The 110,776-nt window shown below is 34.1% G+C and overlaps 12 protein-coding genes, 2 long non-coding RNA genes and 1 pseudogene across 17 annotated transcripts in view; 9 read left to right on the top strand and 6 right to left on the bottom strand.

Annotated features, from left to right (window-relative positions):
- Positions 1–3,656: 3,656 nt before the first annotated feature.
- LOC140834371 (transcription factor TGA9-like) lies at positions 3,657–8,826 on the bottom strand. Its single transcript, XM_073199208.1, has 12 exons — positions 8,234–8,826; positions 8,020–8,114; positions 7,625–7,698; positions 7,134–7,418; positions 6,335–6,382; positions 6,113–6,172; positions 5,925–6,002; positions 5,746–5,791; positions 4,554–4,825; positions 4,228–4,449; positions 3,998–4,140; positions 3,657–3,901 (listed from the first exon to the last, which is right to left on the bottom strand). Exons 1-12 carry the CDS (start codon positions 8,353–8,355, stop codon positions 3,811–3,813), a joined length of 1,536 nt encoding a protein of 511 aa, XP_073055309.1. The 5' UTR covers positions 8,356–8,826; the 3' UTR covers positions 3,657–3,810.
- A 9,762-nt stretch (positions 8,827–18,588) lies between these two features.
- On the bottom strand, positions 18,589–22,083 carry LOC140834355 (uncharacterized). Its single transcript, XM_073199189.1, has 2 exons — positions 20,070–22,083; positions 18,589–19,986 (listed from the first exon to the last, which is right to left on the bottom strand). The coding sequence occupies exon 1, from the start codon at positions 21,589–21,591 to the stop codon at positions 20,197–20,199; it is 1,395 nt and encodes a 464-aa protein (XP_073055290.1). The 5' UTR covers positions 21,592–22,083; the 3' UTR covers positions 18,589–19,986; positions 20,070–20,196.
- On the bottom strand, positions 18,589–22,144 carry LOC140834366 (uncharacterized). Its single transcript, XR_012118712.1, has 2 exons — positions 22,014–22,144; positions 18,589–19,381 (listed from the first exon to the last, which is right to left on the bottom strand). It is a non-coding gene; the product is annotated as an uncharacterized lncRNA (long non-coding RNA).
- Positions 22,145–25,572: 3,428 nt separating this feature from the next.
- LOC140813094 (peroxidase 60-like) lies at positions 25,573–27,374 on the top strand. Its single transcript, XM_073171529.1, has 4 exons — positions 25,573–25,807; positions 26,169–26,348; positions 26,618–26,777; positions 26,928–27,374. The coding sequence occupies exons 1-4, from the start codon at positions 25,577–25,579 to the stop codon at positions 27,341–27,343; spliced, it is 987 nt and encodes a 328-aa protein (XP_073027630.1). The 5' UTR covers positions 25,573–25,576; the 3' UTR covers positions 27,344–27,374.
- A 12,832-nt stretch (positions 27,375–40,206) lies between these two features.
- Positions 40,207–41,556, top strand: LOC140834343 (capsanthin/capsorubin synthase, chromoplastic-like; annotated as a pseudogene).
- A 113-nt stretch (positions 41,557–41,669) lies between these two features.
- Positions 41,670–44,410, bottom strand: LOC140834317 (uncharacterized). The gene has a single exon (XM_073199121.1). It carries the CDS (start codon positions 44,083–44,085, stop codon positions 41,815–41,817), a length of 2,271 nt encoding a protein of 756 aa, XP_073055222.1. The 5' UTR covers positions 44,086–44,410; the 3' UTR covers positions 41,670–41,814.
- Positions 44,411–44,958: 548 nt separating this feature from the next.
- Positions 44,959–46,104, top strand: LOC140834351 (casparian strip membrane protein 3-like). Its single transcript, XM_073199176.1, has 3 exons — positions 44,959–45,380; positions 45,485–45,608; positions 45,677–46,104. Exons 1-3 carry the CDS (start codon positions 45,073–45,075, stop codon positions 45,890–45,892), a joined length of 648 nt encoding a protein of 215 aa, XP_073055277.1. The 5' UTR covers positions 44,959–45,072; the 3' UTR covers positions 45,893–46,104.
- A 1,940-nt stretch (positions 46,105–48,044) lies between these two features.
- LOC140834325 (OVARIAN TUMOR DOMAIN-containing deubiquitinating enzyme 6-like) lies at positions 48,045–52,530 on the top strand. Of its 3 annotated transcripts, none has more exons than XM_073199134.1 (9): positions 48,045–48,220; positions 48,759–49,733; positions 49,962–50,123; positions 50,330–50,407; positions 51,145–51,223; positions 51,314–51,459; positions 51,628–51,693; positions 51,767–51,941; positions 52,190–52,530. In XM_073199134.1, exons 2-9 carry the CDS (start codon positions 49,035–49,037, stop codon positions 52,411–52,413), a joined length of 1,629 nt encoding a protein of 542 aa, XP_073055235.1. In that variant the 5' UTR covers positions 48,045–48,220; positions 48,759–49,034; the 3' UTR covers positions 52,414–52,530. The 3 variants fall into 3 exon arrangements, with proteins under 3 accessions (XP_073055235.1, XP_073055253.1, XP_073055244.1); XM_073199152.1 differs by lacking the exon at positions 52,190–52,530 and adding an exon at positions 52,052–52,160 and having other exon boundaries at positions 51,767–51,976; XM_073199143.1 differs by having other exon boundaries at positions 48,047–48,220; positions 48,851–49,733.
- Positions 52,531–53,048: 518 nt separating this feature from the next.
- Positions 53,049–58,733, top strand: LOC140834302 (mRNA-decapping enzyme-like protein). The gene is made up of 8 exons (XM_073199099.1): positions 53,049–53,328; positions 53,430–53,470; positions 53,616–53,665; positions 55,062–55,206; positions 55,899–55,955; positions 56,914–57,040; positions 57,895–58,368; positions 58,452–58,733. Exons 1-8 carry the CDS (start codon positions 53,170–53,172, stop codon positions 58,506–58,508), a joined length of 1,110 nt encoding a protein of 369 aa, XP_073055200.1. The 5' UTR covers positions 53,049–53,169; the 3' UTR covers positions 58,509–58,733.
- A 191-nt stretch (positions 58,734–58,924) lies between these two features.
- LOC140834309 (phylloplanin-like) lies at positions 58,925–59,924 on the bottom strand. Its single transcript, XM_073199112.1, has 2 exons — positions 59,708–59,924; positions 58,925–59,327 (listed from the first exon to the last, which is right to left on the bottom strand). Exons 1-2 carry the CDS (start codon positions 59,874–59,876, stop codon positions 59,041–59,043), a joined length of 456 nt encoding a protein of 151 aa, XP_073055213.1. The 5' UTR covers positions 59,877–59,924; the 3' UTR covers positions 58,925–59,040.
- A 10,874-nt stretch (positions 59,925–70,798) lies between these two features.
- On the bottom strand, positions 70,799–71,643 carry LOC140813080 (phylloplanin-like). Its single transcript, XM_073171510.1, has 2 exons — positions 71,424–71,643; positions 70,799–71,199 (listed from the first exon to the last, which is right to left on the bottom strand). The coding sequence occupies exons 1-2, from the start codon at positions 71,641–71,643 to the stop codon at positions 70,913–70,915; spliced, it is 507 nt and encodes a 168-aa protein (XP_073027611.1). The 3' UTR covers positions 70,799–70,912.
- On the top strand, positions 71,198–71,699 carry LOC140813086 (uncharacterized). Its single transcript, XR_012113832.1, has 2 exons — positions 71,198–71,287; positions 71,491–71,699. It is a non-coding gene; the product is annotated as an uncharacterized lncRNA (long non-coding RNA).
- Positions 71,700–78,397: 6,698 nt separating this feature from the next.
- On the top strand, positions 78,398–79,640 carry LOC140834294 (F-box protein At2g27310-like). The gene has a single exon (XM_073199087.1). It carries the CDS (start codon positions 78,476–78,478, stop codon positions 79,466–79,468), a length of 993 nt encoding a protein of 330 aa, XP_073055188.1. The 5' UTR covers positions 78,398–78,475; the 3' UTR covers positions 79,469–79,640.
- Positions 79,641–93,114: 13,474 nt separating this feature from the next.
- Positions 93,115–109,115, top strand: LOC140834283 (uncharacterized). 2 transcript variants are annotated; one of them, XM_073199074.1, is made up of 4 exons: positions 93,115–93,596; positions 95,314–95,826; positions 108,474–108,587; positions 108,727–109,115. In XM_073199074.1, exons 1-4 carry the CDS (start codon positions 93,120–93,122, stop codon positions 108,799–108,801), a joined length of 1,179 nt encoding a protein of 392 aa, XP_073055175.1. In that variant the 5' UTR covers positions 93,115–93,119; the 3' UTR covers positions 108,802–109,115. The 2 variants fall into 2 exon arrangements, with proteins under 2 accessions (XP_073055175.1, XP_073055165.1); XM_073199064.1 differs by having other exon boundaries at positions 108,724–109,115.
- A 1,301-nt stretch (positions 109,116–110,416) lies between these two features.
- The window catches only part of LOC140834282 (NAC domain-containing protein 40-like), a 4,847-nt gene continuing 4,487 nt past the window's right edge, over positions 110,417–110,776 (top strand). Inside the window, exon 1 of the mRNA XM_073199049.1 lies at positions 110,417–110,776. This exon is cut by the window's right edge and continues 29 nt beyond it. Within this exon, the coding sequence (XP_073055150.1) occupies positions 110,589–110,776 (188 nt within the window). The 5' untranslated portion in view covers positions 110,417–110,588.

Raw genomic sequence — 110,776 nt, 5'->3', positions numbered from 1 at the left:
ACGGCAAGAATCATGTGACACATAATTAAGCACAAAAACTCATGTGAACCGGCTATTACAAGTTAATTTTGTGAGAAATACATTCTATTTGGGTAATTCATAAAAAAAAATATATATTTTTTATTGTAAATATGTGCATGGTTGACTCATCTCACGAATAAAGATACGTAATACCGTCTCACAAGAGAACTATTATTAACTAAGTTCACCCATCAACTTTAAAAGAGTTTCAATCCATCCAAGTGTAACATAATCTTCAGTACCAACCATGAACAAGGCTAAAATGAAGTACTTTATTTCAATAATCAAATTATTATTTACATATATATATTATTTAAGCAAATGTCAACCTTTATGATGGAGACAAAATGCAAATAATAATAGCAACAAATTATCAGAACAAATATCTACCGCTCATCTAATACGCTAAAAAATACTTAATTTGTTGACTGACTATATTTCCTTAGCATCAATTAACTAATACAAGATTGTTTTAAATCACAAATTGTATATATGAGCTGTAATTTGATAAAATTCAAACTACTCCAGCATTGAATTTTTCCAAGTTTGCAGTAATTAAGGGCCGATTCAATGTGGTGAGACACAAATACGATTTATACTGTCAAATATTTTGATTTTTATGATACAATAATACTCTTTTCTTGCCAAAATTCTTAGTTTGATGGTCACTCTCGACAATATCAAAACGTTTTTAAATTCGAAAAAACTATTATTGATCCCAAAAATAACGAGGACGTAAGATTATATATAACACTGTTTGTGGGAACAATAAGATGATAAATCTATATAATAAGATCACATAATGATTTATACTTCGAGAGTGGGTCTCATGTGAGACCTTCTCACGGATCTTAATCTGTGAGACGGGTCAACCCTACTTATATTCACAATAAAAAGTAATACTCTTAACATAAAAAGTAATACTTTTTCATGGATGACTCAAATAGGAGATCCGTCTCACAAATAAGACCCGTGAGACCGTCTCACACAAGTTTTTACCGAGTAGATCTCTTATATATGAGACGGTCTCACGAATCTTTATCTGTGAGACGGGTCAATCCTACCGATATTCACAATAAAAGGTAACACTCTTAGCATAGAAAGTAATACTTTTTAATGGAGACTTATATAAGAGATCTGTCTTACAAAATACAACATGTGAGACCGTCTCACACAAGTTTTTATCTTTTTATTATACATATTTTTTTTTAAAAATGAAATAATAATATAATTTCTCGGACATTTTGAACCATGACCTTGTGTTGTATTATTATTTTATGGGTGTTTCTTATGTAATATTTTAATTAAATGGCTTCATTTTTAAATAAAATAATTCACGATCGATAACTTGGACTTGATGGAACAAGCTAAAGCACTAGAATTTTCATTTAATAAAAAACCATATTATTAAATATTTGGTTTCACTTTGGATTGGCATAACCTAATTTGACAAAAGGTGCTACCATATACAAATTAATTAAATTTGACAAGGCACGCTGATTGTGACACAAATTGTTGGTATGTGAAGGGAAATTGCATGTTAATTACGTCGTTATGATGTCATCACAAAATTAAATTTACATAAAAAAAATTTATACCATATGTAAATATTATAATCAAACAATTTATACTATGTAAATAATGTTGAGATTTCTTAATTGTTGAATTATTCAACTAAAAATTGAAAAAGGATTTAAATTAATGTAAACAAAGGATCCATTATATATTTAGGGTGCAATAATTGTCCATGTTTAGTAGAACGATCGAATAGTGGTGTTTGTCCTGCTGTGCGGTTTAAAAAATTTGATTTGCACCATTACAATCAGCTATAACTTTTGGTAAAACAGCAAACGCTCGGTCCTACACATTATAACTCAGTCCATTATTAATATTTTATAATAATGTATAAGGTTTGTAATTAAATAAGATATAAACCAGAAAACAAACAAAACTTCGCAACCTCTTCAATAATGCTTAATTTAATACACGTTGTCCTTTGGTGCTTAAATAATAAATACACAATACTGCATCCACCAAACAACCATTCCATACAAATTAAACAGTCACAGTTCGTAGACCTGGCCATGGATCGGGTTGGATTTGAACCTGGACCAGATTCAGCCCCTGTGATCAACGCAACGGGACGATATTATCTCGACAAAAATCTGTGTGAGAACGTCTCACAGATTATATTTTGTGAGACGAATATTTTATTTGGGTCATCTATGGAAAATTATTATTTTTTATACTAAGAGTATTTTTTTTTATTGTGAATATCGGTAGGGTTGACTCGTCTCACAGGTAAATATTCGTGAGACCGTCTCACAAGAGACTATTCTATTATCTCAAGGTAGATCCAATAACTCAAATTCATTAACCATGCATTAGCGATTATTAGGTGTATATTGTGGCGTATATAATATTGTCGGAGATTGACAGTATATTCTTAGGCTGTGTTCACTTAGTGATATGTGAATATATATGGATAAATGATGATCATACTATTAAACTAATTTTATAAGACGTGAAATAATGATGAATAAGCAATAACATGTTTATTTTGATTAATAAATTTTATGATTGGAATTATGATCAAGTGACGGGTTATATTTTACCTTCTGTCTATAATAAATAAATTTATTTTCAGTTTGTATTTGTAAATTTGGGATTGTGGGATTTATTGGAAAATGTAAATTATTATTAATTCACATGTAAATTATTTTAATTCACCAAAATTATTGGATATAAATTTTATTTATTTTTAAAATAATAAAAATTAATAAAGTGTATAAAAAAATTCCATGAATAAGGCTAAAATCAAATATATTTAATAATATATTAAATTATTTGATTTTTTATTCATGTTTTATAATTTTTTTTATAAATTAGCCTTTCATACATTATTTTTTTGGAATTTAAGGGTATTAATATAATATATTAATATTCCTTAGTTGTATAGAGTTTTAGTAAAAGATTACTCTTAATAACATCTTTTTTTTTATTATAAAAAAAATCAAATTTTAAATGCAAAATTAGGTAAATATGGATGGAGTTTACGATTTAGTACAGACCTTAACAAGACAAGTAAACATGAGATGACAAGATTATTAGCATAATCTTATGGTTATTATAACAAGTAAACATAATTTTAAAATTAATAATCAAACAAATTATAATAATTAGTTGGGACAATTATTATCTTAGGATGATCTATTCAGTTAAAATAGTAGGTTACTGAACAATTTTCAGGGCTTTAATAATAGTATACGAGATATAATTTTTTTTAAAACTTTTGTTGACATCCCATGTCTTAAAAATATATATATATTGGCATCGATCTGTCTAAATATTGACAAAAACTTATATAAGACGGTCTTACGGATCATATTTGTGAGACAGATCTCTTATTTGAGTCATCCATGAAAAAATATTATTTTTTATGTTAAAAGTATTACTTTTTGTTGTGACTATGGGTAGAATTGACTCGTCTCACAGATTAGGATCCGAGATGAGGCCGAATCGTAAATATTTTTTGTAAATATATTTACGGAAATTTGATTTCTTTTAATTTAGTTGAAGAAAACGTGAGTCACTTGTCATGAGTCTAGTGGACTATTAGCTTTAATGTACATGAAATTGATTAATAAGTAAATTTATAATATAAGATTTTAATATATAATAATTAACTAAAAGCTAGAGAAAATTAATAGAAGCAAAACCCTAAATATAAATCTGAATGCTGGCACAGCATAAATTCCATCGATCTAATTTTCAAGAAACTAGTAATGATCAAAAGTGTGAGAACTGATTAATCTGATGAGAGGATTGTACCATTTGTATATTTGGAGTCATTTCCCCGTTATTATCCGTGATCAAAGCCCTGAAAATTGTTCAGGATCGGATATATATCAAACGAACTATAAATAATTAGTAAACATTTCGGACAAAATACGTGAAATTATGAATTTGTTCTCACTCTCTTGGACGAGAAGTCCATAAAGAACTTAAAGCTCGTAATCGACCGTAGTACTCTCCGATCACCAAGAAACATCTCGCAGCTTGTCGAATGGTTAGCACACGCCGTAACTGGTGAAGGGTCTGTTGTCTTAGATTATCGGCCTGCTTTTTGGAAAACAAAAATATTAATCACGTAACCATGCATGAAGTCTTGAAAAGATTAATCCACATGATATGCATGTCGAATACCTGACGAACAAAACCTTCGAGATTGGAAATCTTGCCGAGAGCAACCACCATATGATGCATACTATCATTAAGAGAGGCATTGGCTATGGCATCAAGCAAAGATTGTTGTAATTGATCGAGTCCTTGGGAAAGAGCCTCCTCCGCCTGCTGTGTGGACTGTTGGAGACCATATATCCCCACTAACTGGTGCTCCGTCAAGGGGTCTAATTGCGATATCAACATCTGACAAAGAAAAACAACACATCATATCTCAGATGTAAGACAATGCATGGTTACAAGCTCTAGGGATCATCCAGCCAGAGCAATATATATATCATCCAACAAACCTTGATTAAATCAGAAGGCCGAAAGCCACCCATCCAAAGGAAACAACGTTCGACCGGTGTAGTCCACATTCCCGTTATGAGATGGAAGACATCAGATTTAGCAGCAACTCCTCTCAAACGAAAGATTTCGTCATAATGTGTTATGTAACCATCAACTATCACCCTCAGATCACCATCTGATAAATGTGATTGCAATGCGCTTCGCAGCTCCGTCATATGGCCATGATCTTCGTCTGTCCATCTGGCATATTCCATGTCAAATACTGCACCACCTGCAATATTTTATTCAATGAAATATATATTTGTTGAACGTTTATAGAGATTACCATTATGTGATGGAAACACTATTTGCACATACATCTAGATACATACATATATGAAGATATATGTTACATTAATATTTTTTCTCCTAATATATATATATATATATATAGATAGATATAGCATAGACTTAATTAGCTATTAATATTGATATCGTTGACCAAACATCTAGATTTTCTTTATTAGATTGTAAATAGAGGATGCTGCAGGCTGTACTAAAAATTGTGGATACTTAAATCAAAAGTTTATAAAAGTTGAATAATTACAATGTTTGACAATATATATATATATATATATACTTGACCAATGCGAATGGCAGACTTAATCAACATGAATATCACCATAGTTTTTCATTAAAAGTAGAAGCTTTATATTACAATGTTTGACAGTATGGTATCTTTACCAAATCAATTTGAATGGAAGACTTAATTACAGTGAATATCACCAACTTATAATCATCATTTTGCAATAAAAGAGAACAGCCTAAAATATTTAAACTAAAAAATATTCCAAATTATGTTCGTGAATAATATAAATTCACATCAAAATAAACAACCTTGCACCATGACCAATATCACAACCTTATGAACCCAAAAACCCCACCACACACACCTCTGCCTCAAAGATTCTCTGTTTCTTACCATGCTGACACAAAGGTGAAATTTTTAGGGAATCATCTCAAAACCACGTAATAAAAGAAAAAAGTGACAAATTACAAAGTTGGTTTTTTATATTTTTTTAACATACGAATTTTCAGCAGAAAAAGAAAAATTGAAAGGAATATTCATGGAAAGTATGTTAAAAAATATAGAAAGTTATTGTTGTCTAGTATGCAGAAGAGGGTAGGTAGTTCAGCGTGTGTGTAACTCACCGGAGCTGATATTACCATTACCGACCCCACCTCCTAAGAAAAGTCCCTGTTGACCACAATAATTGAGAAGACGATTAAAGGGATATTCAGAAAATTAATTTCAGACCATTTCCTAAATTTTTTTCATTGTTTACGGGCATTTAATTCTTGGTCACGATTTTCAAACTTCTATTCATTACCTGTGACCTTGCCCTCTGAAGATCTTGCTCAAGTTGCGAGAGCCTGATCCTACTTGATTCTAGCTGCTGTACGTACGCCTGCAAATTTTGGTTTGGTGAAGAGTAGATATGTAGTTGATCTTTAATTTTCATAACAAATAAAGAATCAAATTTTTAATAAATATTATATATATATATATATATTCGACCTTTTTCCTGATCCTGCTCTTTCTTGCTGCTTCCCTGTTTTGAGCCAAACGTCTCAATGTCTAAAAAAAGAGAGCCAAATTATGAGATTCAACATTAGATTTTAATTATTTCTGAATAAATATTGATATGTTACGAAGATATTTAAATCCAGGATTATATTGGTTGAATGCCCCCATGTGCATATATATAAACGTGGGTTTCTTTTCACCAATCATCATCACCTTAGCATCATGAACTTTTTCTGAACTCGAACCCGGCCCCCTTCTTCTCTGCATATTTTTAAGAAAGAATTAAGAGAAAAGTCTTTTTCTTCTAAAATAAAAGACAGTAAAAGAAGAAGGTATAAATGGTACTGACAAGAAATTTTTGGTCCGCATTTTACGTATTTTTAATTCATAATGTTGAAAATATTTTTATAATTTCATTATTATTATGATGTGGAGAAAACGAGATTTCCAAAAAAAAAAACATAATTAATCATAAATGGTAAAATCTTTGGAAGATCTTTTGATTTATTTTACCAACTATATGAAGCTTGTAATTATTAGAGAATATTTATATGGGCATTTTCTGAGTTGTGATGCTGATATGTACACTGTTTCTTGAAAAAAAAATAATACGCTGACTGGTAAAATGGCCTAAAAATTATTCACTATATTCAGTCCCATAGCCTGCCATTAAATTTCCTTGGATTTGGTTGCTCTATTACCTATGAAGATTAAAGCAAAAGTAGCGTGAAAGGAAAACAGAAAGAAAGGAAACTCCAGTTCTTGGGATAGATGACAGAGAAAACTGATTAAAAAAAAAATCAGAAAATCCATACGTTATCAGAAGTTTCAGAACAAAAGTTATGATATAAATGATCTGCTGTTTTTTTGTGATTTTCGGATAGATTTATAATTATAAGTATATTATTATTTGTCTTATTAATATGGAAGATGGCAGCTATTCATGAGTTCTTGCTGTTATTGTGAGGATAAGAAGAAGAATTAAATATTGAGAGACTGAAAACATAAGCACCTTATCTGGGGTTTGTTTTGCAGCTGCAATAGCTTGTGAGATTTCCGTTTCGGGGCTATCATTTCCACTCGCCATCTCCACTTGTTGTATCCGCTGTAGCGGCGGTTGCAACGGCTGAAGGTGGCGGTGATTGTAGTCAAAGGCCGCCGCCGCCGCGGTCTGGTGGTCCGGTGATGCTTTCCTGCTGATAGGAGACTCGCTCTCAGTCTCCAATCTGGTGGAGGAAAGTGTGTTCAGTGGTGATCGGCCAGAATCAGTACTCTCCTCTCCAGATTTTGAGCTTCCCTGCAGCATTGTAAAAAGATGAATCACCAGAAGAGAACACGTCAAATAATATTGTTCGGAAACCACTTCTTTGCAAGCATTTTAAAAGATCAATTTTATGCATCCCTCCCCCGGAGCTTCATGCAAAAAGAGAGAGTGATCCTAACGGATAAAAGCTTCAAATGGTCAAAATATGAAGCAGATTAATTGTAAAGGGATGAAAGTACTCTTTGCTGGAATCTGATAGGCCAAGAAGGGAACATCTCCAGGGTTGCTGCAGGCTTGACTGTAGAATATAAAGCTGCAGAAAAATCACGAAAAACAAATTCTTTAAGAATCGTTCAGCAGATAAATTACATGCTTTAATTTGCATTTCATAAAAAGGGAAGGAACCTAATCTCCCTTTATACTCTCGCAGCAGTTATGGAGTCGGTAAAATTATGAAAACTGATCAAGTTTCCTTCCTTATTCGAAATCCTACGCCATTCGAACCTTTGCTCAAAAATGATTTTTCTATCAAAAATGGCAAGTTCCCCGCCCCACCCAGACTTATTAAAAAAACACACACACAAAAACACACCAGTTACACTGTGTGAGACAGTGAGAGAGAGAGAGGGTATACTTTGTTTGATTTCATTATTATTGTTGAGCTTAACTCCTTGCAGTACTATTGCTTCTTCCAGTTCTCCAAAATCAAAATCAGATACCTCGTGATTTCTTTTTGTCATAAAAAGAGATAAAAACAAAAACCCGTGTCAGAAGTATGAAATACCGCACGAATCATGAATCTGGAAAAAGAGCAAGTAAATAGAATTCTGATCATGCGATTCCATTACATGAAGCTTGTGTTGGAATGATGAAGCACGTGAGGAACCCCGAATGGGATTTGATGATGATGGTGTGAAGCTCCCGAGTCTGATAAAGTAGATGAAGGTTCTCCCACTCTATTACTCGCCATGCAAACTTAATTATTTTCACAGCTTCACTTCATCTTCAGTCTTCAAAGAAAACTGCAACTCAACTTCTGTCCAAAGATTATCACAGGGAGAACGAATAAATATGGCTTCTTTTTTTTTGAAAAATCCCCTTGTCTCCAAAAACCCAACTGGCAATCCAACGCTTTTGAGATGAACAACTTGGATCAATCTTTCTTTTCAGTAGCCATCAAATGAGAAGAGAAGGGTCCGTTTCTCTATCTCTATCCGGTTGGCAAGAATTTGATATTTTAAGGGGTCCCCCGTCCCTGTCTAGCTTTCTTTTCTCTCCGCCTCTGCCAAGAAATTAAATCAAACCGCGATTACTCTGTATAGTAGTAGCTAGATTTAGTAGCATCAGAAATGAGGAATTCATCCTATGGCACAGAAAATCTTGTCCTTGTAATTTTGTAAACTTGTCTCAGCTCCGAGGCCCTCAGTTTTTGTGGGGTTTTTATTAATGGAAATAAAAGATAAAATATTTTGTTCAAGGAAACAATATAATAATAAAATGATAATAAAAAAGGCACTAGAATCATGAATGACTCCTACTCCACTGTAGGTGACCGACTCTGCTTTTTAATTGGCCTTTCTATGGGTTTATTCAAAATTTTCGAAGTACAGAGGATTTCAATTTTTACATTTACTGAATGAAAAGGTAAAAATTTTGGAATCAAAGCTAAATAAGTCAAACAAGGTAGTCAGCAAAATAATCTTGATCAAATATTTCAAAATCCCCGCAGTCTTAACATTTCTATTTGACTCTCTAGTTGAGTAATCAAATCAATTGACTCGTTTTATAAGATAAACTGATTCTGATCATGAAAACATTGACGACAAGAGGGTTTATTGATTTTCCATTTGAGATATTGATGTAGTATTACATAATCGAGTGTCATATTTCATCGCATCGACACCATCTTGACATCAGATCAAAAAAATGACAAAAAAAAATTCGAAAAACTAAAACGGAAATTCGATAAATATATAGTTGGAGTTTCTATTACTTACTGTAGAAGGTTTATTGTCATTTATTTTATGTTATAAGATAAAGAGTTTACTTTTTGGCCATATTGTTTTTGAGCATTTGACAAGTCTAGAACTTGACAAGATTTATTAATTAATTATGATTGCATTTAAGATACTTTTGTATCCTATCTTTAGATTAGTATTAATCACCAACTTGGGCATATTATTAATCCAGGTTTTGAAATGGATTTATTTGGTATTATCGGCTTTTGTTGATGGGTCACCATCTTTTCTGTGTCATCACACAAAGCCATTCCAAATAAATTAATTTTAGATTCTTTTCCTTTAATGGGAAATTAATTTCCAAATTGATTTTAAATTCAAAATAATATTCTAGATGATATTTTAATACCATGTATAATGCATTAGATTAAATGTTTCAAGTGGACATGTGTTCTTCTCCTGTTAACTTGAAATAATTTAAAGTGAAGATGGTTACTCTCTAAAAATTAAATATAAGTTATGCCTACTTTATCATTAATATAACGGGATTTGGGATACTTTTTTTTAATGTAATCAACTAAAATTTATAGTTGGCATTTTCCATACCTTACTTGAAAGCATCCATAAACTTGTTATTCCTCAAATATCAATAGTAAACTCTCGTATAAAATCGAATATCTGTCATTTTATCATTAATTATAGTTGATAATGATAATAATATAACTTAATTTTTTTTAAATCATACAACAATTCGGACGAATGACTTTGATTAGTGGACCCTTGATGTGTTTCATTGAAGAGATGAATCATTAATATGGTCAATTTTTTTAAATATCTATTTATAGAGTAAATGTTTGGTTTCATCTGCCATTTTGGTCTTGGGATGATATGTCCCCTACCACTTATTCTCCTTCCTGAATTTCAATTATTGGTTTCTGTAGTTTTTTTGTTTTTGTTTTTCTCGGAAAATTACTAAATGATAGGTTTTTTTTTTTTCTTATTTAAAGAATATTTTAATTTCTTGTTTTGCACATTCAGAATAAATATGTATTTTACATATTCGTTACCAAACAGATTCTTTCAGAGGACATTTAATTTAATTGGACACATAATTTTTTTTTCTTAGAACAAAAATATATTCAAGTGAGAAGACATTCATTCACAATTATTCGGGTTGGAAGAATATGACTCCCAAATAATTGTGCGTAAAATTTCGTGTTATCCTTCTTACAATGGTTCAGAAGTATATGAATTGTAGTCAAGAGTTAACATTTATCCTCACACGTGAAGTTTAATCAAAAAATTGTATACCCTATATATCTATTGATAAATACACACCCTTAAATTATTGTCCTAATAGTAGCATATCATTAACATGATTGTGTAATGGTTACACAAAAAATATAACATAAAAATTCATATGAGACGGTCTCATATGTCTATTTCGTGAGACAGATCTTATATTTGGTTCATCAATAAAAAAAATTATTTTTTATGTCAAAATATTACTTTTTATTGTAAGCATAGTAGGATTGACCAGTCTCAAGAAAAAATATATGTGAGATCGTCTTATAAGATAGTTACTCAAAATATAAAACCAAAAGTTTAGCAATTATTTTGCTCCAAAAAACGGGGTGTGCATTAATTCTATGTATTATATCAATTGATCCATATAATTCAGGCATCATAAATCTTTCAGGGATTTTCATATATCTATCAAGTGATCCATATAATTAAGCTGTAACAACATCGATAAGATGCATTTATAAATTTTCAGATACCGTCAAGCTAATCAAATACCGAAACGTAATTGCATCCATCACGGGAGAATACGTTTCTTCATAATCAATTCCAGGTCTTTGAGAAAAACCTTGTTCAACAAGTCGAGCTTTATATCATACAATTTCATTTTTCTCATTTCGCTTTCGAATAAAAACCCATTTGTATCCAACAGGTTTTACACCTTCAGGTGTAAAGAATATAGGTCCAAAAACATTACGTTTATTTAGCGGATCCAATTCAATCTGGATGGCTTCTTTCCATTTTATCCAATTCTGTCGATTTTTACATTCACTAAAAGATTTTGGTTCATGATCTTCATTATCATTTATGATGTCGATTGCCACATTATAAGAAAATATATCATCAATTTCTTCTATATCTATTCGGTTCCATATTTTTCCAGTATTAATATAATTGATAGAGATTTCATGATTCTCTTCAGTTTGTGATTCTCACAGAACATTTTCATCATCATGTGTTTCTTCAGTAACATCATTCTCTATTTTGTGATTATCATGTGTTTCTTTAGGAACATCATTTTCACTTTGTGATCATCGTGTTTCTCTATGAATTTTCTTTTTCGAGGATTTTTATCCTTGGAATCGACTGGCCTTCCACGCTTCAGGCGTTTAATGACATCATGAGTATCTTCAATTTGTTTCTTTGGAATTTCAATTCGAGCAAGAGCATTTACAGCATGTATATATGATTTAGTTACCCCTTTTGCATATGTAAATGCATCTGGTATTTGACTTGCTATTTTTTGCAAGTGCACAATTTGCTGTAATTTTCACATTGTTGTGTTCTTGGATCCAGATGTAATTTCTTTTTCGGTATGTTTCTTGTCTCCCCCTAAAATTGGGAAGATTTCCTCATTAAAATGACAATCAGCAAAACGTGTTGTGAACATGTCGCATATCTGAGGTTCAAGATATCGAATGATTGATGGACTATCATAACCGATATAAATTCCAATTTTTCTTTGAGGTCTCATTTTCTTTCGTTGAGGTGGTGCAATGGCACATACACCATACATCCAAAAATTCTCGGATGAGAAATGTCTGGTTCTTTCCCAAATGCAAGCTGCAATGGAGAGTTATGATATGCACTTGGTCTGATTCGAATTAATGAAGTCGCGTGTAAAATTGCATGTCCCCATATAGAAATAGGTAGCTTTGTTTTCATAACCATTGGTCTAGCAATCAGTTGCAGACGTTTAATCAATGATTCAGCAAATCCATTCTGTGTATGTACATGAGCAACATGATGCTCAACAATGATTCCCATAGACATACAATAATCATTGAAAGTCTGGGAAATAGATTCACCAGCATTATCAAGTCTAGTTTTCTTGATTGTATAATCGGGAAATTGATTCCTCAATTTTATTATTTGAGCAAGTAATTTTGCAAATGAAACATTTCGAGTTGACAATAAACATACATGTGACTATCTATTGGAGGCATCAATCAATACCATAAAGTATCTGAATGGTCCACATGGTGGATGAATTGGTCCACAAATATCACCCTGAATACGTTCAAAAAACATTGGTGATTCAGATTGGATTTTGGCTGGTGATGGTCTTATAATAAGTTTTCCAAGAGAACATGCTTTACATTGAAACTTATTATTCTGAAAGATCTTCTAGTCTTTCAGCGAACGACCATGTGTATTTTCTATAATTCTTCACATCATTGTTGAACCAGGATGTCCCAATCGATCATGCCAATTGGATAATATTGAAGAATTATCAACTACCATGTTTGATTCAATCGGACTTATATGTGTATAATGCAATCCAGTAGGGAGCATTAGTAGTTTTTTAATCACATATTTCTTTCCTGATTTATATGTGATAAGACACATATATTTCTCATTCCCTTCATTAATTGTTTGAGTATCATACCCATGGGAATATATATCATTAAAACTTAACAAATTTCTTTTCGATTGTGGTGAATATAAAGCATCATTGATCGAAAATTTTGTACCATTAGATAACAAAATTGTGCTTTACCTTATCCTTTAATCAAGTCCACAGGACCTGATATTGTATTCTTCATTGTTTTTGTTGGTTTTAGTTCCAAGAAATATCTTTTATCTCGGAGGATATTGTGCGTTGTACCACTATCGGGTATGCAAACTTCAGCTTTGCTCATAACATTTTCCATATTTGAACTTCAAAAAAAATAATGAAATAAAATTACTGGCAATATATTTATAAAAATACAATACATATGTGAAAAAATATAGCACACGATAAAACATTATCATACGAGTACATGGAAAAATAAAATGTTTTACATATTTATTCCACCAGCAAATTGATCATTGTCTGAGAAAGCAATCAGAAAATCTCCGGCATCAAAATGAGTTGAATCACTCAAAGGTTCACTCTGTTTAGTGAAGTTGGTCTCATTTTCTTTCCCCTTTATTGATTCTTTATATAGTTTACAAAGGTGCTCAGGGGCTCGACAAATACGAGACCAATGTCCTGGAGTACCACATCTGAAACAAGAACTTTCAAATCTTTTTGAGTGATTCTCATTAACACTCATATTTTCATGATGCCTTTTCTGTGGATGGTTTGAGACGTTATTTTGAGATGAGTTATAAAAGTAACTATCTCGATTATTTTCAAAACCACGGCCGCGTCCATGACCACGACCACAACCACGACCTCGATTTCGTCCTCGACCAAAATCTTGTCTATAACTTTGATTATGGTTTCCAGATTTAAATTCATTTTTGTTTACGACATTTACTTCAGGAAATGCCGTTGAACCAGTGGGTCGTGCCTGATGATTCTCATTAACAGCTCATTATTCTTTTCCGCCACCAAGAGACAGACGATAAGTTCAAAATATCTCGAAAATCCACGCACTCTATATTGTTGTTGTAGAGTTATATTCGATGGTGAAAAGTGGAAAATATTTTTTCAAGCATTTCCATTTCAGTAATCTCATGCCCACAGAATTTCAATTGCTAGATTATTCTATACATCGCCGAGTTATAATCACTGACTTTTTTAAAATCTTTGAATCTCAACGTATTCCGTTCATCCCGGGCGGTCGAAAGTATAACTTCCCTCATATGTTTGAATTTTTCTTTTAATCTCTTCCACAAAGCCATGGGATCTTTTTCAATTAGATATTCACATTTCAATCTCTCGTCGAGATGTCGACGCAAAAATATCACGGCTTTTGCTTTTTCTTGGGATGTCGATATGTCATTTTCTTTTTATGGTCTCATTTATACCCAATGACTCAAGATGCATTTCTACATCGAGAGTCCATGTCATATAATTTTTTCCCGTGATATCAAAATCAATGAATTCGAACTTTGCCAAGTTTGATATGGTGGTACTAAAAAAAATTACGATCCATTTTATTAGTTAATGAATATTGCAATACAAAGTAATGAATAAACAACAAGTACAAGCATTTGTAAAAATAAAGAAAACACACGAGGAAGATATTATCCGATAAATATAAGACTCATGAGTATGATAACCAAAATAATTAAAAATAACCTTGAGAAAGCCATCTTCTTTTTTCTTCGAAAAATTTGATCAAAAATAATTTTTAGAGAAGAAGAGAAAGTTGAAGTGATTGAATGTGTTTGTGAGATGATATTTATAGGACAAAAACTAGTTGTTTTGTTACCGTTTATGACCGTTGGTATACAAAAAATAAATGTATGTATTTGTATACTTTTATGATAATAATATGATGTATATAATATGATACATGTTTAAATAATTATGTATATCATATCACATTATCATAATGATGTGTCATAATTTATTTTGTTTAAAAACCTTATTAGCTTTTATACTTGTCGTATCCCTTACCGGGAGTGTGGAATGTCGTCTTAATATCCTCCCAAGATTTATAACAAGTTTTTGGAAAATTTATTTTATTATATAATAACATTATATTATATATTAAATATATATATAATAAATAAAAGTAAAATAAATATTATTACTTTTGTTACCTTTTTCTTCTGTTTTGGAGCTTGGAAAAATATGGAGGACTTTTAGAGCTTCATGCTGATAACGTGTTGTAAAAAGTAAAAATTTATGGTAAAAAGTAAAAATCTCAAACTCTCAAAATTTACCAAACAACACACTTTATAATATGTTTCTCTCTACTCAATTGTGAATTTCTTCACAAATGGTGAGTCTATTTATAGAATTTCTTTGATAATAATCCAAAAATAAAATACATCATTACCTACATCATCACACACAAATTTCTAATTTTATAACTCTTATTTTCAATATTCAAATATTCAACTATTATTTTTCAATATTCAAATCTTTTATTTTCAAAACATAAAGAATCTTTTCTTGAATTATAACCTTTGATATAAAAACATCCATCCTCTACGTCAACATGGTTCGAGGATTTGGGCCTGTAGTGAAATTTGGGTCTTAAAAGTTTCCAATAACCAAATCTATTTTTTAAGCTCCAAGTATTCTTATTTTTTCAAGTGCGTTATAATTACAATCTTCATAGACAAACAATAATATGGAGTTTTCTTCTTCTTTTTTTTTTTTTTGATAAGAGATTATGTATTTGTAGGAGTGATTAGATTTATATATTATGAAGAAATGAAGAAAAATTAGAAGTGGAGGAGTGTTTGGAAGCAAAAGTGAAATGGTGTAAATCGGAAGTGGATAATATTTAATAAACATGATTTAACATTCCTATAGTTTTAAAATTTCGATTAAATTAAGTAAAAGCTAGCGCAGAATCTGATTAAAACACCCAAACTTATTTTTTTTTTAAAAAATAAGTTGAAAGTCAAGAGTACCATTTTTGAAACGATTGCAAAGACTCCCTTAAGCATTTTTCAGTTCTAGTTTAAAATTTAGTATCACAGAAGAATTAAAGAGGAGTAAATTCATAATATTTACTATTATATTTTACTTTTATATTAAAAAAATTATATCTTTGATTTAAGAGGTTCGAAAACATAAATTTCTTCTTTCATATTTAAAAAAAAAAAAAAAATCAATTGCCACTAATTTTGAGATTATAACTAATATCATGTTTCATGCAAGATAAATGGGATTGTTGTTCGAAACAAAGTGTCTTAAAATTTTCCACACAACATACTCATATTATTTCATAATATAGTAATATACCTCATTTCCTCAACTTATCAAGGCGCACACACACACACACAAATATATATATATATATATAATATAGTAATATACCTCATTTCCTCAACTTATCAAGGCGCACACACACACACACAATATATATATATATATATATATATATATATATATATATATAATATATATATATATATATATATATATATATATATATATATTTTCCCGACCCAAGTCGCTACGGAGTTAGTCAAAGTTTAACTCGATAAATCATTTATGTTCGTTAAAATAAATGAATTATTTTCAACTTGTTAACTCATGAAAAAAAAAAATCATTAATAAGTTTATGAGTAAAATCTTATTTAAATAATTTTGATATTATATTTATAAAATTTACATTTTACTTATGAAATTCTATTAATCTAATAAATTATAAATTTTAATAAAAATATTATATTTTTTTCAACATTTTAATTTGGTTTTAATGAATTTAATAAATAATTAGTTCGTTAATAAGTTCAGAAACCATTAATATCTATTCTATTTTATTAAGGCTGAGCACATGATGGTAACTACCTAGGAGGACACCAACTTTTTCTTCCAATTTACCCTTACATTATATTAATATTACACTTTTTTTTTGATTTCAACCAGACTTTTTTATTTTTTTTTTTAAGTCAATATAATTTAGCACTCCATAATTGAATACACTTGTCCATCGATAATTTAAAAAAATTGAACAAATCGCGTCGTGCATAGTCAACTATATTTATTAAATAAAGCTTTAGCACTAGACTTGATTATAAACGATTCAAACTCAAATATTCAAGAGTTCGACTCAATTCGATTACATCCCGAAATATTTTATCATTATTTATTTATATTAAAAGAATATATATAATAATCATAAAAACTATAGAAGGATATTCTTAAATTTTTGAATTCGTCCATATCAAGATATCACTTTGTCTCAGATTTTCCATGTTCTTAAGAGACGGTTAATTAGTGACGAGTTTGAGAACTGTCGCAACATATTGCGACTGTGATTTTAAAGCGGCGTTGTTCATTTTCGTTGCCAAAACCGTCGCTAACATAATTTTTTTTAATGTTACCACTGGGCTAAAAGTTATAATTAGTGGTAATATTGCAACTCAAATCTTTTAAACTGCACAACAGCTCAATCCACCACGTTTCGATTACCCTACTCAACAGAAAAATTTATTGCAAAATATATTTTAACATGTACTAAAATAAATAAAAAATTATTTATTTTAATAATTAGTTAACCATTTGATTTAAGCTCTATTATTGTCATCTATGGGCTAGAAACTTTTAAATAAATTAGTAAATTTTTGAATGAACTTCGACGGAATAAAATATTAATTATTTCGGGTTGGGATGAGGATCCTACCGGATAAATATCATATGTCTAATCCTTCTCTCTCTCCCGACATTGATCAGGACGAAAAAAATCTTGAAAACTTGGGCCGAGAAAAATCGCATCAGGATATTTTGGGGGTGAGGGTAAGGTAGGATTGGCTAGGTTTCCAGGGGATTTTGCTAGTTTGGATAGCTTTTCAAGAAGAAACTTTATGTTTCATGGAAAAAATAGCTATATTTTCATTGTGTGAAGTTGATGTTTCATTCTCCAACTACCATGTACATCCATGCATATGGAAACAACACCTAGATATATAAGTTTTTGTTTTTAAAAAATCACGTTTTAAATACAATGTTGACACTTTTTAAAAATGATGTCTAGTTCAATTTTTCATTTCGAGGGAAAAAAATTTACAAAACCAAAATCAAGAGGTCAGTCAGTATGTGTTACTTTAGAAGATTGAAACTATTAGTAAATTTCTAAGACCAATTAAATATGTATAGTTTCTTCTTCTTTTTTTCTTTTTTTTTTAATAGAAAACATGTATAGTTTCAAGTAGCGTGGAATTGGTCCCTTGGAATCAAGCAAGTTGTTCGAAACCGTTCTCTACAAGTTTTAACTTCATTTCCTCATTAAACAACAGTTAAAAAAATCATTTCCAGCTAAAGTTGACTTCTTGCACCTCAAGAAACAATATTCCAACAAAAATTATTGAGTTCCATTTCCCTCCTATATATAATCCTTACAAGAACAGAACTGATACATTGTGAAGTAGAAGATCAAGTGTGACAAAAGACAAAGATGGAGTTAAGTAAAAACAGGATGAAAGACACCAAAATGGAGTTACATTTAGCCGTCATCGTCATCGGAGTAATGCTTTTCATGTTCAATGTAGGATCATATTTGACTGAAATTTCAATGGGTATGATGACTTTTGGTGAATTTGTGTTTAAAAAAGCAATATTGCATAAATATGTTTGGCACTGATGTTTTATGGGTTTTGAAATGTGCAGATGTTGCAAGAAGAAGTGTTCATGAGAACCTGATCACAATAGCTATCAAATTCCTAAATTTCTTAGTTGCCAAATGGTTTCAATTTCGCTATCTTGCCCCACTGAAAACTGTATCATCATTTATGTCAATAGTGTTTTGGGTGGTCTTGACTCGATCAGTCTCGTATCTACAATCTTGATTCCAGAGAACATCTACATTACCTAATACTCAGAACACGAGTTCTTACAGAGCCATTGTGTTCAAGCAATTCGGCTAACATCCACTGTCTACAGGGCTCAAAAATAAAACTCCATGACACACCAATACCCAAACCAGAGGAGCATACAGATAGGAAGTGAAAATTTGTTCTATTTTTATCCTGAAAGGAATATTGGTCTTTTTATTTAATAGATCTCTGAATATGTAATCTAGAAAACATTGTCGAATTTAATAATCCAATGCCATTCTATATATGATATCCAAGGTCAATAACATTGAAACAAAAGTTGAAAATAACAGCAAATAAGTTCCGTGCAAAAGATAAAAATGATTTAGTGATGGTCACAAATTCAAATGTAAACATTGTATCATTGCATCATATAAATTAGATAACTCCAAAAAATTGTTTAGAGTTGAAAAATAAACATAGCAGATGAAATCAAACCCGAATAATGGCCTAGCTAATCCAGCTCTTAGTCAAAGATAGACAATTCTATCTCTGTGGATATATCCTTTCTCCCTCCCTAAACTGCAACAGAAGAAATAAATTCAAAAATAATATAAAATTTCAACATGGAACCAGCACACCTACAGGCTGCAAACAGAATAAATACATGGACTACAAGAAGTTTAACATTTCATAAATAAAATCCGATTGATAGTGCAGGGCAGGAAGAAACTGTAACTTGTTACTAGAGTTGATACTTAATAGAGATAAATTGTTGACGATGGATCAACATTGACAGGAGAGGCTATAGTAAGATTGGTATCTATGGAAGAAGTAATCTGCGAGAGGCTATAGTAAGATCAGTAACTATGGAAGAAGTAATCTGCGAGAGACCACAACTATACAGCAAGGAACATTTTGCGGCTACATATTACATAAAAAAAACTTTGTTTGTCATACACACACGGCAATAAGACCAGGCCATTAAGTAACTACTCATGGCCTGTATTAAGTGGGAAAACATAATCTTAAAGGTGGAGGAAAAACAGGCACCTAACTTTGTTAGATGCTAGATTTTCCGGTTAATGTTCCTCTTACAAGAACAGAATGGAGAAGTAAGTTGATTCTGGGGAAGCGACAATGAGTAGCAATCACAGTTGATCTTTCTTTTAACAGCATGTATATCTCTGCATTACACGAAACACAGAAATAAATCAATAATTGAACAAAGACAGTAAAAATATGACAAATATAAATACAAGCATCTTACATGTGCTGTATCGGATGAAATGCAAAGAAAAGCTCAACCATATGTTAAACCCCTTGCTTGACTGCAGTCTGCAGCACAAGCAGCAAGAATGCATGATTCAACTGCAGCAGCAATTCCACATGTACAATCAAGCGCTCCTTGGTCTAGCTTTTATTTTTTTGATCAAGTATTCCTCCAAATGGGGACCAATATCCACTATTCTGGTGTTTGGATTCATATCCACCTTCACTATATTATTTAGAATTTCCTCCAAATCTTCCCTGTCTTCTGCCTCATAAATCCTAGGTAAAAGTTTGTTCCATGTGTCAACATGCGGACTTTTCCCATGCCTTAAGAAGTCACATAACACTTCACAAGCATCATCAATTTTACCAATATTGCTAAAACCTTTAATTAGTGAATGAACAACTGAACAATGGGGAAGAAGCCCCTTTGAAATCATCACCTTTAAATAGCTCTTTGCCTCGTCATGCATTCCCTGATTGCATAAGCCCCCAACTATTGTTTGGTATGACACCAAATTCGGTAAGCACCCATTTGAAGGCATGTCATCAAGAACCTTACAAGCATCAGCGCCACGACCAACTCTACAAAACCCCAAAATTAGCGTGTTGTAATGAACAATATCAGGATTGCATCCTTTCACTTTCATCCTACAAAGAAGCTTGTAAGCCTCCTTGAGCTTTGTCTTCCTACACAAGCTATTCAATAGAGTGGTATAGCTCAATCTATCCGGAACAAACCCCTTATTCAACATATCTTCCAGCAAATCAACAGCCTTATTCACCTGACTCTTCCTACACAAAGCTTGCATTAAAATCCTATATGACTCCACATTAGGAACAACATCCCTCTTGAACATTTGATTCAACAAAGAGTAAGCTATGCTTATATCACCATTCAAACAGAAAGCTCGCATTAAGATATTGTAAGATTCCGTGTTAGGAGCGACATCATACTTGTGGGCAGATCTAAAGAGGTCAAATGCAGGGCGAATGAAGTTCAGTTGAGCAACAAGGATTTCGAGTATACGATTTAGGTGTTTCGGAGAAGGCTTGATATTGAACTCAAGAATAGTATAGAATGTTTTGAGAGCTTTCTCTGGCATTTTTGCATCACCATAGATTTGAATTATGCGAGTAAAGAGAGAAGAAGAGATGGCGTATTGTTGAGACTTAAGACTGGATAGTACAGATTGCATGAGGGAGAAGTGGTGAGAGCGACCAAGTTTCAGGATAAGGGTGTGGAAGGTGCCGTATGAGTGCCGAAAACCAGGTTTCCGTGAAGCTAAATCAAAGATTTCTTTGGCAAGGAGTGGATCAGACTGGGAGGCAATCAACTTTTGGATTCGAAGTGGCGAGCCAATTGAAAGTTCTTGGTTCTCCTTCAATTCATGGACATCTTCTCCACATGTGTCATGCCGTTGCAGTTGTTTATGGTGATTAACGGATAGAAAGCAGTACGAGAAGGAGAAACTTCTAGTTTTTGAGACCAGTGTAGGACGAAGAGAGATCAAGTTCATTTTCCCAAAAACAACAAAGAAAAGAAAAGTGTGACAATTTACGGAAGTAGCCTGAATAGGGGTTTTTTCGCCTCGATTCCTAAATCCGATAACAATCTCTTCTGTACATAGGAAAACAAGAATCCCTAAAAGCAAGCTTTGCTCCTTCAAAAAGTAATTAAAAAGGCAAGCTTTGCTATACTCTTCGAAATCATCAATTCAACAGGCAACCTCTCAAACAGATAAAGATGGTAATCATGCTAATAACCCACATATGGACAAGAATTTGGCCGGAAAAACTCCGGTCAGGCATAAAAATAAAACACCATAAGATTAAAAGTTTTTTCGGATAAAAGAACAACTAAGAATCACTGTAAAATTAGACCGGCAGCTACCACCACGTCCGAAAGTTTGATGGTAAAGCTCCGTCAATTGCCACTTACCCGTTGCTGCCACACCACAGGTCTCTCTCCTTCCGACCAACAAAGAACCGACTACCGAATTTCTTAAAATCACAGCGACTGATAAAATTGAAGGGATTTAAATCGTATAAAAAGGTATTTTGGTATGTAAATTATTGGTTAATTTATCATTTGATATATTAAACAAATGGTTTAATTATACTCGACTATATAGTCAAATTTTAATCTTAATCAAATTATTTTAAGTCTAATTATTTATTATTATTTTGTTGATTAAAATTATATTTATAAACATATAATAAAATAAAATTTTCCTGTAAATATATTAATAAAATTCAACTCAATGAATAAATCACATGCGCAACTAAAATATATTTTAATATATTGATACAAATATTATAAAATAAATATTTTTTATATTTAATTTAGAAGAAACATTGTTTTCATATCTTTTGAGAAGAAGAGATATCATCAAAGAAACGAGCTTTTAACTAGATAGATAATGAGAAAGAATTATCCCCTATCCGACAAACAAAGAAATAATGCAAAATGAGAGGGTTGATGAGAAGGTTGTGCATTCTAAAAAGCACATAAGCCGAGGCTATAATCCGGAAGGAATTCGGATGCAGTTGGTTCACTGGAACACCAAAAAATTTGGCTACCTCGATGTAAAAGGAAGGAATGCGGAATTGAAGAACATTTCTGATCTGATCCCGGAAAAAAATTGGTGAAACCATGGGGAGGGTGGTCGGCCCTATAAGAGGGGCCGAGAATCAAAATAGGGAAAGAAGAAATGATAGAACCAAGAGCATGGAGTTCTCGGGAAGATGGGTGTAAAATGTAGACGAGGTAGAGTCAGACATTTTGTAGAAAATGGTGAAGAACGAGAAAACTTACGAGTTGTTGGAAGGACTAAAGGAGATGTTAGCGATCGCCAGAGGAAAATCACAATACACCAGAAATGTGAGGAAAGGTTGTGGAGAGAGTGCGAGATTATAAAATTGACAAATGAGGAGGATTTGTTGTTTTATATAAGTAAAAAGAATTGATCTTAACTGTTGATCTAAGAAGGAAAGGGCCGGTCAGGATGCTTCTTGGAAATTTTGCAGGGATATTAAAGGACAGACTCGGAATACGAAGTGTCTCACATTATTCACCTTCTCGGAACTCGAAGCGTTTTGAGCCGTTCAGATTCTAGGGTACACGCCATCATGACATCAGCCCTACTGATCCAAGAATATGAAACGACAAAAATTTTCCATGACCGGGAACAAGAGAGTGATCGGGACAACGAGAAAAACTCTAGCCCAACTATTTAGAGAGAGAGTGGTGATTCCCTCGGGGAGGCCCGGGTCATGGGTACTGGATGATCACGGGTCATGGGTTAGGTCCTGACAAGCTTTGGGCCGGTTTGATAATAGCCGGACAAATGACTACCTGAGACATCATCTCCCCGGGCTGCCAGAAGCCGGGCTTCCAGACGAGTTCTCAGGTGATAGTTCTCAACCCGGGTTGCCTCGATAATAACACTTCACTCGAGTGCACAAGTATGAGATACCTTATCTTGGTAATCATTACTGACAAAATCTCATGGATTTGACAACTCCAAAAGGGACAGTTTGGCGTGTCAGAAAAATAATGTATGAGCAACCATCTTGCCATAATTAGTAAGTGGACGCTGAAAACAAAGTTATCATTGACTTTCTTTCTATAAATATCAGATTTGTTTAAATATTGAAGCATTAATTTGCATATTGCCTACAACATTTATTACAAAACTCTTCATATAATCATCGACTGACTTGAGCATCGGAGTGGTTAGAAAATCTTCCGACACCCATTAACGTTCTTTCTCTCTTGAAAGTACAGGTCCAGGTGTCCGGGCAACTATCTCCAACTCATCAATCCGACTCGGTGAAATTGCCCACCAAGTTCTGACCCGATTCACCCGGTCCTCATCAGTATCGATTTAGGTTGTGCTTATATCGGAAGATTTGGATTTGCATAGGTATTTGAAAGGAGAATTTGAGATTACTATAGTCAAACAAAATCACTAAATTTATTATTATAGATTTAAAATTTCAAATCTATCTATCCATCCATCCATCCATCCCATATAATGCAACCTAAAATATTCCGAGTCAACCGAATTTGCTCTTCTCGACCTAACTTATTATTCTAAATATTTTTAATTAATTTATTCTAATGACTATATATGTAAAACAACTTGATCAATATTACTATGACACTTTGACATTCCAGGTCTTTTAGACTGAGTTTGGATATAGAATTATTAGCTTAAAAAAACTTAAATAACTCCAATTTATTTATGTGTTTGTATTTAAAAAATAAAAAGCGGTTTTAGCGTTTTGATAAATGTTAAAAAATGTTTTTTTTTAAAATAAATAGAAATACAAACAAAAAAACCATAAATTCCGTCTTGTAAAAAGTTTGAAGTGTTTTTTAAAACTTTTACAAACAAACACTACATTTTTTAAGAAAAGATTTTATTTTTTAAAAAAATGCGAACACATTTTAACCAAACGAATTCTTATACAACTGTCAAATATTCTTGTCGACCGACCGACACACATCAACGTTAATAAATTAAAGTACAAAGACAACTTTCCAGACGCTGTAAAGTTGTTAAACAATTTATAGACAAATCAGAGAAGCAAAAGTCCTGATTAGTCAATGTAAGAATTTGATTACTTATGTGTTAATCTCCACTATTATGGCTCAAAACCAAAATATGCATTAATTATATCATTTTACTTTTAGGTACAACACCAACAACCAATGATCATTTATTAATTACTTCAAATAAATTAATATTCCTCGACGAATAAATAAACATTATATATGGCTACGCTGAATTTGAAGATATGTAATTCCATATTTCTTGTGACAATTTAATTATAAATCTTAATTTCACTTGCTATGTAAATTAGGTGTTGAGTGCAATAATTATTCTTGTTGGATAGAACAATCGAAACGTGGTGATTAAGCTGCTATATGGTTTCAAATATTTGAGTTGCATGGTGACCACCAGCAATAGTTTCTGGTAAAGCGGCAAACACCCGGTTTCACAATTGATATCAGAGTCAAGGTCACGATTTCGATTTTCTTTGATCGCAAATAGTGAAATTATTGAGAATGAGATTGTCAAGTGTAATAATTGTTCATGCTAGGTAAACATAATACTTGAAATATTGTAGGGTTTTAAAAATTTGAGTGGACTGATACCGTCGGCTATAATTTTTGGTATAACGCGGTCTTACATTAGCTGATATGTAAATTAATTGGTATGGATTATCATGAATGTATAATGTGGAAGATTTAATTAGTAATGTATTAGATTTATAGCTATGTAAGAAGTGGTTACATTCTTGGTTTTCTTTCATGTATTTTCAATTTCGTGGATGCACGTTTGTTATTAAAAATCACCCTCCCATCGTGCAAGCCACAAGCACATTCGTCATACATGATTTAGTAGCATTAGTATATATAGCCATAAAATGAACTTCAAATCCATCAGTCTTGTTCAAACCTCGCTCTAAGATTTATACCTACATTTTTATAAAATGTCGAAGTGTGTCGGAAAATTCACATTAGCCGCTGTCTTTATAATTCTCTTCGCGGCCTTGTGCGGGCGGAGCAATGGTGACGGTCTTCAGGTAGGGTTCTACCGAGGAAAATGCCGGTTCGCTGATGTGGAGACCGCCGTAGCAGCTGTCATTTATGCTTCGTACCGCAGAGATCCCACCATTACCGCTGCTCTCCTCCGCATGCAGTTTCACGATTGCTTTGTCAATGTAAGATGAAGATAATAATACCAATAATATATACACACACACACAAGAAGACTGAATGTCATGATCAATTGAAACATAATGCAAAGTTAATTAGTATACAATAATTATACATTTAAGTCAGCTGCATGCATGTCTATCTCTTCTTCTAATTTGTTTATAATCTTTATAAAGTATTATTTAAGTCATTTTAAATTAGTTAAATCACACTTAATTAATTTTTTCTCTATATTCTTTCTATATAAGATCAGTAATCTAATGAATATTAATTACATATATATGTATATCTCTAACGGGTATGTATATATATATATCTTATAATAAACAAGCTACACATTCATTGAAAATATTTGTTTGAGTGAAGGGGTGTGATGCATCAATTCTCCTGGATGGAAGCAACAGCGAGAAAACAGCTATCCCAAATCTAAGCGTCCGAGGGTACGAAATTATCGAATCGGCCAAACGCGTGCTGGAGAAAATCTGTCCTGGAGTCGTTTCATGCGCTGATATAATTGTCATGGCTACAAGAGATGCTGTTTCCTTGGTAACTATACACAAATCTTTCTGGCTAAGCATTTGAGTTTCGGGCCCGGCCAAAACACATGGGATCGATCGATCCATATCTTCTCGATGTCCCACCACCCCCCACCCCAACCCCTTTCTCTATAACTATACAATTACAAAATAATCTATATATATGTTTAACTGGTACGCATACTGAATTAATAAATAGGATACACAACAAAGCTGCCTTATTTGGTCCCTTATGTATATATGGATATTATACATTACATTGTGTGCATGCACACGCAGAGCGGAGGAGGGCGATACACGGTGCAGACGGGGAGGAAAGATGGGACAGTATCTCTTGCTAGTAATGTGAATCTCCCGCCCCCTTCAGTATCGGTCTCTGATTCAATCAAAGCCTTTGCAGCTAAAGGACTTAACACCAACGATATGGTTTATCTTATTGGTATGTCCACTATGATCAAGAACTTGGATTTCTAATCTGAATTCATCCAAATATATATAATTCTTAAACCAACTATACGATTACATAGACTAGGCCATTCTCAAAATGTTGACGTTTTTGGATCTATATATGTACTATAAACGCATGCAGGTGGTCACACCGTTGGAGTTGCTCACTGCTCGCTCTTCATGGACCGTCTCTACAATTTCAACAACACCGGAAAACCTGATCCAACCATGAATGCAACACTACTCGCCACATTGAGAGCGCGATGCCCACAAAACGTTACCGTTGATAACACCGCAAATCTTGATCAGAACCCTTCGAGTTCACTCACAGTAGACAACTCCTACTTCAAACAAATACTCATGAGAAGAGGGGTTCTCCAAATCGATCAAGAATTGGCTCTGGACCCGCTGTCGAGTCCCACAGTCAACACCATTGCTAAAGGGAGCGGTTTCTCTGCAGGTTTTGCCCAAGCCATGATGAAGTTAGGCGCGGTTGAAGTGCTCACTGGCAAACAAGGAGAGATTAGGCGCGTATGCAACGCCACGCTCAGTTCCTGATTCAAAGAAGAGAGATATATGACAAAATTAAGACTTATTATAAAGTTATCGTGTGTGTGAATTTGAGATTATGCAGAGGATCAAAGTCTGCATCAAAATTTACTTAATTTATTTCCTTTTGTTTTTCTCATTTCTGTGTGAGTCGCAATACGTGCAGAGTTTGTTCTGTACGTACGGAGTTGTAAGAGCACCGCAACAAATACGAGGATTTGCTTTGTCTGGGAAACAGTTTCTAATTAAATCTTATTGCAAAGTTGTGACTTATGAGTTCTTTAGAATTAGCTGCTAAAGATCATAACCAAGAATAATACTGTGTTAAAAAAATAAAAAAAATGATCGAGTATCAATTTCACGTTCACAGATCGAACACTGAAAAAATATCCATTTACTAATTCTTTTCAAAAGATTGAGAAGTAGAAATTACTATAAGTTTCAAACATTACATTAACATTTAAACATTTGTTAACTATAAATATATAGTATAAATTTTTTGACACAAGTTGGTATTAGTTAATATATTTTGTTTTGTTCTTAATTTATATATGTATATATATATTGTTCCTTAAGTTTTTAATTTAATAAAAAATTTCTACACATTAAATTAAATATTATATGAGATTTTTTATATATAATTATAAGTTATGAAAATTCAATCACACTCTATTACATTAAATAAAAGTACAACTCAATAAGTTACAAATTATAACATTATGAGATCTAGTGAAAAATGATTTTTACTTTTTATAGGTCAAATTTAAGAACAAATTGTATGTTTTAATACTTAAATGTGTTAAGGTATTTTTTTAAAATCTTTTCACATTACAATTTTATATGATAAATATCTGATTCGACTCAAATCTATTTATTTAACAAAAATTTCTTATAAAATTTTTTGAAATTATAATTTTATATGATAAATATCTCGATTCAAATCATGAAAAATAATGATAAGACAAAACCTTGCGTGAGACGGTCTCACAGATCGTATTTTATGAGACATATTTCTTACTTGAGTCATTAATGAAAAAATATTTTTTTTATTATAATATCGATAGAATTGACATATCTCACGGATAAAAATTCGTCTAATAAGAGACTTACTCTAGTAATAATTATAAATGAAATCTACCATACTCACATGGTTTGTTTCGAAATGGTAAAAAAAAAAAGTGATGCACGCCCATCAAATCACCCGAGGATCTTGTGATGACCATAGTTTCCAAAAGTCTAATAAGTCAAAATAGATTACATACAGAGGACTGAACTTTTCTCATGTGCATCGACGTCGTTTCGCTTTCCAACAAAATTGTACGTTCACGTACAAATTTTGATGCGTCTTATCGTAAGTCAACAGCTTGTTACCAACACACGCGATTTTTACCCAACTGGACTATATTTTTATATTTTTATTATATTATTATTGTCTCACACCTCTTACCTCACGCCTTCGTTTTGCTCCCCACACACAAATCGACACTCTCCTGTGATGGAACAACTCCGCGGCGGCGGCGGAGGTCGTGGAAGCATCGCCAACCGTATCCTCAACCACCACCGTAGCCCTCCATCCTCATCGGACAGGCTTTTGGGAATGTTTCAGCCACAGTCCTCGTCAGCCGCGCCTCCTCTCGAACTGTCAGAACATGATATTTTCAGCTCTCCTTCTGGAAGCTCTTCACCATCGAACGTCGACCCTAACCCGATCCCTAGTCCCACCCAGACCGTCCCAAACCGCAACAAAAGTCACGGTATCTTAGCAGCTCTAAACGACAACATCGGTACGAAAGTCGGATCCGGTTCCGGATCCGGCGGCCGACCCGTGTTCAACCACAAGGTGTCCGCTTCTGTATCACTGTCCTCATCGTCTTCCACTTCACCCGCGGCGTCATTCTCGTCCAGGATAATGATTCCGAAAAGGCCTCCTCTCCCTCATGTGGATAGGATGCGTCTTCTTCACCAATCGGCACCTGTTAACGTGCCTGTGATCCCTGAAGCAATGCGGAGGAGGGCGATGGAGATTGATGAAATCTTGTCGGAAAAGGACGAGGAGGAGGAAAGTGGGGTGATACTGCCCCCGCACGAGGTGGTGGCGGCGCGGGATTCTCCGATGTTGTCCTTTTCTGTGCTCGAGGGGGCTGGTAGGACATTGAAAGGGAGGGATCTCAGGCAGGTGCGCAATGCCATTTGGAGAAAGACTGGTTTCATCGATTAATTGATTCATCTGTTTTATTCTTTATTTAGCTACAGTGTATTGTGTCCGTTTAGCTGAGAAATTAATAATGTGATGTTCTTTTACTGAGATTGAATAATGTGATGTTCTTTGTATAGAAAAATTGTACATACACTTCATTAGACTGAAATTTAATCTGTGGTTTATTGCCATGCCATTTGAGTTTTTTCTAATCTTGGCTTATTTCAAGTTCCCGTCAATTTGAGATTTATTTGCATTTGCATACTACGGAGTGAAAAATCTTTAGTTGGACTTTTTGTTTCTTCACTAATAAATATTTAAGCCCTGAGTGCTATTAATGTGAATTGAAGCAAGATGGAACTTTTTCTCTGAATGGAAGCCATGATTTTTAGTCAGTTCGGAGTTGTTTCTGTTAGTCAAGGTTTAGTTGCATTAGGAAAAAAATCGATAGCTGGCAGAAAAAGAATTTTGTACCTTTTCCCAGTAGAATATGAATTTGCGTAACGAGAACTATATGTCATAGGAAATTCAAGCCATTTTCTTGATTCCCATATGCATTTTTTAGAAATCCTAAATCATGTGTCATGAGACGATTTTGCTAATGATTTTCTGAGTGGTTACTGGTGCAATATCTAATGAACAATTGGATAAAGAAAATGAAGATACAAATAACTGCATAATGTGCCTGATTCAAGCATGGAAGGAAAGCTAAAGAGATACTCATTTTGTTGGAATGATGCAATCCATATGAATTCTTAGCATCTAAAAGTTTTGACAAAGATTCTCGTGAGATGCCACGAGTTATGTTTTTTCAAGCCATCGAAGTTTAAATTTCAAGGTTGGGAACTTTACAACCGTAAAAGTAGCTTATATCTTTTGAAAATCGTTGTTATCAGTCAAGAGAATATGCGTTCAAAATATTTCTATCGATAAAGTGAGACCTCCTTGACTACCTAGAATACCACGTCAAATGGTTTTAAAGAGCCGTCTCTCGATCAATCTGAACTAATTTTTTGGGGTGTGTGGGTGGGGGGGGGGGGGGGGTGTGTTACTCTAACAGCTATGCAATAGTTTCATTCTTGTGGTTGGAATATTCAGAATCTCTTCAATTTTGAAAAGTCAGAAATCTTGTGTTTTTTTGAATAAACTAATATATATAATGACCGGTGAAATAGGGGCTTTATAACGTTCTGAATATTTTGGTAGAGAATACTTGATTTTTTGTTTAAAAAACTAATATTTTTATCTTCAATTCGCCATTGGCTGAGACCCTTGTAATAGGCGACAATACATTTCTTTCTATTGATGAACCCTATTTACCTTGAAGCTTCAGGTTTCTCATTGCTCTTATCTGTTGGATTCTTTCAGATACTGTGGCTCTTAGATCTTATCTCAGGCTGCAATAGTTGATCCATAACCTCATTTAAAGGGTTATGTGAATCAACTTTCAACACATATATTTGAGGCTTATGCTACCTCCTCCCGCACCCTTGCCTCAGATTTGTCCATTCAAAAAAATACTTTGCTATAATTTATTAGGCAGTAAATCCCAAGGAGGTGTTCATGCTGTGTTGGTTCAAGTTGATAGTTTTTATGATGGCTGTGGGAAGTTTTGTCAAATATTAGCAAATCTGATAAGATACCATTTAGATAGGATATTTAGTATTTAGTATTTTGAATTTCAGATAGACGGAGTTTTAGATTATTAGGAAACATGTGGTTAATTTGCCTTATATGTACAAGTAATCTGTATTCTATTTTCTTTAAGGAATAAAATAATTTCCTTCTTCCCAAAACTACATGGTATCAGAGGCGTTCGATATTCCCCTTTCCATGGAAAATACAGCAATGACAGGCAGCAATCATAATCGATCCTGTAGTTCCTCGGATGAATCCTCTGAAAACAAACCTTTTTTTGATACTCATCTTCAAGGGGGAAGAGACATTAAGGCTCAAATCATTAGACTTAGAGTTACTTGTGTATCCTGACGTCGTGTTGTCTTCTCGAAATGTAGTTACACCTGAGATAGAAAGTGAGAGATCAGTTAATAGTGCAAACCTCCCCTTAATGCCAACACATGAAAATTGTGATGCCGATGAATCAAACAGGGATGTAACAAACACAAGGGTGATACCATTTGACATTGCCTAGTCATTACGTGATACAATTCAAAAAGGGAAATCTGATGATCATCTGCATGGTCACGACTCCATAGGATCTTCCTGTGATACTCACATTTATCCTGCGCAATTTTTCGTCATATATATGAATCTAGGGAATTTACTGACTTAGACATGCTATTGCTCTTCGAAAGGGTGCAAGTTCATGTACCAAACACCCCTTGTCCGACTTTATATCATATGATAAACTCTCTCCCAATTTTCGTGTTTTTACCTCAAAACTCTCTTGTTTAGAGATTTCTAAAAGTGTGCAGGATGTTCTAAAGGTTCCAGAGAGAGACTGTTCTCGAGGAGATGAGAGCTCCTGAAAAAAATCGGGCATGGGAGATGGGCGATCTGCCAAGAAGAAAGACAATTGTGGGCTGCAAATGGATGTTTACAACAAAATACAAGTCAGATGGGTCACTTGGGAGACATAAGTGATAAGAAAAGACTGGTGGCCAAAGGATTAACTCAGACCCACGACATTGACTACCTAGAAACCTTTGTGCCTGTAGCAAAGTTGATTACTGTGAAAGTACTCTTGTCGCTTGCAGCTAATTTAGATTGGTTCTTACAACAATAGGGTGTGAAAAATGACTTCCTTAATGGTGATTTAGAAGACAAAGTATTTATGGATGGACCTCCTGGATTCGAGGGGAGATTTGGTTCGAAAGCATGTATACTGAAGAAATCTTTGTGTGGACTGAACAATCACGGAGGGCCTGATTTGGGAGGTTATCTCAATTTGTCAAAAATCAAGGGAAACGTCATTTCACAATGGAAATATGTTCTTCATCTTCTTCAAGAGACGAGGATGAGTGGATGTAGACCATCAGACGCCCCAAATTACCCCAATCAGAAACTTGGAGATGATAAAGAAGGTAACCATGTAGATATCTCTCGATTTCAGAAATTGGTTGGGAAGCTCATTATTTATCACATACACGACCAGATATCACATTTGCTATAAGTCTTGTGAGTTAGTACATGCATTCACCCTATGAGAGACATTTGAATGCAGTCTATCGAATCTCAAGGTATTTGAAAAGTGCAACAGGGAAAGTGTTGTTATTCAAGAAAACTACACAGAAGAGTAATGATGTTTACACTGATGCAGATTGGGCAGGTTCAATCACGGATAGGAAGTCTACATCAGGCTATTGTACATAGTTTGGGGCAACTTGGTAACTTAGCGAAATAAGAAACAAAATGCGGTTGCAAGAAGCAGCGCTGGAGCAGAATATCGTTCTATGCCCGATTGTGTTTGTGAGATTTTTTAGTTGAAGCGAATACCAGAAGAGTTGAAGATACCAACAGACACGCCAATGAAACGTTACTGTGATAATAAGGCTGCCATTAATATTGCTCAGAACCTAGTCGTACATGATTACACGAAGCATTTGGAAATTGCCAAGCATTTTATAAAAGAGGAGATTTCCAATGGAGCTATTTGTATATCTTTAGTTCCAACAACTCAACAAATAGTTGGTATCCTCACCAAACCTAACTTCGAATTTCTTGTTAACAAGTTGGGCATGATTAACATATACGCACCAACTTGAGGAGGGTGTCAAATATTAGCAAATCTGATAAGATACCATTTAGATATGATATTTAATATTTAGTATTTTGATTTTCAGATAGATAGAGTTTTAGATTATTAGGAAACGTAAAAATACAAGAGAATGAATAATTTCTGTATATTATTGATGAGTACACTGCTACAACATATAGACTACAGTGGTTCATTTCACCCTACCTTGTGAGGCACTGCCCCCATGAGGTGATCAAAGGTCCAGATTTACACACACATACACCCCATGAAGTGATCAAAGGCCTAAATTTAATCACCATGTAAAATCAATGGCTGAGATCCTGTGGGGGCACTGCCCCCACAGGTAGCATCGACATTACCGACTACAGTAGGAATCAATCCCATAAATTTAGGAAACAAGAAAATATTATCATATTGTTCTAAATGTTTAAGATATCCTATCAAATCTTCTAATTGTATCTTATCAAATATAAACAAAGATATATCTAATCAAATAATTTCTACAGGAAACATGTGGTTAATTTGCTTTATATGTACGTGTAATCTGTAATCTATTTTCTTTATGGAATAAAATAATTTCTTTATTCCCAAAACAAGAAGTTTGATTAAATCCTTTAACATGAGAATAGTACAATAACACATTCAAATTTTGTTGAAAAAAAAAGGTTTTACCTGGCCGTCAATGATAATTTTTGCGGCCTTGCATAAACTGTTCAAATTGTCAATGGCTCATAATAGTAGTTTCTAGTAAATGGATAATTACAAGTGACTCGGCCCTGCTGAACTGTAACAGTTTTTATTTGGACCTTTTTTCGTTTTTAGCAACATTTAAAAAATTGTCCTTGAAACTAGTTTCCAAAGGGAGGGATTGTGTATTGAATCTGTTTCATGCTAGTTTTAGATGTTGGAAGTGAAATTGAAAGATTATATACATTGTGTTGATTGTAATTGGAAGTAAATACGGCTGTTTCCTTAATCCTTACCTTTTCCATTGACTGATGCAATCACCAAGGTGTGTCCTTGACAATCAAAGCTTGTTTTAAGAGTAGTTTTTTTGTGCAGATTATCTAGGAACTAATTGTTATGAAGTTGGATTTTAGCTTTGGTATTTATATACTAAATCATCTTCATGTGGTACTTCATTCCTATTTGACACACCCTCTGATGCCTTGTACATTTAAGATATCCCTTATATTTATTTTTAATTTGCACTTTTGGCAGAATGTATTATGTTAAGTTCACATTACATCATCAATTTTTAATTTAGTTGTGTGGGACCTTAGAAATGATTAGGTCCTTAGGAACCGTATCATGATTATGCGTGATCTTGGAATCTCCACTGGTTGTTTCACAGGTATTGAGTCACTGGACACATGAAATTCTGAATGGCACTGAATTGTCTTCTTAAATTTATGATAATGTTAAATGGGTAATTTTGAAAACATGTGGCAGTTATATGATTGTCATTGTCTGTAATTTAGCTTTGAATAGTTTCATATATAAGTGTTTGAACACACGTGGAAAGGCTGACAGACATGTATAATAGCTGACGTGAATTCACTCTCTAGTCCACCCGCCAACATGCATTAAGCGGGACAATTTATTTGTGTTGGAGAGAGAGTTGCTTGGTATGTTAGTGTTCTGATATTGAAGGGGTCACATATAAACCATTAGTTATGATTGACCGCTGTGAAATCAAGATTGACCAGATATCATACTCGTACAAATTTTGAAGGAGTGGTAAATTTAATTTCTACATTTATCTGGTCTTGTCAGTCTTAGAAATCTAAAGCATTAATATCTCATGATGCTCTGCCATTCAGTTGGTAAACAATAGAATACAAGCATGTTAAATGAGTCCAGTAACGGACATGAAATAATACTTGTGATTTGAAAGATGATTAAACATTTCTTCTCAGCCTTGTTTCTTAAAGGACCTTTTATAGTGGGAATGATGACTGGTCGACTAAACTGTTAAAACACATTATATTTGCGAAATATTCATTGTTTGGTGCTTAGCAAGTCTGCATGTTTGTTCAAGAACCTGAAATGGAACTAACAAAGTTCAATGGAATTGCATTTGGTGTAGCTTCATTCTGTCAGACTATTTACCTGTAAGGTTCCCTGAGATGGAAATCAGTGTGTGATAAAGTGAATCCACGTGATGAAGAATTGGACTACTTTTGTAATGCTCACTAAATCACTGGAGTCAAAAAATTCTTTCATTTCGTAAGATTGAAAGCAGCGCCTATGTTGTGTTTTTTTGTTGAGCGCTGTTCTTTTATAGTCTTTGCTTCTTTTTTTTTTTTTGAATAAATGCTCTTTTATATTCTAAAGTATTCTTACATACACCAGAAATCAAGAAACAATGACTGCAATTGGAATGTGCCTCTGAAACTCGCACGTTTATCATCTAACGTGAACTGGAAATTTTAACTTTTGCCATTCAGTAACGAGTTCAAGAAAAAAGTAGTTGTTGGCGTTGGGGCAGTGGATGTTAATTACCATCAACAACCTGTTCATGCATTTGGGCCTTCATTTACTCTTGTTCTGTTTTCTTCTTGTTGTATTTATATGAAGCTTTTGCAGTATGATTTTTCACGCACTAACGGTATACAGCTTCAGTTGAGATGAATCGAGCTATAATAGCACTCTTATTCACTTTAGTTTTTGCAAGGGCGGAGCATTTCAATGGCGAAATTCTCACGGGAGCAGTTACTTGCCTTGATTGTTATCATGGCTTTGATCTATCTGGTTTGTCCAAACTTTATTCATTTTCTTAAAATTCTCATTGTCTATATCTTTGCTTACTTCATGATTCGTGATTGCTACTATGAAGCTGCATTATTCTATGAAAGTGGAACCAAAAAATGCTTATTCATTTGTATCCGCGATGGATCAGAAACATGAACGATGAAACTGTGGCCAGATAATTTGGTCAAGTGGTGATATTGTTAAATGATGAATACGTTTGCGGAAATAACAGTGAAATTTTTAGATGCACGATGCACAATAGTTGGATCTAGAAATACTTAAGAGTGGGAATGAGTTGGGCCAATTGTATAGATTTTAGGGGTGCAACGTATAGTTCTCTGAACAGTTCAAGGGATTGCTCGATTTCTGGTTGTTCATGGAAGCTCAGTTTCAAAGGATCGATCTTCTTGTGTATGCCACTGCACACTTTTTTAGCTTGTCACATTTCAACTAACTAATAGGTAGGCCAGGAATTTGTCTGATATTTGGGTAATCCGGTCTCTTGTCTTCTTTACGACGGTGGTGTCATTAGACTGAGATCATTGGGACGTCCTCTGCCAATCAAAATGTCGAGGGGGCCTTGGTTTCCGAAAAATGACAGAATTCGATCGGGAACTTCTAGCCAAACAATTCTGGCGTCTGCTCAGAGATCCAGACTCCCTTATATTCCGAGTCCTTAAAGAATATACTTCAAACACGGGGACATCATGGAAGCGAGGCTAGGTAACAATCCATCATATATTTGGAGATCGTTAATCTGGAGTAAAGACGTAATTTCCGATGGAGTTCTATGGTGTATGGGCGATGGTAAAGACATTTGAATACTTGATGATAATTGGATTCTAGTACTAAGAATAAACTGGGAGCTTCTCTGCTTCCTTGGGCTCAGGATTTGACTGTCAGTTCTTTAATTCGAGAGGGAGCTTGGGATTCTGAACTCACATCCAACAATTTCAACACTCATGTTGCAAGTGAAATCTTAAAAATTCCCCTCAGGATGCACGTTTATAGAGAAATGACTCTAAAGATAAGTACTCGGTTCGTGATAGTTACATGTTACAAAGGGAATGTTTGATCCTCCAGCTCATCAATCGGCTTTCCCCAACGAAGATTGGCGGGCTTTCATCTGGAGCCTTTCACTTCCTCCTAAGATCCGTATTTTCTGGTGGCAGGTCTCGCATGATTGTATTCCCACGAATCATAATCTCTGGCGACACCATGTCCCAGTTACTGGTAGTTGCTCACTATGTGGTACCTCTAATAACTCAACCCGTCATTCCTTATTCTTTTGCTCAGTGATTAGACATTTGTGGAAAACATTTCAGTTATCTTATTTGCTTAAGGTAGCCAATGCAAGTCACACAATGAAACTTTGCCTATGGATGAAGGACAAGCTACTAAAGTCGGAGTTCAAAACATTTGCGAGTCATACTTGGGCTGTTTGGAAGGAACGACAGAGTTATATTCATGGGACTAGAGGTCAAAGGATAGCAGTGTTGATTGGTGCGGGGTGCTGTTACGTGACTTCCAACATCTGAACTCGCAACTCAATCATTCTAATGTCGTGCACCGACAACCTAAAGTACATAGGTGGTCTCCCGTGGGTTTTGGATTTTTGAAACTGAACACTGATGCATGTGTCAATAAAGAAGCAGATTGGTACATTATTAAGGCCGTCTTTTGTTGGCTTTCGGGAATCAGATCTCGCAGCCTATTTTGGTGGCCCATGGAGAACTTCTAGCAATCCTTGAAGGGGTAAAACTACTTTATGAGAAGAATTTCAATAATGTTTTGGTAAAAACAGATTCCTTATTGGCAGTGCTAGTAGTCGCAGCCACTCAGGATGATTTTGGCTATGTAGGTATTTGTGCTGCTGATATTGTAGAACGCTTCATAAATCTTGTAATTTCGGAGTTTACTCATGTTTACAGGTCGGCTAACGAAGTAGCCCATCATTTAGCTCGTTTTGTTTCTTACTCCTGTCCATCGTTTGTCTGGATGAATGACGAGTTTCCTTTTTGGTTAGTTCAGTTTGTAATTGATGATTTATCTTAATAAAGTTACAAGTTTCTATCAAAGAAAAGAAATCCATGATTTAGAAATTATTTTCATCATCTCGATAACTTAAAACAAAATGAAAATAAAATCAAATCTTAATTATTTATGTTATAATAATACGGATAACAATGAATTTGAACTGACTTTAGTATTCTAAATATGCGAAATCTACGATGATAACTATAATTCTTATGTATTTTAAATAGTAAGAAGTTGAATTTGATTTTTTTTTTGTTTAGCTAGATGATAAAAATACATTTAAATTCAATGGATTTTAAATGACTCCATTAAGAAAATTGTAATTTTAGCCTTGTAAATTGATTTGTTTTTTGTTTTAGTTATTTAATTTCTCAAAATTTTGCTTTTCATTCAGTAACTTGGATTTTTTTTGTTTGATATTTTTTTTTTTGCCTGAAACCAATAAATTCATCAGATATTATTTATTTGACATCTACTTTTCTACATTACTTATGTGAGAAAAATAAAGCTTATATATATTACATACGTTAAATATATATAAACAAAAATAATGAGAAAGATAAACTTTTTTCATCATACTTTGAAATATCGGGGTCTTTTTGCTTCATTCCTTTTATTTTTTATGATATAAATTTTAATTTGAGTAATATGAATTTAATTCTCACCATATGTGCCAATTAGAGAAAATAATTCTCAAACAAATCATAATCGATGAATTTAGTGATTTCAGGTAAAAAAAATATCAACACAAAAAATATCTAAATTATTATATGAAAACCAAACTATGACAAATTACATAACTGAAATCAAAGAAGATTCGTTTATTTTTATTGTTAAATTCAATTTTATATTATATTTTGAAAGTAAAAATTTTAATACTACATTTTTTCTTTACCATTCAGTTATTTTGGATACTAACTGTGATGATAGAATGTTCATTTGATTTTTGATTAAAAAAATTAAAATAAATAAATAAATAAATAAAAATTGGCAAGTTCATGTGTTATTTATTATATTGCTGTTGTCGTTTTTTTTTGTGAATTTTTTATTTTATTATAATTTTTTTATTAAAATTTATTCCTTATTGTTTTTGTTAATTTATTTGTTGTTAATGAGGATGATTATTGTTATTTATTATTTTAAAAATAAAAATAGCAAATTGTGTTTTCAAATAATTCACCAACATAAAATGGATATTGAAATTGATTGTGTACCGTTTTCTCGCATTCAAGGCGCAACAGAAATTTAAAATTTTTGTTTTGACGTACGTTCATTGGGCGTCGTACGATTTAAACTTGCATAAGGTGTTTAGCTTTGATTTATCTTTGTATTTAAGAACGCTGGACATCAAACGAATCTGAGATTAGTGGAGTTAATCCATCTTGTAAATCTCTATTAACGATCTACTGGAATCAACCACTTTTCGATCTCATAAATCAGGTTCACGATAAGAAACTGAATCTATTGTATAGATCGTACTAGAGATTTAAACGAAATTTGCATCGAGAATTGATCACCAGAATTTCAAAAATCTGACATCAAGACAACATCAATCAGTTAATGTTAGAAGATCGAACTTTAAGATTTCAAAAATTCAAATAAATATATTTTTGTACTTATTACAAATTTCAAATTCCTCACTTGAAATCTTATATAATTCATATTAATTGGGATGAATTTCAAGTTCACCTTCGTTCAATATTGTGTAAATAACGTGTAAATAATTAAAATAATAATTTAAGATTTCATCAATAGTTCATTCCTAACAATAAAACTATAATCGAAATCCATGGATTTAAAATTTATCTCCCAAATGTAATATAAAATTCAAAATAAATCATTTCAATTTAACTGCAGTCATAAAATTCGAAGTAATAAATTAATGTTTTCACATAACGAAATTCAAGTTTATTCTTGAATTAAAAATTTAATATAATATGTATTTTAAAAAAAATAATAATAATAGAATATATACGTAAGGTCGTGACTCGTGCCTGCCTAATCAGCCAAGTTGTCCAAACAGAATCATTTCCCGCAAGTCCCTAATTGAGATATAGGATTCCATCAATACAGCTCCATAAGATCCCGTTTTCTTCCTATGTCGATGTCCATCTGTCATTCCAATTTCTCGTGGAAACTCTTCTCGGCGTATCTCCACTTTCCTAAGTTCCTTTTTCAAAGCCAAATTCATCATTCGGCACTCCATTTTTCCGTCAGATTACTAAAACCCATGCAAGAAACGATCAACTATGCCAAAGTAACAGATTTTCTAGTTTTCTCAACCTGGAGCCTACATCCAAGCCAGAAACGTTAGACCTCGTACAGCGGTTTGATCCTACCGTCAGTCGTCCTATCTTCGATGTGATCATAATTGGCTCCGGCCCATCTGGTTTGCGGCTCGCTGAGCTAGTGTCAAGTCGTGGATTTAAGTTATGTTGTATTGATCCTTCGCCCCATTCTATGTGGCCAAATAACTATGGTGTTTGGGTTGATGAATTCGAAAGTTTGGGACTTGAAGATTGTTTGGATAAAACATGGCCAACGACTCGTGTTTATGTGGATGATCATAAGTATAAGTATTTGGACCATGCCTATGGTAGAGTTGGTCGGAAGGAGCTGAAATTCAGGTTGTTGTCTGGTTGCGTCACAAATGACGTCAAATTTCATAAAGCCAAGGTTTGGAAGGTGGGGCAAGAGGAATTTGAGTCCACTGTTACTTGTGATGATGGCTCCGAGTTAAAATCAAGCTTAATCGTTGATGCTAGTGGCTTTACGAGTAGTTTTATAGAGTATGACAAGCCGAGAAACCAAGGTTATCAGATTGCTCATGGTATTTTGGCTGAAGTTGATCATCATCCATTTGATTTGGATAAGATGGTCTTAATGGATTGGAGGGATTCCCACCTTGGAAATGAGCCATACTTGCGTGCTAGCAATTCAAGGTTTCCATCTTTCTTGTATGTCATGTCTTTTGATTCAAACTTGGTATTCCTTGAGGAGACTTCCCTTGTTAGCCGCATGTGTTATCATACATGGAGGTAAAGAAACGAATGGTGGCGAGGCTGAGACATTTAGGCATACAAGTGAGGACTGTGATTGAGGATCAGAAATGCTTGATCCCAATGGGTGGGCCTCTTCCGCAGATTCCTCACAGTGTGATGGCGATTGGTGGGAATTCAGGGATGGTGCATCCTGCAACGGGCTACACAGTGGCTCAGACAATGGCCCTCGCCCCCGTGTTAAAGATGTTATTTCCGAGTGCCTTGGCTCGACTAGAATGATAAGAGGGACGCCGCTGTATCATAGAACGTGGAATGGGTTGTGGCCTGTGGAGAGGAGATGCACTCATGCACCGGGAGTATTATAATTTTGGCTGGGAGAGTTTATTGAAACTTGATTTGAATGGGAATCGTTGTTTTTTTTATGCTTTCTTTGAGCTTGATCCTCACCACTGGCATGATTTCCTCTCCGCAAGATTATTTTCATTTATGCTTTAATTTATAATCCTGTTTTTTTTTTTTAGTATTGGTTACGATTTTTTCAGCTGACGTTATTAAGTTACAAACTCAAAATTTGTTAAAATCATAATAACTGATGGAAAGAGTAGCAGAGTTAGTTGAAAATGGGGAGATTTCAATGAACAAATTTATTTGAGTCAAACAAGCTGCCACAAAGCCGGCAAAGCGGAAGGAACTCAAACAACAACCCAATGCACCTTATTAAGTTATGTGAAAATGAAACCATTGTAATGTCAGAACTAACCAACATTTTAATTCATGTATATGGCGGCGGCGGAGGTGGTGGAAAGCCGTACTCTGGTTTAGGTGGTTGTGGACTTGGCGGGGGTTCATAAATTGGAGGGCTTGGAGGAGGATTTTCCGGTGTACTTGGTGGAGGATTATAAGTGGGAATTGGTGGAAATGGACTTGCTGGTGGATTGTAAATCGGCGGTGAACTTTGTTGTGGACTTGGTGGAGGAGTGTAAATTGGAACTGGAGTTGGTATTGGTCTTGCTGGAGGATTATACGTCGGAACAGGAGGTGGAATTTGCTGTGGGCTTGGTGGAGGATTATAAACTGAAATAGGTGTTGGTGGTGGACTTATAGGAGGATTATATGTCGGAATTGGTGTTGGTGGTGGACTTTGCTGTGGACTTGGTGGAAGATAAATAACTGGAACTGGAGTTGGTGGTGGACTTGTAGGAGGATTATATGTCGGAACCGGTGGTGGACTTTGTTGTGGGCTTGGTGGAGGATTATAGACTGGAACTGGAGTTGGTGGTGGACTTGTAGGAGGATTATATGTCGGACCCGGTGGCGGACTTTGTTGTGGGCTTGGTGGAGGATTATAGACCGGAACTGGAGTTGGTGGTGGACTTGTAGGAGGATTATATGTCGGACCTGGTGGTGGACTCTGTTCTGGGCTTGGTGGAGGATTATAGACTGGAACTGGAGTTGGTGGTGGACTTGTAGGAGGATTATATGTCGGACCTGGTGGCGGACTTTGCTGTGGACTTGGTGGAGGATTATACACTGGAACTGGAGTTGGTGGTGGACTTGTAGGAGGATTGTATGTAGGTGGACTTTGTTGTGGGCTTGGTGGAGGATTATAGACCGGAACTGGTGTTGGTGGTGGACTTGTAGGAGGATTATATGTCGGACCCGGTGGCGGACTCTGTTGTGGGCTTGGTGGAGGATTATATGTCGGACTCGGTGGTGGACTCTGTTGTGGGCTTGGTGGAGGATTATAGACTGGAACTGGAGTTGGTGGTGGACTTGTCGGAGGATTATATGTCGGACCTGGTGGCGGACTTTGCTGTGGACTTGGTGGAGGATTATACACTGGAACTGGAGTTGGTGGTGGACTTATAGGAGGATTGTATGTAGGTGGACTTTGTTGTGGGCTTGGTGGAGGATTATAGACCGGAACTGGAGTTGGTGGTGGACTTGTAGGAGGATTATATGTCGGACCCGGTGGCGGACTTTGCTGTGGACTTGGTGGAGGGTTATAGACTGGAACTGGAGTTGGTGGTGGACTTGTAGGAGGATTGTATGTAGGTGGACTTTGTTGTGGGCTTGGTGGAGGATTATAGACCGGAACTGGAGTTGGTGGTGGACTTGTAGGAGGATTATATGTCGGACCCGGTGGCGGACTTTGCTGTGGACTTGGTGGAGGGTTATAGACTGGAACTGGAGTTGGTGGTGGACTTGTAGGAGGATTGTATGTAGGTGGACTTTGTTGTGGGCTTGGTGGAGGATTATAGACCGGAACTGGAGTTGGTGGTGGACTTGTAGGAGGATTATATGTCGGAACCGGTGGCGGACTCTGTTGTGGGCTTGGTGGAGGATTATAGACTGGAACTGGAGTTGGTGGTGGACTTGTAGGAGGATTATATGTCGGACCTGGTGGCTGACTTTGTTGTGGACTTGGTGGAGGATTATACACTGGAACTGGAGTTGGTGGTGGACTTGTAGGAAGGCTGTAAGTTGGAACAGGCGGTGGACTTTGTTTTGGGCTTGGTGGTGGAGATGGACTGGTTGGAGGATTATATGTCGGAACAGGTGGTGGACCTTGCTCTGGGCTTGGTGGAGGAGAGTATACTGGAGTTGGAGGTGGTAGGCTAGGAGGTGGCTGATAAATTGGAATTTGTGGGGGACTTGGTGGCTGATAAATTGGGTACGATGGTGTAGGCAATGGTTTAACATGTTTAGGAAGATGCTTGTGTTTAGGCGAAAGAGGTGGCTGATATCCTGAAATAGGGGGGTTTTGTCCTGGTGGAGTTGGCTGTGGCTGCATGGGGGGAGGATTCAATGAAGGAACGTAAGCTGGTGGAATGTGCAGTAATGGTGGAAATGGATGGGGAAAATAGTGAGGGAAATGATGCCAACTAAAGCTGAAACAGAACTTATGCTTCCAGTCACAGTAAGTTGGAACTCGAGCGAAAGCAACATCATTTTTCTCTACGACAACACCAGAGAGGATTGCTAACACTGCAAGAAAATTGAGGAAAACACGCACTCCTTTTTCTGTGTTCACCGTTCTCATGGTGAAAAAATGGATTTTAGGTATTCTACTGTGCAAGCCTACTTAAAACAAGAAACCAAAGAAGTTTCTTGGCATCCCTGCTCAGCACCATGTTCCATTTCTATGATTCTTATAGGTGTTCGGGGAAGAATCTTTTTGAAATAGTTTCGATTCGTGTCAACGAAAAGCAGGTGGTAGCGACTTGGAGTTTCTGCATGGTCATGCATTTGTTTGAAAAGCAAAGGTTGATTGTTGAAGGGAAGTGTCATTTGCATTTACTAATCAGTTTGTTCTCATGCCATAGTTTTGAGCGAATCAAATTTATTGCGGTTTGCTGAAAGTTCTACCTAATTTAATACCATAAAAATTTACCATTTGATGCATATTCCTGCTTATCTTTCTTCTGCATCTCAGTAGGTGAAGCAACGATAGATTACCATTCTGGGATTTTAAAACCACGGAATTTAGTTAAAGGAAAACATGGTGAAAAATTAAATGAGGGTCAGCCGAGTAAGACACATACAAACGGACCTCATTTCTTTTTTAGCTTGATGCATGTGAGGTAAATTTTGCAGTTCACTTTCTTCACCATTTTTTATTTGTTTATGAAAGTATGTGTGATAGTATTTCCAATTTTTTACTGCATTTACTATTATATTTTTTTATAATATATTAAATATATCATATAATTGATTTAATGTGAGGGTTTTTTTTGGAACATGTAGGTACTATAAAATATTTTAAATCAAATCTTGTAAATATGATCTAAGTTATGATATAAATTGTAATAAATAGTTGCTTATCATTCTCTGTCGCCAACCGTGGAGCAAGTATCATCAACTACTCCTCCACCAATTGAAATAGACACACAAGTGTAACCTCACTCATGAATATGAACTAATCAGTACAACATTTGATCACCATAAAAACTAATCCATCAAACTATTACCTCAATCCCTCCTATATAAGTTTAACACCCCATCACAACCTAAACATATAACTCGATCGATGGCGGATTCGAGCAAGAGAGCCGAGGAAACAGCAATCAACATGCCTCCTCCTGAATCCAAGTCCACCAAATCCAAAAACCATGCCACTTACACCTCCATAACCAAGGCAACAGATCCTACATATGTACGACCTGCGGGACGAGGATGGAGGAGAGGAGTCGCCATTTTCGACTTCATATTGAGGATCTGTGCTCTTGTTGCCGCTCTGGTTGCCACAACCACGATGGGAACCACCGATCAAACTCTCCCTTTCTTCACTCAGTTCTTTCAGTTCCAAGCCGAATATGACGACTTCCCCACTTTCACGTTATGCTCCATAACTTCCTAAGTTTCTGTCTGTCTTTTGTACTTCACCGCTTATATATATACACATTGAGATATATTGATCGAAACTGTGACGACGTCTGCAGGTTTTTTGTGGTGGCAAATGCGATTGCTAGCGGATATTTGGTGCTGTCTCTGCCTTTCTCCATTGTGAGCATTGTTCGTCCACATGCAAGAGGAGTGAAGCTTCTCCTTATCATATTTGACACAGTAAGACATCGACCAAATTCATATTCATCTTTCTTCACATGATCAAAATGAATCTCACAATGTTGCAGGTGCTGGTAACTTTTACAACGTCGGCGGCTGCCTCAGCCGCGGCCATTGTGTATCTAGCTCAAAACGGGAACTCCAACACCAACTGGCTCGCTATTTGCCAACAGTTCGACGACTTCTGCCAGCGTGTTAGCGGCGCCGTGGTAGCTTCCTTTATCACGGCCGTCATCTTCATATTTCTGGTGTTAATCTCTGCTGTGGGTCTTAGCAGAAGCTAAGAAATCGAAGGAATGTTAATGGAAATTCCATTCATGTATTGTTGTTCATGATTTGATCACTCGTTTTCTTCTCTTGGTTTAATGTGTACTTGCATATAAATCAGTATATAAATAAATTATTTTGAATATCAAAAAAAGTATGTATCTTGTAAGACGGTCTCACGGACATGTCAACCCTATCGATATTCATAATAAAAAATAATATATTTTAATGGATGAACCAAATAAGAGATATGTCTCACAAAATACAACCCGTGAAACCGTCTCACACAAATTTTTGTCATTAAAAAAACGCCTAAGTCCATAAATTAATAACTCAAACGATAATTCAATACTTTGGCTATCATTATTTTATTTTTGATGTTTGGTCTCGACAAATATGAAAACATGTAAAATACTCGATAACTTGAAAAACAAGGGCTTTTATCAGATTATAGCAATTTGTATTCCCCATTAACAATCTACGGTAGTTTTCAAAAATTTATTAAAATATTGTAAAAAAAAAATAAAAAAAAGTAAAACTTTTACTCCCCGCCCTTGAGGGGGAGGTGGGAAGATAGAAATTAATTTTAAATTCTCCCCCGCCTGTCGTACACGTGGGAGAGAGTTAAAATATTGCTCGCCTTTGCAGGAGGTGGGGCAAAAAAATTAATTTTAAATTTTACCCGATTGAGTCCTGATTGAGGTATATAGCATTGCATTATTTTATAATCGTCAACTACTTTTTTCACTATTACAATTTAGTGAATTATTTTTTATCAAAAAACATTTGACCCATTTTATTCCCTAAAATTTCTCGAATAATAATTGAAATAAATATATTATATTACGTGATCTTTAATTTAACACTCAAAAATAATAAACATATAAAAGTTTATCTCAATGATTAAATCCATCTCTAATAAATTTTTTAGATTTTATTTTATTATTTATGTCTAATATTTTAATTAAATGATACTACTAAATCATAATTTTTTTCTTCTACATTTTACAAATTATTAATATTACAAAATATTAGATCTAATCTTAAAAAAATGCTACATACAAAGTAATAAATTTAATACGAAATATTACAAAATATTAGATCTAAATTTTAAATTCTTAAAGAATATTTGAATAGAATTGTGAAAATGATTATTTATATTAACAACGTATGTATTCATAAAAACAATGTAAAAAGTTAATTAACATATTTAGCAATTAACATAATTAATATGTTAGTTTGATTAGTTATTTAATCTAATATCAAATTTAATTATGATGATAATAGGAAATAATCTCTTTTATTTGACTTAATTTAACGTGTTTTGTGTCATTATGAAAATGATTCAAATGATATAATTGGAATTTAATTTAATTAAGTGTTAGTTTTAAAAACTAACTTAAAGTTAAATTTGATCATAAATATACATGTGTAGAAGATCATTTTAAAATCTCTCTAAACAAATATTTTATTTTTACGTAAACATAATAAATAAAAACACTTCAATAATATTTATGATAACAAATTAACAAATAAATATATCATAACAAAAATTAGGATACTAATTTTAACGAATTAAGATTAAAAATTTCTAAACATAAATTAAAATTAATATAATACAACCATCAAAAAAATTAATAGAATACAAATAATTTTAACAACACTTAGAAATATTATTTACCTTTTAATAAGATAGATACGATTATAAAATAATGCAATGCTATACCTCAATCAGGACTCAATCGGGTAAAATTTAAAATTGATTTTTCTGTCCCGCCTCCTGCAGAGGCGGACAATATTTTAATTCTCCCCCACCTGTCGAGAATTTAAAATTAATTTCTACCTTCCTCTACAGGCGGGGGAGGTGAAACAATTACTCTCCCCCATTCAGAAGGGCGGGGGAGTAGAAGTTTTACTTTTTTTTCTTTTTTTAATTTTTTTTACAATATTTTAATAAGTTTTTGAAAACTGCCGTAGATTGTTAATAGAGAATAAAAATTGCTATAATCTAGTAAAAGAGCCCGAAAAACAAACACATATGGTGGGAAAATAAATAATTAAATAAATAAAAGGTTCTGCAATTACACGTGTAACTAATCAATCCATGCCACGTGTATAAAGGATTTTTCTTTCTTTTTAATAAAATTCCAGAGTCACGTGGCCTAGTTTTTTTCTCTCCAACTAAATCACTTTCCCATTTCTCTCTCGCCTAACCTATCTATACACACACTAGCATATATGTATCGTCTTCACACACACTGGGGATTTTTCTTTGCGGTGAAGCTACCGTCTTGTATTGAAGCATCCTGAAGCCCCTGCTGTCTTCGATATTGCTTCACAGTCAGGTGAGTCGGGGTTTACTGGAATCCGGTCAACTCTCGTGTCGTCTTTTTACTGAATTTGATTTGATTCATTAGGTTTGCGTGTGCGTTACGGTTGATGTTTTAATTTTGTTTTATTTGATTGTTTTTCTACGGGATTATAGAATCTTGAACTCTGTTTTACTTCCGCGAGAGCTCTTATTTATTTATTTATTTTGATTTGGATATCGATATTCTCGCATCTGTTTCGCGTCTGTTGTTTCTGTTTTTGTGGAAGATTTGTGAGTTATTTTAATTTCAGTTGGGGAATCCGCTTGATGTATTTCTAAGATTTCATTATCTTGGTTATAATTTCTGAAGATACGTTGTTTATTATCAAGTTTGTGAATTGGGCATCACAATTTGAAATTCTTGCTGATGTTCTTTTTCTGGGCTTTTAGTTTATAGATTGTCATTCCTTCCTTTAATCGTTCTTTTTGTTTGTATGGTATATGTTATTTCTTCTCTGTAATTTGCACTTTTGAGATTGTTAGTGAAGTTTGTAATCGGAGCTTTATCACAGGTAAATTCCGGTTCTTTATCTCGGATAGAGTTTAGTTCAAGAATAAAAGATTAAGAATTCAAGGTCTCATGAGAATTGTTAGGGGAATGCAGAAATTATTTCAGGAGTCTCAAATTGTAGAGGGAGGTGTTAAGAACAAATCACTCAGTCAAGGTGTTGGTGTGGCTGCCCCCAAGGCTAGAACACGTGGCAAATTGAAACCTACAATTTTATTTATCTAATTTGGGTGGAAGTAAAGGAATAAACTGCCCACGTGGAATTTGAAATAGGGCAATAATGACTCGTATTTTAGTCCAGCGAGGTTCTTCTGGCTCGTCATCTAACCATAACAGACCATCAACTTCCGTTCCTGTGTCTGGTCCCTTTTCTTCTTCAGCTTCACTGCAAGAGCATGTTGTTAGTTCTACGCCGGTTGCTCCAGCTGTGAAAGATGGTGATTTGGTGGAAGGGCAAGATAAGATTGTAGTGGAAGAGTCAACAGAGTCCTGTGACATTTGTGAAGGCGAAAACAAGGAAAAGAAAAGTGAAGATCTGTCTCCGCATAGTTTGAACCCTGATCTGAATCAAGATTCTGAAACTATTGCCGACAATCGTGAGGTTTGTTGTGTTGGTGATTCTATGGATTCTGGGAAGACGTTAAAAGGGTCCAGCGAAGATGTAGTCACAGAAGGAAAAACTGATGCAACAACTGGAGGTTCTTTCCAGGTGGTTTCTCGTAGTTTATATCCACCTCCACCTTCCGGCCCATCCCCAAGGTCTTCTTCGGGAAACTTGAATTCTTGGATATATGCATCTAATGACTCAAATGCTGTGCGGATAGGCTCGTCTAGAGGAGGAGCAGGTCGGCCTGGTGTGTCAAGCATGTCATCTCCAACTGAGTCTCGTCCATCTTCTCCTCGATCTCATTGTGAGGGTGAAGGGTATAACAGCTCTGATGAGCAGCACACATGCTTTAGTTCCTCTTATGATGATGCAGTGAGTTTGCCCTGGTTTCATTTATTCTCTATGTAGTTGTAAAGTTTATTGTCTTTGGTTTATTCAGTTTATTAAGAGAATATCGTACAATTTTTTTGTCCATGTTTTTTCCCCAAATGATGTATAAAGAATGAAGTAAATTATTCTTATCTTAAAGTCCTTGTTGCAGAGTTGTGGTAGATCAGTGTGGTATAAGGGAATAAGGGAAGTTTATTATATTTATTGCAGGAGAGAGAGCATCAGTTTGAGACTGAATTAAAACGGGTTAAAGGGTTGGAAGTGAGAAAAATGCTAGAGGATGGAAATTGTCTTTTTCGCGCTGTTGCAGATCAAGTGTATGGTGATTCTGATCAGTGTGATTTGGTTAGGCAGATGTGCATTGACTACATGGTATGAGATAAGTAAAATTTGTTATAATTGTCATTTTTTTTTTGTATATTAACTTTGTTCGTTCCTTAACAAGTTGCAATTTAAATTTCCATCTTGATTTATATTTTGCATTTAAAAAATGGCTGCATAAAATTCATGTATTTTTTGAGAGGGCATTTTTTCCTTGTACTAAAATTTCCTCCAGTAAAAATTTTCTTTTTGTTCAGGAGCGAGAAAGAGATCACTTCTCTCAGTTTATCACAGAAGGTTTCACTACCTACTGTAAGAGGAAGAGGAGAAATGAGGTAAACAGAACTGAAGCTTCTTAAAAAACTGTTATATCCGCACTTCAAGAAAACTTTTTGGCTGCTAAATTTGTGAATCCATCTGGTTTTCTTTTTAAGAAATATATTTAGTCAATCTCATCATATGTTATTGGTCACGCAACATCGAGAGGTCAAATTAAGAGGGAGTTGATGGATTGTAAGCTTACACTTGTATAAATTAGGATGGAAGTGATAAGCAGCATCGCTTGTTTATTTAAAGTTTTTGTTGACTCTGTAGGTCTGAGGATTGTCAGATTTCAGTTGTGCATTTTAGGTGCACAAACAATGAATTTGCTTTCGTTTCCTTGTTTAAAATATTGACCACATTGCTGGAAGGAATCAAACTTGACTTACTAAGAAAAGGGGAGTGGGGAACGGATTATTGAATTAGAATGAAATTGATCGTCTCACCTGCTCTCTGTCATTTATGGTACAGTGAATCCGCAGTCTTAAGTTTCACGTCATATATGTGGCACATTATTGTGCTGTTATCATGAATTATAGTCCTTAGGAATTCTAGTGGTTCTTGAACTTCTTTTAACAAAGGTTTGTTAACAAGAAGCCTCTACTTATGTTTTCCATCGCCCTGTTTTCTCACTTCCCAAACAAGCGGAGGTTTAAAAGGGAAGAGTAATACCAGGCTGAGAATGGTTATTTAAGAATTTATAGTTCTTTTCCGTCATTATATGTAATATGTTCATTTATATTTTTTGCAGGTTTACGGAAACAATATGGAGATTCAAGCTCTGTCTGAAATGTACAATCGGCCTATCCACATATATTCTTACAGCACAGGTGTTCTACCTGTATAAGATTATGTTCTCTACAGCATTCTTTTGTCCCTTCTGGTCTTTCTTCCATTTGAATGACATAATCTTTTGATAGAACCCATTAACATATTCCATGGAAGCTATAATACGGACACGCCTCCAATACGGCTGAGTTACCATCGTCGAAACCACTATAACTCCCTTGTTGATCCACGTCGGCTGAACATTGGTGCTGGACTTGGATTTAGCAGTCTGCAGGGGGTGAGAGCCTGCATCTCAATGCAAATCTTTTCTAGCACAGGACATGATTGACTGATATTTGTTGCTGTTCTTTAGCTTTGTGCTAAAGTGTGTTATTATCCTCATCGTTATGGTCTTTGTGGTATATTTGTTATTAACAATATTTTGGTTAATTGGTTTATATGACAGGATAACATTGATAAGGATCAGGTCAAAGCAGCTATCAAATCTCAGCAAGATCAACAGATTGATAATGTAAGTTTATTTCCTGTTTGCAAAACAAACTATGTAATGTACGCCAAATAAGACGCGAGGCTTGCTTTGTTAGGCACTCGTAGCTGAGGGACGCTTCTACTCAGATCTTGAGCTCACCGAACAAGAAATAGAACGCATGGTGATGGAAACTTCAAGGGCCGAGTATCTTTCTGATAACAAGTTCAAGCAAAGGCTACCTCATAAGGAATCATCAACTTCTAGAGCTGAACCATCATCTTCTGCAGCTAGTAAGAATTCCATTACGCCGATCCATCTACCATTAGTTGAAACCATGATTCTGTAGCTGCTGTTCCTGCAGCTAGTAAGAATTCCATTATGCCGATCCATCTACCATTAGTTGAAACCATGATTCTGTAGCTGCTGTTCCTGCAGCTAATGTTTAGTTCATTAAGATGTAATACTGTTGTAAATTTTTATTTTTCACGTCATGGAATTACACACTTCACCCGGTTGTTTTTGACCTTTTGAATTTCAGAGTCATCCTCAGGAAGTGACACACAGCAGCAGGAAGTGGGGCTAAAGTTTGGCTTGCCAGGCTCAGTTCAAAATGACAGCTTGCAGATTATGTTGTCTATGGGATTCAGCTATTTGCAGGTGATTGAAGCTTACAGTATTTTCGGGGACGATATCGACTCGATGGTCTGTTACTTGATCGAAACCAGCAGCAATGGACGATGGAAAGGCAAGGCTACCAAATGAAATGATGAAAATCTCCGTGCTCTCGACACATCATATTTCGCTGACTACACGACCGCTTTGTAGATTTTAACCTTGCTGTCTGAATACGAGGAAACTCAATAAATGAGCATTTGAATTCACACTTCTCACTACACGCATATAAATATGTATGGTCATTTCACATCCTATATTGTCTTCAATTCTCTCGAGATCTTTTAGATCAAACAAATATCGAGAAATAATATAATCAGATGAAGTTTCTTCACAAAACCATCTCTGCTTTGAACTAATTCATAAATGCCATTTCACCCAACAAAAGCAAAATTTGGAACCGCGACTTTTTTTTCTATGTCGAGTTCAGTTTCAATGCACCTTTGTAAGCCTGACTTTGACTGGATTATGTCGAGGAAAATTACTAAAATATCATCTGAAATTTTTTTAGTGGTATTGTCGTTTATAAATAAAACTATATATAGGAAAATTAGGCTGTAGAAAGTTGGCTGATGAATTTTCTTTCATACCCATGGAGACGAGTACGAACCGAGAAAACAGTGTTTCACTAGCTGCTGTCTTTTCTAATACCAACGGAAGGGCAATATAGGGAATATGCAAGATATGATCCTTGTCAGTAGCAAAAAAAACCTGCCCACACACAGAGAGTCGTCTATTGAGATCACGAACTGAAGCTGCTACCTTTTCTTATATTCTACTCCCCAGTGGGTTTCTCTCTCCACACACGTATGGTAAGAAAAGAGGGGGGAGAAAGCGCCATAATCGATGTCTCAAAACGGGAGATTGACGCCGAATCTAGATGAGAAGAGCACCAAGATGTTGAATCTGACGGTGCTACAGAGAATCGATCCCTTCGTGGAGGAAATTCTCATCACTGCCGCTCACGTCACCTTCTACGAATTCAACATCGACACCAGTCAATGGGTATGCTTGCATAGATGTGTGTGTAAATTTTCGCGTTATTGATTGAGTTTGATTTCTTGGAGGGTAGTGATGCTGATTAGTTCTTTATATTGGTTTTTTAGAGTCGGAAGGATGTGGAAGGTTCCCTCTTTGTGGTTAAAAGGTGAGGGCTTACTTGGGCTTCTGAAAACTTTAGCTTTTTCGTTTTCTTTATTGAGATAGAAGAGACAGGTTATTTGGTGGATTTTACTTCATAATATTGTTTTGGGGTTGGGGTTGTGAAATATGTGAATTCTGATCCGTTTCAGGAATACCCAACCACGTTTCCAGTTTATAGTCATGAATAGGCGGAATACCGGTATGTCTCTCAACTCTTGTTATTTAGATTTTCTTTCAAAACGTGAGACCTGTGACATTGATGAAGTATTGTTGCTTTTTTATTGCCGAACATTATCATTGTTTGGCCACAATCACATGATAAATCTTTGATGAATTATGTCTCAAAGCTTAATATTGTATAAGACATTAAAAAAGTTGACAATGTTGAGATGATGAAATCTTGTCTTCAGTTTCATTCTGATTATATTACTTGAAGAACACTAAAATTTACATTAAAGTGGTTGCGTTGTGTCATGGTTGGTTGGCACAAAACACTTGTGATTACATGATACATTAATTAGCATGATAGACTTTTGATCACTCTGAGAGATTGCTACATTTCTTGATTTGATTGAGAGGAGTTGCATCCATAATTGAGAGATTTAGGCATGAACTAGTTTTGTATCAAAATTTTGAGACACCATTTATGCACTTTGGTCAAACTTATTCAATTTGATTGTGTAAAAAAATCGAAAAAGTTAAAACAATCTAGTACTGGTTTGATTACCCTTCGAGACGAGAATACAGACTATAGTGATTTAGGGGTATTAGCCGATTCTTGTTCTTTTAAAATTCCGCATCATCTACCCGATGTTAACCTATGTACTAGTTACTTACCTAAATTTTGAGATAAGTAAACCCCTTTAATGCTTAGAAGTTTTCAAAAACTCCCATGAGTTGGTAAGGAAAAAATTTGGAGTTTGTGAAAAAAAAATTATAATGAAGGGGATGGATTGGAAAAGAAGAAGAAGAAGATGATGATGATGTGGAAGCATGATCCAAACTGTTATGGTAGTGATATCATGTGTGGAGGGCGTTATTTCGAAATGTCTGCAGCATGTTAGACCGCACCAACTCATTTTATAACACAATGCTGTAAAAATATGCACAATGTTGCCATTTGATAGAGTGTTTAAAAAATATGCTCAGTCAATTGGGAAAATATTCTACAACCTGAAAAACTCACTAGTAGAAGACAGAGACTAGGAAAATGACGAAAAAGACACATGAGACATCTTCCTTGAAGATTCTCCGAGGCTGCAAGTTTAAGTTGCTTCATTATTTAATTTTCATTCTTAATTAAATAATTATTGAAAAGTATAGAGTTTCAGGAAAAGAAGAAAACATTGGTGCCTGTTAGGTGAATCATTTGGAATAATATGATATAAGATCATTATGTATCTGCATAACAAGTCTGACCTTTATGAATCTTCCTAATGTTGGAATATCCACTTATCTTCAAAGATGTTGCGTGAATTATTAGGTTAACATTGTTAGTGTGTAAGAAAAGCATCTCACGCTGCAGTTTCTTACTTCGTTTGGCACTTATATGTCTCCATCTATATTGAGATGTTTCAGTCTGTTGCTGTACTCAGATAATCTTGTTGAGAATCTCTTGGGAGATTTTGAGTATGAAGTGCAGGTTCCATATCTATTATATCGAAATGCTTCTCAAGAGGTAAATGGAATATGGTTCTACAATGCTCGTGAATGTGAAGAGGTTGCAAATCTATTTAACAGGTTGGTATATAATAATCAAATATTATTGTTACTCTGTGTCTTTTTTTATTTTTCCCTGACAAGGTAATTTGGTAAGTGGCCTGATTTTCATGAACTCGTGGACCCTCTAGATGCAGCTGATTGATCTGTGTGGTTGTTGTCTGGATTTTTTAAAAAAATTCCTGTTATTTTTGCATGAATGGCAAGCAACTGATGGTCGTCACTGTAGTAAATGAAACAGATGGGCTGCATTGATATAAATACTTAAACATTTACTGCCATGAAATCAATTTCTTGGGTGCCGCTGATGTTGGCAGATTATATTCATTAAATGCCTCGGGTGGGTTAGGGATTACCACAAATATTTAAATTATATACAAAACGCCTGAGAAGAATAAGAGTAGTTCACTTGTGCAAGATGTTCCATATCACAAGATTCTTTTGCTTGAGTTTTTTGGTTTCTGGGTGAAATTGTGTGTTGATTATGAGAACTTTACTGGAATTTTAAGGGATCGTCACCTGTTCCGATATAAAATTCTCCATTTAAATTTATATGGTAACATAGGTGAGGGAAAACAGTATAAGCAATGTTTCAAGTTTATTTTTGTTTTTTTTTGGGCTAGAAATTTGATAATATTTTTTATTCTTGTCTTTTTTATCTGTGTTGTTGGAAGTTGTGATTCTGCTACTTAATCCTGTGATTTTATGATTAGGATACTCAATGCATTTTCCAAGGTGCCTACGAAGTCTAAGGTTTCTTCTAGTAAAAGGTAATTGTCCGTTTATGTTTATTTAATTCATGGATACATTAAATTTGAGTGCACCAAATTCGATGTAGTTCAAAAAATTGTGTGGTTACTACATATCCAAATTGAATTTTTCCTACAGAACTGCAGTTATTATCTGTTATAAAATGACGTGGACCTGGAATATTACGTAGGAGTAATTTATGTTGAACTTTAATTCTGGGACTATGACAGGTAAGGAATCAAACAGGATCATGCATTTTTTTCATCGGGGCTTCTATTTACTCCCATCCCAGTTCATTCCTGATGTTCACCCCTGTAATGACTTATCGCTGAAGTCTGAACTCCTATTTGTGAGTAATATGCCAGAATTTTATCGGTAGAAATGAAATGTTAAGGTCATATTATTATTTACAAGGATATAAAACATCACTAAAAATGAAAAGGTTTCAACTAATTACGAGGTTGTAGGAGTCAACTGTTTTGTCAACTCTGAGAGGCCCAGGAAGAGCCACTTTAATATATGTGGGGAAAGTGGAGATTTTTGTGAGTGATAAATTTGAAAAGACCCATTGGGCGAATGAAGGAACTGAACAATGGGAAGGTCCTTTCTGGCATTATTGACAAGATTAAATGATGTATTAGGGTTAGGTTTCTTTTGGGTTCAGTCTGTGGGTTTAGGGCTCTATTGAAAGTAACAGTCATTTTCTTGAATCTAAATTAATTTATTGAACAAGGGTTTTCAGATCTTGGCTATGCTTTAACCTTTTGTCATCTTTTATTTAGGATCATTGTGTTTTATGCCTAGAGTGTGCTGTTCTACCTTGTGAATCTAATCTTGGACTTTTAAATATCTGGAATTAAATAGCATGTTTTGTGTGTTCTATCTTGTGAATCTAATCTTGGACTTTTTAATATCTGGAATTAAATAGCATGTTTTGTTTGTTGAAAAAGATATATTGAATAGGATTGTTTGTTGCAGTGAGTTTGAAGAACTGGAAGCAGTTCCAACACTTTCTGTGATGGATGGCCCTCTAGAGCCATCAACTTCGGCCGCCTCCAATTTTAATGATGTCCCTGATGATCCTTCATTTGTGAACTTCTTCAGTGTATGCTTCGTTTCCTTTTTAAGTTTTCCAATGTTTGCTGTTTTTTTGTAGATGGCTATATGAGCTAATGAACAACTATCAAGTCAGATATTTGAACTGTTATTAAAGTTTGTTTGCGTTCATTCTTCTGATTGTGCGTCTTTCTGAACCTTAATTGTCTAGATTGTTGGAACCAGGAGGCTGTCATTGCAAAAGTTTCAAACAAAAGTTGTGCAATTAAGCTGGTTTTGTGCTTCCTGGTTTGATCGAGTTGTTGACAGAGGCTTCTTTGTTAAAACAACCCAAGGGCCATTCTCATAAAAGTTACCAATAAAGTATATCAGTTTATGTGGTTTTGCGCTTTTTGGTGTGAGTGACCAATTGAAAAATGCATTTTGTCCGTACAAATGTGTCTTGATACTCGCGAACATGTGGGAGCACCTGGATTTTTGTTATTTTGAGAGCATTTAGTTCTCAGTGATCTTTGGTAAATCTATAAAGTACATTTAAGACCTTTAGTTGGTGTCATGTTTTCTGAAGTTCTCATAAAATTTCAGAGTTCATTTACATTTTTGTTTTATTAGATCCTCATCTATATTTACTGAGCAAGTATACTAATAAGTTGGCAAGAAGCCAATCAATTGTAAGATAGGGATAGTATAGGTTGACCAACCTCAAACTCTTGAGGAATGGACTCATGTTCAAAAAATTTTGATTTGTCATTCTTTTTATTCCAGTGGTTCTGAGACTAAGTGTTCGAGTTTCACTTTGATTCATTCTTATTCCTTAGCAGACTGTTATTCTGACTCTTGCATCAGTACTATAATTATTTTGGCATGTGATAAACTTGACAAGCTAAAGTTAAATGTTTGCAGACTGCTATGAATATAGGACCTGCTTCAAATGCAGCAATAGCTGGGCAGCCATACCGTTCCTCTGTACCTGTGATTACTACATCTCATCCACAAGTTGTTACTCTTCCCACTATAGCAACTGCTCAGGCTCCGTCTGCCTTGTCTACTTCTACACCTATATTGTCAATTCTGGACTCGTCTGAAGCCAATGCTACAATGAAGCGTTCAACCGACCTTGTGAAGCCGTCATCATTTTTTGGCCCACCACCTTCTTCTCAACTTTCTATCATGCCTCCGGTTTCTTCATCTATACCTACTGCGCCTCCATTGAATCCCCCTGTTAATCTACAACGACCTTATGGTGTTCCTTTACTCCAGCCATTTCCACCACCAACTCCTCCGTTGTCACTCACTCCAGCTCCTCTTCCTTCACCAAATTACGGGCCTTCTATAAGCAGAGAAAAAGTCCAGGAAGCACTTCAAATGCTTGTTCAGGTATTCAAATCTTGATAGATTTTGCTTCAATTTTCATCATTAAACGTTATTTTTACCTATTCTGCATATATTTGCGTGCACAGGACAATCAATTTATAGACATGGTTTACCGAGCAGTGCTGAATGCTCATCAGATGTGATAATAGTTTGGAAAATGTGGTAAATCGTTTCCTACTTTATACCTTGTGGGGAGAAAATATTCGTAGGTCTCTGTCTATGACGATATGTGTACTTGAGCTCTTGTATAATGTTTGTGTTAATTTTTTAGTTGATTTCAGTTTCAAGAATGTGTGTATTTTGTTGGTTTGTTGGGCTATGGAAGAGGTCATCGTTCACAATTTTATTAAATACCTTGGTTGCTATTACGCTACGCCTTTCTGATTTTGTTTGAAGAAATTTAACCTTGAACCAAGAAAATATATATAATTAATATCATGTAAATGGTATTCCACTATACCCGTCAAATCGAAGCATACATTTATGAATAATGTTAAAATACACAAATATATCAATTATATCGTGATATTTCGTTATTATATTATGATATTTGTATTGAATTTTTCATGAGATTTAAGAATAATTGTATAAATATGGTTGTATATGTAGCATTACAATACAATTATTAATGGATTACATAGACTTCCTCCAATATGTATTGATACAAAAAGGCAGCTACGGCTGGAGTGTAAAACCTGCGGCGGCCATGTAAGTGAGTGGAAGAAACCCGTATACTGTTTTCACGAAGCGCAAGTTCGACACAAGGCCCGTGGCCGGAAGTGCTGCATTGCAACTTGAGAGCGGCGTCAGTACAAACAATCTGCAGTTGGAGACTATTGAATTGACGGTTGCGTTGGGTCGAGGGATCAACACCACCAAATACGCCCCATTTGAATTGGTTGTTCCGTTCACCGGTGCCAACGCCACCACATCTGCCGAGCATGCAACCTGCAAGGCAGCGTCTGCAGGCAAAATGGGTGTCAAACTTGTATCAGGCAAAGTAGGAATCCGGAATACATGCGCCATATATATACAATTGCAAGGCTTTTTGTACTTCTTTTCTTCATTATATATACTAGTTACTCTAACGCAACGTGTGTGTACAGTCTTTTTTTTTCATTTTCGATTGACTAAATTGAAATTTGACCAATTATGAAGGGACTAAATTGATATTTGAATTTTGTAAATAAAAAAAATAAAAATAAAAGTGTGTTGAAAATCTAAAATAAAATACAAAAGTGTAATATTAGTATCATATAACAGTAAAGTTGGGATTAATCATAATCCTATCCTATCCTATCCTAATAATAATATATAAAAACACAAGTGAGGGTGGATTTACTTGGAAACACTGGAGTGGCACTGGCATTGGGGCCGGCAGTAATATTGCCATTCGTGGTGCAATACAGAGTTCCATTGACATGTATTATTCCAATTGTACTTTGGGCATCTGCTAAACTTGTTGCCGATATTGCAACTAAGAGGAAAATCAAGACATTTTTAATGGCCATATTGTCAAGAAATTGGGAGTAAGTTTGGTGCTTTCAATTTGCTTAGCTTTTGAGTACTGATTGCAAATTAAAGGGTTCCATCTAGTTAAATTTATAGACTTGAATTTCTTCGTTTTTTGGGCTACGGATGTGCTGCTAATTCTTGAATATAATGAAATGGTCTCGGTCAAAATACGACTTACGAATTTTGCAATAATGCGGCCGATGTCGAATAACTCAATTTGATGGAAGTCATAGACATTAAAACTATAGTGCCATACGGTCCATTCTCATTCTCGTAAATGCATAATAACGAATACAAATAAATTTAAACACAAAAACTCATATGAGACAGTCTCACAGGTCAATTTTGTGAAACATATATTCTATATGAGTCATCTACGAAATAGTACTACTTTTTATGTCAAATATATTACTTTTTAAGTAAATATGGATATGATTGATCCGTCTCACGAATAAAGATCCGTGATATCGTCTTGTGAAAGACCTACTCAATTTTAAATATAAAAAAATATTGACGAATGGTAATGATAAACTTTGTAAATAAATACACATCAAAATCACAACTTGTATCAAAATTGGAATATTTGTATATATGTTCGACTATATTAGTCGCTGGGAAATTTGAAACATGTATTATTGTTTTTATTTTCTAATAATCGACGTTTTTCTTACTTTATTTTTTACACGTGACATGTAAATAACAACATTATTAGTAAATACATCCTTTAATTTTTTGCTCGGATTAGCATTTTTTAACTTATTGGGAAATATTTTTTTTCAAGATTGGAAATTCACATACTCTGCAGATTAGTGAATAATGAGCTGGTTAATCGCATTTTCTTCCACGGCGGCAGCCTAAAATATCTAAATAATTAGAAAATCAAATATCCATTATTTTCAGCCTTTAACTTTCATTTAATTGATTTATGATTGATTCTTTTTATTTTAATCAAATGAAATGATAAAATAATTGCCTAAATCGAGAATAGAGACGATGTATTTGGTTCTTCACATGGAGAAACACATTCATTCGATCTTACATTAATTAGGACAGTATCCAATGGTGTAATGTAATATAAATCTGATTTTTCATGATGTTCAATGTACGATTGCACGTCAAAAATCATATATAAATCAATTATTAAGCCATTGTAACTAAAAATCATATACAATTTTGTCTAATATTTTTGTAGCTCGAGGACTTCATTTGTCAATACTAACTCAACACTCTCAATAAGAATGAAAACTTGGCTCCATCACCAGACTCGCCGTGTAATTTCATGCCTACAACCGATCCACTTTCGTTTGATATTTGGGCCTAAATTCCCTACCATGCATCTCAAGATCTCAAGATTCAATGGAAGCATAAATGAAGTCATTATTCCAATACAAAACAAATAAATTAGTAATATAATAATAATTAAACATTTATTTGAGAATATTGCAATGGATTAATATTCGGATGAATGAATGTAGTCTGTCCAGTTGACCGTTATCCAAATTTGACCAATATTCGTACAAATCACAAAGCCACACGTGAAACCGCGTACCCTAATTAAAAGCTGCCCAAGCCGGGCGTATCCAAATTTGACCGCTTTCATACGAATCAAAATGCAACACGTGAAACAGCACAACCACGTGCCCTAATTAGAAGCTAACCACCACCCCCCCAACCCCCACCCCCACAGTGTCATTGCTTCTTCTTTTTTAAATTGTTTCACACAAATCGAAACGACGTTTAGCGACGATTTCTCAGAATCCGTTGCTAATAGCGACGGTTTGTAATAAACCGTCGCTACTAGCGACGGATTCTGAGAAACTGTCGCTAAACTCCAATTTATTTTTTTAAAAAACAACTGACACAGAGACGGCCACTCACAATGAAAAGGGTGTTAAATAGGTGTTACACCCTATTCTGGGTGCTCTTATGGACGTGATTTTGTATCCATACTGTCGATAAATTGAGATCAAACAACAGAATGCAAAATTTCCAAGATGTGAAAGGTGTTTCATTGTTCGGTAAAATTTGTAAATCTACTTTTTTTATCGGTATTTTGTATTCATCTTTAATATTTTTGTTTGAACTTCAAACAGTGGCACAATTGTATAAAAAGGTTTATATAGGCTTTTAAAGATTTATAGGACACCAACCGAAACCGGATTTTATATCCAACAGCTTCAGTGTTTGATTTTTCAAACACAAGATTTACTTTCAAACACCCTGTACATCTTGGAAATTTTACATTCTGTTGTTTCGTTCTAAATTTAGAACATTAGGGCAACTCCAACCCTTGCTCCACAATGGAGTTGCTCCATTGTGGAGCAAGGTTTTTCACTCCAATCCAGCACCACAAATGGTGCTGGACTGGAGTTGCCTTAAAAATCACTCTACATGCTGCGCCACATCTCTTTTCTTTTTTTTTTTAAATTTTTTTATTTGTTTTTAAATAATTATAAATATTTAATATTTTATTATATATTAATTATATAATTAATATTTTTATTTTTTTAATTTTTAAAATAATTTTTTCTTGAAACTTAAATATTAATTTAAATTTTTTTAAATATTTTTTAAAAAAATTAAATAGATATTAAATTAATTTAATAAACAACCAAATTATATTACTAGTACATTAAAATGATACATTTTACAACATAATACGAAATAATTTTAAAAACAACAACAAACAAACAACAAAATTACGATACAAACAATAAAATTTATTAAATGATATTTAGTAATCTGGTAAACCAGATCCTGGTAAACAGAGATGCTCACTATGAACTACGAAATGCGTTAATTGAGCACTTGGAAGAATATAGTAATTCTAATATTTAATATTGTGCTTGTATCGTATTTATTTTTTAAAATAAATATTTGTATCATTTTCAATGTTTTTTATCTTATATATAATGTTATGCTTGTATTGTATTTTATTCTTGAAATAAATATTTATATCGTTTTCAATGATTATATTGAAATAAAATATTTGTATCATTAAATAATTATCTTATTTATATAAAATAATTAATCGATTTTGTAATAAATAATGAAATAATATAATTATATTTATTATGTATAATTGTGTAATGGAATTATAAATAGTTGTTATTGAATTAAAATTAATATTATAAGAATATTCTGATAATATTTTTTTCTAGTGTAAAATGTAGTGTAGATAGGTTGGAGATGAATTTAGTGTTACACTATTGTAGTGCAGAATATAGTGCAGAATGTAGTGCAGTGGGTTGGAGATGGTCTTAATATCATATGAGTTTTAAACTATCAATATTAATAATGTTATTTATATAAAAAAAATTAAATTAATATACATATAATATGTAAACGTACTACATATAAAATGTGCGATAATTTCTTAGATATCACAATCGCTGCTTTACAGCATCCACAATGAATTAGTGTGTGAAGTCAATGAACTTAAAGCACTTATTTTTTTTTAAAAAAATTCCTTAAAAAACATTTTGTTTTATTACTATCTCCCTCTTTTTGTCTTTCTTAGACAAAATGAGATCAAACTCATTTATTCTTGTTTAGCTCAAATCATCTTTTCCTGAGTTAGAGAATTTTTCTCCCCCTAAATAAAATACGGTTAGCAAGAGTGTTTTTAGTAGTGTTGACAACATTCGGAACAACACCTGCACAAATTTTTTGATATTTCAGTGAAGCATTAGGAACAAGATAACAACCTAGATTATGAAGAACCTGACACAGAAACAACACACAACAAAAAAAAACACAGGAGAAACAGAAACACATTCAATCATCCTCTTCTTCATTGGTATCAGCAAAATCCTCATCATCCTTGGTTCCTGATGGACCAGCTTCTGTTTGATCATCACCATCTAGGGGTGTCAATCGGGTGGGTTAGGCCGGGTTTCGGGTCAACCCGCGAATTTTTTTTATTTTTTTTTCAACCTGAACCCGAAGCAACCCGAAAACCCCCAACCCGAACACGAACCCGCATAACCCACTCAACCCGTCTAACCCGCCTAACCAAAATTTTATTTTTTTTTTAATTTTTTTAAAAAATTAATGAAAAAAATTCAAAAAAATTAAAAATAATAATAATATTTTAATTTAAACACATAATGACAAAATTTTCGATTTAAATTTGAAAGTTTAATCGTAGAAAATTACAAATATATTTACTAAATCAAATAAAAAATTGTTAAAAAATAAAAAATATGCAAAATAATATTAAATGATGAAAATTTATCATATAAATATACAATAAATTTTGTTCAAACATATCATATATAAAAATATATGTAATAATTTCAAAAAAAAAAAGTTCACGGGTCAATCCGCGACCCAACCCAACCCGAAACCTGCCTAAGATGACACTAACTCGAATACACCCAACCCGAACCCGAAAAACCCCAACCCGAACCTGATTTTTTTCGTGTTGGGTCGTGTCGCATTTTGACACCCCTACCACCATCTCCCCATATTTGTCCTGGAAAGACTCCTACCTCCAAAAAGAGCATGTGGTTAGCTACCAGATCCTCATAATAACCAATGTATGCCTTAGCCTGGAAGATCTTGGTAAGGGCATGATCAATCTGAGCCTGAATTTCAGCTACGGTGAACTTCACGAATCCATCTGCCGGTGGAGTAGAAGTGCTTGGAGGAAAACCAGATACTGTAGGAGTATCACCAGATGCAGACCACGGAAGATCGATCGATCTATTTTCTTTAAAGAAAGCAGGGGCAATTTTAAATGTATCACTGGTGGTGGATAGTTGCTCATCAATTTATCTAATAAAGCCTTGAGAGACAAGCATTCCATAGATCAATGATGGGAATGAGAGTTTCGAAGCTTCGAGTCCTCCAGCGGCACATTGAAGGACGGTCTGGAAAACGAGGTTCCCAAAATTGAACACTCATCTTGTCCCAATGGAGTGCAGTATGGTCGCTTGATGTCTTGTCACGATGGTTGAATTTGTCGAGGGTGTCCAATTTCGAATAGCCAGCTTGTGTAACACTGAGTAAAAGGATGTTAAATTGGCAGCTGATAGCTTCTGTGGATGTGTTGGGAAATGAGTAATAAGACCCCCAGTGAGGGTGGAGGTGTTACCTCATGGATATCAGGAGGGAGTCCATCTTCGGAATCAGTTAGTGTATTGTAATGCAGATTGACAATAGTAGGATTAAAATCAAAAATTCGGTTACGAACATAAACATGCTCATATTTGTCTCACCTTTTATCACCTACCCCAGGAGATAGGTTTGCGTAGAATTCCAGAACTAGTTTCCGACATAAAGGTGTGACATTAGAGACATTCGAGTAGAGATGGCAGTGCTTGAGAAATGCGATCAGATTGTGTTTTGCAAAGGCATCAGTATCGACATTCCTTTCTTCAATGAATTTGCGACGTGCATAAAGATACCACTGATCAACTGCCTGCTCGGTGTAGAATTTGGTAGAGAAAGCGGTGTCCAAGTCATAATCACTGAGGTCTGTGTTGTCCTCAGTGTGAGCAACATCCTTAGCAACATCCTGTTCCGCATGCTCATGTTCTTCAAAAACTTCATCTTCATCATCAGGCTTGTCATTATAACGGCTGGATTCAGTAGAGCTTCCAGATTCTTGGGGAGCAACAGAACCAGATGGGGCTTCAACTTTTTAATTTTTCAAGTTGGCCATAAATTGGGCCAACGTGATTTCCTCTTCTGTAGATGGTGAGGGCTTTGGTAGAGGAACGGAGGGTGCGTTCTCATTGGAATCAGTGGCTTTGCTGGAGGACGAACTATTTTCCTTAGGCGGAGAGCTAGTCTTCTTGCGGGCCACAAACTCGTAGTCACCATCATCCGAGTCATCGCCTGAGGTGTTATCTGGATCAACAAGGGAAGGACGGGTTGACCCTTCACCCTTGCGGCGAAAATGCTTTGATGTAGTCAAATCGGGGTTGTACCCTATTTGTCTCTTCGATCGACGAACGGGTGGCCGTGGTGGATTAAATACCTGTATTATTGGTGTATTTTCAACATTGAATGCATTTCCTGGCTCGCCCGGTGCGATTACCTCCAATGGTATAGGCTGATCAGTAACAGGAACTAGTGCCGTAGAGGGCTCTACAGGATATGTTGTTGAAGATGTTGTTGAGGCAGGGGCAACCTCTTCGCGGTGTCCCATCTCGCTTCGAATGTCGTGGGAATCAAAACCATTTCCTGCCATTTGAGTGTATATCAAAGGTTAATTAATGTCAGTAGAAGAAGATTACAGAGGGCATAGATAAATCTCATGGGAAATTTTGTGAGGGTTTGCAAAATAGTAAGAATACAAATAATGTGAGTTAGGTGGTGTAAATCAAGAGGATAATCATGAAAGTACAGTGCAACGGTAAAAAAAATCAGTAACTGACTAATTCTAACGGTAAAAAAGAAAATAGGCAGACGAAATAACCGTTACTTCCTTCGAAACTTACCGAGATAATTACATGCATTATTAAAATGATTTCCAGAACAAATACTCATTTCAAATTTAACTCCACTAAACATCAGAGTACACATTAATTCGATTTTCTGCAAAAATTGGATTTTTATAGAATTTTTTTTTGTTGAAATACATATAACCTTATGACACAATAATATTCAGAATGTAACAGAATTAGAAGCACAAAAGCAAATATGATATATGTTTACAGATGAATTGTTATCACAAATGTTGGCAACATCTTCCGACAACACGCATAATTCTAGAAAAACAATTTTATTTTTTCTTCACACTCAATGATTTAACAACTTTCTGAACATAGAATTGGTAGTTCCCACACTAGAAGAATAGTCTTCATTGGACTCCTCTAGGTAGCTTTTTTCATTTTCTTCTATTTCTGTGTTAATTTTAGAATGGGTCCCACACTAAAAGCACAGCCTTCATTGGGCTCCTTTAGGTAGCTTTTTCCATCTTTCCTTCTAACACAGACCCAAATTTTCATCATCTAATTTTTCTTGCTTTTCACATTGGTTAGAGTCAAATGACCATTTTTCAAATCATTTGTAAGAATGTTCGCATGTATATGCGTGCAGTTTTAAAAGATTACCAGGAATTGTGAGAGTATCAGAAAACTATGCTACACAGTTTCAACACAACATATCACAGTATGAATGTAATGCAGAATGTCTAAGTCCTAAAAATGCACATGCATGTTAGGTGTTGTCCGAGATGTTGTAACAACTGAGACAACATCTATGATTATTTAGGCAGAACACATGCTGAGAGATTTCCTAAGGTTGGAAAATCTCTCAAAAGCTAATACTTTTGTGAATATGTCAACCAGTTGGTTTTTTGTACCAACAAATTCAATTCAAATCAACTTTTTTTTATACTAGATCTCGAATAAAGTGGTGTCTAATGTCAATGTGTTTAGTTCAAGAGTGTTGTACTTGATTTTTTGAAATATTAATTGCACTAGAATTATCACAATAAACAACTAAGGATTAACTCTTAAGCTCATAGTCTTCTATAATTTGGTTCATCCATAAAAGTTGAGAACAACTTCCAGCTGCTACATATTCAGATTCAGCAGTTGAAAGTGAGACACAATTTTTTTTCCTACTATGCCATGAGATTAAATTATTGTCAAAATAAAATCAACCGCCAGATGTATTGTTCCCATCATCTAAGTCACCGGCCCAATCAGCATCAGAAAATCCTACTAAATTCGAATTTGTTTCTTGAATGTACCATAATCCTAAGTCAATGCTACCTACTATGTAACGTAAGATGCGCTTCAAAGTTTCAAATGAGAAATTTTAGGATTGGCTTAATATCTAGCACATAAGCATACACTAAACAGAACGTGCAATTTCATTAGCTTGATAAGATTGTAACTCGGCATTGCGCTTGGAAGAAGATGTAACAAGATTGACAATAGTGGTCAGATTTGAAAAGAAAAGCCATACAGAGATCTCTTTTTCAGCCGTTGCAACTAATGCTAGTTGGAGTCGATGGACAAAACAATGTACATAGTATGCATATGGGCAATCTTTAAGAAATATAGCTTGCAATCCATTAAAAGCATCACTCATGTTACTAGCACCATTATACCCTTGACCTCGCATATTATGAATTTCTAGATTATATCTAGTGAGGACATCACATATATATTTCTTTCTTGAGTGTTGCAGTTGTGGTGTCATGAACATGCACAATTTGGAAAAAAACGCTCCCGCAAAAAAACATGGGCACCAACAAATCTCAAAATTAAAGCCATTTGTTCTTTGTTAGATACATATTTCGCTTCATCCACCAAAATACAAAACTTAGAATCTCCAATTTCATCACGGATTTTATTTCTGACTCTATTACCAATAATATGCAAGATTTCTTTTTGAACTTCTGGTGATGTATATCTTGCATTTCTCGGAGCCTTATCTAAGATAACATCACCAATACTAGCATTCCATTTCTCCAATAGTTTTAACATCTCGATTAAATTGCCACGATTTTGAGAATATGAAGATTCATCATGACCTCTCAATCCACATGCTTGCAAACTAAGCCAACGGACGCTCTCAATTGTTGTTGCAAGCATTAATCGATTTTTTTGAATCTGTTCAGAAGCTTCTCGATTCATAAATTTATCTATATGACTAGTTACATTCATCAAATCAATAACAAATTTTGAAGATTTATGTGTGTTGAGTTAGAACTTCCCATGTGAGACAAAAAATCACACTTGGGCTCATCATTAACGCGTTTCCAACTTCTAAACCTTCAATTGTAAATGTAGATTGTTGTGATTCACTTAATTCAAAAAGATAGCACGAAAAACAAAATACTGCATCCTTCGAAGGAGAGTACTCTAACCATGGAAACTTTTCAAACCATGTATATTGAAATCGACGATGATGCTTCCCTGATTCAATCCGTGGGTGTTCCGACAATTTAGGTTGATATGACCTCATTTTGATATAAGCTCGTCTAATTTCATCACGATGATTAACAGGATGTCGCCACATCGAAATACGCAATCGAGGGGCTCGTTCAAGCGAAGTTTCATCAATTTCAACTATTTGAGATTTAGAAGGAGGTTCGAGCTCCTCAATAAGAGTGGGTGCATGAGTCTCGGTCCTCTCGAGTGATGAAAGATTATCAACTATTGGCTATTTGGCTTGAAGAATGACAAATATTGTTTCTCTTCATTCTTTCTTGAGTTAACATTAAAATAACCTAAAATAAAAAAATATTAAATTGAGATTAAAACCATAATTGTGTGTACAAAATAGAGACCAAAACAAACTGATATATGATGAAACTTCATATTTTAGTGGCTTAAAACTAAACGTATGATAAAATTTGGTATTAAATATAATAAATTAATTTGGTATTGAAGCTGCAACAGTGCACAAAGCTCCTATGCAAAATTAATAATATTTTAAAAACCACAAACATAGATCTTCTAAAATTGAAATATGGATGGGTAGTTTTGCTTGTGATTTAAAAAAAATGGAGTTTTGTGTTCTATTTCAAATAATATGATGTTGCTGGTATATCTAAATCTTGGCATACATACCCATATTGTTTAATAAAGTTAAATTTTTTTTTACTAATTAACTTTGGTATATGGGCAAATTTTTTATTTACTACTAATATTCTAGTTATAATAAATTATATCAATTTACTTGAACCAACCTTCAATTTTCTTTCACCATTTTTGTCTTTTGAGCAAGATCGAAGCTTTAAAAGAAATCAAATACACAGAAGGGAGGGCACAATATTAATTAGTAAAATATTTGGACAGACTGGAATAGGAAGAGCCTAGCTATAATTAAAGGGGGCAGTTATGGTTTTTGAAATATATGAAATTTAAGATCAACAAAGCAAACACTTATAGAACACAGCAGAAACATGTTTAACGCAAACATCATCTTACGGAGGAAAATCTAAAGGAACACATTAAAACAATTAAACAAAGACAGCAAAGAAAAAACAAATCTGCGAGGAAGCATATGAACAAAGGCAGTTTAGGAACCCATCAAGTTCTTAAATTCCTTTGAGGTGAAAATGAAGCGACATTAATTGGTTCAACAAAATATTTTCCCGCGAGTGAAACAACGAACATTAAAAAATACGAAAAAAAACTATTTTCAGAATTATTTCGTCAACTGCAAGGCAACATTACCTCTTAATTTTCAGATTTCGAATTTCCGATGCAGCCTTAATCACCAAAAAATACTTTCCCGAAATTCCTCTCGAAAAAGCAGCTTTTTCCTTTCCTAAAAAAATTCTTCAAAGGCGAAAAAATCCAGACATACGTTGATAAAAATCGAAACATATTAACGGAATCACGGAAATCAATCGAAAAATAGTTGAGAAACATAAAAAATCTAATGTTAAAATTTAAGAGTACTTAAAGTTGAACAACTAAAAATCGTCCGCAAGGAGACGTACTTGCCCAAAGGAAGAGCAAGAAGGGAAAATGATGGTGATGCACTGATGCTAAAATCTCTTTTTTTAAAACCCACGGATTTAAAGCAAATTAATTATAGTGATAATTGCTGCGCGAGGAAAATCCTAATTTCCTTAGTTTATATAATTCTAAATTAAGTATTGATTTGTTATCTTTAAATATGCAATTTTCTGTATTTAAGTTTTCGTTACCTATATTTAAGCTAGAATACCATGTAAACAACTTAACTTTTGTTCATTATTGATTTGATATCAAATTGTGAGATTTTCTCAAATACACTTCGGTGTTTTCAAAATCGAACTTTCAAAGGTGGATTCTTTTGTCGTTCGTCTATCGATTTTCACGAGAGTTGCCAAGGACGGGTTCTTTGGAGGCTTTCTTGAACGCGATTGTCTCTATCATTGATTAATTGTTGCTAGACCGCGTGATCTAGAGGCGATTATCACACCTATATCGATTACTTGTTTCAAAGATCAGGACAAATCAAAGATCTCGTGGACGAGATCGTATCAAATATGGTTGTACACGTAGCATTACACTACATTTATTAATGGATTACATAAACTTCCTCCAACATGTATTGATACCAAAGGCAGCTACGACTGGAGTGCAAAACCTGGGGGGACCATGCAAGTGAGTGGAAGAAACCCGTATACTGTTTTCACGAAGCGCAAGATCGACACGAGGCCTGGGGCCGGTAGTACTGTATTGCACCTTGATAGAGGCGTCAGAACAAACAATCTGCAGTTGGAGACTATTGAATTGACGGTTGCGTTGGATCGAGGGATCAACACCACCAAATACGAACCATTTGAATTGGTTTTTCCGTTCACCCGTGCCAACACCACCACATCTGCCGAGCATGCAACCTGCCAGGCGGCGTCTGCAGGCAAAATGGGTGTCAAACTTGTATCAGGCAAAGTAGGAATCCGGAATACATGCGCCATATACACACAATTGCAAGGGTTTTGGTACTTCTTTTCTTCATGATACACACACACACACACACAAGAAAGATTTCATTTTCGAGATGGGATTAATCATAATTCAATTATATCTTATCCTATCCTATCCTAATATATAAAACACAAGTGAGGGGGGATTTACTTGGAAACACTGGAGTGGCACTGGCATTGGGGCCGGTAGTAATATTGCCATTCGTGGTGCAATACAGGGCACTGGCACCGGGGCCGGCAGTAATATTGCCTTTCGTGGTGCAATACAGAGGTCCATTGACATGTGTTACTCCAATTGTACTTTGGGCATCTGCAAAACTTGTTGCCAATATTGCAAATAAGAGGAAAATCAAGACATTTTTAATGGCCATATTGTCAAGAAATTGGGAGTGAGTTTGGTGCTTTCAATTTGCTTAGCTTTTGAGTACTGATTGCAAATTAAATGGTTCCATTTAGTTAAATTTACAGACTTGAATTTCTTCGTTTTTTGGGCTACGGATGTGCTGCTAATTCTTGAATATAATGAAATGGTCTCGGTCAAAATACGACTTACGAATTGCACAAAGTCGAATAACTCAATTTGACGGAAGTCGGAGACATTAAAACTATAGTTACGGTCCATTCTCGTTATCTTAAATGCATAATATCGAATACACATAATTTTGAATATAAAAAAATATAGACGAATGGTATTGATAAACTTTATAAATAAATTCACATCAAAATCACAACTTATATCAAAATTGAAATATTTATATACATATGTTCGACTATATTAGTCGCTGGGAAATTTGAAACATGTATTATTGTTTTTATTTTCTAATAATCAAGGTTCTTCTTACTTGATTTTTTACATGTGACATGTAAATAACAACATTACTTGTAAATACATCCTTTAATTTTTTGCTCGGATTAATTAGCATTTTTTGACTTATTCGGAAATTTTTTTTTATAGCCAAATATTCCAATTTTATAGAGACTTTCTCCGGTCATATGCCTCAATGTCAGAAGTCAAATTGGACAAGGACTAACCCAACATTAGTTGACAATAATTTCCAAGATTGGGATGAATTAGAATTATATCTCAAAATAAATTCTAAAAATTGGTTTTTTTTAAAAAAAAAACTATTAAAAAGTTGGACAATGCCATTTGCATCAATTTCGGAGCATACTCTGCAGATTAGTGAATAATGAGCTGGTTCATCGCATTTTCTTCCTCGCCGGCAGCCTAAAAATCTAAATAAATATCTGCCCGAGCGATGCTTCAGGTGGCTCGATTTATTCTCTGTTTTATATACATTAAATTTTGTCTAATTTTACGGTAGCTCGAGGACTTCATTTGTCGATATTAGCTCAACCTTAACTTAAAAATTTTGACTCGACTAAAAATGAAAATTTGACTCCGTCACTGAACTCACGGTGTAATTTCATGTCTACAAATATACAAGTATGGTGCTGGTAAAAGCAAGCCACCATGCATCTTAAGATTCAATGGAAGCATAAATTGTAGATCCCAAAATAAGTCCACGTAAACTCATGCTTTAATTAAATTATTAAATTGTTTATTTAATTTTAAAACGATTTTAACGATGCATGATTTATGAATTGTATTATTTTAAATTATTACATGTTAATGTCATGCACATTAAAACGTTTTCTTGAGTTTTATGTTTCAGACGAATATTCGATACGGAATCGAAAAAAGAGACTGGTGACGATTTAGGCGATTTATGATTAATGTGGTATTTTATTTCAAGTCAAAAAAATTGATATTTTAAATGATTTATGAAATTTTGAGCATTTTAAAGCCTAATTTAATTTATTATGTGATTTTAAGATTTTCAAATAATTTGAATATTGGGAGATTTTAATCTTAAAAATTCAGTACTTAATTATTTGTAGACAAAAACTTATGTGAGACGGTCTCACGGGTCGTATTTTGTGAGACGAATATCTATTTGGGTCATTCATGAAAAATTATTACATTTTATGCTACATGTATTATTTTTTATTGTGAATATGGATAAGGTTGACTCGTCTCACAGATAAAGATCCGTGAGACCGTCTCATAAGAGACTCTTGTTTGTATTGAATCTTTGAGTGGGATTAACTAGATTGGTATTATTTTATCACTAATTATTTAAATAAGCATTTATTTAGCCCCTAATTAGTTCATTAAGCAAAAATTTTACCTAATCAAAACCACACTCACGCACACACACAACACACACGTAGCAAATTTGAAGAAAAAACTAGGGTTCTTGAGCCTTCTTACAGCAGCCACCATTCCTTGCACATTTATGGAGATTTACGTCTTCTTTCGAGTAAGAATCGTGTAGCAAGCGTCTCCCGTTCATCTCCCATAATCAACCGCGTCGGTATTCGTTATCTTCGTGCGTTACAACGCAAAGACATGTATATTCTTTCATTTTTCCGCTTCGATCTTGACATAGTAAATATTTTGATGTATATCGTGTGCAAGAGATTGGGAAGCGGTAAATTCATAATTTTTGGACAAGAGACGAATGAGTTAGTTCATTCACGTGGGACTGCCCAAACTGTGATGCTTTAAAACGCATGTGACTTTATTATGTATTACTTACTATTCTCAGTTTATACATGTTGAGTCTTTAAACCCACTATACTTGATCGATGCAGATGAAGACGAGTACGAGGAGACGAGAGGCGGATACCAGTGAGTTGGCTCGAACTGTGCGGAAGCCTAACCCGAAGACCGCTTAAATTTCAAGAATGTTTATGCATGTTAAATTTATTTACTTTAATTTTTAATGAAATTACGTCACGTTGTTTAAACAAATATTTGCTACAAGCTTTTTTGCACTTCAAATATTTAGACAAACATTTTATTTATAATTTATTTTGAGAGATTATTACTTATTTAAAAAAATTAAGTAATTTTAAAGTACAATATGTCACATAAATGAAGTCATTTTTTCTAATACATAACAAATAAATTAGTAATATAATATTGTTGTGCCTAAAAATTAGAAGAAGCCCAATAGATGAAGCCTAAGAAAAGTTGCAGTTGGCCCAGTAAAGGAACATTGCTGCCAGTTACGGCCATTACCCAAGGTGGAAGATCGTGGGATGATCGTGGAAAGGAGAAACTGATGTGCGGATTGTGTCAAAAGAGAAGGCAAGGGAATCAGAAAAAGCCCCGACAAACACACACAAAACAATCGACAAAAAAGTCTACAGCAACTTCTCTGCAACTTTGCTTTCATGTCAGCAATCGTCTTCCATAGATTTCAAATGTTTATTCCAGTTTCTTGTAAAAAACTTTGTTCGAATTTATAACGGCATAACATATGTTGATGTTGTTTATGAGTTCCCCCTTTGATTTCATTATATTGTTCACTTCACGTTCTTATTTTTGGAGCCATTTTGAGGGAATTAGAACGAACGATCGAATCAAGATTCACAACGTTTGATTAAAAGTCGGATTATTTCACAAATTTGACACGAACACGTGCCTGGCACGTCCGCAATTTTCGTGACAAACAAATATTAATCAAAAAATTAATTAAGAATATTGCATGGATTCGGATGAATGAATGCACTCTGTCTAGTTGGCCGTATCCAAATTTGACCACTTTTCGTACAAATCACAATGCCACACGTGAAACCGCGTGCCCAAATTATAAGCAGCCCCAGTCGGGCGTATCCAAATTTGACCGCTTTCATACGAATCAAAATGCAACACGTGAAACAGCACAACCACGTGCCCCACTTAGAAGCTGCCCACCCCGTCATTGCTTCTTCTTTTTTAAATCGTTTCACACAAATATCGAGCTAATTACATCAATATCTCTTATTGAATAATAAAAACAAAAAACAAAAAAAATCATATATAAAAAATTAATAATATGTTTTAAAAAATCAAGCATAACATTTCATATCAGAAAGAGTAAATGTACACGAGTTTTCAGAATATAACAGTGAAATGTGTTTGATTTTTAAAAATGAAAGACTATCTATCTATCAGCCAATTGATATTTTTCATAAGAGATTGGTGCAATTAGTGCCACAAATCCCCACTTCTTTTTCTTTTTTCGATTTAATCAATTGTAAATATTATTTAATTAATTTTTTATCATTCTAAAGCATCATTTAGAATAACTATTGTTTTCAATTTTCTAAAACAAATCGTTCCTTAATTAATAATTTTATTTTATTCAATTGAGATAAAGATTTGTTACAATTAAGTGGTGAGCTTGAGATTTCGTTCTAAATTTAGAACATTAATATTATATTATCAATATTAATGAAGTTATTTATAAAAAAACAAATTAATGAACTTAAAGCACTATTTTTTTAATAATGTACGATAAATTCTTAGATAAGAATGAATATCATAATCGCTGCTTTACAGCATCCCAATGAATTAGAGTGTGAAGTCAATGAACTTAAAGCACTTATTTTTTTATAAAAAAATTTCCTTAAAAAACATATTGTTTTATTACAAATGTTATTTAAAAAAGACACTTAAAAGTTAAAAATATCTTCCAAACATTTATCCAAAGTCAAAATAACTTATTGTTGGGTGCAATAATTTTCTCTGCTAGGTAGAGCGATCGAACTGTGGTGCTTGAGATACTGCGCAGTTTAAAAGATTTGAGTTGCACCATTATTACTAGTTATAGCTTTTGGTAAACCGGTAAGCACTCGGTCCTACAATTGGTATCAGAGCCAAAGTCACGGGTTCGATTCTCATTGATTGCAAGGAGTGCAATTATTGGGAGGGAGATTGTTGGGTGCAATAATTTTCTCTTCTTGGTAGAGCGATCGAACCGTGGTACTATAGCTTTTGGTAAAGCGGTAAACACTCGGTCCTACACTTCTGTTTTTTTTAATAAAAGAATTTTAAAAGACTTAATTTATTTAAATATTTTTTAAAATTACAACTTGTATATCAAATTCATCCTTGATATTTAATAATATCTTACATTCTAAGTTTTTAAAGAACTCTTAGTAATTTATTAGGCACACAAAAATGTGAGTGTATATGCTCAAATATAATATAACTTTCGGGTTTGAGTAATGTCTGACTTAAAATTATTTGCCATTATTAAATTGACTAAAATCCCATAAGATAGATTGAGCGACAAAAGCTCATCATTTATTTCTACTAAATCTGAATTGGTCTAGCAGTAGTGGCCAGTGGGCGAACAATTCCAAGGAAAATTAGATCGTGGGAGAAGTTGTGATTAGTGGAAAGAAAGTGGGAAAAACTCTTCAGTGACTCTCCGATCTCAAGAAATGTAGCTTGCAACAACCAAAGAAGACGTTCTTGAATGCATGAGATGATCAATGTTTGACGTGGCCAGAAGCAAGGTAAACATTACTATATTGCATGAAAAGAGAGCCAATATCTACAAATTAAAATCATCGAGTTCATGAAATTTGTGAAATTATGAATATGGGCATTTGGCGTTCAGATTTTTGGGAATTTGATTTCAACAAAAATAATAGAAGAATTCGGTCAGCAGGATGAACAAGGCGGGATCGATAGATGATATTTTGAATTCAGGTGATTCATACTGTCATGAAAATTCAGGATACAGTGAAAGCTATTTGAGTCTCACGGTGATGCAAAAGAAGTGAGAATGAATTAGAAGAAAATAAATATATACGGACATTTTGGTCCAATAGATCAAAGCATGCGAAAGCATTTAATTTGTTTGACTTAAAATTATTTGGCTCAAACCCAATGAGATATATGGATCGAGTGAGAAAAGCTCATCATGAATAATTCCACTAAATCTGAATTGGTCTAGCAGTAGCGAGCGAACAGTTTCAGTTTCATCTTCATTTGTTTTTCATGTTTTTAGTATATTTTAAATTACTTTATGTTGATTGTCTCACATCGGTTATGTAAATAATTTTGGAGTTGTATATATGAGTTTGGACAATCCTTCCCCCTTGAACTAGCTTTTGGGGTTGAGTTAGGTCCAAGTTCCATTCTTAACATGGTATCAGAGCTGGGTTCACCTTATGTGTTGGACTGCCTATAATTAGGCCACCCGTTCTGCCCATAATTGGGTCATTTGTAAACTCCACGCTCCAGATGTTCATTCTTGGGCGTGAGAAGGGTGTGTTAATTGTCCCACATCGGGTTATGTAAATAACCTTGGAGTTGTATATATGGGCTTGGACAATCCTCCCCCTTGAGCTAGCTAGCTTTTGGGGTTGAGTTGGTCCAAGTTCCAATCTTAACACTTTACGCCTTTTCATTTCTTCAGTTTCATACTATTTTTTATTTAATTTTAGCGATACATTTTGTATTAAAATATCGAAACTGACTATCAAATTTGAGATTTATAATCCCTTTGTATTTAGAAATTATTTTTTTTTTCGTTTTTACTCAATTTGATACACTTAAGTTAGTACACCCGAATTTACAAAATTTGTGAAAAAAAAAGTAATAAATTTAATTAAAAGCTTTGAAAGATGACTCAAATTAATATTTATTTATTGTAGTGCAAGCTGAGATTGGCCGACTGTATAACGAAGTTGACGGCCTATGTGGATGGAATTTACCATATTTCCGTGGATAACTCTCTGTTTAATTAATAATTTAACATTTGTCCATGATCTACAATCAATTTGTTTATTTCTTTTGTATTAATCGTGAATCTCTATCCTCTTTTCATTGTCATTTGTTATAATTAATATTTTTCGATTATATATATATATATATATATATATATATTGTCCGTATATATTTTTATACAGATAAAACTCACAGTCGTTGTCATTCAATATTTTTTATGTAAAGTATTCTACACATTATGTTAATTAAATAAATAACATGGTAAACTCGATACAACTCGTCCAAAACATTGATATAAGAAATTGAAGTACATTCTATTTTATCAAACATTTTGTTTTAATATAATATTAAATTATTAGACATATTTATTTTATCTAACATTTTGTTTTAATTTTATAATTAATTAATTTGAAAATAAAGAAATGTGATAATATGTTATAATAATGGTAATTAATAGGTGGGACGAAAATTCCAAGCAATTGCCGTATTGCTCCGTGTTGAGACTGTTGCCTCCATGTTTGGACCAAATCCCCTCTCACTATATATAAAAACAACCAAAAATCCTGACTATATTCATTCAAACGCTTCTCCTAGTGTCCTCCAAGCTTACAGCGATCAATACAACAACCATGTCACCCTCCTCATCCGCCGCCGCCGATCCGATCACCGCGGTTCATTCAGATATCGTTCGATCCCACATATTGAACAGGCTCGATGGCCCCACCCTCGCGTCCACCAGCTGTGCTTCCACTCAGTTGCTTTCTTTGTGCAACGACGATCATCTATGGCGGGAGATTTGCAACTCCACTTGGCAATCCACCACCGACCCGCGTGTCCGGGATGTCATCTCAGGCTTCCCTTTTGGCTACCGTTCGTTCTACTGCGACGCCTTCCCCGCAGTCGGCTACCAACACTCCGCCAAGAGAACCAAGAAACGGAGTCCTTCGGGCACATCTGAATTGATCTCTGCAGTGGATATTTACTGTGATGACCAGTTAGTATACTCCAAAGTCATGGTTGCGGAGACTCATTCAAGCTGGTTTATCTGTTCGCCTTTCAGGCTAGATCTTCTAGACCCTAAAGAAACAGTTCCAACGCCTCTAAAATTCGACGGAGAGGATGGGAACTGCATGGATATCGCATCCGATCGCCTGAGAGTAAGCTGGGTTTTAATCGACCCCTCCAAGAATCGGGCGGTGAACGTGGCCAGCCTAAAGGCAGTGGAGGCGCGGCGGCACTGGCTCACCGAGGAAGTACAACTTCGGTTCGCCACGGTGGCAGCCGGAGGCGACGGCGAGGCTGTTCAATGTGCGGTGATGGTCACTTGCGGTGGAAGAGAAGGCGAGGAGATGCACGTGAGGGAGGTTTACATGCAGGTAGAGGACATGGAGGGTAAGATCGTTTGCGGGATGGAGAGTTTGGCAATTTTACGGGAAGCCATGGAAGGGCAGAGATGCAGAAGTAGCCGAAGAACGGAGAAAGAAAACTATGAAATGTTGGTGAAGATGAAGATAGAGTATATAGAGAGAAAGCAGAGGAGGGAGAGAAGCCTGGATATGGCGTTCATAGCCACTGGAGTTTCCATTTTCTTGGCTATTTTGACACATTTTCTGAGTAGATGAAATTTGAGCTTAGCTAGGTGGTTGTATTTATTACATTTATACTTATATTTTTTCAAAATCTTACACTTTAAATTATTTATTTTTTCCCAATTTTATTTGTTCTGAGGAATCAGTCGATGTAAAATCTCGGAAAGGGTTTTAAAAAACTACGTGTCCTGTGGTTTGATTATTACTGATGTTTTTGAAATTAGGGATTTTAAATTTATTGTTTTAAATATAATTTAGTTTTTTAGATTTTTTATTTAAAAAAATATCCAATACGTACAGATTTTAAATCAAAATTTTGTTACGTGAATCAATTTTTTTTAATCCAGATTCAACTTTAATTTATTTAGACAAGTGGAGAAAATTTTCATATATATACACACGAAAAATAAACCTCTGAACTAATATATTAACATGTAAACTATAATTTTTTTAGTTGAATAAGAAGGGTTATAATCAACCTTTTTTTTCTGAAACATTTAAAATACAAAATTAACTTTTTATATATTTTAAATTGATAATTTTATAACGGCAATGTATTAATTTCTCTAAAAAAAACTTTCAATGATGTGCAATAACTAGCCAAATAATCATATTAAATGTGAATGATACACATGATAACATTTTTCTTTTTCAAAAGTAATAGAGAAAAAAAATAAAACAGATTGAATTGAATTCAAAAGTATTTTGTAATTTATCATACAAAATATAAGTTTGAGCGTACCTTAAATATGCACCCCACATTTTCTTTTATTGAAATTGAAAATGTCAAATAAAAAGTAACCTAGTGTTGATGATAAGTTGATAAAACGGAAAAATTAATAAAAATTACACAAAACTTTTGTGAAACTAGTTTCATAAATCACTTTTATGAAACAGTAACCTATGAAAAATATTATTTTTAACTATAAATATGTCCAAAATTGACTCGACTCACTGATAAAAGTCTCACAAAAAAAAAACCCTAAAAAATGGTTGAGATTCTCAACAAAACAACGAAATGATTTGATTTGGCTATACATTTAATAGAGCTAGCAGAATAGAGGCATATCATATTATTTGAGAATTGAGAATTTTAGTAAATAATTCAATTAAAATGATTATATTTTTTTATAAAACAAAGATGATTACATAGTAAATATAATTCGTTTTTTTTAAGATTTAAATTTCAAAAATCCCCGGAGGCGCACGCTATTAGTTAATTAATTCTCTATAGTGTGCAAGTCGGCTGCAGTGCGCAAGCTTGGGCAGATGGTTATTCTATATACAAGAAAAAGACAAGCACGGAGGATCTAGTTCGTTACAGACACGTCCAAATTGTACATACTAATTCGAAACATAATAATGCCTACAATTGTACAGGTCCATGAGAGATACACATTAGCAAAATGACTTTACTCTTATAGTAATATCTTGTTTGTATGGGCGTAAATAATATTAGGCAAAAATTTGTGCGAGACGGTCTCACGGGTCGTATTTGTGAGACGTATATCTTATTTGGGCCACCCATGAAAAAATATTACTTTTCATGCTAAGAGTATTACTTTTTATTGTGAATATGGATATGGTTGATCCGTCTCACGGATTCGGTCTCACATGAGACTCACTCGTAATATTAATGTTGACAGTATTATTTTGCTTCAAAGTCGGTCATTAGATCAACATAATTTGAACTCAGTCACTTAGACTCAACATTATCTCATGGATAATTACAAGTCTAATTATACAATCAAAAGCGCTGATTTGATGCATACTTTTTATTATATATATTATTATATAATAAAAGCAGCGATAACAAGATGATCAGTCAAAATAAAGCAAATAAATAAATTGATAAGTATGGCACGGCCGACTTAGGGGCCAGCCAAATAATGGTGGTGTTTGAATTACTTGACTTTTTGTACCAACGCCATTTATTAAAGTCATTATCTTCATTATGGTTATTATTATTATTATTATTTTTTTTTTTAAAAAAAGGTGTAATTCGTATGCAAATCCAGAATTGCTTCGATTTATCCTTTGTGGCCTCAAACTTGCTCTGAATCTTCTAAAGATCAACCCCTCTTTTGTCAAGTTTTCGATTTGAAAATATATATAAGTAACAAAATATCCCATCTTTTTCTCATTTGGGTGTGGGGATGGTTACTCACTTACTCTAGATATTTTGTGACATATATATAAATTTTTTATCTGGAATATTTAACAAAATAATTTTTGTTTGACGATGAAATTTAAATATAACCTCAATATTTAACATTTGATTGGTTTTTTTTCTTGTATAGTTGAAGTTCATTTAAAAAATTTGAAAAAGCGTTATAATTCCAAAAAAAAAAGTCGACCAATGTCATTTTTCAAATTATCCCGAAAATTTAATCGGTATCGGTGGTTTTTTACGTATTAAAGTAATATTCTTTTGCTTCGAAGCTTTAGTTGTGTTTTTGCTTTATTATTCTATTTTTTCATTAAAAATATTAGTAACAGGGGAATGAATACTTTGAAACATATATTTGATGTGTTTTGGGAAATCAAATAATAATTTATCTCATACCTATAATTGATTTATATATATATATATATATATATATATATATATATATATATATATATATATATATATATATAGGAGAGAAAGAGACTAATAATCATGGTTGGGCCGACGTTTTAATCAAAATCTCAAACCCACCTTCCCTGTATTGTATGGGCCAATTATTTTCATATTTTGATTTGGGGTGTCAAAATTAGGCACAATTTACCAATTCGATACTGTTCAGGTTTGGGATTTTTGGATTCGGGTTGGACCTGATAGCTAACCCAAAAAATGATCGGGTTAGGTTGGATCGAAAATTTTAAATTTTTTATTAATAAATATTTCCTACATTTTTATATATCTGAAAAAATATTTATTGTATATTTATATCATAAATTTTCATAATTTAATATTTATTTTGTACATTTTTTATTTTTTAAAAAATTGTTTATTTGATTTAGTAGATATATTTTATTTTTCTACAATTAGACTTTTAAATTTAAATCATATATATGAAGAAGATTTTGTTATTATGTGTTTAAATTAAAGTATTATTAGTTTTGAAAAAAATTCAAAATCGGTTTGATTCGGGTTCGGTTTGAGAGTTTTCGGGTTGGCTCGAGTTCGGGTTGAAATCGAGTTGAGCAATTTTTCAATAGTATTATTGTTCAACCTGACCCAACCCATCCGAATTGACGTCCTTAATTTTGATTATCAAATACTTAGTCAAGTAATTGGGCCCCAGTTGTCCACGCCTCAGTATGTAGTTTCTTTAAGCTCACAAAATAGACATGGATTAGTACCCAACAAGAGGGTAGAACTTAGAACCACTTTTGCAATTTTCTTTTTCTCATCTTACGGCCCAAACGTTATATTTTAATTGTTCTTGATTAAGAGTGATAATTGCCTCCGATAATTTTAATGAAAAATAGAATAATTTGTATGTGTCCTAATAAAAATATATACTTCTACACTCTAAAAAGTTATTTATTAATATAAATATCGAAAAACTATTTCAAAATGAATATATTATGTATGTCAATTAATATGTAAGATATGATATTTTTATACAAAATTATATCCAAACAATGTTAAATAATATTATTTTCACATGTATATATAAATTCAAAAACAAGCTTACAAATTAATTAATTGATATATTTTAAAATTTTACAAACATGCATACAAACCCATATATATACACATGTAAAGATTAAATTATTTAACTTTTAAACAAGTAAATTTATTTATTAATATAAATATTGAGAAACTATTGAATATGTTATGTATGTCAATTAATTACTGGTTCAAAGAAATTAATAAAAAATAATATGTTATAATTAAATACAAATTTTTAAAAAAAAATTCAAAAAAATCTATAAAAATCTTGAAATAAATTCTAAATGAATCTATATAAATCTGAAAGATTTTGATTTGAATACACACGGTTCAATCGAACACACCCGTGCCGATCCATAGAATTGTGTTATATTCCTTCCCCGACAGGAACCAAATCTGCAGTGTCTGACTGCAGCATGATTTAAAATCTTCCTGGAAGAACAGTACTGGAAGGTACGAATCTAATTACAGATATACTTACTTTACGATCTTACATCAATATTTATTAAATTTAAAACAATTAAAATTATAAAAAAAAATATGTGATTGCTTGATTTTGACCACGTAGTTGATTCAAATTGGAAAAAGGTAAAATTTTCAAATTATTTTGTATGATACGATTTTGAAAAAAAAAATTTAAAAGTTTTTCACCATTTGGTATCATCTTTTTCCACTTGCTATATAATATATGTCATGGTGTTTTTAATTTGTCCGAACAGTGGGACAATACTCTTTCGAAGAATGTGCAACTCACACAAATTGACCTTTGGCTGAATGAGCCTCACATTCCGACTCGTTGGCACTCAAATATGTCCAGCTCTTCACGTTCATCCGTCGTTTAGTATGGAATTATGCACTGTCATAAATATAAAAAAATAAAATTGTATTTTCGGTTTTTAGCTAACAATTATATCTATTGGACAAGTAATAAGCTTTTGAGCTTCATATCAATAAATTTATGAGCTAGGATATTAAAATGTCATAAATTTATTGATATCAAGCCAAAAGCTTATTAGTTGCCCAATAGATTTGATATGACATTTTAACATCCTAGTTCATATTTAATTTGTCAACTTAATAAATAGTGAGTCTCAATTGAGACCGTCTCACGTGAGACCGTCTCACGGATCTTAATCTGTGAGACGGGTCAACCCTACTCATATTCACAATAAAAAATAATACTTTTAGCATAAAAAGTAATACTTTTTCATGGATGACCCAAATAAGAGATCCGTCTCACAAATACGACCTGTGAGACTGTCTCACACAAGTTTTTGCCAATAGCAAAAAAATATTTAAAAAATGAGAACATTATATTCCAAATTCTTGGAAAAAAATCATTTTCTTAAATTTCTCCAAGATTTTTAGTTGATATTTAAATTATAGATTTATTCTTTGAAGTAAAAAATAACTACTTTTATCGATTAGTCGATATACCTTATAATTAAAATTTGACATAATTTTAATGCAAAAACTTGTGTGAAACGGTTTCACATATCGTATTTTGTGAGACATATCTTTTATTTCGGTCATAAAAAAATTATTTTTTATACTCTATCTCCTTGCACAGTAAAAAAAAATATGGCTTGTTTATTCTCGGGGGGAAAAAACAGACTTGTTCGGCTGCCCTGAACTCAATTTTTGAAAAGCACTAAAACAATTAATTATTCGGTACATAAGACCTCAATTTCCGGAAAGTGGCAGATTTTGTTAGAACAGTACAGAGAATCTTTTCTCGAAGCCGGTACCAAATTCTGGTGACCGATGGTTGAGCTTTGAATATCATTTAATTCAATTTTTTTTTTTATAAAAAAGTATATAATAAAAAGAGAGTTATAAATTCAATCACAATATAGAAAAGTTTTAATATTACAATAATTAATATAATAAAGTACAGAGAAAAAAGAATATTAAGTGTGCAATAGCAAATAAAAGTTTGAAATACATATAAAAATTTGAAATGTTTCGTTTTATTTTTAATGTAAAAAAATCGGTGAAATACTTGGGAAAAAATTAGAAAAAATACATTTATTTGGTACTCAATTTTAAATTATATTTGAATTGATATTTATGTTTACGATGATATAAAATATTTGATTGACTATGTTATAAAAATAAATATTTTGAGAAGTGAGAAGACAGAATATGGAATTAAATACAATAATTAAGTTTAAAAGTGTAGAGATCGATTAATTGTTACGGAGATTTTTAAAAATTAACTCATGTTGTTTGATTTGTTTATGAATGTAAAATTATTTTGAAAAAAAAAATAATCAAACGAAAGGTTAGATTTTGTAGACATACAATTGTCGTGCTTTAGAACTAAAAAAATGGATGTAATTTTAGGAAGTGATTGATAATTACTATATTAGTCTCTTTTTAAAAAGATAATCTGGATATATATGTTTTTTTATATTATAATATAATATTTGCTATTGATTTGGAAGACATGAATAAATAATCTCAATAAATTTTAGAAATATTGCAGCCTGGTTAATTACATTGAAATGTAATTATCGTCGGTAAAATATCCATAAGCCAACAATTGGTTACTGCACAGAAAAAGACTCAATGATAAGGGTTGAATACAACAAAATGGCTTATGGTAAGAATAGTTGGACTATCAAAATATTGAGAAAAAACATGCTAACTGAAATGTAAATAACACAATTTTGTTTCTGGATGTTCGGAATGTAGGACCGAGCGCTTGCCGCTTTACCAAAAGCTATAGCTAGTAGTAATGGTGCAACTCAAATCTTTTAAACCGCACAACAGCACAAGCACCACGGTTCGATCGCTCTACCAAGCAGGGACAATTATTGCACCCAACAATCTCCCTCCCAATAATTGCACTCCTTGCAATCAATGGGAATCGAACCTGTGACCTTTGCTCTGATACCAATTGTAGAACCGAGCGCTTGCCGCTTTACCAAAAGCTATAGCTAGTAGTAATGGTGCAACTCAAATCTTTTAAACCGCACAACAGCACAAGCACCATGGTTCGATCGCTCTACCAAGCAGGGATAATTATTGCACCCAACACGGAAAATTTAATTACTTGTATGTTACCTCTTCTTTCTCACGAAAATATTTCACTAAAAGACTTTGAAAATTACGACGCTTTGCAACTGCCGACTTCAGCTAGAGTTACGATACAACCTAATTGAAACTCTTAACATTTTAGAAACTTAAACACTATGAGCAGTAAGACTTCTTACTCTCAATTACGATTATTAAACGATGAACTTATAAGCACGAATTGCTCCTTGATGACCGTATTAGAAAGTAAGCGTATGATTGATATGATCAGTTGATCACTCAAAATTTTTTTTAACTCGAAGTACTTTGCATATATAGATATAAAAGTTGAAGTTCGGAGGAGAGAGTTCTTAAGTAAGCCTGACTAATCTATGTGTAGGCAGTGTCTGCAATTATCGTCTTTTTGAATATGGAAGTCATGTTACAAATACAGACGCCGTTGGATGGACTTTGATTAACAGTTTTGCTTTGAAACATATATACATGTGAATTATCAGTTTCCTTCTTGAATTCAATTCGTCGAGGCTATGTGATTATCCATTGCGTCAACAACCTTATTAATTCAACAAAATGCAAGTTTTCTAATAGACATGTAATCAATCTCATATAAATATTCTAAGTTTGGAACGAAGACTAATTTTTTTCCCCAACTCAAAAAAATAATCTAAAAAATTGTTCGCCACTCTAACACAACTAAATAGTAATCAATATTACGTCGGTTGCCCTTCCAGCCATAAATCAAATAGAAAATGGGGAAATTTAAAATAATTTGATATATATAAAAGCTATTTTTTTGCCAAAAATAATTCTCAACAAAATGATATCTATAAAAGGAAACTTCTATAAATCATTATTTTTTTAATTTCTTAATCTGCATTAGAAACTAAAAATTTGAAATAATGAATGTCAATTTGTAATGTCCGATTACTCGTACAAATGATAATAATGTGTATGTCATTTAATATATAGTTATTTAGCTCATTATGTTTTACATGTTGATTGAGTAATCGATATTGAGATTGAATATGATTTCTAGATTGTCTATGGTGTATTGAGAATGAATATGTGTTTAAATAGTGATAGTAAGATGTGTAAGTAGAAGTAGTGTAATGAAGTTGGTAGGAAATGAGATGAAAATATGGCAGATTTTATGAGTTTTAGAATAATCATTTGAATATTGATCCAAATTGTGTGAGGCCATAACCATTAGAAAGCTAAAATATAATGCTACAACTTTCATGTTTTGGGTTTTGTCCAAATCATTGTGGAAGACAAGCCAAAAGTAGTGCCCCGAAGTGTGTCTGTGTATCGTCATTATTCCCGGCACTAACACATGTAGGCTTTCAAATGGGTCATGTCGGGCCGGCCCGCCCGCCATAAAATGAGTGGGTTGGGTTGATAAAATCACCCTTTGGAGTTGGGCCAATGGGTTGACCTTGGTTCGGGCCAAACGGGTTAGCCCGTTTGGTTGCGGTGGCCCGCAAATAGGGTATATTTTATTTTAAGTTTTTTAAAAATCTATTTCTTCCTTTTTTTCTCATGAAGCTGCCAATGGGAATTTTATTTTTAAGTTTCATATAAAAATTCATTTCTTCTATTTTTTCTCATTGCCTAACTCAATCACTCGTAAACCTCTATCTTCTATTTTTTGGATGTTAAATCTTCGTCTCTCCTTTTTTAATATTTACTCGACAATCGAATTATCAAATATTGTAATAAATATTATGTTATGTGAACAAAAATACATGATTAATTTAGTATGTTATGAGGAATTAGAATACACTTTTTTTTATGGATTATGTGATTAGTGTCGCTTCATTTCTTCAATGTTTTAATTTTTTTGAAATTATTTGACTGAGTGTGTTTGCTTTTTTAAAAAATAAGAGCGGTGGCCGCCAACCCGCGGCCAAGGTGGGTGGCGGTTGCCATGGAGGCCCGAGGCGGGTTGGCCGCCCGCCCCGCTAAGGCGGTGACGGGTTGCGGGCTGGCCCCCCCCAGCCGCTTGACATGTAAACTGTGGGAGAAAGCTACTTTTTACTCATACCTCCAATGACACAGAATTCAAAGACATATGCTACAACTTTTAACTTTTTAGATTAGAAGGAAGAAACGATTTTGATGAACAGTGTGCAGAGCCGAACGCGTGCCTGGCGAGGTGATGTCCGCCCGAGTGGACCTGCACAAAATAAAAATTTAGAGCGAGAGTCCCGCCCGGGTGGTAAAACGTCCGCCGGCGCTCCTCTTGTATAAAAAGATAAGTATCGACTTTTTCAAGCATTCCTACCATTTTCTACCTTCATTTTACAACAAAACACGATCAAAACAAGAGTTCTGCCTACCAAGATTCCTTCTTCATTTTCTTTCAGCATTTTGAGCTAGAATTAAAGTTCTCATTACAATAACTTCCTAAGGGTATAAGTTTTCTTCTCTTTTAGTTGTTCTACATGTAGAGGACAATAAATGAATGATTTTCACCTAATATACACAGATTGATTGGTTTATTGATGTATTTGACAGTATAGGAGCGAGAAACATCGTCTCAAACCAGTATTCGTACACCTGGACGGTAAATTGGCATGTTCTTGAAGTAATACATGAGTAATATTATGATTTCAAATGCTTCCCATTAATTGATTATTGCTATAAGTACATTGTTAGTATGTTTATTGATGAAACATAGCACCATATTTCATTGTTATGAATTAAATATGAAAGAAACTCATGAATATTGAAGAGGGGTGCTATGTCATGAACACGAACATGAACATGAAAATAAAAAGGACTGATTTAAATGATATACACTTGTTGACATCATGGGTGGTTTTAAGTCCACCAAACCTATTGGCCAATATATGTTTATGGGGCGTGGGGTTGCCAAAGATTGCTTCCTGACGTCCAACACAGTGGTAGCTATATAATAAAGCAAGCACGGTAGTACAAGTTAACTAATGAGGCTCAAGTACAAAAATGAACATGAATATATACTATGATATGACATGGTTTAAAGATTCATTGTCGTCACGACTTGATATGTATATTCCTTCGACGCATATTGATACGTACAAGTGCCAACTTATTGAGTTTTATAAACTCACGTAGCTAATGTATTACAGGATCAGGTAGTGAAGAGACGTAGGATGCCGGTTCGCCAATGGATGTTTGTGACGTGCCTCACCTCGACAAGAACCGGGACTTATTATTGTATAGCTTCTGCATATGTATTATAACGAGTGTAATGTTAGGGTTTGAAACACGTTCCATATTATGTTTATGATGATACAAAGTATGCATGTATATGAAAATATGTATTTGTATAACAATGTGCATGGTTGTGTATGAAAATATAGTTGATGTTGTTGTATATATGGTATTGCTTGAGTTTTTGGTTTAAACAAAAATGTAAGGGACATCATGCCAAAATTTTTAGAAACCGTCAATTTGACGCCCCTCATTTGAAATTACTTCATAATATAGGTATATCATTCAAACCCTCTTTTGATTAAAAGAATAAATATCATTAATCATGTCAAGTATAGAGTAAGGGTATGACACAATTAATGCATGTAACACAATTATTTGGAAATAGATTAACGAGAAAAGATGATAATTAAAATTACTAATAAAACCTTGACAGTGAAGTTAAAATCCATAATTATATATATTGTTGTATATTTAAAAGTGAACTTAGGGATGGGGAGGGATCGAAGTCGAAGCCTGTAAAAATGACAGTCCGATAAAATTTTGAGGCAACAAATTGAATTTTTTTGGAATAAAATATATAAAATTTTTAATTTAAAAGAAAATTATGCTCGTTTTGTTGGTCAAATTCATCATTATTATAAATACATAAAGTAAAAAAAGATAATAATTTATATTGGGTATAAGAATTGTCCTGGTTTGGTAGAGCGATTGAACCATAGTGTTTGAGCCGATGTGCGGTTTAAAATATTTGAGTTGCACTATTACCACCAGCGGTAGCTTTTGGTAAAGCAGTAGCCATTCGATCCTATAATCTCCCTCCTAATGATTGCACTCTTTGCAATCAATGGGAATCGAATAATCCTGCACAAATGTATGCATCGATAATTAATTTTGAAATCAATCAATAAAATTTTATTATTTGGGATAACATAATCTTTTTTTTAAAAGTTTAAAAAAAGATTAAGAAATATTCGAGAAGTAGAAGCTTCTTACTAAAACTTCAAACAAAGAGATCGAGTAACTTATGCGATTTGCTCTTCATTTGATCAATCGGTTAACTGTCAGTCACATCTATATTGATATCTATATTTTATATCTATATCTATATAAAATCAGAATATTTGTCATTTTGAAGAGTTTCAGTAAAAAATAATATCATATAAAATGAAATATTTATCTGTTTTAATGCGTTCACCTACCGAATTCAATATTTGAAAACAAATAAAAAACAAATACTTAAAAAATGTAAAATATTTTCATTTTTTAAAAAATTCAAATTTGATATCCCTTGAAAATATAAACTACATTCAAATGTTTATATTGATTATATCTTTTCATTTACTTTTTCATTATGATTTTAAGTTTTGTGTTATTTTTATATATTTAATTCTCATTGCTCTCTGTCATCTTAAAAAATAATTAGAATTTTTTAATTTTTTTTTCATCTAATAAATGACTTTTTTTTTACTTTTTGAAAAATAATAATTTATTGTTTAAACTTTGGATTCACAAAATAATATATAATTTTTAAAATATATTTTTTATTTTTTAATGATAAAAATTCACTCACCCAAGATAAAGAAGTTAGTTTAATGACATTACATTGTTATCTTCGTTTAGCAGTTATCTTAAATTACATAAATATTTTAATATAATAATTTTTATAATAATATTTGAAATTCAAATATATTCACTATATTATATAAATAATTATTCAAATACTAATACTAACTGATTTAAGAACTAACTACATAAAACAATATTTCATGCCTAGCACAAATGAAATACTAGATATATACAATAAAAGACTTTACATAAACTTGTAGTTCATTCTAGATTTTGTAATAATATAATTTTATACTCTTTTTATAAAATTGAGTCTTCGTTTTGTATCAAAATCTTAAGATTGAGACTATATTTCAGATTCAAGATTCAATTATAACAAGTGTTTGCCCAACTAAAAAAAGTTGTTGAAACCAACTAATAATATTACCTATTTTTTTTTATATCTTTACTGGTGCATTTATTTGTCTTCACCAATTTTTTGAAAAAGCAAAGCATTCAACACAATCTTATTTCACTTTCACCAAATCATTTGGTATAACCTTGTATCACTTTCACCAAATCATTTATGACAAATATATACAGTCTCACTAACTCTCATTCTCCACTCATTTTAAAAATATAAAATTACAAAATCATATAATATAATTGTAAAATTTTGGTTTTGCACAAACTTTCAAAAATTGATGTACTAAACTACGATGCTTTGTTTGAAAATGAAAAAGGTTTTTTCATATTGTACAACAAATACGACATTAGAATACAGATGGATTACATCATATATATATATATATATACACACATATATATATATATATATATATATATATATACAGATGGATTACATCATATATATATATATATTTTGGATTTAGTAGATTTTGTAAACAACTGTACCAGGTTGGAATCAGAATGACGAAAAAGATTTAATTTGAAATTTGATTTTAGAAATGATTTCAAATTTATATTTAAAATAAAGTTATTCATCGATATATTTAAAATTCATCACAATTATTTATGAAAATAATTAACTTATAAATTATGACTTATGAAAGAGAAATTCGTATTCTATCATATTTATCATGATAAACTTTTTTTTTTCCATGTCAAATAATATGTAATATTTAGAGTGATAATTTTGTCAATAAGAAAATTGTGTACTATTAATCTAAATTTTAAATTTATAGTACACTCATACTCAATATTATATAAAAAAAATCATATGAAATTATCTCACATGTCAATTTTGTTAGATTAATATTCGATTTAGGAAATTACATATATGAATCATGATAATTAATAGATCGAGTCGATTCATAAAATTTTGTTATAATTTTTAATTATTATTAGGATAACAGTAACACAATTACATAAAATATGTAATCTATAGAGATAATATGTGAATTATATATTGTAGTTATGAATAAATTATATGAAAAAATTACTTAAAAACTATTGGTGTCACAACGTCGGATCACTAAGAACCTCAATTTTATATATTAGTATAAATAATATAATACTATTTCCATCTCAAATATAATTCCATGCCACTTCACACAAATTAATAAAATAATTGAAAAAAAAGTTACATACAAACTTTATATTTTATTTATATTTACTCAATTAATGAAATATTTATAATTGAGACGGATGAATCTATACTATATTATTAAGTTTGAGACCTTTAGAGTAACTATTTTAGTGAACATCAAATATTTAATTCTATAATTATCCTTTTTGTCCCACTAAAAATCTTCTCAAATCACTCTATATTTTACGTAGAAAAAAATCTAAATAAAATTTTCATATTAAATCGAATAACTCTTCTAAATTGAAAATAAATTCGTGTTAATTATTTAGTATTATTTGATCAAATTAAAAATAATAATAACATATAGAGTGAGTCTCACGTGAGACCATCTCACGGATTCTAATCTGTGAGACGAGTCAACTCTACTCATATTCACAATAAAAGTTAATATTTTTAGCATAAAAAATAATACTTTTTCATGGATAATCCAAATATGAGATCCGTCTCACAAATACGCGACGTGATATCGTCTCACACAAGTTTTTGTCTATCATATATAACACGTGTGAGTTTTTTACTAGTATATTTTTAACATCGAATGCTGGCAAAATTCAAAATCTGAAATCTGAGAAAAGCATCAGAAAATAAATTCACCTACCAAATTTTTAAAAAATGGCAACTATTTAATGGGGCTGAGTCGTAGGTTTGCTCAAACGGTCCTACACACTCCCAGTTCCCTTTCTCTGAACCCCCTGTCCCCGCTCTCCGTCGGAATGGCCGAACCCGAAAGTCCTAACCCAATTCCTCAGCCTCAATCACCTGTTTCAATCTTCGGTGAGCCTCTGGATGACTCAATCCAGGATGACCCATTGTTAGGATCCGGTTCCTTCATCGACCGGGACCGGAATGACTCTACCAAAGAATCTCAGGCACCCGAGCGTAATGAAAGTAACGGGGATCCGGAGTTTGCGTCGGATTCAGTTATTGATGCAAAGCCTATTTCTATGCTGGCTCCAGGAGAAGTCTGGAGCGAGGCTGTACCCAGGGAGCCGAAGGTCAGGGACCCTGAGGAGATGGCTAAACGTCCAAGCTGGTTGCCGGAAGGTTGGAACGTTGAAACAAGAGTCCGCTCATCGGGAGCCACCGCCGGTTCCATCGACCGAGTAGGTTTTTTTTGTTCTCTCTCTCTCTCTTACACGTACCTCTTATTGAATGCTTGTTATTACAAGTAATGCAGCTTCCTTTATTTGTGGATTAGATACGGAAATGCCCAATTTAGGCATGGTTTCATCGTATGTTAAAAATTAGGGATCTCTTACGTGGAGATGCGCGGGCTAAGATTGAGTTCTGAATACGGTTTAGCAAATTTAGTTGAAAGAGTTCTTAAATTGGGAGACTTGCTTATAAATCCCCTACAGCATTGTTAAATATGTGTTTAGTCTCAGACAGAAACTTTTGGTTCACAAAAAAATATTTCTACACCCCGTGTGCCTGCACTTATTTTTTCGGATATAATTCAGGACAAAACATTGAAAATCTGGAACATATATATGATAACGTAGAACAAATTGTTTTATATCTATTACAAAAGATAACATATACAAAAGATAACTATGTTAATATCAAAATTTATTGCACTTGTTTATGTGCTTAAATATCATATATTAGTACCCATTCTAAAAGAGTTTATACTGAAATATCTTTTAGCAGTACCACATATTCAATATTTTGTACCAATTTTCATCAAAAAAACACGTGTCATTAATACCAAAATTTATTATACATGTTTGAGTACTCAAAAATCATATATCAGTGTCGGATCTGAAACATTTAGTATACAAAAATCATATATTAATACTAGATTTTCAAGGTTTGGTGCCCAATTTTCATCCGAAAAAGACGCGTCATTAATATCAAAATTTGTTATACATGTTTGGATACAAAAAAATCGTATATTAGTGTCAGATCTAAAACATTTAGTTCTTAAAAATCATAGATTTGTTCTAGATTTTCAATATTTTGTACCGAATTTCATCCGAAAAACATATGTAGGTTCAACAAGTGCAGAAACATTTTTTGGGTTAGTCAGAGACTGCAGAAAAAGAATCGGTCTGTGACAGGGACTGAAAAAACATTTAACTATTGAGATGAAGAGATATTGATAATTTGGTCTCTTAAATTAGATGCAAGTAAATGGATTTTCTCTAGTTGGCCTAGAGGCCTGTTTTAGTCAAAAACTTGTAATTGACTATGCGTTAGTGTCTCGATTCCCAGCTCAATATTCAATCTGGCAAATGTTGGGGGTCAGGAGCTTGAGCTAAAAAAATATCAAGTTCTATTCAGCTCAAATCGAGCCAGCTCCACCTCTCATCTATGTTTGCAATTTCCATCAATATGCCCAGGTCCCATCATTGATTTGGAGTATGTGATAATATAATCCTTGCCAGTGTACTGTACCTTCTTACACTTGGCTTTTCCAGTCTGCCTCACTCTTTAATGATACATCTTTCTTCATGCAATGTTTAATCATAACAACCAAGAAAAAATCAGCCGACCATATGAGTGGAAAAATTATTGAGGCTTTGTCCTGCCCTTGGTTTGGAAATACACCACATTTATCAAAATAATAAGAAAACGACCAATGCTAAAGAATCTATGTAGAAGATCTATAGATGCTTTTCAACTTTCAATTCTTGAATATTATCACAAGCGTACTTAAGTGGATCTTTTATTACAGACCCAAAGGAACTAGATATTTTGACTTTGCATAAATGATGTTGGAAATCTTTTGTCGAATATTTTTTCACTTTTCATTTAGACTTAAATTATTGTTTTGCTCTGTTGGCAATTATGCCGATGACAAAATCAATGAACTTGTAGGTTCCAGTGCATGCAGATTTACCAAAAGCTATGGTTAATATAATGGTGCAACTCAAATCTTTTAAAATTTACATCAGTTCAAGTGCTATGTTTCGATTTCTCTTTCAACCGGAGCAATTATTTCTTTCATATGATTTCCATTCCAATAATTGCTCCAACCTGCAACTCATGGAGATCGAACACATGAGATTGGTTTTGATACCAATTGCCCTACAAGCACTATTAGGATCCGGTTGCTTCATTGACCCAGGATGCAATGACTCTGCAATAAAAACTTCGGCAACTGAGCGTCATGAGACAAACGGGGATCCGGAGTTTGCGTCGGATTCAGTTATTGACGCAAAGCCTATTTCTATGCTGGCTCTAGGAGAAGTCTGGAGCGAGGCTGCACCCAGGGCGCCGAAGGTCAGGGACCCTGAGGAGATGGCGAAACGGCCGAGTTGGTTGCCGGAAGGTTGGAATGTAGAAACAATATTCCGGTCCTCGGGAGCCACTGTGGCAACCATCGACCAAGTAGGTTTTTCTTGTTTTGTCTTTTACACGTACTTCTTATTGAATACTTGTTATTGCATGTAATGCAACTTCCTTTATTTGTGCATCGGGTACGAACTGTCCAATTAGGGCATGATTTCATCTTATCTTATAATTTAGGGATCTTTTACGTAGAAACACAGTACAATATTTTTTTATAACATGGTTCAACAAATTTAGTTGATGATTTTTAAATCAAAGGTAAATAAATGGGTTTTCTCTAGTTGGCCTAGAGGGTTGTTTTAGTCGAAAACTTATATTTTCTATGAGCCATTCTCTTGATTGCGAGCTTATATTTCAATTGGTATATGTTGGGGATGAGCAACTCTATCTGAAAAAAAATTTAGTACGATTGAGCTCTAATCAAACCAGCTCAACCTTTCACCTATGTTTGCTATCTCCAGCAGTATGCCCAACTCACATGGTTGATTTGAAGTCCATGTGATACATCTCTCGTCATACAATGATATATTTAATTGTAACAACCAACAAAAAATCGAGCCGGCCTCATGAATGGAAAAGTTAATGAGGCATTGTTCCTAAATTTGGAAATACACCGTGCTTACCGAAATATCATTTGAATCTCTCCACGTTAACTTTTTTTGGACTTTGATCTCTTCTTGCTTTGTAGGAATGATGCAAATGACAATCAATGAATTTGTAAGTTCAAGCACATTCTGTAGCGATGCAACTCAAATCTTTTAAAATATACAGTAACCCAAGTGACATGTTTCGATCGTTCTCTCAATAGGGGCAATTTTTGCTCTCTATTGATTCCCCTCCCAATAATTGCACCAACTTGCAACTCATGGACATCGAGCACATAAGATTGGTTTTGATGCCAAGTACATCAACAAACACTTGCTGCTTTAAGAGAAGTTATACTGGAGATAAATGTGAAAGTCAAATATTCTTAAAGTGACCCATTGTTAGGAAGTTACTTCATTGACCCTGGCTGGAACGAGTCCACAATGGAGACTCGTGCACACAAGTGTCATGAAATTAATGGGGATCTGGAGTTTGGGTTAGATTTGGTGATGGACGCATACCCAATGTGGATGCTTGGCCTAGGAGAACCTGCACTCGATGGTCATGAAACTAATGTGGATCCGGAGTTTGGGTTAGATTCGGTGATTGATGCGAAGCCAATATCGATGTTTTCCCCGGGAAAAAACTAGGCCGATGAGGTACTTTGGGCACTGAAGGTTAGACCGAGCTGGTTGCCGGATGACTGTATAAATGACCAAGGATCAAGAATCTATATAGCATATTTATAGATTCAATGAACTTTTCATTTTTCATTTTTCATTTTTCATTTTTCATTTTCATTTCTTGCAGCCTCCAGACTATTTCTCTCGTGATCATAAACGTTCTTAAACTGGTCTTTTTGTTGCAGACCCAAAGTACACTAATTGACATTGCGAAAGAGGTTGGAAAAGCGAACCTTTTGTTGAATTATTTTCACTTTTTTTTTTTGCTTTGTTGGAAATGACGTCGATGACAAAATCGATGATTTGTAGGTTCCATAAGATGCAAATTTATCAAAAACTAAAGTAAATGGTAGCTATGCAACTCAATTTTTTAAAAAATTTGCAGCAGCCATCGACATAAGTAATTATTACTCTCTTTTGATTCCCTTCCCAGTAATCACACAAACTTGCAACTTATGGAAATTGAACACGTGAGATTAGTTTTGATACGAATTATAGTGACCAGTGCTTGCTGCATATAACCAGAGAAGTTGTGCAAGTCGAATCTTCTTAAAATGTACATCAACCCAAGCGTTACGATTTCAACCCAAGAGTAATTATCAATCGCAAACAAAACCTTCGAAGAATTTCTGTCCAGAAAAAGTTGATGGTTTTTGTTTTGACTTACCTGCTATGGTTGTTGTTTCAAGGTCCGGGGATAACTTTGTTTCTCTTCTGTCTTCTACATGGTGGAGTTCTTCATGATGTATCTTTGATTTGGAATTTTTAGCTAATGTTTGCTTTTGAAAGTCTTGGGGATGACCATTGGTGCTGTCATGGGTTTGGACATATTAGATTCTTCTTCAAAATCTGTAGTCATAGACTCATAGATTTGGTTTTGAATTCTTCTTCTTTGTAGTTTTTAAGTATTAAATTTTAGACAAGAAATTCTTTGAATCTGCGTCTTTAAACTCCATAGTGGCAAGTGGGTAATCTCTTTTCAAAGGTTTAAGCTTATCTACATGTCCAATAATTCTTGATACGAGATCCTGCGTCAAGCTCTTGTATTTTCCTACTCAACAAATGCCTTTTAGACATTTTTTTATAGATGCATGGAGTTTATCAAGTAAAGCACTAAGGGCGTGTTTGCAATCAATAAAAAAACGATTATTGGATTTTGATTTAAAAAATCAGTTTTGTGTGTTTCTTAAATCCAGATTCCGCATTAGCTTCTGTTTAATTTAATTGAAATTCAAAAGCTGGTGGGAAGCTAATTGTGGTTCAATAGAAGTGATTCTCGTAAAAAGTTAGTGTAATAATCATTTATTTATCAAACACTACCTACCCACTTCAGATTTTCAGCTTTACTTTTGTTTTATAATAATACTCACTTATGATTTTTCTCCAATTCTTCATAATCTATAAATTTTATCACTATACAAAAACATTATCTTTTGCAAACACTCTCTAATTGACACAATCTTCAAGCTGTGTCAGGAGATTTTCTTAATTAGAGCTCAACAAGAAGATTTAAAATGGAAAAAAATAAAGATAGCACAATGAGGAACTTAAAATATTAATTTAGTATGCTAAAGGGAAGTACCATTGATAAATATCGAACGAAACCTTCTAACTATGGTTTCCATCAATTTATGGTTGAAGAAGAACTTCTAGCTGCTATTCCAAGAAAATTCTTTACCAATTCAAAATGGCACTTTTAAATGCGAAGATGTTAAAACTTAAATGTAAGATTGGGATGTGAAAATAGTATCCATGAATTAAATTTTCATTCGTAGGACTTTATAGTTAGCCATTAAGATTGTCAATGAAAGCCTAGTGTTATTATTTTCTTGAATATCTGATATTAATTCCCTCTCATACTCCGTTTGTCATCAATACAATGCCATAATTTCTTCATTAAGATGCACACAAATAATTTTTTCCGAGATCTGCTGACCGTTCGCTACCACATTCCCTGTCGCCGGTCGCCGGCGACCAGCTTTAATTTTTCATTTTCTCTTTCCATTCTTCCCTTTTTCCGCTTCTTTCCGAGAGCATTTCAGCCCCTTTCCCTTTCTTCAGTTCTTCTCAGGCCGCTACCGGTATTCACTCATAGATACCCAGGCGCCGCTGGTTCTGATCTGATTCTCGCCATTTTCTCGTCAGTAGAGGCACCGTCATGTACGCATTCAGCAACGCAAATCTTCGGGGTGGATCATACAAACCTGGGTTATCTGTTAGGGATGAGACGATTAGGATTGAATTTAAGACGTTCACCTTGAGATTGGGTACTAACGACAGCTCGATATGGTGGTCGGAAAAAACAAGGACTTCATGCTACATGCTGGATTTCAACCGCGAGGAGGCACGCTGGATTAATCTTACGATCAGAGATTACATCTATTCACCCCAATCAGGATCTTCTTTTCGACGCTTCAGAGGCATTAACTCAGTGTTCACAATGCAGAGCTTTGAAAACAAACGAGGAAGATATCTAGAGCTGTCTAAATTCAATAAACAGGGTAAAAAGCTAACTACTTTTGTGCCTAGCGGACTCAACGCAATTGGGTGGATTAAGATATCCAGTGCAATGGATAGGCTGGTATCGGGAAGTTACCAGAGGGAATCAACACAACAAATGCCATTTCACGGAAGAATTCAACTAAGATCTACAGTAATTCCACAGGATAAGGGCTTCAGGGAAAGGAGAAGTGAAGGAGGGTCTTGGTCATCGACGGAGCAGAGCAACAAGCTGCGGGTAAACAGGAAATGGAGTGAATCCATAATCATCACCAGAGGCAGTGTATCTTGCTCATGGGAGATAATTGAAGGAGTTCTTGGGAAAGCAACGAAAAGTAAGACAGAGCTATTTCATTTTCAAGCTAACAAAGCTCTTTGGTGGCCCTCAAATCAGGATGAATATTCCTTCTACATCAATTTAAAGAAAGGCTTCTTTAATTTCGGTGTATCCTTGGAATTTGAAGAATGGTCCAAAGACATCAATACTTTGGATTCGGTGGACAGTTGTTGCAACAGTTGGATATGGATTTATGGATTACCTTGGGAACTTTGGACGACAATTACATTTAAAACTATTGGCGATTCTTGCGGGGGACTGTTGGCCATTCACCCAGACACACTACACTTCAGGAAGCTCGGTGCAGCGAAGATCAAGGTTAAGGGTACTGAAAGAGGCTTTATTAAAACAAATATGAACATTTCGCTGGAAGGGAGAGCTTTAGAGATCAGAATCAAAGTGGAAACATTCGATCCTCAGGGTTACGAGAAATATGAAAAGCAAACGTACGCTCAAGCAGTTGTCAATGGAAAGAAGATATTGGCGGGCTGGGGAAACAATAACATCTACAGCACTTTAGCAAGGGATGAGAAATTCTTACACAATCACAATAAAGGAAAATCAGTACAGGGGGAACTTTCCGTCCAAGTTCAAGATTCGGCAGGATCCAAAGACATACGCGGTTCACAGAGTGGGGAGGGAAGATTGGATGAGAGTCAGAGGCCAGAAGCATCAAGACAAATACCAAAGAATTCTGAGAGTAAGATTGAATCATCGAAAAACCCGACTGATGCAAAGGTGCTGAAGATTCTGAGGAACATTGATCCGAAGCATCCATCAGATTTTACAAGTTCATCAGTTGGATCCATGAATAGCAAGCAGAATCAGGTTCAAGAAAATCAGCCCGGAAATGACAGCGCCAAAACCACAACGACACAGCTTTGGAAAACATACTGCCGAAGATGCAAAATTGATAAAATTGTGGGAGCTAAGAAACAATCTTCAAGGGAAAAAGGGGATTACAATATTTATGACAGTGGGTTGCACATCAACGAAGGAGAGGTCGAGAAGGAAGACTTAGATGAGGAGGAGCTTGAAGATTCACAAGATGAACTGAGAGAAATGGAGAGTGATTCAACCGACTCAGAAAGCGTTGGCTACATCGGTTCTGATATTTCTGATAAGGTTGAAGATGAAGGCCTAGCTTTGGATGGTTTGTTCTCTCCAACAGCGAACACTAAGGCAAATACAAACGCTGAACTTCGAGTTAATTCAAAACCTTCTGTGGGACAGGTATTTAACGGATTTCGCTCATCTTTTTTTAATCATTCTTTCTCGGTAAATTTGATTTTACCGTCCTCTTTCAAAGTCTTGGGTACGTCTAGTGGTTTTATAGAAAGAGGGATAAGTATAGTTGATGAAAAACCTTGTAATGAGAGGGATTTATCACCAAGACAAGCGGGGGAGGTTGAGGAAACTAATGGACAGAAAGGGTCAGGGGTGGGTATTAATGACAGAATTTCGAATATGGGTACGGGAATAAACAATCCGTTGAAGAGGGAGTTGTACAGATTACAGTGTGGAATTAGCTATGACCGAGGTTCCACTTCGAGGGGTCCCAATCTGTTTACATGAAGATTTGTGCATGGAATATAAGAGGTGGTGGTGCGGCGAGGAAAAGAATTTTGGTCCGGTCAATAATTCAAAATGAAAAGCCAGACATTGTGGTCCTCTTGGAAACAAAACGAGAAAAAATTGAGAAAAATTTTGTAGCAAGTGTGTGGAAGTCAAGATTTGTTGATTAGGTTTGTTTACCATCGGTTGGTAGGTCTGGGGGAATACTAGTCATGTGGGATCCACGCGTGGTGCAAGTAAATAATAATCTGATTGGGGAATTCTCGGTCTCCATTGAGATTATCGGGAGTGACAACAAAAATTGGTGGTTCTCAGCCATTTACGGGCCGTGCAACCGAGATTGAGAGAGTTATTTTGGGATGAATTAGCGGGGTTGAAGGTAATCTGTGGGGAGGCTTGGTGTCTTGGAGGTGACTTCAATGTTGTGCGGAATTTGGGAGAAAAACTAAACAGCCAGTCCTTAACTATTAGCATGTCCTGTTTTGATACTTTCCTGGAGGAATTGGAGCTCTTTGACCCACCACTTTTGAATGCTAAATTCACTTGGTCCAATTTTAGATTGGTGCCAATTTGTAGTCGTTTGGACAGATTCTTGTTTTCGGCGGGATGGAGAAACTTATTTCCCTCTTTCAGACAAACCGTGCTTCCAAGACTAACATCTGACCACTGCCCCGTCTTGCTTGACACAACCAGGTTGAGATGGGGCCCAGCTCCTTTCAGATTTGAAAATGTTTGGTTGTCACATCACACATTCAAAGACCTAGTGCGGACATGGTGGAACAAAGGGACTGTCCAAGGGTGGGAAGGATACAAATTTATGCATAAGTTGAAAATGATCAAAAAAGATGTATCAGAATGGAACAAAGAAGTGTATGGTGATGTCCGTGTCAGATTCTATGAGCTGAACAATAAGATTAGGCAGTTGGATGAGATTGAAGCTGCTGGACAGTGGTCAGAATCGCTGAATATAGAGAGAAGGAATGTAAGGTGGGAACTGGAAAAAATATCCTTTGCAAAATTTCAAATCCAAAGTCAAAAAGCAAAAATCAAATGGTTACAAAAGGGAGATCAAAATACAAAGTTCTTCCACGCATTGTTGAGTAGCAGAAGGAATAGAGCAATGATTGAAAGAGTGGAATTGGATGATGGACGCGTTGTTACCGAGGAAAAACAAATTGAGCATGAAATTATCAATTTCTACAAGAACTTGTATACGAAGACAGTGGGAGAAAGGGGGGTTCGGCTGAGATGGGGAGGGGGTTTAATGGGTTGGATTGGTCACCGATTCAGAGAGTAGATGCAGAGGATTTGGAAAAACATTTTGAGGATGAAGAGATTAAAAAGGCCGTGTTTGAATGCGATGGGACAAAAGCGCCGGGGCCGGATGGATTCACTTTGGCTTTCTTTCAAAAAAATTGGGATACGTTGCGAAGGGATCTATTAAAGGTGTTCTCTGAATTCTATGAGGATGGGATCGGCAATGGAATTACAAATGAAACCTATATATGCCTCATCCCAAAGAAAAATGATGCACGTAAGATAACCGAGTTTCTACCAATTAGTTTGGTGACGAGTTTGTAGAAGATTTTGTCAAAGGTGTTGGTTAACAGATTGAAAAAGACGTTGGGTAACACAATTGCGGAGAACCAGTGTGCATTTATCAAGGGTAGACAGATATTGGACTGTTGCCTCATTGCGAATGAGATTGTGGAAGAGTACCGCAGGAAGAAAAAACAAGGATGGGTGCTGAAAATTGATCTGGAAAAGGCTTACGATAGGGTAGATTGGCAATTTTTAGACGAGGTGCTGAGAAACAAAGGATTTGGTGAGAGATGGAGGAGGTGGATTAGAGGATGCGTTTCTAACGTGTCTTTCTCAATATTCTTAAATGGAAGAACATGTGGAAAGATAAGAGGAGAAAGAGGGCTAAGACAAGGCGATCCTTTATCACCATTCCTCTTCAATTTAGTATTGGACGTGTTGGGGAGAATGGTTGATAAGGCAATGCAATCAAACGAGCTGAAGGGGCTGGATATAGGAAAAGAAAAGCTTCAAATCACGCACTTACAATTTGCAGACGATGCTCTATTCTTCGCGACTAAAAGATTGATGTGATGAAATTAATGGATATACTCAAACATTTTGCCACACAATCGGGGCTGAAAATCAATATGGGGAAGAGTGTTGTCTTAGGTTTGAATTATCCAGAAGACGAAGTAGATGCAATGGCACTCGCTTTCGGGGGCAAAAGAGATTCGTGGCCAATCAAATACTTGGGGTTACCTTTGGGAGGGAATCCCACTAAGACTGTCTTTTGGGAACCAGTTATTTCAAAAATGGCAAAGAAATTAGCAAGTTGGAAAAAATCGTTTCTATCTTGAGGTGGACGCTTAATCTTGATAAGGGCGGTACTTTGTGCGATGACTTCCTATTTCATGTCCCTTTTCAAAGTTCCTAACAAAGAGGCTGCAAAAATGGAAAAAATAATGAGAGATTTCTTGTGGGATGGTGAAGAAGGGGAGAAACATTGTCACGTCGTCGGTTGGAAAAAAGTATGCAAACCAAAGTAAAAAGGTGGCTTGGGAATGAGGAATATTTGCCTCAGAAATAAGGTTCTCCTTGGTAAATGGTGGTGGAGATGTTCGGTGGAGAGGGGGACGCTGTGGAAAAAAGTCATTAAAAGCATTTACGGGCTACAGGAAAATGGGTGGGACTTGGGGTTGGCGGAGAGTACAACATTTAGGAGTCCTTGGAAGTTCATAACTCGATCTTACCAGGCTTTTCATCAACTTATTAAGGTGGTGCCTAAACAGGGTAACATTATTCGTTTTTGGGAGGATGTCTGGGAGGGAGGGGAGTCGTTTGTTTCTAGATTTCCTGCTTTGTTCCGTGTTTCTATTTCAAGAAACAAACCTATTTGTCATTTTCTTCATGTAGCTAATTCTGGTGGGTCTTCTTCTTTCACTTGGGATTTGAGGTTCGGGAGAAATTTATCAGAGGATGAGTTAGGAGAGTTCACCACCCTATTAGGGATCTTAGAGAGAGTTAGATTGCAGTTGGGTTCGCCGGATGTGAGAGTTTGGTTGGGAGATTCGTCAGGGCTTTTCTCAGTAAAATCTTTTTATAATTCCTTCTTCCCTATATCTACTTTTCCTCAATTCAATTGCTTCCATATAATCTGGAAAGTGCATGTCCCGCAAAAGGTTAGAATTTTCTCGTGGATTGTGGCATTGGGGAAGCTGCCTACGTGTGATCGTGTGCAAAAAAGGTGGAGGGAATGCGTTCTAAGGCCTCAGTGGTGTTGTTTATGTAGACATGATGGATGAAGAGCACCAGGACCACATCCTACTGCATTGCTCTTACTCCAGAAGCATTTGGATTTTAGTGCAAAGAGAAATGGGAGTTCAATGGGCCATTCCTAACCAGGCTAAAGAGTTTTTTGATTCAGACTATGAATGCCCAGTGGCACCGAAATACAAGGAGTTCTGGTATATGATCATCCACGGAGTACTATGGTCCCTATGGTTAGAAAGGAATAGAAGAATCTTTGAAGATGTGCACGATTCGGTTGTTCAGATATGAGAGAAAATAAAATTCAGAATTGCATCTTGGACTGCGAGCTTTAAAGAATTGGGCACTTAAGTATATCGGATTTAACTAGGGATTGGCAATATTTATTGTCGGCAGAATAGGTTTATAAACATTTAGCCCACTTTAGTGGAGTAACTATGTAACTATCGCGGATCACTCATCCGCTTTCTCTTGTAACTTCTACTTATTTTAATATAATTTAGTCTTTCATCAAAAAAGAAACTAGTGTACTAGGTCATCAAATGGTACAATGGATGTGAGGCCAATTGATGTCATTGTAAAGATGACTAAAGTGTTATAATTATGTTTATTGCTTACAGTCAATGAACCCAAAAATGAATGAACGTAGAAGAAGAAAATGGGAAGGCAACCGTTGATCAAATTTGGACGGATGTTAAATGGATAAACCATTAATTACTGCATAAAAAATTATAAAAATATAAAATTTAGTTTCATTTTAGCATATTATTTTTATTAGCCGTTAAATGTGTGAATCAAGTCTGAGGGCACAAAGACGTGCCTCGCTATGTATTGTTGGCTTTTAGTAATTATAGCGAACTCTATGTCTTACAAGTCCATCTTGGTTTACAAATCTTTAGTCTTTATGAAACAAAAACCCATTGAAGTTCTATACAATTTCAGTTTTACCTAGAGTTAATTCGCTTGGTCTCCTGATCAAGCACCTACCATGCGAAAGACTGACCTAAATTTTCATACGTGGTACTGAATGAAAATGATGTAAAGGGTAATGCAGAAAAGGATTTATTCATTAATAAAGAGAGTAAATTAACATCTACGTTAGTTCTGGCCCAATGCAGTCTTAGCTCAAACGAAAAGGGGAAAAAGGGCCTAAAGTTGTGAACACGATACTACATCTGAAAACAATGGAAAATAATAAGATTCTTCGTGTAGGATGGTTTCGTGTTTTGAATCTTCTCTAAAGTTCAATTGTGCACCAAAGTTGCCATGTTTGTTGTTTTCTCAAAAAGCTAAAAGATCCTGTTCCAGAATCTTCCTTTTTTTAGAATGAGTATACAATGCTGATAAGGGCTCTGACTTGTATACAAGCTGTTTCCGTTATTAAATTCATCTAGAAATATGGCTTTATGCATGCAGCATGCGTGTGCGCAAAAAACTACGTGCGATGTACATACATACATTAAAATGAGATCCGACATGAATTACATCTGTATCCTTGGAAGCAAATTAAAACGTATGCATCAATATGGCAAGGAGTGTGATGGTATTCATGTAGTCATGCATTAATATGATCTGCTACGTGGACCAAATTGCAATCGATCTTGATGTTTGTTATTTTCATAACTATAAGGCACAAGTTATGGTATTGAATTCGAAGTTGAACTATTTTTTGTTGAATATTGAAGTAGTATAAAGACATGGTAGATTGACAACACAACACAACACATACTTTATGTGGCGTGGCCATATATCGTTGTTCTTTCAACATAGATTAAGCAACTTCCTAAGTTCAATTTATTTTCCACACCTTCCTAATAATCCTTCCTAAATCAAATCTGGTGTTCGTTTTTGAACCCACCAGCACCAATAGATTGTTGTTCTTTCGACATAGATGAGCGTGATCTGCACTTTCTATCCAGTCGGCGTATCATTGACCTCAAAATACAGTCAGACTTTGATAACCAACCAATTAGATCAAAGCCCCCTCAAAGCTTGGTAAATAGGTTCCGCACATGGTGGGGCACGCACCTTCCCCTCCCTCGAGTTTTTGGTTTTGTATGATTGGTTGATTTGAGGTTCCCCCTCTAGCTCTCAACTGTTTTGGATTGATGCATGGATCTCAGATTACTCTCATTGATAGTCAGACTTGCTTTTCCCTTAGTCGAATTCAGCATCTCTGACAATGGGTGCGAACAACCTGAATTAAATATCGCGATCAATTTGTTCGAGCTCGATCACGATTGTTTTGGCTGTTCGAAGCTCAGTTTGGCTTGATTTAAAGCTTGAATTTGAGCTCAGTTCGCTTGATTCAAACCTATTCATCGAGCTTATAGCTATATTAAGCAAATGTTCCGTTTACTTCTCAAGTTCGTTTGCTCATATATTTATAAAAAATAAATACAATGAACTCGCAATTTGTGAAACAAAATTATCCAAGTTTGAATTTTGTTCGAAAATATATTTGGATATGTTCGAGCTGAGCTCAAGTTTGATAATTAAATACTAACGAAATAAAATTGGAGCTGACTTGAAAAGCTTGCGAGTTTGCTAGATGCATTTGTGCCCATAGGTTAGACCAATTGTTAGACCCCAAATTAACTCGAGAACCAACGCCAGAGTTCACCTTTACCAATTGACTGCTCACTTGCCCCTAGCCTGAGCTAGTATTTTTCTGGGACGTAAGTTACAACTGCATATCCCATTGAGATTCCCTCCACCTTTTGTTGCCCTTAGCCTTAACACTGTCGTTTGTTTGGTGCTTCCTCAATTTCCATACGGGCACGGACTTTGGGTCATTAAAAATCGAAAGAGTGAATTTACAACTTTACTTTCAATTGTTTCTAGCTTTGGTTAGCTTACCCATCAACCTCTAGATTCTGTTATTCCAATGCAACATTTTGTTTGGCCACCTATTATCTAACAGTTACCTGATGTTGCCACTATTGAAGCATATAACTTTTATTGAACTCAATGTGATGCTAGAGGACCTAAATGTTGGTTCTTAACATAGATGAAAAAGAGAAAAAAAACATTATGCAACTTCATTGTGTAATTGGTAATTAGTAATTACTAATTACTCATCAGTACTTTGACCATCTTCTCGACCTGCATGCTGAACTCATATAAATGTGGCCTGTACAATGTACCAGCAATTTCATGCATTCAGTTATTATAGCTTGTATGTTATTTTCTAACAACATTTTCCTAGGCACTTTTTTGCATGACTTAAGTAAGGTGATTGTGAAATCGATGATGTTTCTGCGAATCATTTTGCATCAGTCAACATGTGAAGTCATTATGTTCTGTATTTTAAATGCATTTATTTATAATCTGCCAAATTAGGAATCAAATTTTATATGATTTGTTAAAGAATACAGGACGGCATCAGGAAACTAAGCAAATAGAATTAGAGAACAACATGGTGTTGGCCTGTATGAACTTCCCTTTCTTCTTTGAAACTGTAACAATACAAGTCACGAGGGGAAATAAACAACTAGAGATCAGTTTGTAGTGACCTGGTTCAATGATTTTATTTGGTGTTGGCTTCATATTTTGTTCGTGTTACATGCAAATCAAAATGTAATGTGCTGCTTTTACTCGGTGTGAATACACTTACTTTATAGACCATTCAATTATTGGCTCTATAGGTGTTGCACAGTAATTGCAAACAACCTTTTTGTCTTACCCCTCAGATACTAAACATCTGAATTGTACAGTATTATGTTGCTCCATCTGGAAAACGCAAGCTGCGTTCAAAGAATGAGGTGCTCCGCTTTCTAGCTTCAGAAGGTGAACCAAAGCAAGAGTCGACCTCTGAAACAGATGCTGGGGTCAGTAAAATTTTCTTTCATAGTACATTTAATATCTGTTTAATAGCCTTTATATCCATTCTAACGCCCATTTTGCCATTACACTATCGGTGATGTTTCATCCTTTTTTTTGTCTTCCTGAAAATGATATTTCCAGCAGTCTTCAGATAGCCCTGGGAGCCAGAAAAAGCCCAAGTCCAGTTCAAAACGCAAGAAGGCTGGGGCAGTAGCATAGCGTTTTCACCTCTTACTAGTGATAAACAGAAAATCGAGACGAGGCTTGTAGCTTGTAGTGATTAATGGCAGAGCTTTCTCATGTTCTGCACAGAGCTCAGATAGATTTATTACTTACATTTTGATTCTACATGGAATCTCTTTCAACTGGTCAGGGACACCTTTTTTAATTTATAGCTCTGTTGCATCATTCAATTGTATGTTGGGATGATTTGTGGTGGAATATTTTAGACAATCTGGTTTGTTTGTGTGATATTAAAGAAAAAGAAGGTGAATTAGGACCAAATATTTTGTCCATAGTTTTTTTTAATCTTATTTATTTTAGGAAAAAAAAATATATATTTCCCAGAAAGCTCTGTATTGTTTTCAATCTTTGATTTCTCAGTCAATTTGTCTAAATGAAGGCAAAAGGAGACCTGTAACTTTGCTAAGGTGGTCGCTAGAAGTTAGGTCCCCAGTGGGTTTTTGCTTAAATTGATTTTTCAAAATCTAGGAAATTTTGTATGTCATATCAGATATTTTAGAATTTCAAAATATAAAAAAATGAATTAAACTATATTATTTTAATACAGTATTTAAGAGGTATGATTAAATTTTGAATCTAAAATATCGATTATACTGAAATATATAGTCTTTTGAAATTAGTTTTTGATGATTGAATTTAAAAATGCGATGTCTTTTTTGCATTAGGAGGATAAAATTGATTTAAAAATGATGTGTTCTTCCTAATATTTAATTTGATTAATATTTTGTTATACGGGTTAATTTTCAGTTATGTGGGCAAAATTATTTATCAAATAAAAGTTCATCATTATTAAAACACGTTTAACAAATGAATCCATATAATATAAATTTTATTTATATTTTTTGGATAAAAATAATTCTAATTTGATTTTAAATAAATGCACATTAAGTTAATTTTAAAAATCTGTATGCATAACTTCAATAATAAATATTTTGAAAATCGCATTCCAACCCCATGCTATGGAGGGGTTGTAATTTTGGTAATATATCTTTCACCGACAATTTAGTCTTGTTTTCATAATCTCATTAATAAATAAGTTTCAACTCAATTTTTTAAATAATTTCATTTTTTTTAAAGTACTTTTATTTTTTTTAAAAAAATCAATAAGTTTGGATAAGTGTTGAAAATTGTTTTTGTTTTTTATTTTTAGATAAAATTAGAAGCAAAATCCAGAATTTCTATCTTTTTAAAAGTATTTTTTAAATTGTTTTTTAAAAACATCTTTTGTAACTAAAAATAATTTTTAAAGATTTTTTTTAAAAATAAATATTTTTAGTCTGTTGACTTCGACCAAATACACACTAAATTTATGCGCTAATTCTAGAATTTAGTCAAATAGCTATAATTAAATTCTGAAATCTATTCATATAAAAAAAGTTTGAAATTTACCGAGTTCAATAAATTAAGTACACAACCTTTAAGATCAAATTTGATAATTAAGAAAAAAATATAGGACTTATTTGTAATTTGAGTAGATATGGAGGATTAATTTAAATTTCTGTAGTCAAAGGACCAAATAATTGTTCTAACTAGATATATCTCTCTTTCTTTCTGCATGGGAAACAGGCAGCATTCAAAGAATTAAGGACACGTGCTCCGTCGCAAGAGCGAAGCCAAAAAGAGATTTCCTGATGTTATGATGACTCTGTTATTGTCTTGACAGCCATTTTCTATCCTTTTTCACACAAAACCAGTCAACCATATAGAAGGAAAGAAATTTCAGAATCTTGCAGGAGACGGGCTTTCTTTCGACCGGTGAAAAGATGAGCGAAGAAAATTCAAGAAAAGCACCTTTATCCAGAAACTTTATGGACATTTCGATGGCAGAAGCCTCTGCAATGTTTCCAGGGTTCAGGTTTTCGCCGACCGACGATGAATTGATACAGTATTACCTGAAGAAGAAGCTTCAAGGTTTTGAAGATGGTCTAGAAGTCATTCCCGAGCTTGATAT

This window comes from Primulina eburnea, chromosome 1 (assembly GCF_022965805.1).
Source record: "Primulina eburnea isolate SZY01 chromosome 1, ASM2296580v1, whole genome shotgun sequence".
Taxonomy (NCBI): Eukaryota; Viridiplantae; Streptophyta; class Magnoliopsida; order Lamiales; family Gesneriaceae; genus Primulina; species Primulina eburnea.
The sequence above is the reverse complement of the archived record's forward strand: the minus strand, read 5'-3'. Positions and strand labels throughout refer to the sequence as shown.

Bases quoted from the DNA above. Each gene is read 5' to 3' on its own strand.
- LOC140834283 (XM_073199064.1), top strand. From the start codon at position 93,120: ATGGGGCTGAGTCGTAGGTTTGCTCAAACGGTCCTACACACTCCCAGT. The intron at 95,827-108,473 runs GTAGGTTTTTCT...TGAATTGTACAG, and splicing joins CTGTGGCAACCATCGACCAA to TATTATGTTGCTCCATCTGG. The intron at 108,588-108,723 runs GTCAGTAAAATT...TGATATTTCCAG, and splicing joins CCTCTGAAACAGATGCTGGG to CAGTCTTCAGATAGCCCTGG.
- LOC140834294 (XM_073199087.1), top strand. From the start codon at position 78,476: ATGTCACCCTCCTCATCCGCCGCCGCCGATCCGATCACCGCGGTTCAT.
- LOC140834309 (XM_073199112.1), bottom strand. From the start codon at position 59,876: ATGGCCATTAAAAATGTCTTGATTTTCCTCTTAGTTGCAATATCGGCA. The intron at 59,328-59,707 runs GTAAATCCACCC...TTTTGCCTGCAG, and splicing joins TGCCACTCCAGTGTTTCCAA to ACGCTGCCTTGCAGGTTGCA.
- LOC140834317 (XM_073199121.1), bottom strand. From the start codon at position 44,085: ATGAGAACGGTGAACACAGAAAAAGGAGTGCGTGTTTTCCTCAATTTT.
- LOC140834355 (XM_073199189.1), bottom strand. From the start codon at position 21,591: ATGAACTTGATCTCTCTTCGTCCTACACTGGTCTCAAAAACTAGAAGT.
- LOC140834325 (XM_073199134.1), top strand. From the start codon at position 49,035: ATGACTCGTATTTTAGTCCAGCGAGGTTCTTCTGGCTCGTCATCTAAC. The intron at 50,124-50,329 runs GTATGAGATAAG...CTTTTTGTTCAG, and splicing joins AGATGTGCATTGACTACATG to GAGCGAGAAAGAGATCACTT. The intron at 51,224-51,313 runs GTGTTCTACCTG...ATCTTTTGATAG, and splicing joins CATATATTCTTACAGCACAG to AACCCATTAACATATTCCAT.
- LOC140834351 (XM_073199176.1), top strand. From the start codon at position 45,073: ATGGCGGATTCGAGCAAGAGAGCCGAGGAAACAGCAATCAACATGCCT. The intron at 45,381-45,484 runs GTTATGCTCCAT...CGACGTCTGCAG, and splicing joins GACGACTTCCCCACTTTCAC to GTTTTTTGTGGTGGCAAATG. The intron at 45,609-45,676 runs GTAAGACATCGA...ACAATGTTGCAG, and splicing joins TCCTTATCATATTTGACACA to GTGCTGGTAACTTTTACAAC.
- LOC140813080 (XM_073171510.1), bottom strand. From the start codon at position 71,643: ATGGCCATTAAAAATGTCTTGATTTTCCTCTTATTTGCAATATTGGCA. The intron at 71,200-71,423 runs GTAAATCCCCCC...TTTTGCCTGCAG, and splicing joins TGCCACTCCAGTGTTTCCAA to ACGCCGCCTGGCAGGTTGCA.
- LOC140834302 (XM_073199099.1), top strand. From the start codon at position 53,170: ATGTCTCAAAACGGGAGATTGACGCCGAATCTAGATGAGAAGAGCACC. The intron at 53,329-53,429 runs GTATGCTTGCAT...TTGGTTTTTTAG, and splicing joins ACATCGACACCAGTCAATGG to AGTCGGAAGGATGTGGAAGG. The intron at 55,956-56,913 runs GTAATTGTCCGT...TGTTTGTTGCAG, and splicing joins AAGGTTTCTTCTAGTAAAAG to TGAGTTTGAAGAACTGGAAG.
- LOC140813094 (XM_073171529.1), top strand. From the start codon at position 25,577: ATGTCGAAGTGTGTCGGAAAATTCACATTAGCCGCTGTCTTTATAATT. The intron at 25,808-26,168 runs GTAAGATGAAGA...GTTTGAGTGAAG, and splicing joins TTCACGATTGCTTTGTCAAT to GGGTGTGATGCATCAATTCT. The intron at 26,349-26,617 runs GTAACTATACAC...ATGCACACGCAG, and splicing joins CAAGAGATGCTGTTTCCTTG to AGCGGAGGAGGGCGATACAC.
- LOC140834371 (XM_073199208.1), bottom strand. From the start codon at position 8,355: ATGGCGAGTAATAGAGTGGGAGAACCTTCATCTACTTTATCAGACTCG. The intron at 5,792-5,924 runs GTAATGAATAGA...TGTGGTCAACAG, and splicing joins TTCAGAGGGCAAGGTCACAG to GGACTTTTCTTAGGAGGTGG. The intron at 3,902-3,997 runs GTGAGAACAAAT...AACAATTTTCAG, and splicing joins TGGACTTCTCGTCCAAGAGA to GGCTTTGATCACGGATAATA.